At 40.1% G+C, this 109,718-nt stretch overlaps 2 protein-coding genes across 2 annotated transcripts; one reads left to right on the forward strand and one right to left on the reverse strand.

Moving 5' to 3' along the window:
- Positions 1–20,478: 20,478 nt before the first annotated feature.
- Positions 20,479–26,996, reverse strand: MMGT1 (membrane magnesium transporter 1). Its single transcript, XM_075187271.1, has 4 exons — positions 26,849–26,996; positions 22,972–23,024; positions 22,639–22,742; positions 20,479–20,935 (listed from the first exon to the last, which is right to left on the reverse strand). The coding sequence occupies exons 1-4, from the start codon at positions 26,925–26,927 to the stop codon at positions 20,773–20,775; spliced, it is 399 nt and encodes a 132-aa protein (XP_075043372.1). The 5' UTR covers positions 26,928–26,996; the 3' UTR covers positions 20,479–20,772.
- A 3,855-nt stretch (positions 26,997–30,851) lies between these two features.
- SLC9A6 (solute carrier family 9 member A6) lies at positions 30,852–77,174 on the forward strand. The gene is made up of 16 exons (XM_075187272.1): positions 30,852–31,170; positions 48,229–48,428; positions 54,085–54,162; positions 55,321–55,397; positions 55,886–55,998; positions 58,661–58,766; positions 59,850–59,996; positions 60,206–60,306; positions 61,304–61,392; positions 63,135–63,248; positions 64,025–64,136; positions 64,485–64,638; positions 65,910–65,940; positions 70,266–70,345; positions 72,605–72,710; positions 75,228–77,174. The coding sequence occupies exons 1-16, from the start codon at positions 30,897–30,899 to the stop codon at positions 75,483–75,485; spliced, it is 2,040 nt and encodes a 679-aa protein (XP_075043373.1). The 5' UTR covers positions 30,852–30,896; the 3' UTR covers positions 75,486–77,174.
- The last annotated feature ends 32,544 nt before the right edge of the window (positions 77,175–109,718 follow it).

The raw sequence follows: 109,718 nt of genomic DNA on the forward strand, positions 1-109,718 counted from the left end.
TTTTAGTTTTGTTTTCGTTATCTACTTATTTTTATAGATCATGTTGGGGGCAGCAGAAGCTGGAATCAAAAATATTAGGAAGTAATAAGCAATGTAGACCTTGCATGTACATAATTGAATTTAGCTGGTAAGGCGTGTTTGCTGGTTAGGGGGGCTACATGATAGCACAGTTTAAGCAAATCTAAGTAACTCTACAAAACCGATATGCTCTGGACTAAAAATGAAGCCGAATGTGTCAAATAGCTAGTAATATAATGAAGAAACTAATTTTTAGGGCTACAGAACACCGATCAGATTTTGCTGCTTATTTCGCTGGTCCATGCACACTGGCATTTTAGAGAGCACACAAGGGTGAAACGTGTTCTGTGTTCTTCCATGTACTGATGAAGCAATGCTTATAGCAAATTAAGTCTGCTCACCATTTAGAGTAGTGTATGGGGAATAACTGTGACCGTCTGGTGCACAGGACATGGGCTGTATCCCATACCATCCAATATGATTCTATTCCTTTTCTAGTAATGTTTAGAAAATGAAAACAAACGTTGGAATGTTTCAGAAATGCCCTGATCTGTCTCATGTGCATAGCAAAGTGCACTGCAGTCTATTCTATACGTATCCTCAACTAGAAGATTGTATCGGGTCATCCTATAACCCCTGAGCTTAGACCTAGAATCTACATCCAATGAACTTTTTCAGTGGAGCACATACACTGTGGCCACCTTATTGGGTAGCACGCAGATTTGCCCCCAAAGGAGCTTTAAATTCTTCATGGCATGGATTCAACTAGGTGCTGAAACTTTCCTTAGATTCTGGCCCACAGTGACTACTTGACATCACGCAGTTGCTGCAGATTTGTTGGATGCACATTCCTTCTGCGAATCTCCCGTTCTAAAGGTGCTCCATTGGATTGAGATCTGGTGACTGGAGGCCATTGGCGTACACTGAACTCACTGTTATATTTGTAGAACCGGCTTTAGATGATGTGTGCTTTGTGACATGGTGCATTATCCTACTGGAAGTAGCCATTAGATGATGGGTAGACTGGCCATATAGAGATATACATGGTCCGCAACAATACTCGGACCGTGACATTTAAACAATGCTAAATTGGTCTTAAGGGGCCTAATTTGTGTCAAGAAAACATTCCTTACACCAGTGGATTCCAAACTTTTTCAGTTCAAGGCACCCCTAAGCCAAAATAATTACCAAGTAGTCTCCCGCCTTGCTTACCACTGGCCCTCGCCGAGGCACCCCAGGGAGCCTAGGTGCACAGTTTGGGAACCACTGCCTTACACCCTGAGGCTACATCGCTGACACAAGGCAGGATGAATCCATGGATTTATATTGTTTGTGGTTAAATTCCGACCCTACCATCTGTATGTCGCAGCAGAAATCGAGATTCATCAGACGTGGTGCCGTTTTTCCAATCTTCAACTGTCCAGTTTTGTTGACCCTGTGCCCAATGTAGCCTCAGATTCCTGGTCTTATGTCACAGGAGTGAACCTGGTGTGGTCTCTGCTGTAGCTCAGCCACTTCAAGGTTCTTCGCTGTGGTGTCAGAGATGCTCTTCTATAGACCACTTTTGTTTTGTTTTTTTGTCCGCTTGAACCAGTCTGCCCCTTCTCCTCTGACTACTCATTACCAGGCATTTTGGTCCACAGAGCTGACGCTCACTGGATATTTTTTGTTTTGCGCACCATTCTCTGTAAACTGAAGAGACTTGAGTGCGAGGAGATTGTCCACGTAGTGATCTTTGGTGCCAGACGGTTGGTTTGAGTACCTCAGAAATGGATGAAGTCCCTTGGATCACATTTCTTCCCCATTCTGGTGTTTGGTCTGGACAACAACTGAACCTTTTGATCATGCTTTTAGGCATTGGGTTGCTGCCACATGATTGGCTGATCAGATAGTTTTATTAATAAAGTGACCACTGAGTGTATAAAGTTCCTATGTACTAGTAGCTTTTCTTTTCTCAGTCAAGTGGTAGTTGATTATGAGCTTTAGTAGGCGGAGGAATACAGCATGCATACTGAGACTGCATGTACTTGTGGGCAACCAAACACTTTCTGAATCTACTGTCCACTTTCTCTGGGAGATGGGATGTCGGGCCTTAGCACTGGAACCCTGGTATCCATTCTGACCAGGGCACTATCTGTGTAGAATTATTTATTTATTTTTACTAATTTTATTTTGGTTTACTAATATGACAATAAGTTACTTTTGTGGGAGGTGCACAAGGAGTACGATATAAAACAACCACTATAAAATCACTTTATTGGTATGCGTTAAAATCATTCAATGATTCCAGATACTATAAACACGTCAATTACACAGAGAAAATGTAGATAAAGTGAAAAACTGGTTAGAAGATCGTATTAAAATCGCATCTGCAAAAAGATTTGCAGTAGTTCTTATAGGGCTGTCTGTATGGTGATGATTATCTTTATGTTGTGGGCTTTTATGTTCTTATCCTTTGTTGGGGTTATACTAATGTTTGAATATGAAAGATAAGTCAGACTACCTAACGAACTGCTTGTTTGTTATCCCCTAGGCCTAGACCATCATTGTTAACTATTCTTATTTGTTGGACACACACACACAAAAAAAAAAAACAACTAAGGGGGTGTGAATCGTCTCCTTAATTCCAGAGCCTTTCTAGCAGATGTTACAGTGGAGAATATAACCAGGTCATTGCTAGTGGGGTATGCTGGGACTTGTACTTTCACAACCCTTGGAGATCCACAGGTTAGTCAGGCCAGTAAGTTATGAAAGGAAGAAATCCTACCATTTATCTGGGGCCTGGCCAGAGCTTCTACCGCTGTACTCATCATTGGCTATTTATATAGCGCCACTAATTCTGCAGCGCTGTACAGAGAACTCACATCAGTCCCTGCCCCCACTGGAGCTAACAGTCTGTAGCTGTGTGCCATTATGTTCTCTCTGTCTAAATGAGTTTTGGGTGCGTGCTCTGGTTTTCTCCCACAATCAAGAAACCTACTGGTATAGGTGTGTGTGTGTGTGGTAGAGAATTTAGTTTAAGCTCTGGTACAGGGACCGATGTGACTGAATAAACATTCTCTGTAAAGCTCTGTGTAATAACTACATCAATAAAGGTGAATAATAATGTGCTGAGCTGCTTTTGGGACTCTTTGAAATCCTGGTGCTCAGATCTTCAGTGGTTCCATGCTGCGGGAAAAGACTTTGACCCGTAGTTAACATACTCTAACATGAATGAGCCAGAGATTAGAGTGGAGTCTGTCGCCTATACACAGTGGATGCAGACCTTTTGTTGACTAAACTACTACACAGCCTATAAATTTGCCAGGGACCAGTGACCTCACTAAGGCACTGGCTAACTTACTCTTGAGCCCTGACTTATAATAATGAGATACTGGTTCCTAGTGAATTCACAAGCCCATACTAGCATTAATAAGAATGTAGCCTAACGGGTCCATCATGTACCCATGTTACAGTATCTTCTTGATGCAGACTAGAGGTGGAGAACTTTAAGGTTTAAAAAAGAAAAAATTACAAATCTTAATCCAGTGAAAAAATTTACATGTATACTATGACCCTCAAACATGTAGAGGAAACATCTAATGAAATACGTGTATTTCGTATCCCCAGCGTACATATTAGAAGTTGCCAAATAAGTATAGGGCATATTTGTTATTGTTGCGGAGCTAGTACAAAACACACAAAGGACAGCAAATGAACTTGTTTAAGTATAGTTAGACTGGTTTAAAAAGTTATTTGCAATATAACTGGCGCACTCCATTACTGTGAAATGTTGCTCTGACTTTCTCTGAGATGTGACATTGGCAGTGACTGCTGACAGTGAAAGGGACAAGTGCAGTGAATGATCCGTAATTCAAATTCCTTCCTTGTGTCCAGATAACATGGTTGTATAATGCCCATGTATTGGCTATATAGTCAAATCATTACAGTTCTACTCCATGCAAGAGTCAATCATTGTTTAGATACCTTGATAAATGTGCACTGTCTTTTAGCAGTTATAGTAGTCTTTGTTAAGTTTTGTCCTTGAACTAATCATAGATTTTAAGCAAAAAAACAAAACCCTGAATGTTATACTGTGTATCAGATTTATTTAAAAATTGCGAAACATACATACCCAATGTTTATTACACCAAAAGTAATGTTGCCACCATCCGTATTGTAAAATGACTGACTAGCATAAGGTGCAGCTGCCAAGAAAGGTTTTACGCTTTGAAGCAGATAATGGGTATAGTAGTCTGTCCCCTAAAATAAAAGTAACCACTAATCTTGCTGGAAATATAATATTTGGGCTAAATGTTCTAAATAACCAATACAAGTTGAATTGCATAAACAATACTAGTACCATTCATAGATCCAATTGTACAAGCACCTTTTCATGATTCTAACAAAAATCAAATATATAGTTTTATAATGCAACTATTTGTTTTTATGAATCTATTGCAAAACTTTTTACTGCTGACACTGCATACACCATGGCATTACCTGCTGGCAAAATTGGGTCATGATCTTGAAATTTGTTAAAGCCAGCGAAGTACTGGTTGTATAGCCAGAGCATTAGAAGTAGGAAGAGGGATTGGAATTTTATTTTTTAGCAGGGCTACTTGGCTTTTGTCCCAGGCAAAATATGTCTGTTTATAATGTACTCTATTTTAATTATTGTATTATAATAATTCTTAAATTAACTGTCGTCAAATCAATCTGATGAGTTTCTATGAGGAAGTTGTGAACTCTGTATTGCCAATGAAGTTTATGTGCTGTATTTGGGTTTTGTGAAAACATTGTTCCACATAAGAGACTGATAAAGCAATGGGTAAATATATACACGAGTAGGTGGCTGGGGAATATACATACATTGGGCTAAATGTACAGTATAAGTGGGATGTCTAGGATCAGTACTAGTGGGCTCTGTCCTATTATTAATGAACTTGTAGAACTTCTAGGTCAAGCCTGCCCAACCTTTTGTTGTGAAACTACAGCTCCCAGAGTACCCTGCCAGCTATCGGCTGGATATCTACTGGCAAAGCATACTGGGGCTCGCAGCTTCATAACATCTGCAGAACCACAGGTTGGCCACGCCTGTTCTAGGTCGTAAGCTGTTCGTAGTTGTAGGTGCCATTAACCTTTCCACTTGTTTTTTTGGGGGGTTTTATGTGGGGTGGGGGTGTTATACTGTTGAGATTCAAAAGGACTTGGGTAGGCTATAAGCTGAGTAGCTGCACTCAGTGTCAGGCAGCTGCTGCAAGAGCCGACAACTATTTAGGACTCCTAAATGCCAAAGAAGCAAATTTAATTTTTACTATTGTATAAATCACTCATTATACACAACTTAAATATGGGGTACAGATTTGGGGACACAAGTGTAGAAAAAAATAACATAGAACTTGAGTAGACTTGGAGATAGGATACCTTATTTTTAGAACTTTGATAAACGGGTTGTTTTATTTTGGGCGATTTCAGCTTTGATGTGACTTAATGTCTACATATTATATAGTCAAGGACAATGACAGATTTGTCTGATGCTTTGTATAAACGAACACAAAAAAAGGAGAATTGTGCTGATGATACCTAAATGCAAAATATAATTTATTAAATAGACAAATAAACCACCTAGGAAATATGGATACTAAAAACAACCAACATCCATATTGCTGTAGTATGGGCAACAGAGCCCTGAAGCTTCATAAATGGAGACAATGTTGCATAAGAAACCAACCAAAATACAAAACATCATATTCTGGATATTTTTTATCAAAAATTAGTCTGTGAGTAATAATTGCATATTGACCGTCCAATACATCTACCCATTGAGGAATGCAGATATGTAAAGATATATGAATAATTGCCAACCAGTCTTATTTTGCTTAAATCCGTGGGAGAATCGGGCGTGCATGGATTTGTGAAAACCACACACACCCAAAATCTTGACTGCAGATATATCCAGCAGAGTATTAGTAGTAAATAATCTTCCGAAACCACTCGCCCACCTCGAAAGTGGATAGAAATGAAAGTGCCTCTTACCGCATCAGCGGCTCCTGATAGAATGCAGGCTGAGATTTTTCCGTGGTGTGCACCAACTTCTCAGTCCGGACAGGTGTTAGATAGTTACACAAGAGTTCCTCTTTGAGCCAATACATAAATTATAGCTCCAAATCAGATTATCGCCAATGTTGAGATGGTTGGCAAAACAATATGGAACACTCCAAATGTGACGCGTTTCGTCTGTCATGCAGACTTTCTCAAGCAATGTAGCTTAGTCTCCAAATGACTGGGTTTTTTTTTTTTTTATAGAGAGATTACTCTCATTAAGTAAATTAGTGCCATATGTCTGAAAGTTACCAGGTTCTTAATACATGCATAGCAAATTAACAATTAGTAAAACCAGAATCATAAAAAACAATATAAAATGATATAAAAACCATTAATAAGACTAATATAGAAAATAAATAAAATAAAAAATATATATAAATATACATATATATGCATGTGCATACATATACACACAGAGACATATAACAATACAACATACAAAAATTAAACTAAAAATAAATGGATAAAGTGTGTATATATATATATATATATATATATATATATATGTGTGTGTGTATATATATATATTATATATATATAATACACACACATCCACGTAGCTATTGATACCCATGATGTTTTAACATACGACCCATCATATTGAGAAACAGGACACTAGAGCTGTTCACATAGTATAACATTTCTTATTAAGCATTCCAAATCAGTGTATTCATGCTGAGGCGATAACTCCATGTAATTGATCATACACCAACCTCACATCAATGTTAAATAATAATAAATAATTCATTAAACCCAAAATTTTGAGAATAAAAATAAATAATTTACATTAGTATCATGTGCATCTATGCGCAGATACATACACACAATGAGTAAGTGCATATACCGCACATAAATCAAGTGTAAACAGTTAGTGTATAACAATACCTCTTACTGATCAAATATATGCATACAAGTACATATAGAGCCTCTCCAAAACCTTTTAGAAATATAGTGAACACTTATAGATACTAGTCATTTAATTTCATTGACTCATTAAGGCCCTCCGGACACAAAGTTTGGAGTTTAAACATCCAAGATACTTCTCCCCTACACAATCTTTTGTATCTATCTCCTCCTCTTGTGGTTGGATCAAACTTTTCCATCCCAATCACCATCAGACCCCTTGGATTGCTATTATGACTCTCTGAAAAGTGTCTAAAGACACTATGACTTTGCAAACCTTTAAGGATATTTAACCTACGCTCCCTAAAATGACTTAAGAGAACGGGTAGTCCTGCCCATGTACTGAAGTCCACATGGGCACTCCAGCACGTAGATCAGATATGTTGTTTCACAATTTATAAAATGTAAAATAGGATATTCCAAACCATTGGCTTTCGACTTAATCCTAGAGTTGCCTTTTCCGATAAATTCACAAGTCAAACATACATTTTTATTGCATCCAAAACAGCCCAATGGTCCTAGAGGTAACCAAGACTGATCTCTACTCTGTTTCTTGTATGTTTTCAATACACTAGGGGCCAATAGGTTTTTGAGATTACTATTTCTCTTGTACACCATTCTAGGCACTTTCTCCAGGACATTACTCAAAATTAATGTCCTGATGTAAAATTTTACAATTATTAGTTATAATTCTCTTAATCACATGCGATTTATTATTATACTTCATATCATTATATTATTATTTATTATTATACTTAGAAATATACAAAAGGGAGTTGTTTGAGCTCTTCTCGTGCTGAATTCTCTTTTTGGGAACCAGAATATCACAGTGTTCTTGTTTGGACGCAAAGTTTTTTGCTTCATCCACCAAAAATTGGGGGTAACTCCTCTCAAGAAAATTTGTCTGCATTTTCTCAGCTTGTAGAATAAAGTCTCGTTCTAAAGTACAATTACGTCTGAGTGTACATAACTGGCCCTTTGGGATATTATGAATCCAAGGCGAATAATGTACACTCTTATAGTGTAAATATGTATTAGAATCTACAAGTTTATTATAGTTGGCGGACACAATTCTATTATTCACCTCATCCACTGTAAGGGTAATATCCAGGAAATTCACAGAAGAAAAACTAAACTGATGAGTCAATGATACGTTAAAAGTATCAGTGTTTAAAAAAGAAACAAATTCAGAGGCTAATTGGGATCCTCCATCCCAAATGATAAATAAATCATCTATGTAACGGCCATAGAGCACCAGGTTCGCCCCGAATGGGGCGATCCTCTATGTAAATATTGGCAAAACTCGGGGCAAACATGGTGCCCATGGCCATCCCTAATGTCTGTAAATAATAAGTGGACTCAAACAGAAAATAATTGTAAGTATAAACATAATTGCTTCAATAATAAAGTCTAGGTGTCTCCCAGAGATCTCCCCTTTATTCCGCAATGCTTCTTTTACAACTTGAGTACCAATCTGATGGGGAATGTGTGTATAAAGTACCTGAACGTCCAGGCTAAGGAAACCCAAACCCGGACGCCAGGTTATACTTTGAATAAGATTCAAAACATGCATTGTATCTCTTATATACGATCTCTGGGAGACAACGCAACTCTGAAGAAAATAATCAACATAATGTGATAAATTAGAAGTTAAAGCCCTATGCCAGAAATAATAGGACACCCTGGTGGTGCAATAATTTATGAATTTTCTGTAAATAATAAAAAAACAGCTGTAATAGGGTGCTGTATAAAAAGAAAATTGTGAATATCTCTGGTTATCACTCCCTCAGATTAAGCAGTGTTTTCTTGATGCTTTGTATACCCTGGACTGTAGAGGTGACAAGGGTCCATCTACTTCAATTTACCAACAGTGATAAGAATTATTCATTGTGACCGCTAGTTAGACTGCAGTTCACTGCCAAGAAGGGTAGTAATGCCAGATTAACTGGATTATTTTAAGAAGGGAAAGGACAGTGTCCTTAAAAGAAATGGAATCAATAGTTATAAGGAGTAAAATAAGAGGTTGGGGTTGATTTATCCAGGGAAATAATCTGCTCTGTATTGGGTCAGAAAGAGATTTTGTTTCCCTCTGGATAAACACATCTATAATTTATAAACATTTAACTTTATAGACTTTTTTTTTTAATTCTCTAACTTCACCAAATATCTATTAAATACATTCCCCCTCAAGGAGCTTCCCGTAACCAGTCAGAATGTACACAGTCCACAGGTGATACATTATCTGCTGCTGCCATGATATTGTAGCACATAGTCCCTTCCATACTTCTTCCTGTCTGTTAATACCCAGACTTGACTCATTACTGTCTGTTCCCAATTAAAAAAGTGCTACGGAATATGTTAGTCCTATATAAATAAACTATGATAAATTACTGCTACTCATCCATCAAAATAATAAGACATGTTGGTAATTGCAGCTGTCCTCAGTTGGCCTGTGTGTACGCTCATCTTCCTATGCCCCAGTGCTGCTGATAGAGACCAAACTGCTCCGCCTAAGCTCCAAACATGCAAATCTGCGGAAGAAATCAAGATCAGAAGCTTCTATAAAGCCAGCCCTTTTTATTTAGAAATAAGATATGTTTTAAGGAAATTATTAACCATAAAAGGTCAGCAAACTCTTATCTACTTTTAGAATGAAAGAAAAAACACGTGCAGCACACAATAAGAATTAGCTGAGAGAACTTAACTTATCAGTACACATTCCTTTCTTCCCGGTACTTAAGCTGGGTACACACTGGTGTTTTTTCAGTCAATTATCAGGTCAATCACCCGATAAACGACTGTTCGGCCAGATATCGCTTCAGTGTGTATGCTGACATGCTGAACGACAGTCGTCCCATGTATCCGATCGTCGTTTCATTTAGTTGGTCGGTATGTTTAATATTATCGTTCCAATCACCTAACAATCAGCTGTCACAGCTACCAGTCACTCCGTTTGGATGCATTCAGTTCCTCCAGCTGCCCCTCTCTCTACTTGTCCTTTACTGCTGCAGCTGACCTGACAGAACTAGAAAGTTGCTTGACAGCATGACAAACTACAGAAAGCCGGGACTTAAGTGCAGACCCTTCACCCCTGAGAGCACATGACTTCAAAGTGCATGCATGACAGGAGGAGATTTATTACAGAGACACACAGGGGACAGCGCAGAGTGCTGGTGCTGCCGGCATCTTGCTTCAGCCAGGGATCCTGTCGCATTGGCCCCCCGGGCCGCTCAGAATTTTACCTGTTAGGGTCGGCCGGCCGGCATATGTTACTCTCTCTTCCGGCCGCCCCCCGGAACCAATATCGGCGATAAATGTGATGCGGCCACACAGGCGGACGCATCACATGACACGTGATGCGGCCACGTCATCAATGATGCGGCCGCATCAAGTGTCGTGATGCGGCCGCATGTGGGCCCCACGGGCTGACATCTGCCAGCCCGTGCCTGTCTGAAGGTAAATCGTTCTAGTGTGTACACAGTTATCGGCATGCTGATCGGGGCTGGGTTTTTTTTCTGTCGTGGAGAAAGTTGGTAAAACTATTGCATCATTTGAAGTTTCATGTAGTGTGTACCCAGCTTTACACTGGTTAGCCTCGTATATCAGAAGTTCTACTTAACTTGACAATCTTTAATATGACAGGCCTATTCTCTACAAGTAATATCTGATTAAGCATAATCCCTTAGACAACTACATAATTTCCTACAGACACATGCATTGATGTTATCATTACACAGAAATCCCCTTAACTCATTCAGGTTTGGCTATTAAGACCTACATTCACAATAATGTGTGGTCAGTTTAACATCTCTACCACTGCAGGTAGAATGGTGTAGATGAGATGTAACAGCATTTTGCTGAATAGTATCATCACTTATGTATGACTGCCATGTCTTTTCCTGAACACTTTTAAAAATAAGACACCCTATTTAAAGTGGACTTCTCATAAAGGAAGAATGGTTTTTAATTAACTAGATGCTAGAAACTAAATTAACTGGAAACCTAATGCGCATGCAAAATAAATTCTTCCCCTAATTCAGAGGTGTCCAAGTTCAGTCCTCAAGGGCTACCAACAGTTCATGTTTTCAGGATTTCTTTAATCATGTGCAGATGGGTTAATCTATTTGGCTGTGTCAGTAATTATCCCACCTGTTTCTACAGAAAGAAATCCTGAAAACATGGACTGTTAGTAGCCCTTGAGGACTGATCTTGGACACCTTTGCCCTAGTTGTTTACTCCAGGAGAGGGTCCAGTAAGACATGCTAAGCTCCACCCCAGTTCTATCCAAACCCCACCCACAAATAGGCAGATTTAGGTAGCTGAATGGTAGATGCTTACTGCCTTTATAATGCTGCAGGCTGAATCCGGCATCTGCACTCTCCTGGGACCCGACCACACTAACTGCACACATTTTGTACTAAAGTGCAAAGCAATTACCTAAACATAAACTAAATGTTTTGGTATTTGTGCTTGCACTTTATAAGGCTACGTACACACTGGTGTTTGTGAATGTTACTAGTAGATCTTATATATAACCCCACTTGTATTTAGAGGGGGGCAATCGCCTTCTCCCTCTGCCCACACACACATACACACAGTAGAAAGGGCGGGCTTCCTGCAGCCGCATGCTATATGCTTGTGCCTGTCAGGTGACGTATAGACGCTGCTCTGATTTTGTTTTAAACATTATCAAAGTGGTCTGGCAGCACCCTATGCCTATCGGTCTCTGCCAACAGGCACATGCAGGGCCACCATCAGAAATTGAGGGTCCCACTGCAAATTAATCTGGCACTGTACATATCCTCCTCTTCACAATACATGACCCCTTCCCTCTGCACAATACATTCCCCCAATTTACTTTGTTCTTGACACAATGCAGCGGCTCTCAGGCACTCAGACTGGGACCGTGCCACGAAGGGATGATATCAACGCGTGCTCCCAGTGACTGGGAGCCGCTGCATAGTGGAGGGATGCAGAGTCACGGCAGTTAGACAAAGGGGTCTGTCTGGGCCCCTTCAAGCTGTACCTTACTGATGGCCGCCCTGGGCACATGTACATAGTGGTCTGGGTTTGCCTCTGTTAATCACTCATGGGCAGCTCTCTCGAATCCCATTCTGCTTTATGTTATCAGTGTACACCAGTAATGAGCAATTACATCCAGTCTAGTAATTACTGAGGTTGCATCCGTTATTCCTGAACCCAGTGTAGTTGCCACCTGTGCTGCTCCCGGGCTCTGCGGTGTCCACAAGGAGCTTAATGTGCTCTCTGCTGTGTGACTGCTGACAATAAGGGATTTCATGCAGTAGATATAAGCCGGCCTTCCATGGCTCCATTCATGTCTGAGCAGAACATAAAGCATAGAGGGATGTGCATTGGGGGCAGAGTAGAAGACCGGCCGTTAAGGTGAGTGGAGGGGTGTCCCTCCCTAGAATACAGAGCACAGGAGGGCGGGGCCGTGATGAGGTGAATCACATACTCGCTGCCCCTGCAAGTATGCTGGTCAGATACCAGGGGGTAAATGTATCAAGCTGAGAGTTTTCCAGCGGGTTTAAAAAGTGGAGATGTTGGCTATAGCAACCGCGCTGTGGTATACTTTTTTTTTTTTTTTTTTTTTTTTTTTATTATTATTTTTTTTATTATTTTTTTTTAAATGTCATGATGGAGGGTCTGAAAATACAAACTGATTAATTATGAAAAGGCATCCTGGAGAGTGGAATACTAACACAGCAGTGGAAAGGAACCGTCAGTCTTGTCACACTCAGAGCTGACTGGCATTGAAAGCACACAGCGGGTGCCGACATCGGTGAATTGGGAAAAGAAAATAGTCAATCAGTGATAGCAGGGCCCGGTGGGAGCGAGGCTTAGTCATATGTGACTGCCAGGGGCTGGGGGGCATCTGTCCCCCCGGGCTGGTCACATAATGGGCTACCTTGGGCTGCGTCACCTGCATATTTTTTTTTCCCTTTAAAATTTTCCTAACAGGATGCTGAGCTGAGTCTCGCCCCCTGGGCTAAAATTTGCCAGTCAGCCAGCTCCCGCTTCCTGCTTTATACCTAAAAACAAAACTTGCAGCAACATATTCAATAGTAGCGATAAGCCCTGCCCCTATCTGGGTTGTATAAATAACGTGAACCTGACATTTACACAGGCACACGTTTGTGGGCTCAGGCGCTGCAGGCCCCTGCACAAAATGCCACCTCCACTATAACTCTATGCAATACTTAATTGCTTAACACGCTTAACATTGGCTCAATTTCACTGGTAAATGAGTGACTGATTCTTCCGTTATCAAACTGCTGAGAGAACGACAGGAAGTCTTGTATGTGTAATTTTACTTGGGAGCACTGGCAGCTGAATTACATTACACCTGCTTTACATTTAATTACAAATATAACAACCCATAAGAAAGACAGTGATAAGTGAAAGCTGAGGAAAAAGTCAGAACAGGATTAAGCTGCTTGATTTTGTTTCCTAGAAATACAAAAGCTGAAGTCGACTAGAATAGTAAAAATAAGGGGGTTTTATGTACTAACGATAAATCTCTTTCTCTGAATCCATCTGGGGGACACTGCTACAATGGGGTTGTATGAGGGCGCAGGAGTTGGCACTTATATAGTTAACTTAGCTTGCTGCTGACTCCTCCCCTCTGCAACCCTACCAACCTCAGTGTAATACAAAAGCCCCAAGGAAAAGAGCAATCAACCAAGACCATACAGCAGAAGAGCAAAAGGGAGGGAACACAGTGTCCCCGAGATGGAGTCAGAGAAAGAGATTTAACGTAAGTACATAAATCCCCTTTTCTCATTCATCCACTCTGGGGGACACTGCTCTAAAATGGGGACATACCAAAGCAACCCCCTAAGGAAGGGAATGCTTTGATAGCCCGGCCCGCAAAACACTGCAGCCAGACCCTGCGTCAGCTGACGCAAACACATTAAACTGATAGAACTTCGTGAATGTATGCACAGAGGACCGGGTGGCCGCCGATACAGTTGATCCGCAGAAGCCCCATGGTGCGTGGCCCAAGATGCCCCCAAAGAACGGGTAGAATGAGCAGTGATCCTCACCGGCGCAGGCCTGTTCAAGCTTACATAAGCCTGCTTAATCATGGACTTGATCCACCAAGCAATGGTTTGTTTGGAGGCTGGCCAACCCCTCTTTTGGGAATCATATAAAACAAAGAGGGAATCCGTTTTCCTAGAAGACGATGTTCTATCCACATGAATTCACAATGCCCTAACGACATCCATGGATGCAGGAAAAAAAAATGGCTCAGATGGAGATGAACCACAATATCTTGATTAATATGGAATCCTGACATAAACTTAGGCAAGAACGAAGAGACCATCCGTAGTACAGCCCTGTCCTCATAAAAAAACTAGATATGGGGCCCTGCATGACAAGGCCCACAACTCTGACACCCTGCGTGCAGACGCTATGGCCAGCAAAAAAACAACCTTCCATGTTAAAAGTCTCCAATCAATCAAAGCTAAAGGCTCAAAAGGAGCCTTCTGAAGAACTTCCAGCACCAAATTTCAAAACCCAGGAAGCCATGGGCGGAACATAAGGCAGCTGAACCTGTAAAACTCCTTGCAAAAAAGTATGAACGTCCGGAATAATTGCCAATCTTCTCTGAAAAAATACAGATAGAGCAGATACTTGACCTGTCAGAGAAGCCAGTCGCAGTCCTGCTTCCAAACCCGTTTGCAGAAAAGCCAACAACTGGGATAATTTGAAAGAGTCCGCTCTGGAAGAATGCCGTTCACACAATTTAATGTAAGCTCGCCACACCCTGTGATACATACGAGCTGAAGAAGGCTTATGCGCTCGCATTAAGGTTTGAACAACCTTTTGGGAGAAACCCTTGGATTTCCAGATGCCAGCCTCAACAGCCACGCCATGAAAGCCAGACAATGAGAATCCTGATGATAAAACGGCCCCTGACTTAGCAGGTCGGGACGACGAGGAAAGGCCCAACCCGGTCCGTCTGCCATTTGTAGAATGTTGGCGTACCAAACACATCCGGGCCAATTTGGAGCCACCACGATTACCAGAATACCTCCCAGACGAACCCGTCTGAGAACCCGTTGGATCATGGAAATCGTCGGAAAGAGATATCCCAATTGGAATTCCCAGTCCAGATAGCTGGATCAAAAGCTTCGGCCCAGGTGAAGAGCTGGTTCGTCGCCTTCATGGCCTCCGCACTTTTTGTTCCTCCCTGTCGGTTTATATATGCGACCGCAGTCGCGTTGTCTAATTGGAGACGTACCGGTCTGCCCTGTAATCAAGGCTGCGCTCCTCGAAGGGCCAGAAGCATTGCCTTCAGTTCCAGAATATTGATCTGCCGGAGGTGGTCCCTGCCTGTCCACAGACCCTGCAGACACGTTGTCACCAGAGTCCAGGACCAAGGAACAAAGGATCGTCCCCATGTAAGGTGGCTTAGATCCAGCCACCAAAGAAGACAGAGACAAGCTTCCGCTGAAAGGATCATACGTTGAGAATCGAGTTGAAGAGGAGATCCTGACCACTGCCTTAGAAGATCCCAATGGAATCTCCGAGAGTGGAACCAACCGTATGGAAGAGTCTCGAACATGGACACTATGTGTCCCAGAAGCTTCATGCCTAAAAGAATGGAAGGATGAGACTGACGCAGGAGCCTTCTTACTGCATGCCTTAACATATAAGCCTTTGGTTTTGGATGGAAAACTTTCTGACACCTGGTGTCCATTAGAAGACCAAGAAATATCATTCTTTGAGAAGGAACTAACTGAGACTTGGGATAATTAATAATCCAACCGTGTTGTTCCAAGATCCGAATGATAAGACTCAGTTATTGTTCTAGGACTAGCCGAGACGACGCCTTGAGAATCAAGTCGTCTAAGTATGGCACGATATTTACCACCAAATTTCTCAAGTGCGTCGCCATAATCTTTGTGAATACTCTTGGCGCTATTGAATGTCCGAAAGTCAGGGTCCGGAATTGATAGTGGGATCCTCCCATCGTAAACCGCAGAGGAGACTGATGTCCCTACCAAATCGGAATGTGGAGATAAGCGTCTTGGATATAGATAGATGCTAAAAAATTATCGAGGTTCCAACCCCTGGATGACCGACCAAACTGATTCCATCCGGAACTTGCTCACCCTGAGGAATTGATTCAGCTCCTTCAGGTTGAGAATCGGCTGGAATGATCCGTCTGGTTTTGGAACTAAAAGGAGGTTGGAATAGAAACCTTTTTCCCTTTGATACTCCGGCACCTGACATATCACTGCCGCGGAAAGAAAAGAGCAGACCGAACTGATCATTGCCTCTCTTCTTTCCGGATCCCTCAAAAGTGAAGTGTGAAAAAAATGCTGAGGAGAGGGTCCTGGAAGATCCAAGATATATCCCCTGGATATAATTCCTAAGACCCAATTGTCTCGAGAGGACGCCGCCCACTGATCTAGGAACAAATGTAGGCGACCCCCTATCCCCGCTGACGCGAAGAGAGGGGGGAACCCGTCATGCAGAGGGGTTGTCTGAATTTTTGTGGACTGAGCACCTCTTAAGAGTAAGACCTTCTGCCCCTGACAGCCTGTCCCCGGGAACCCTGGGTCATACCTCTACTGGCAGACTGACCCCTGTGAACTCGGTTACCCCGAAAGGACTGCCGGAAAGAACTAAACCTAGGCACTCGCCTTCTAGGTGCATTGACCGGCAGAAAAGTACTCCTTCCCCCTCCCATAGCCCGACTGATCATAAGGCCGGGCTTCCAAAGACCTTTTAGATTCTATATCCGCGTTCCAGGTCCTAAGCCAGAGAATTCTCCTAGTAGAAACAGCCGCAGCTGAAACCGCCGAAGAAATGGACGCTGCATTTTGTGCTGCTTCATACAAATAACCAGGAGAAACTCTGAATCCTGTAACCCAACCGCAAGTTGATCAGCCCAGGATTCCATTGCTCTAGCAACCCATGCTGAAGAAAACATGGGTCTGAAAGTTGAGCCCGCAGCAGAAAATATAGACTTAAGACAACTCTCTATTTTTCTGTTCGTAGGGTCCTTAAGGACAGCCGAACTCGGCACCTGTAAGGTGGTATGGTGAGCCAACCGAGCTACTGGTGCATCTACTCTGCGGACCTGCTCCCAGCGCGCTGCTTCCTGTTCCTGTAAGGGGTATAGATTTGCAAATCTATGCGCAACAGAAAATGTTTTGTCCAGCTGTTTCCAAGCTGCCTCAGCTATCTCTGTGAGCTCCACCGAGGAAGGAAAACATACCGCCTTAGGTCTCTTACGAGTGAACAGACCCTGGTTCGAAGGACTCGGCTCCTCTGGTTCTACCAGAACCAATGTCTGATGTACTGTCATGACCAGATTCTGAACACCCTGGTTCCTTACAACTGGGTGGAATCTGAATCCTCAATCACTTCCCCTTCTTCTTCAAAAGATCCTTCTGAATCTGACAGAGAAATAAATGTGTGAGTGGATTTATGTCTTTTGTTCCTAGATTTTACCATACTTGGAGAGTCTAACAAACCTTTTCAAGTGGTCCAATCTCTTTCCTAGGGAAAATGACCAAGCGGGCTCTACCTTGGTGCCGAGGTAGATGCGACAGACCCCGTAGGGGCCCCTACCGCCGTGGTTGCAGTCTCAGTCTGTCTGCTAATGAGCTGAGCTAACATAGATACAGACTGTGCCAGCGAGGAAACTCATGTTGGCTCCTCCACTGTCACTGCAGCGACCCCCTGTGAATGCGCTTCATCGACTCCCACTTCACGTTGCACGCACACAGCCCCCTGGTCCTGTTGACCCACAGGAAGTTTGGCAGCACATTTAGAGCAAGCATAAAACCTTACTTTTGTGCTTTTACCTTTATCAGACATAATGACATAAAAAAAACTTTTTTTTTTTTTTTTTTAACAAAAACAGTCACCACAGAGTGAAAGAAAATGTATTGCTTGTCCCAGACTAATGCCTACAAACAGTAAAAAACATCTGTTCTATGTGTCCCAAAGATGTCTGATTACTCTATGTTAAAACTCTAAGGGGTAAATGTATCATACCACGGTTTTTTCAACTCGCCGGGAATCGGCGAGTTGACAGCTAAAATTTAAAGCGGCGCTGGCTTGTAAAGGCAGCGCTTGCCTTTACAAGCCAGCGCCGCTTTAAATTTTAGCTGTCAACTCGCCGATTCCCGGCGAGTTGAAAAAAACGGGGTATGATACATTTACCCCTAAGTGTTTAAACTGAGAATAACAATTTCCTATATACAAAATATAAGGAAAGTTATACAATCATAAACCCCCTCAAGTAGCTGAAGGATGGTCAAAGAGGGATAGAGTCAGCAAAAGCCCAATTGTAATGGAGTGTCCCCAGCCTCTGTCAGGATACTCTGTGTACTCCCGCTCCGGAAGGTAGCAGGGGTTGGGGAGCCTCTCACAACAGTCTCCTCCCTACACAGTGCTCAGTAATCTCCCTCAGATATCAGAGAATAGCTTGTCACTACTCTGATAAAACCACCTTTCCGACCTATCCTTCTGGCCGCGGAGATCCAAGCCCCCCCTTCGCCTCAGCTGGGCTCTATGTCCGTGGCAGCGCGGACCTGACGACAGCCTGCAATCCTGCGGCTGTCACAGCATAAAGAGATGTGCACCCGATGAATTTTCAGACTCTTTGAAGTCCACAATACGGAATGCTATCGCGTCCCAACTACAGATATAAGCGCTGCCAGCAGCACTTTTATCTCCTCACTTTCTAATAAAATAAACAAGAGTTAAAATAAAAACCACACTAATCTAGCAACACAGTACTAGACAGCCCAACTCCTTGGGCACTTAAACTACACTGATGTTCGTAGGGGTTGCAGAGGGGAGGAGTAAGCAGGAAGTTTAGTTAACGGTTTAAGTGCCAACTCCTGCGCCCTCATACAACCCCATTGTAGCAGTGACCCCGAGTGGATGAATGAGAAAAATATACCTTACCATTATACTCTGTGTTTCCATATTAGTCCCAATAGTACAACATCACTATTCTTTATCATAAATATTAGATCATCTACAGAAATAACACAAATATGAATCAATTAAGATGATTTTATGTGTAAGAGTCCATTAGAAATGCAGCGGTATTTCAGGTTCAATCGAAATTTGACCTTTGGAGGCGATACAGGATCGGGAAGGATCGCGTCTTGTATACACTTCAGTGTTCTGTTGAACAATCAGCAAAACAAATGATCAAGCAGCAGACAACCATTGTGATTGTCTTTATGGAGCCTACAGCATAGCTCCAAATCGGCTGTTGCTATGTATTGTGAAAACAACGGACAAGTTTACAGCCCATGTTCACCAGTGGTGGGTGTGGTGCATAACTCAGCAATAATCCTAAAATTCAGTCCTTAAAGGGGTGGCCAACTGGAATGGACTATGCTCAGTGTGACTATTTAATCAGTTTATCAAATTAAAACAATTTGGGAGATCCCAGTACTATTTGCTTTCCATTTTCCAATTGAGGTCACTCAAGTGTCCCTGGTTGATTTATTTGACCTGTCAGGTGTGATGCACAAGTTGGCAGATACAGCATTATATATAGATGTAATCATACAAAGTGTCTATAGCAAGGTGTCTATGCCCATCGTCCCTGATTCCATAAAAGATTTTCCTGGGTCCTAGATCTGACAGATTGGCTACTGAATCTACATTATTTTTGTCCACTCCTACATTAGGGCCACATTCACACAGAAGCCGTTTACAAACTTTTTTTTTTTAGTCTTCTCTGTCTCTGTTATAACCCACAGATAACATTCACATCTGCCACCTATTCGACATTATCTAAGCATGGATCTCTAATATGAGATGATCCAGATCAGAGCCGTTATATTGGGTATAAAACTCTCATATACAGCAATAACGAAATCTACAAATTATTAGAAACATTGCACTCATTCCCTCTACATAGAGATGGGACCTAGTGTCCAGAATGGAACTTTGGGGTATTATTTTAGGCATTGTTCTCCAAATTCTTCCCCCATACTGTACGTGATATTCCCCTTGTCATGATATTGGGTAGCAGTGCTCCTAACAGTGACTGGAGGAGTAAAAAAAAAGTAAATAACTGCTTGAGCTTGGTGACCCATCACACAAATGCAGACATGGGGGTATATTTACTAAATTGCGGGTTTGAAAAAGTGGAGGAGATGTTGCCCATAGCAGCCAATCAGATTCTAGTTGTTATTTATGTAGTACATTCTACAAAATGATAGCTAAAATCTGATTGGTTGCTATAGGCGACATCTCCACTTTTTCAAACCCGCAGTTTAGTAAATATACCCAATAAAAATGGAGAGGCAGCAATTTTTGTTTCTTTCTGGTCTTTATGCATAGCAGCTTCACAGATAGAAGCTCTTGTATCTGTGTAGGAGTTTGTGCTTTTTTTTACTATTTTGTGCAATCCAATAAATAAAAATAAAAAAAGGTACTTTTTTTTAACAGAGAAAATTTAATCGAGCTGCGGCATTGTTTAATGTTTCAAAGGTAAAAGACATCTTTTACAGCGTAATTGTAGCAATAAGTTACAGTGCATTGCTAGTCCACAATACAGTCCTTTTCAATAAGTGTACAAAGAAAGTCCTCATTTGTTTCATCTTATAAAGTCTGGAAGATCAATATAAATATTGCCCCAGAAAAAAAAAAAAAGAAAAAAAAAATATATATAAAAATGAAGTGTTTACATCCCAGACTTCCATGTTATTACAATGTTCTGTTCTATAAGCATCTGTAAAAATCTCGTCTTTAACGTTGCACTGTTTCTAGTTTTCGTAGCTTCATTGATGCGTTAGATGTGAACGCGGCTGGGTTGTGTTGAGAATCCTCCGTGTCAGGGGACTGGAACATTACCCGCCCACGGTGGTTGAAAATATAAAATGACGGATGGTTCCTTAACGTATCAAATGTCCTTAGAAAAAAAAACAAGGGAAAGAAAACATTGTTCACATTAGTGCATGGAAGGATGGCACCACGGTGGCCTAGTGGTTAACACTTCTGCCTCACAGCACTGGGGTCATGAGTTCAATTCCCAACCATGGCCTTATCTGTATGGAGTTTGTATGTTCTCCCTGTGTTTGCGTGGGTTTCCTCCCACACTCCAAAAAACATACAGGTAGGTTAATTGGCTGCTATCAAAATTGACCCTAGTCTCTCTCTCGGTGTCTGTTAGGGAATTTAGACTAAGCTCCAATGGGGCAGGGACTGATGTGAATGAGTTCTCTGTACAGCGCTGCAGAATCAGTGGCGCTATATAAATAAATGGTGATGATGATGATAATCACAACTGGTCCAGAGGTATTTACAAGTTTTTAATGAGGTTTTTTCACCTTCAGACAACTTTAATGTAAGGCTTGTACACACCCTGCTGCAGTTTTTACTACACTGTTGTTGTTGCACTGCTATGCATTATGCATTAGATACAACTTTACCCAAGGGAATCTGTGGGTCATTAAATGAGCAGCAGAAAAGTTTAATATGAAGACATTGGTGAAAAGCACAGAAGTAATCTATTTAGTAATAGTTGAAGGTGGGCATACACAGACCAGTAAATGAAAGTAATCTGAATGTAGAAAATCCCTTTCTACTGCAGCTCTCAAAAGTAATGAGACTTTATATACCCATTCCATAACAGGCACATCACACATCCCACATGACTAAACAGCTTGCTAGCTATTCACATTGCTGCCAAGCGGTTTTACCCTTGCACCTGAATCCGCCAATTCAGCTCCTATTTTTGCCCATTTTACAATAGTCACCAAATGAAATCGATTTACACTAACCAAGGGGTGCTCAATCAGGGACCCAACACCAAAACTTGGCATGGTCAATGCACTGATTACAAAAACAATTGATGAATGCACGTGGAAACAAATGAGAGGGAGTGTATTATGTATTTAAAAAGGCTGCCATTTAAATATTTATTTGCAAAGTCATGCAAGTATGGATTTTTATGAAACCTCATTTTCTAAGCTATACAAGAAAATAGGCAGAACCTGCAGGTTACTATGTCCAAGCATGTTTTTCTAGTGCACTTTTTATAAACATCCACTAAAATGTTTCACCACCCAAAGCAAGGAATCTAAACTGCACCTAAAAGTCACTGTTATTTGCCCCTTTCCTGGTTTCACATGCCAGGTGTGCAGTGTATTCTCTAGGAGATATTATCTGTTGATTTCCTTACCATACTGAGAATAGAGGTTATTACGAAAGTAGAAGGATGCTGCAGTGACCACTCTATCCCATACTTGCCAACTCTCCCGGAATGTTCGGGAGACTCCCAGACTCCAGGGAGAGCAGGCAAGTCTCCCGCATCCCGCAATTCCCTGGCCAAAATAACACGATTCGTGGTGAATCACATCATTTTGCCCCCCCCCCCTCCCCCCCATGTGGGGGCGGGACCAAAATGACGCTATTGTCCGAGCCCCGCCCCTCTCCCGGACTGCACTGCCTGAAAGTAGGCAAGTATGCTCTATCCCCATCCTTGCACCTAAAGAAGCCTAGCCCTAGACAAGGTAAATTCACTGACAAAAGACAGACTTAAATTTTGACCTAGCATTAATCCCCAAGGGGTTCTGATAAAACCAGCATATTGATCTAAATAAAAGTGCATACTTATTTTTTAATTCTGAAGTAGCATCCATGTCTTTAAACTCCCCAGCGATATGTACTATGCCGTAGCAGGCCACTACAAACGCCAACAAGGTTTGTAGAACTATCTGCAAGTAAATGAAAGCAGAAACAGTTAAGAAACATCAGAGTGAATACAAACTGTCAGTGTGTGTGTTTTCTAAATATAGCATAAAGTATGTAAATGTTGACAAAGTTCTAAAATGCTTTAAGCATGTCTATAAATCTGCCGGACTTATGTACAGTGAGCGATAGTAATGTACACGTAGATCTTTACTTAAGTGTCAAGTAACGGTTCTAAAATTAAACCCAACTTACATCTATTGGTAACGTCTCGTCTTCCTTTTCAGTCAATCGCATGTAAGAACGATCTGGGGATCGAGAAAAGGCATTAAACATGAGATGGTGGAGTAGAACCAGTTTGTAAAGCCAATGTTTTATACCATCTATCATCATTTGATCACTGGGATGTCATGTCCTATCGACTTTTATTTCTAATAAAATTATGCAAAGAGATAAGGTTCTCGATTTATATCGACTGAAGGTACATAACCACCTGGGGACTAATATACATTTTCTGTAATGCACTGAAACACAGGTAGTTATTGAATGTGTTGGACTTTGTCAAGTTTCATGCAGTTATCAACACTGTGTAACATCACAATGATTAATGGAACAAGCTTTTATACATTTACCATGGGTTAAAAACAAAAAAAAAAAACACCCACAAACTGCATAGGTCAGTATGGGCCCTAATTCCAATACGTTACTGCAGACTTACAGAAATAATAGGTTACATCTTTCCTTTAAAAAGGTTAACATATTAAATCAAGCCAGATGTTAATTATGTTATGTACATTCCAATTCCTTGCACATGCTTTTGCAAATAAAGTTAATTTAACCAAGTACAAAATATCAACTGCAGCTAGAGCATCCACCACCGTGCCACTATAAGCGGCCTATTTCAAAAGATCCGATTACTAATCAACAACAGAAGACAGAAATATACAGTACAAATGTTTGCAAAATTATGTATGAGAGTTTTTTGATGTTTTATATTTTTCTTCAAAATCTGTATATGCTCAAAGACACACAAGATTTGTAAGCACATAATTTACATCCATGTTACATTATTTTTAGTTGTGTTCCTTTTGCTACAATATGTATCTCAGATTAACTCAAATGTCTAACTATACAAAGCCATTCATTAACATAGCCACAAGCAGTATTGCTTTATGTCTGCAATATAATATTTAAAGTTATACAAACAGGTTTACAGAAGACATGCACAGGTTGTGTATATTACCTACATTTTTATTTTATTTATTTTTTTTTAATTATTTTTTACAAGGAATAAACAGAATAAGTAATTGATTTATTTAACATTGATTTATCTACACAGTAACATCCTGGCAAGTTAAATATTTGCTTCAATAAATATAAAAAAAATATTTGTAATGTGCTACACAACAATAATACTGTACTAAAACAGCTATAATCTAACTTAGATCTTATCAGTTGCACAAGGTTCAGTCTCTCCACTAGAGAATGAAGGGGAGGGGAGGGGAGCGAAGGCGAGGGAACTAGAGAACGAATAGGAGAGGAGGGAAGGGAAGGGAGGGGAGGGGAGGGGGAGGGGACTAGAGAACGAAAGGGAAGGGGAGGGGACTAGACAACGAATAGGAGAGAAGGGAAGGGACGGAGAGGGGGCTAGAGAACAAATGGGAAGGGTTGGGGAGAGGACTAGAGAATGGATGGGAAGGAAAGACCAGGGGACTGGAGAATGAATGGGAAGGGAAGGGAAGGCGAGAGGACTGGTGATCGAATGGGAAGGGAAGGGAAGGCGAGAGGACTGGTGATCGAATGGGAAGGGAAGGGAAGGCGAGAGGACTGGTGATCGAATGGGAAGGGAAGGGAAGGCGAGAGGACTGGTGATCGAATGGGAAGGGAAGGGAAGGCGAGAGGACTGGTGATCGAATGGGAAGGGAAGGGAAGGCGAGAGGACTGGTGATCGAATGGGAAGGGAAGGGAAGGCGAGAGGACTGGTGATCGAATGGGAAGGGAAGGGAAGGCGAGAGGACTGGTGATCGAATGGGAAGGGAAGGGAAGGCGAGAGGACTGGTGATCGAATGGGAAGGGAAGGGAAGGCGAGAGGACTGGTGATCGAAAGGGAAGGGAAGGCGAGAGGACTGGTGATCGAAAGGGAAGGGAAGGCGAGAGGACTGGTGATCGAATGGGAAGGGAAGGGAAGGCGAGAGGACTGGTGATCGAATGGGAAGGGAAGGGAAGGCGAGAGGACTGGTGATCGAATGGGAAGGGAAGGGAAGGCGAGAGGACTGGTGATCGAATGGGAAGGGAAGGGAAGGCGAGAGGACTGGTGATCGAATGGGAAGAGAAGGCGAGAGGACTGGTGATCGAATGGGAAGGGAAGGCGAGAGGACTGGTGATCGAATGGGAAGAGAAGGCGAGAGGACTGGTGATCGAATGGGAAGGGAAGGCGAGAGGACTGGTGATCGAATGGGAAGGGAAGGCGAGAGGACTGGTGATCGAATGGGAAGAGAAGGCGAGAGGACTGGTGATCGAATGGGAAGAGAAGGCGAGAGGACTGGTGATCGAATGGGAAGAGAAGGCGAGAGGACTGGTGATCGAATGGGAAGGGAAGGCGAGGGGACTGGAGAACAAATGAGAAGGGTTGGGGAGAGGACTAGAGAACGGATGGGAAGGAAAGGCCAGGGGACTGGAGAACGAATGGAAGAGATGGATTTGAAGGCGAGGGGACTGGAGAACAAATGGGAAGGGAAGGCGAGGGGACTGGAGAACAAATGGGAAGGGAAGGCGAGGGGACTGGAGAACAAATGGGAAGGGAAGGCGAGGGGACTGGAGAACAAATGGGAAGGGAAGGCGAGGGGACTGGAGAACAAATGGGAAGGGAAGGCGAGGGGACTGGAGAACAAATGGGAAGGGAAGGCGAGGGGACTGGAGAACAAATGGGAAGGGAAGGCGAGAGGACTGGAGAACGAATGAGAAGAGTTGGGGAGGGGAGTAGAAAACAGAGGGGAGGGGAGGCGATTGGACTAGAGAACGAAGGGGAAGGCGAGGGGACTGGAGAACAAATGGGAAGGGAAGGCGAGGGGACTGGAGAACAAATGGGAAGGGAAGGCGAGGGGACTGGAGAACAAATGGGAAGGGAAGGCGAGGGGACTGGAGAACAAATGGGAAGGGAAGGCGAGGGGACTGGAGAACAAATGGGAAGGGAAGGCGAGGGGACTGGAGAACAAATGGGAAGGGAAGGCGAGGGGACTGGAGAACAAATGGGAAGGGAAGGCGAGGGGACTGGAGAACAAATGGGAAGGGTTGGGGAGAGGACTAGAGAACGGATGGGAAGGAAAGGCCAGGGGACTGGAGAACGAATGGAAGAGATGGATTTGAAGGCGAGGGGACTGGAAAACGAATGGGAAGGGAAGGCAATAATAATTAGGAGGAAAAGCAAAAGGAGAATTAATTTGGAGGGGAATATAAATCGGAAAAGCTTAATCTTCAAAGTACAGTTTACTTGTAAAAATTAATTCTGCTCATTTACATAGCCATAATCACATATTTTCAATTCAACAGTAAAAAGACATCACCATCTCCAAGAGATTAGGTGTACTGCTGGCATTTCATCTTGAGATATTTTTATTTACATGTTGCCCATCAGTCCCCCACTAATGGCTACATTACTTTTCAAGGGTGTTTAATTCTGCTTTAGTAACTCTGGTGCCTTCATTAAAATATTTTGTGATATTTGTTTTGAAACATATATATATTTCATGTTTTCTTTATATGCTACTCTAGATTACATGCCATATTTGCATTTTTATTTTTTTTAAAAAAAAACCCTGTAACAGTTCTGATACAACCATATTTGCCCGGAAGGAGCATTATTTCCAGTTATCAAATAGAAGTGACAATGTGATGAGCTCTCAATGAATCTTCATTAATCCTAATTACAAACATGTATTCGGACTTTGTCTCTGTGCCTGTCTCTAGTTTCTGCCGCTGTACTAACTCTATGGGGGACGGACGGATGTATCAGATCATCCTCTAGTGATACCAGCTGGGCCGCCCCCCGGGCCGGGTGGGCCTGACATACTGTAGCCGCCCATCCTGACCTCTCTACCCGTACTAGACGGCACCGTCCATGACCCTGACTTACGTTGAGCAGCTGAAAATGCCGCATGTGCCAGAGCGAAGAGCCCGACGCCCACCAGCCCTTTCCAAATCGAAGACGCCATGGTTCCGAAGCCTCCACTCCCGATACAGCAAGCAGCCGGCGGTCGCTATCGGTGACGTCTGACAGCTGAGGCGACGTTTGATGACGACTCACGTTTGCCATCCAACACGTACGACTGGCAGCCATGTTTTGGTTGTCATCTGTTATTCCAAATAGTGTATTGTTTCTGTGTCGGTGATTATTAGCAGCAGTGCGCTGGTTTTTACAGTCAGGGACAGTCCTGCATTTATAGACAGATTTCTGACATTGTCTGGATCGGTTTTAAAGGTATTTTCTGACTGTATAATGTGTAGAATACAAAAATAAACACCATTTGAATTGCACAGTAGTCTCTTAATTGGACTCATTTCACCAATGAATCAGAGCTCAGTTTATTGTTGTGAAAGGCTTTATAGCAATTAATTTAGTGAGTCCCAATTAATTCACTGAAGTTAGTGCCAAGTTCAGGAGTCTCCAAATATAGCCAGAATAAAGTAGGATTAGTTGATGTCTCTGCTAGCTCCCTATGTTACACTGTGTAGGTGGCACTGTGTATAATGAATATTGGAATATCTGACAGAATCAATGTGTAAAGTGTATGATAATATTGGTTCTTATGTGTACGTATGTTTAACCAATACTTGTCGACTTTTCCTACCTGATCAGGAGGACAGGTATAAAAATTAGAGGTTGGCATAACTTGATGAAGCCAACTTGCACCATCAAGTGAGCAAGGCAAATGTGTGCGCTAATTGTGTCATCACATCTTTGCTCTCTTGGGGGCACATCATCATCATCATTTATTTATATAGCACCACTAATTCCGCAGTGCTGTACAGAGATCTCACTCACATCATTCCCTGCCCTATTGGAGCTTACAGTCTAAATCCCCTAATATAGACACACACAGACAGACAGAGAGACTAGGGTCAATTTTGATAGCAGCCAATTAACCTACCAATATGTTTTTGGCGTGTGGGAGGAAACCGGAGCACCTGGAGGAAACCCATGCAAATACAGGAAGAACATACAAACGCACAAATAAGGCCATGGTTGGGAATCGAACTCATGACCCCAGTGCTGTGAGGCAGAAGTGCTAACCACTAGGCCACTGTGCTGCCCACATTTATGAACCACCGCATAAAATGAAAAATAGTTTTCAATCCTTATCGCATTGATAAGGATTGAACTATTTCTCATATTTATGAAAAAAGCAACAGAGGAACAGCAGTTCAGAAAAACTGCTGTTTCTGTGAAGTGGAAAACATACTTACCACTGCCTCTTCACATCCGAAGAAGTATGTAATCCACGGGGGCCCTCTTCTCACTCCAGTGTACATGCGCCTACTGAAAACCTCAGGCATGCATACAAACATCTCTGCACTATACAGATGCAGAGAGAGAGAGGTGAGTGACAGGGATGGATCATGTGGTCCCTCCATACATGCGCTGTCCAGCTCTGCTCTTCGGAGCAGAGCTGACAGCACTGAAACTTTTCAATTATGATAATGTATGTCAGCTACATTAACATGCTTTTTTTTAATCAAACTTTAGTAAATAGCGATACTGAGCAGTGCCTATACACTGTGGTGGGGACTGCTCAGTAAAACGAAGAGATATGCAAAGCAGCAGATATCTATGAAATCTGCTGCTATGCAGTGATAGTAAATAAGAATTTTGAGGTTAATTCCCGAAAACATCAGTTTTTGGCGATTGAACACATTTTTCTACTTTCATAAATAGGCCCCTTGGTGTTCACTAAAGTTCGTGGCTTGATGTTACAATTACGTCCTGACCCAACTTAAAGGAGATCCTGCCTTTGTAGGAGAATTACCTGCTCTCTCAGGTGTGCGGGGGACTCCCACTAATTCAGAATCTACTGGAAAGCTTCTTTTATAATATCACAGAAGACATATGGATTCATACATGTGATATAGTGAAAGATCACACACATCAATTCTAAAAAATGGCTGGTAATACACAGAGTATAGAAAGAACAAAGAAAATGCTATGGCAACTGAAATGCTTTATACTGATTTATAAAAGTTTTTATCAAACTCTTTTTTTATTCATGTCATATGTAAAAAAAAATGTAACAAACATTGCTGCTGACACAATGAATGATAGGGAATGGGGAGCATGATGGCTCAGTGGTTAGCATTTCTAACAGCACTGGGGTCATGAGTTCAATTCCTGACTAGGACCTTATCTGTGTGGCATTTGTATGTCCTTCCTGTGTTTGTGTGGGTTTTCTCCCACACTCCAAAAAATACTAATAGGTTAATTGGCTGCTGACAAAATTGGGGCCAAAAATAATGTAACCCTTTTAAAACACCAGTTACTTATTCAAATAGACAAAATTGCCCGTTGTGCTCACTTTGATGCCCCAAACCACATTGGACCTGGCTGGATTCAACATTATACCATGTACGGAAACTCTATATGTTTACGTATTTTGATTACATATTTGTGAATAGGAAACTAACCGAATGAAATCAGCTTCAGTCCCGAATAAAAACCCAACTTTGGCCTCTTGGCCTTAATGCTGTAAACACAAAAGCTGTGACAAGCCCTAGATTTTACCGGGTCTTATTCATTAACGAGCATAAATAGCGATACATTGCGTATTTTGCATACAATTACTCTGCACCTGCTCAGAACCGGGCCATACTCCATAAAACACAGAAACGGCCAATTAATCTTTGAGCGCATAGGAGTCTTACTACAGCCTACAATTTCAGGTGCTGAACGAGGAGGGTAGTGGGTGTAGGTGCATAGGCAATGTACAGTAAGGCTGTGCCAAGCTCAAGTGCACGCAGCAGCGTCTGATTCAAGCTTTGGGCATCTCAAAAGTATGTGATTTTTAGTTGTAACACTTGCACCACTTATAAGTCTGGTGTAAGTGATGATTACTAGTGATGATGGGTACTTTTGCATGCTAGAACATGTGTTTGCAATCAGGAGGGACTGTAAACATTATTTTATGTACAATAGGCATTAAGAACACCCTAATAAAGATATTTTATGGGAAAAAATATGTTTTTATTTTTTAATTTATTTTTTCATTAATGACTATTATTAATAGGTGACATCATTTATTTTTGTGAGTTGATATTCCGTATATGTATTGGACGTATCCTGCAGTGTATTGCCAGTTAGAACAGAGCAGACCTAAATCCGTATTCATCACCACTCATATCATTACATCTGCTCCTTATCGAATACAGACGTGCATATTCCCAAAGTATTTCCTGGGTTTTTTCTTTCTAAAAAAACCTCTCACAATACGTTCGTTTTGCGATTGTTTATGAATCAGGCCCAACATCTTTTGATTGATTATTGCAAAAATAATTAAAAAATAAACACAAAATATTACAAATAATAAACACTCAAAACGTGGAATTGTGGAGCAAACTGATTTTTTTTTAAAGCTTCATATCTCAGTCTGGATAATTATTACTTACTATCACACAGGGTTCATTAGTAATAACAACTGTCTAGTACACTTGGATGTTTAATAAACAGAAATATGTATATATTTTGATGAATATTGCTGTTAGCATAATAATCATTTTATGATATAATCTTAGATGTGTGGATTATGTCCTTACCAGCCTAATATACCATTATTATTATTAACACTGTAAACATATATTTTTGCAAATATATGTACCCTAAATTACAGTGAAAGAAGAGCATATTCCTCAACAAAGAGGAATAATTGTAACATTTTAAACAATTCCAGATTTTATTGGTTTGTTGCATAGGAATTATAGTAAAACATCATAATATTACCCTTACAGTATTACATTGTAGTTTGGTGTTATTGTTAGTGACAGCAGCATAACCACAGCCTGATAGGAGGGACACCCCAGTCTCCTCCAGCAGTGTGGAGAGCTGATGGCTGCCTGGGACCACCTCCAGGAGGCGGTCAGTCCCGTTCACTGACTCATTCTCTGGGAGGACTATCCCAGACAGACCGGCCCCTGTCATGGCGCCGTGCGGCACGATGTTGCCGGGCTCCCGGGGTAGGAAGCTGGGGGTGACCGTGCTGCTGCTGATCATGGCACCGGGCCTGGGCCGGGCAGAGGACAGTGTCATGGAGGAGATAGTAACAGAGAAGCAGGTGGAGGCCAGTCACCGGCAGGACAGTGTCAACCTGCTGATCTTCATCCTGCTCCTCACCCTCACCATCCTCACCATCTGGCTCTTCAAGCACCGCAGGTTCCGCTTCCTCCATGAGACCGGGCTGGCTATGATCTACGGTCAGTATCCCTGGCCCCAGGAGACCTCCTAATGTCCAGGTTATGTCCTGGGGTCACCCAGGTTGTGCACTGCCACTGATAACGTCTATAAACCTCATCATATCTTTATTATTCTTTCATCTTAATTAGTCTCATATAAAAACCACAAGACATGTTATAGGTTGTGACACCTTTGGCCAATCAGTCAGCAGAATTATTAAGTGATAGTGTTTGTTGGGCACAATAAGATGTCTGCTCAGTTCACTAATAAGTGGTTGGAGAATTTTTGTTTTCCACCCAACTAAACTGCATCTCTAGACTGTAGTGTAACAGTAACTTTTACATGTAATGGAATAAATAGGTGTTGTGGGAAAGCTGTTGGTTGTTGACAACATGATATTTCTGGTGTCACTTTGTAGAATGCTGTAGCACAGGTTGGAAGGATGGCTGACGATGAAGCGGTCTCTATAATTGAAATTGGTACACTTGCTACTCTTCTATCTATTGAGGGGGATCCCCCTGTTCCTCTTGTCATTCCAAAGGGCCCGTATACATGGGACATGAAATCAGGTGTTTGTGTTCTTAAAGCCTGCTAAGTGTCCTATTAACAGTAGTAATAATGTAAGTGAATGGACCTGTACACACACTCACACTTTCCGACAAGACTGCTTTATGCCAACATTCCTGCTCTATTCACAATTCATAACACTTGGTACTTAATACACTAGGGCAGTGGTTCCCAAACCTGTTCAGTCCGCGGCACCCTTAGAGTCTCAATAATTTCAAGGCACTCCTACAAAATAATTACTGAGCGGTACCGTTTTATAAGTAGTTGGGTCAAAATAACGTAATAAGTATTTAGGTCAGGACAGAAATATTTAGTAAGTTGTTTGTAACAAGAATACACATAAATCTAAGGGAAAAGAATATTTTTATATATGTTTTTCAATTAAATATCTGTCAAAGAATAACTTACAGCTAATACTAAGAGGAATAAGATCAAACAAAATAAAACATGTACAAAAATCACACTGTGCCCCTTCACGATCACACTGTGCCCTCCTTCATCCACACACTCTGTGCCCTTTTTTTTCTTTTCTTCCTGACCACGGCACCCCTGGGAGCCGTGGAGCACATTTTGGGAACCACTGCACTAGGGTGCAGGGAGGCTTTGATTGCTTTTTTAAAAGAGAACACAGTACACAGTATTTTCAACACCTGTGTGCTGTCCGTTTTGTGGGACAGATATATAAACGCTGACTATAAGAATTATTCACCCCCTTTGGCATTTTTCACATTTTTATTTTTTAACAGCATGGAATCAAAATGGATTTATCTAGGAACTCTTGCCACTGATCAACCCAACCCAATATCCTCCATAATGTCACATTAAAAAAACAAAAATGTAAAGCTTTTTTTTTTTATTTTGCTGCAATCCCCTGTAAAAAGTGAAGTGCTTGTCTTTAATTTGCATCCCTGTGGTTAACTATATGAAGGAAAATCAGTGTGTTTTCCTTAGTATTTGGATTCAAGCTGCTATTAGTCATTAACAGTTTGCTCAGTGTCATGTGATTACCATGGCAACCACAGTTACATGACATAGTATGAAAGAGAGGCTTTGTGACACCCCTCAGCATGTAGATTCATATAGCAGTTGCCTCCTCTCCTTACTTTGCCGTTATGTGACCACCCAAAAACACGCTAAAGGACTAAGATCAGGTTACGCACTCCAGTGAAGAAATGTTTCCACGTGTTAGACAGTTTTTATTCTGGCTGTACCCCCAACAAATTAATTTTACAAAGAACCACTGAGTTGTAGGAGGACCTCCTGGAAAGCTGTCCATCCGCTTCATAATAAAGATATACAAAACTTCCTATTTCGGAAAAAAACAAAAAAACATCTATGGTATTGCAGCTTTAACCACAAATAGCAAAATGGGCAGTAAATGATTACAAAAGCTTTCACCCTCTTGTTTTAATACTGTGTGAATCACCTTTAGCTGCAATTACAGCTGAGCGTCTATTTAGGAAGTCATCTGCACACCAGGACACTGCAACTGTTATCCATTCTTTTGTTTAATACCGTTAGAGTTACTTCATTGCTTGGGGACAGTTGCTGAACAGCAATATTTAAGGCTTCCCACAGACTCTGAATGGGATTAAGGTCTGGGCTTTGACTGGTGCCTCTACATTTATTTAATGTAATGTGGCATTTGCTGTAGCCTTGGGTCTATTGTCCTGCTGGTATATAAATCTAAGTTCTAGGTAACTTGCAGACTGCAGCAAGTTACCAGTCCCTGAAGCAGAGCAGGAACTGCATAGCAGTATGCAGGACCTAAGTAAGGATTCAGGCCTCCCAGACTAATATACTCTTAGTGCCTCCTCGCCTTCCATACCAGGCAGATACGCAGAAGATAAAAACAAACTCGTCCTTAATTTAAAATCTGAATTCCTACCCCCTTCCCCCTGAATGTTTATTTTATGGGTTCCACTTGGCTTTTTAATAGTGTCACAACAATCTTTGACATTCATTTAGTTTTCATTAAACTCTGAACTGTATAGCAGAACAGAGGCATGAACAAGCTTTACTGAGGGTGAAAGGACGGGGGCTGTTGCGCCTGTCACTGTCCATGTCTCACCTGTTTGCTTATTTTCAAGAACCCGCTCAAGGATGACTCATTGTCTTCAGCCTTTACCATGGGAATATGTCAAGATTAAAACCTTAGTGCATTTTTTTCATGTTTGCTTTTTACCTTGGAGAATAACTATTCTCTTATTTTAAAATGAATTTCAGTATATACCTCTCCCTGTCACAATTTGGATGAATACCTTAAAAACATTAACAGAATACTCCTTTTTCTTACTCAGCATGGTACCAAAACTCTTATCCATTCTCTCATCATCTCCTGTCTTGACTACTGCAACCACCTGCAATCTGGCATTCCTGACACCCATATATCCACACTTCAGCCCATCCTAAATGCTGCTGCAAGACTGATCTTCATCTCTCGCTGCACCACTTTCCAAAGCCCTACACTTACCCCCCGTGTCCTCCAGAATCCAATTAAAATTACTCGCCCTTGTCTACAAATCCCTCAACAACACCACCCCTTCATACAGCTCATATCAGAATACTGTCCCTCCTGCCCTCTTAGATCTACCTCTGACCTGCGCCTTCTGTTGTCCCTCATAACCACCTCCCACTCGTCTACAAGACTTCTCTTGTGTTGCTCCCCACTTATGGAATTCCCTACCACACTCAATCAGACTTTCCCACTGTCTTCAAATCGTTAGATGTTCTCTAAAAAAAAGATTTTATATATATATATATATATATATATATATATATATATATATATATATATAGCTTACCTTATCCCTGATACCATTCACACGAATAATACCCTCACAGCTGTCCCAATCTCCACTCTAAGCGGCACTCGCTCCTCTTGTTTGGGCTGTGCCCTCTTCCACTTAGAATGTAAGCTCTCTAATGAGCAGGGTCCTTCATACCCTTTGTTTTCATGTCTGTGTTTATTTTGTCTGCCTTATGTATCGCTGTTTTTATTTATTTCCTGTATTCCCAACTGTACAGCTATTGGGAGCACTGTGGCGCCTTACAAATCTACGATAATAAACAATAATAATGATGTGCATTATTAAGCATGTGCCAAACATAGCACCTAGCTAGAGGTCAAATAGTCACATCTCGGTATGTGAATCTTCCACTTGTTTTATGGCAAACTGTAGGTTTCACATGAGTTTCCTTTTTGTTACCCTCCTGTAAAGATTTGTGAATGCCAGGCTATATTTTTCCCCTGGACAGATTCTGCCATGAAAGACTAAGAGGAGATATTTTAAACCTTCTATAAAAGGAAAAATGGAGTTGTTGCCCATGGCAAAATGCTAGAATCTGATTGGTTGCTGTGGGCAACACCTGCATTTTTCCTTTTTATAAGGTTAGATAACCCTAACCCTAAGTTAACACAGGTCTCTTAATATTCTCCTTAACAAGTACTTTTTATGTTCAACTTTGGGGAGGACACCTTGTTCTAGGCAAATGCATTGGAGTGCCATCTTCGTGTTGTTAAGCTCTCTGGATATAACATCTTTTAGATCTTCTTATGCTGTTTTTAAAAAAAAAACCTTTTATTGGTTTTGCTTTGAATGTTCTTCCCCATGATGAATCGCTCATTCTGTAATATACTAACCAACTTTGAGACCTCTCACAGACAAGTGTATTTATTTTGAAATCAATTTAAATCTTTAGAAATACATAGTTGTAAATTAATGGTGACCTTCTGTAGATAAGTGATTGCAGCAGGGTTTATGTAGGTGTATCATGGGAAAAGGGGATGGATACTAATGTATTAATTCAGTTATTGTCTGTTTATAGTGTTTGTGTCTGATCGTTACCACCACCGCATTACACATTTGTTTGATAGTAAACTCAAATGAATCTTTCATCAAAACTTAAGTGGTCTAAAAATTGAGAAATATATGTTTTTAATACTGCTAGCTAGTGATTAGTCCATAGATTAATGTATTCATACTGGCCTTATCCCAAGACACTAGAGCCACCAGGGGTCTCCTTCTGTCCTTTTTAGTTATTTCAGGTTACATTTTATATCCAGTTCAGTAAATTCTATAGTGAGCTGGCTCTAAGCTGACATTAAATGACATAACCTAGTAATTCTGGTAAATCTCTCTGTTAATATTGATATTGGATCCCTTCTAAGAATTTATTGTTTGGTTATTTGAATTATGAGGAGGTTACATTCTGTGTTTAATTTTGATTTTAAGGAGTTAGCTTTATGTACAGTAATTGTAAGTAATTTGCAGCTTAAGCCTCACTCGTTATGTCAACTAGAGATATGAGACTGTGCCATTTTCTTTGTCTGGTTTATGAGATTTGTATCACAATGCTACAAGTGTGATAAGAATGGCTATCCTCAATTACTGTACAAAACACTGTTGAAGTTAAATTCTTCAGCATTACTAAGTCAATGTTATAATTATGTGGTCATTTCCATTTCACACATAATTTTGACTTGGTTATAATTATAGTCTAATTTTGACTACTAAATAAAGTACAGTAATGGGCAAAAGTTTTGAGAATGACACAAGTATTGGTTTTCGCAAATTTTGCTGCTTCAGTGTATTTAGACCTTTTTGTCAGATGTTGCTGTGGTATACTGAAGTAAATTACAAGCATTTCAATACTTGGAGTTTGTCAGAATTTGTGGGTTTTTATTTGTCCACCCGCCTCTTGAGGATTGACCACAAGTTCTTAATGGGATTATGGTCTGGAGAGTTTCCTGGCCATGGACCCAAACTTTCGATGTTTTGATCCCCGAGCCACTTGGATATCACTTTTACCTTATGGCAAGGTGTTTCATCATGCTGGAAAAGACATTGTTCGTCACCAAACTGTTCTTGGAAGGTTGGGAGAAGTTGCTCTTGGAGGATATTTTGGTACCATTCTTTATTCATGGCTGTGGTGTAAGGCAAAATTATGAGTGAGCCCACTCCCTTGGCTGAGAAGCAACCCCACACAGGAATGGTCTCAGGATGCTTTACTGTTGGCATGACACAGGATTGATGGTAGCGCTCACCTTTCCTTTTTTCTGGACAAGCGGTTTTCCAGATGCCCCAAACAATCTGAAAGGGGATTCATCACAAAAAAAATACTTTACCCCAGTCTCAGCAGTCCAATCCCTCTGTACCTTTTTCAGAATATCAGTCTGTCCCTGATGTTTTTCCTGGATAGAAGTGGCTTATTTGTTGGCCTTCTTGACACCAAGCCATCCTCTAAAAGTCTTCGCCTCACTGTGCGTGCAGATGCACTCATACCTGCCTGCTGCCATTCCTGAGCAAACTCTGCACTGGTGATGCCCCGATCCCACAGCTGAATCAACTTTAGGAGATGGTCCTGACACTTGCTGGACGTTCTTGTGCGCCCTGAAGCCTTCTTCACAACTATTGAACCTCTCTCCTTGAAGTTCTTGATAATCCGATAAATGGTTGATTTAGGTGCAATCTTACTAGCAGCAATATCCTTGCCCGTGAAGCCCTTTTTATGCAAAGCAATGATGACTGCACGTGTTTCCTTGCAGATAACCATGGATAACAGAGGAAGAACAATGATTTCAAGCACCAACCTCCTTTTAAAGCTTCCAGTCTGTTCTAACTCAATCAGCATTACAGAGTGATCTCCAGCCTTGTCCTCGTCAACACTCTCACCCGTGTTAACGAGAGAATCACTGACTAATGTCAGCTGATCCTTTTGTGACAGGGCTGAAATGCAGTGCAAATGTTGTTTTCGGGATAAAGTTCATTGTCATGGCAAAGGGGAACTTTGAAATTAATTGCAATTCATCTGATCACTCTTAATGACATTCTGGAGGACATGCAAATTGTCATCATAAAAACTGAGGCAGCAGACTTTGTGAAAAATACTATTTGTGGCTTTCTCAAAACTTTTGCCCATGACTGTACTCTGGGTGCTTTTTTTGCTGGCAGGAAAACACCTAAATATCTTCTTCTCTTTTGTTTACCAAAATAACTTCTTCCAGTGCTGTGCAAGTAGACTAAATTAGAGAGTTGAATTCCTATAGTTTTATACAAGAAAAACTATTTTTTTTTACAAAAAAAATGTTTTCAAGCTTCTTCTCTTATAACTCATTTACACACTTTAGTAATGACTCTTTAATGCTTTTACCAATATAATCTGTTGCATGTTGTGTGCATTAATGCACACGTCACATGTTTTTTATGTCCTGTTTTAATGCACTTTTTTATGATTTTGTTGATGTGTGAAAACCACAAAGAAGCCGCTAGGAGTGAAGGGGCACTAATGTGTACGTCTGCCCGCTTGAGGCAGTTATTTTGTTTAGCTGAATTAATATTCGCCAGAATACAGTCAATTTATACACTAGAAATCGGTTACGTCACTGAGTCACAAAATGCTATGGATGACACACTGGGTATATCCTGTTTTTAAAGGCTAACTTCACTTTTAGGGCTTGATCGTACCACATTGCGGAAGTGCATTGTTCATGTGATGTGGTTTTACTGGTGTCAGACTGTACCGGCATCGTGCTCATTCATCCCATCACTAGCACTTCTCCCTTTCACATACTACTGTGCAGTAATATCCAGTGTGCCAGGAACACAGGATACAGTTCCCAGTGAGGTAGGTATTACTCTGCGCTGGTACCTGGATCAGAGATCCGTCACACTACGCATCATTAACAGCGCACTGTGGTGTGGATGAGACTTTTACCTACACGTTGCTTTTGCCATAAAAGGCTCTTTATCAAATACACGCCCCCTACCATGTTTCTTTCATGTAAATATTAAAGCCTGTTGTTGGCCTAATATATGGAAGTCATTTTTAAAAAATATTCTACAGAAAGAGAACCTTCTGTCTTCCTTCTGCCGATAGATGCTCCCCTCTCCTAATTTAATATCCTAGCTCCACAGCCCAATTATTCGTGAGTTTAAATTCCGCGGTGATTGGTGCTTGATATGATCGCTTAAACTAATCATATTGAAGGATATGTGAGGGTATATGACCAAGAGTACAAATGGTGTGGTCTGCCTTTCGTTCCTACACCAGGAATTTTATTATATTTGCAGTTCACCTTTGATTATTCTGGTTTCCCTAATTGGCTAACAGCAATGAATCTGTCCAGGTCTCTGTAGTGTTCTGTTTTTTTTTTATGCAGCAGACAAGTAATTCGGCTGCCAACGGTTTTCCCTATATTACATTTCCTGGACGTAGTTTCTGTATTGTCTCCAGAGAGAACCACTCACAGTCACCATATATTGATAATCTTAGTAGTGAGTTAGTAGTTGGGAAGTATTTTCTCAATGAACAAGTTAGATCACCTGTCCCTTTATGGAATGTAAGCCTTGAAGGTTCATAGACATAAAGCCGTCATCTTGTTTATGTTTGTTAGTCTTGTTTCCTGTCGGTGGTTCATGGTGTGTATTCCTGGTAGGATGATATTGGATAGCGCTGTAGCTGGTGGTCTGGTTGTGTAAGTCACCAGTAACAGAGGCCAGACATAACATTCGTGGGAGTCTTTGACCCAGTTATAGCTACAGATAGTAATTGGAGAAACAGTTTGCAGCCCAGCTGGTCATCCCTATTCCCAAACTATATAAAGGTAATTTAGCCTGCATTGTTCCCTTTATACAGGTTCTCTTTAATATTTGCTGCATTACTGACATGAGCTGTGTTGTGTATTGAACCACAGTCCTCTGGAAAGGTTTTTCAGTACTGTTGTCTTAACACCTGCAAAATGTGTCTAAATTATTTTCATGCATTTTATATACACTGTATGTCAGCATTAGAATGCACCAATGCTTTTCTTCATTGCACCATTAATTTACTGATAATGAATCTCCAGGTTTAATGAATCTTCGTGCTTTACCCGAGATGTATTCATCATGTGTTTCTCCAGCTGCTTTGCCAGCCTTTAGCTTCCAGAGCATGCTGGGACTTGTAGTTCCACACCATCTGGAATTGCTGAATGGTAAGGGCTAAATGGGGGACTGATATTAATGGTCTCTGGCTAGCCCACAGAGCAGTGGGACCGGGTGCAATTGTTTAGCCCTCCTGGTGACTACAAATGGTCCTGCCCTAGCCTAGTCACACATCTATATATTTTTAAAAAAATGCTTGCACACACAAAAATGTAAACAGTCATCATCATCATTTATTTATATAGCACCACTAATTCCGTAGCGCTGCACAGAGAACTCACTCACATCAGTCCCTGCCCCAGTGGAGCTTAGTCTAAATTCCCCCCCCCCCCCCCCACACACACACACACACACAGGTCAATTTTTGATAGCAGCCAATTAACCTACCAGTATGTTTTTTGAGTGTGGGAGGAAACCGGAGCACCCGGAGGAAACCGGAGCACCCGGAGGAAACCCACACAAGCACAAGGAGAACATACTAACTCCACACAGATAAGGCCATGGTCGGGAATCAAACTCATGACCCTAGTGCTGTGAGGCAGAAGTGTCTTCCCATTTCCAACAATTGGATATTCTGGAAATTACGGCACACTGTTGTTAAAGCAAAACTGTTATATTTATAGTTTAGTTAACATACAAAAAAAAATCACAGTGCTGTATGAGCAACAACAAAACCATACGATGTTAAAGTACACATTCATTTATTGACATATCAAAAATAAATAAAATTGTTAGTGCAATAAAATAATGTTTAGTTAACATGCACTTCCTCTTTTAGCATTGGTGTATTTTTTTTATAACCTATAGGTATCACTGTTGCTATTGCTGTCAATGAGAACAATTTACCCTGCAACTACAAGATAAAGTGCCTGTCCTCTAAACTGATGTATGAAAATATAATATATACATTTCTGCCATTTACTTTCCTTTACAGAATGGTAGTTTATTCCGCATAGAGCTTTACAGCACAACCTGTAAGTTAGGTTGCAGGAATCATTTTTGTGTTCATGAGGATGTCACTCACCAGAGGCTTAGGACCGGGAGGGGGGGGGGGGGGGGTGGTGGGTCTGCTCCTTACAGCTGCTTTTTCTGGGGCTTGGACTCGCCAAAAAAGAGCGATGTCCAACCATACAGAGGGAGGATGAGCGAAAGGTCCAATCAGAACGTGCAGTCACAGAGAGCAATTTACAAGCCTTACATTATGTTAACATAATCTGTAAAATAATTTTAATATTTTGTGTTGGTTGTAATGGAATAAATTCATTTAATCAGCTATAAATACATTTGGCATATAATATCTGGGGGAAACATGTAAAAGTTACAGCTCTTAGCAACATGATTATCATCCTCACATCCAACGTAATCCAGACAAGAGTTGTGAAGATGATCATGTAGCGAATCTCCTAACTGACAAATATTCCCTAAACTGTTTCCACTCCGATATGTTTACATTAAATGTTAATATTTCTGAAGATTTTATCACAACCAGAGACTCTGCCTAGACCATCTTATTGTTGTGGTATTTGCAGAATGTTCACATTTAGATAAGTTTGAACTCTTAAATAGACATTGGAGTAAATGTATCAAGCTGAGAGTTTTCCGGCGGGTTTGAAAAGTGGAGACGTTGCCTATAGCAACCAATCAGATTCTAGGTATCATTTTGTAAAATGTACTAAATAAATGATAGCTAGAATCTGATTGGTTTTTCAAACCTGCCTAAAAACTCTCAGCTTGATACATTTACCCCATTGTCTTCTTTTACTTTTGACATATTTTGAGACCAAGCACGTTTATAATACCAAGACAAGACTCAATAATATATATTTATTAAAATCTATTTTAGGATTTGAATTTTAATACACATAGGTTTAAAATTTCTCTGTTTAATTTGTAAATTATTTTAGTGTAATGAAGCTTATTTTTTAGCTCGAGCTTTGAAGCAGAATATTATAACCAATTGAAAATTTATTTAATAATGAACTCTTTTCCTTGTGTATCCTTTGACATATTTGTAGTGTTCTTTGTGTTTACCCTACGCTCTCTTCCAAAGTGTTTGTGAGTGTAGCTGGTTACCAACTGGTATTTGAACATTGCATCTGACTTGTGTTTTTAATGCATACAAATGAAATCCATGCTGTTCTGTATATCTATACACATTTGCGTTTTGGTGCAGGTTTTTTTTGGGTGCTGCTTGATCCATTTTAATTTGTTCCAAGCTTGTCACCAAACTTGTGTATACATCAGTAGAAATTCATAATCAAAGCAGTTATTTTAGGTATATTATCTAATTTTGTTATTCACATTTCAGTGCTCTCCCCAGAATTTTTTGCCAGCCGGGTGGCACTAATAAGCAGCCAGGTGGGGGCAGTTGTAATACTTTGCGATACTAATGAAAAAAGGTTGGAGGTTATTACCCACCAGGACTGGTCAGACTGGTGGTCAGTGGTGTTACACACACTGCTGGCTGTAGTGCTTACATAGTAGCTGTTATAATATGAGAAACAATGGTTTATTCTATTCTAATAGGACTCCAAGAGCCGGGTGGTGTCAAATGATAAAGGTGTAAAATATTAAAAAATGCTCTAGGATTTCTTACATCGTTTGACCAAATAAATGAAAATGGTCATACTGTATATACTGAAATGCTGTCACTTTACCACACAGTCCATTCAAGCATTGGAGCCTATTTACCTGGGGAAAAAGAAAAAGCAATTTAATCTACACTGTGTTGTCCTGCTCCCCTGTATATGACTTGGTTATTGGGGTGTACAAGCAGGGTATAGTTATGGTTTAGCTGTAAGTGGACAAAAGAAAAATAAATTAAAGATCCCATATTTTTTTTACGCGGGGCTTCATATATTTTGTGAAGACGTGGCCTCCTTGTCTGTCTAGCTAGCTTTCATATTATGAAAACTGTTTCAGCATAATAATATAGTATGTGGTTGTGTTGTTGTTGCAGCCTTTAATCATAACCACGGGGAAGGACTTAAAATGATGAGGGTAGAAGTTACAAAGTTTTATATATAGATTCTTGTGTGGGGTGGAAATGTAATTTCATTTTCTCACGTTGGTTTCAAGTTCTTGCAACAGAAACTAGTGATCGTTGTTTTATTCTGCCATCAGCAGCCCCAGACACAATATCACTTTGTTCCCCCTGTGTGTCTGACAACCAGTTTTTGTAGTTTATCAAGTAGTGTAATTGTGTCATCTCAGTAGGAGTTACTTTTCCATGTACTTCCATCAACGGTATTACCTTGGACATATATACACTTACATTTTCCATTCATGATACACAAACCATATGTTTGACTTTTGCATAACGATGACCTATTACAAAGAATGGTTCTTATGTGGCTAACGCAGGCATTTTATGATGAAGCTTTCTGTAATTATTTGCCCAAATGTAGCAGTGTTAAGCTGTAATAGCAACCAATAATTATTTTTCTCTCTTCTATAGAGTTGACAAAACTGCAGCATGTTAGACAGCAATTTATACCATAGATCAGGGGTGGGCAAACCAGTCCTCAAGGGCCATAAACAGTTCATGTTTTTTGGATTTCTGGATGTAGAAACAGCTGGGATAATTACTGACCCAGCCAAATAGATTAACTCAGCTGTGCATGATTAAAGAAATCCAAAAAACATGAACTGTTTATGGCCCTTGAGGACTGGTTTGCCCACCCCTGCTATAATCATTCGGTACTATATCATCTGTTTAGGGCAGTGTTTCCCAAACCCAGTCCGCGGGGATCTTTAACAGCCCAGGTTTTCCAGGTTACAAGTTAAATAATTATACCACCTGTGGATCGTTTCAGTGTCAGTCAGTAATGAAGACACCTGTGCTCTAGCAAAGAGATAAGGAAAACATGTACTGTAACTGTACCTGAGGACTAGGTTTGGGAAACACTGGTTTAGAGCGTTGTCAACCTTCATTGAGCTGAAATTAGCAGCTTTCATGACTCTTTATTTTTTAGATTTGTAAGGTGTCACAGTGCTCCTCAGCGCCGTACAGTTGGAAAAACGAGACATGCATTAAACGGGAGCCTACAAGGTAGGCAAAATAAATGCAGACATGAAAACAAAGGGTGTGGAGGACCCTACTCATTAGAGAGCTTAGATTCTAAGTGGAAGAGGGCACAGCTGAAACAACAACAAATGTGGCTCAGAGTGGAGATTGGGACAGTTGTGAGGGTGAATAGTATCAGCGATAAGGTAAGCTCTTAAAAAAGACAGGTATTCAGAGAGCATCTAAAGATATGAAGGATGTGGGAAAGTCCGATTGAGTGTGGTAGGGAATTCCATAAATGGGGATCAGTCTTGTAGACGAGTGGGAGGTGGTTACCAGAGATAAGATGGGCAGCACGGTGGCGTAGTGGTTAGCACTTCTGCCTTACAGCACTGGGGTCATGAGTTCAATTCCCGGCCATGGCTTCCTCTATGAGGAGTTTGTATGTTCTCCCTGTGTTTGCGTGGGTTTCCTCCGGGTGCTACTGTTTCCTCCGGGTGCTACTGTTTCCTCCCACACTCCAAAAAATATACTGGTAGGTTAATTGGCTGCTAACAAATTGACCCTAGTCTGTGTGTGTGTGTATGTTAGGGAATTTAGACTGTAAGCCTCAATGGGGCAGGGACTGATGTGAATGAGTTCTGTACAGCGCTGCGGAATTAGTGGCGCTATATAAATAAATGGTGATGATAAGACAAGGCGCAGGTTAGAGGTAGATCTGAGAGGGCGGGAGGGAGAGTATTTTGATATAAGATTTGAGATGTATGAAGGGGTAGTGGTGTTGAGGTCTTTGTAGGTAAGGGTCAGTAATGAATTTAATTCTGGAGGACACAGGGAACCAGTGTAGGGAATTTCAAAGTGGTGCAGCAGATGGGGAGCGGTGAGAGAGGAAGATCAGTCTTGCAGCAGCATTTAGGATGGATATATGGGTGTCAGGAATGCCAGATAGCAGGAGGTTGCACTAGTTTAGATGGGAGATGATTAGAGAATGGATAAGAGGTCTTGTACCATGCAAGAAAAGGGCGTATACTGGAACTTCTAAAACACTTTGACACAAATATTTGTGAAAGTTATTAAACACTTATTTTCACATTTTTGGTTACATTTTGGGCTTTATAGCTGAAACCTTTTGTGTTTTGTGTTTTTTTGTTTAAAGAGAAAACTGTAGACAGGGATCACAGCTCTAAACCTCTGGTACATGTAATTATTTTGTATTTTATGTTTGTAGCTTAACTAGTGCCCTTTACAGTGTTCGTTAATGCCCAATATATCAGTTAATGTCTTCCGATCACCGCAGTTTGTTGGAAGCTCTTACTACCATTGTTCTGTATCATGTGTACACAACTTACAGTGCTTTATACAATTATTTATAAATAAGAGCAAAGCTCCATATTTTCTTTTATGTATACATTTCCTTACCTTGCATATGCACATTAATCCTAATATTTATTTCAAATTTTTGTTTTGAACAGCATTATGTAAGAGCTTTATAAACTTATTAGTTTAATTGTATTCACTGAGTAAGTTAATAGTCTTTTCTCCAAGAAAATGTGTAAGATTCTATTAACTGGCATTTGTACAGAGCAGAAGTCTGTATTTGTTCCATATTGGCCAAGCTTCCGGCAGAGATTGGCTGTAGAGCTTTTAAGAGGTGAGTGTTTGATGCTGTAGTGGACAGTGTTTGACTAGTTGTGAGTCACCATCTAGGATTTTGGCATATGGACCCTATTAGCTGCCTGAGTTATCGATGGAGGTCTTCAGTCCTTCTATGCCCTGTGTTCTGTAAATCTGTTTTAAAATTTGATATCCCAAAAAGCTTGTATAACAATACCTAAAAGGGGCACTTTCTCATAGATAATAACAAATACTTGCTTCCTGCCCAAAAAAGTTATCCAGCTACTGAAAGTTTGACACATTTTAAACACATGTGAAACCACCACCTCACCTTTCTCCTCTTCTATAATGGTCATTTTTGTTTTTATTTGGCACTTGCCTATCTGGTTACCCAGTGCTTATTGAGTGCTGACAGACAAGGCATGACACTCAGATCTTGCTTCAGCCTGTAGAGTAATTAGATTTATAACGAGATTAGACCATCATTTCCATCCTGGTGTCCTCCCTCTCTAATATACTTTATTGTGATATATTTGATAGCAAATGATAGTACTAAGTGTCATTGTATTTCATGTCAAATCTAGCACACTAGTGTATTAGTGAGAGTATTAGCAGGCATGGATATGAGGGTTAGGGTAAAAATCCATGCAGGATGGAGCAGAACGCGGCTTGCATACAGTGTCTGGACACTGCTCTATAGGAAAGTGTAAAAAGGAACAAAAATGGCAATATATACGGGAGCTAGATATTGGTGGTGTGATTGAAAATTTGTAAACTAATTGGGCAAAAACCCATAGCCGCCAGCCTTTCCTTAAAATACGGGAACATGGCTATTATGGCTGTCATTTGCAAAGCATGTTGTAAAATTATGAATGGAATTTATCAGTCATTCACAATAGGAGTGTGGGTCTGAAGCCAGGAAAGGTGTGGTCGCTAGGTTGGAGTTTTATGTTGCGCCAGGATATATCCAGAGTCATAGTCAATTCATATGACCTGTTTATTGCGCCCCAATGCCACATTTTGAACATACATTTTACATAAGCTAACTGCCGTTTTTTACCAGTGTAATCAGTGGTGGAAGTGGACCGGTATACAGTGGTATGCCATACCCCCACTTTTCCTACTGTTATCATTGTAACATTCCATTCACATACGTTTTCTGTACCACCACTTCTAAATGTCTACTTCAACCACTGAGTGTAATTACATATGTATATGTTGTCGCAATGTGAGGTATCTTGCAAATAACCTCTTGCATCACGTACCGTTGTGTACTGGTCCATTTCTTCTCTAGATATTTGGACTAAGCTATGAAGGGGTAATTCTAGACCTCATTCTAAAAATGCAGAGGTGAGTTCATATCTTAAATGACCCTTAAATACTCCTCCAGAATTAGTGATGGTTATTGGACACCACAGGGATTATCTTTAAGGGAAGAGCAGCTACAGTAGGAGTGTGGTCATTAGCCTGCATACCCATCACTTCTGTTATGCTAAATGTGGGCAGTATGTAGTCTTCCTGAGCACAATTTAAACCACTTTTTAAATGGAGTAAACTATTCTCTAAGTACACATGGGATTCTGGAAGTACAGATCACAGCAGGAAAATGCTCTGTGTGCACTTCCCCATAGAGAATTCACTACATTTGACATTTGTTCACCATGTTGTATTATGGCTGCAATTTCTGAGCAGACTAGTTAGGAAGAAAATACTTTTGTGGTACTCCTCAATGAACAACTAGTTGGGAAGCTTTACACTTAAATGTCACAAAATAGTCTTCAAGTGATTGGCTATCTAGATGATTAGGCTTGAACATGGCAGCATGGTGGCTAAGTGGTTAGCACTTCTGCCTCACAGCACTGTGGTTATGAGTTCAATTCCCGACCATGGCCTTATCTGTGTGGAGTTTGTATGTTCTCCCCGTGTTTGCGTGGATTTCCTCCGGGTGCTCCGGTTTCCTGCCACACTCCAAAAACATACTAGTAGATTAATTGGCTGCTATCAAAATTGACCCTAGTCTCTCTCTCTCTGCTTGTGTGTGTATGTTATGGCATTTAGACTGTAAGCTCCAAAGGGGCAGGGACTGATGTGAATGAGTTCTCTGTACAGTGCTGCGGAATCAGTGGCGCTATATAAATAAAGGATCATCACTGAACACTGTTTTGCTTTATTTTTTAAATATATGCGTTACCCATGTAGTGCTAATTCTACAATGTCATTGATTTTCATCATAGGAAAAAAAATCATTGCATATGTTCCTACTTTATTATCATCATTTATTTATATAGCGCCAGTAAATTCCATAGCGCTTTACAATTGGGAACAAACATTAATAAAACAATACTGGGTAATACATACAGACAGGGAGGTAAGAGAACCCTGTGTTGCAAGCTTACAATCTTTATTATGTGATTGCCAATACTATAGTTGATGGATGCTCTACATTAAGGCAATTATAACAGTAATTCCTATATCAGATGGCTAAACTGAGTTAAAGCCCTTAACTGTAATTAATAACATCCGTGAATCTGGCAGAGAAATCTCTATTAATTTGCTGTGCCACTGAAGCTTCTTACTGGGTCAACCAGAAGCTTGGTGATGTCTTCACCAGGATTTCCTTCCAGAAGAGAGAGGCCCTGAGATGTATGCAACTCAGAACAGCTTCTCCTTAGTGCCTCTAGTGTTAAAGCATATGTTTGCATGCTTTAACATAGGCTTTGGTGTCATTGCCATGTATGTCTTTGATCTAACAGTAAATAGAATAAAGTTGTGCAAAAGGTGAATGGTTGAATTTGATCGACCTTCACGTTTTTTGTTTTTTTTAAACAAATAAGAATTAGCATAGGTGACAAGTCCACTATAACTGAAAGTGGCATGCGTGCTAGTTATAGTGCTTGGCTTAACGGATTTCTGTGTCTGGCAGTAATGACTTAAGTAATGTTCTATAATGTACTCTTGTTTTCCAGGCTTGATCGTTGGTGTGGTGCTGCGATATGGTGTTCACATTCCCAGCGATGTCAACAACGTGACCATAAGTTGTGAGCAGCAGCTGAGTCCTACCACCTTAATAGTGAATGTCAGCGGCAAGTTCTATGAGTACACCCTGAAAGGTGAAATGACTTCTCCAGAACTTAACAATGTTCAGGACAATGAAATGCTCAGAAAGGTGAGATTTGTATTTTATACAACATGCTCGACGTGGGTCTTAAGTGAGGTTTTTGCAGCCTGCGCACTGTGATTAAAGTTCTAAGTCCATCATCAAGCACCCTGCAAAACTAATACCAAACCAGAATTAAAAGAGCCTGTTGGAATACAAAAAGATTAAAAAACACACACAAGACAACAAAGCAGGTTAATGCCAGTGAGTGCCGTCATAAAGACAATATTATTACAGAACAATAAAGGACTGATTTTCGTCCAGTGGCGAAATGCAATATTTTCACTAGTAGATTGACCACTCTGGAGTGTAATGACATGTGAACTAGTCTCCTGAAGTGGGGTCCACACATTGTAATGTTTTGGGATATTGGCAGGATGAACTCGCTTCTTATGTACCCAAACCATTCACATAGAGAAACTGCTGCAAAATGTAACTTGTACCACCTATCTCTATCTATCTATCTATCTATCTATCTATCTATCTATCTATCTATCTATCTATCTATCTCTATATATCTATCTATCTATCTATCTATCTATCTATTTATCTATCTATCTATCCATCTATCGCATCACTAGATTTTCAATGTAATACAAAGTTTTGGCTTTTTAATGTCTCAGCTTCAGTACACAAAGTAACAATTATCAACAGGTAATAGGAGAGCAAACTGCTAAACAGATATTCCTATTTATTTATATTATGGATATGGATAATAGTGTATGTATTATCCAGAAGTAAACAGGTTCAAAGTAATCAAAGATATGAAGAGGAAGTGTCAGGCCACTATGCCACAGTACGAGGTGACACAGAGCTCTTGTTACAGATGTGATACGTGGTAGTGGCACAACTTTTAAACCGCATAACATAACTTGGCAGCACTAAGCAGCAACGTCTCCCCCCTGTAATAGCACACAAGTCCTTTCCCTACAAGTAAGACGTAAAGCAGACAGCAGCCATAATAGGCCATTTGTTTAATAAATGTATGTGTGTGTGTGTGTGTGTGTGTGTGTGTGTGTGTATATATATAATGTAGATATATATTAGTGTGTCTTTCTTAAATTTGTTTGCTCTGGAAACTCGGTGGCATCCACCTTTCCTTTATTATAATACAACAAATGTATTTGTATCCTTGGTCGGCTGCACCTGGTACTTGGATCTCTGGAGTACAAGTGTCCCATGCAGGCTAATATTTTATCATGCACACCTCATGCCGTGTATGATGTGGACATACACGCACACTCTTCAATCATGCCATGTATGATGTGGACGTACACGCACACACTCATCAATCATTCCATGTATGATGTGGACTTACACGCACACACTCCTCAATCATGCTATGTATGATGTGGACTTACACGCACACACATCAATCATTCCATGTATGATCTGGACGTACACGCACACACTCATCAATCATTCCATGTATGATGTGGACGTACACGCACACTCATCAATCATTCCATGTATGATGTGGACGTACACGCACACTCATCAATCATTCCATGTATGATGTGGACGTACACGCACACACTCATCAATCATTCCATGTATGATGTGGACGTACACGCACACACTCCTCAATCATGCCATGTATGATGTGGACTTACACGCACACACTCCTCAATCATGCCATGTATGATGTGGACTTACACGTACACACTCCTCAATCATGCCATGTATGATGTGGACTTACACGTACACACTCCTCAATCATGCCATGTATGATGTGGACTTACACGCACACACTCCTCAATCATGCCATGTATGATGTGGACGTACACGCGCGCACCTCAATCATGCCATGTAAGCTATGTAACCAGGTTACTTACCTGGAAGGTTTAGATGTCTGTGAACAGGCCAGAGAGATCTTGCCTAGGAGTGCCTATGAAATCACTTACATATCTAGCATTGCATCACAGTGACATATACTGATTAAATAAACTGATAGACCTGCTGCCATTTAAAGAATCCCTTCCGCATTTGTTTTGTTTTTTGATTTGTTTTTAGTGTCTTACCAAGTTTCTAGTGCAGTATGTAAGGTCAGTATAGAGCATATAGAAACGCTACGCATTACATTTAAAGGACTGTACCGTCTGCAGTCCAACTCTCATGGTATACTTTAATGTGCACTATACTGGGAGAGCGAATAGACAAACTGATGTTTTGTATACCTGCGTAGTGCACTTTGTAAGCCATTAATACAACTGAATGTGGCGGTTGTCTTCAATTGGGAGCAGATCTATCCGTTGACTTAACAGTCTTTTGTGGAATGCAATGCCAGCGATGTGAGTGATTTCATAGACCGTTTCTGTGCTTGGTAACCTGATAACGTTCTACAATCAGCAAAAATTGCAGTTATGTAAATGTCCTTACAGAATCACATAACAATGACTGCTTGTCCTGTTTCATAACAGTGAGTTCCAGTGCTGCGACTATAGGTGTACTGAGATACTGAAGAGTCAGTGTGATAGTGATGTGCTTGGTCAGAGGAATTCTTAGAGACAACTTTATCTTTTCTGACCAATATGTATCTTGTATATTCTGTCACTGGGTTTGCAGGGCTTTACTATTACCAAGTAATACATTTAACCTCTGTTTTTGTTTTTTTGTGTAAGTGTATATATCAACCTAGTAGTTGATAGGCTGATATATCCACAGCAGTGGATCCCAAACTGTCTCAGTTCGAGGCACCCTTAGGGTCTCCATATTTTTTTCAAGGCACCTCAAAGCCAAAATAATTACCAAGTAGTCCCCTGCCTTGCTCACCACTGCCCCTGGCACCCCTGTGAGATCGCTGCAGCACCCCAAGGAGCCAGGGCACACAGTTTGGGAACCACTGACCTAATGTACACACTGTAAGATAAATATATAACGATATGCTTGTTACAGTAATTATATGTCTGTGTATTAAGTTAATTATTTAGTAAAGTGCCATTGTCTATGTCCCATAATCCCTGTAACTCCTCCCAAAGACCACCTGTCACTCTTACCCATGTGTGATCATCTCCTCAGGAATATACCGTCTATGGTGAGTGTGGGTATGATGTCATTATGGGTGAGACAAAACCGGAGTTTCTGAAAGCCTGATCTCCATCCAATTAAGGGGCCTCGGTCACAAACCTCTAATCTGGCCCCATGCAGAGGGCTTAATCTATGTTTAGCAAATTAATTTCTTTGTTAAATACAATGAAGCAATTTGTTGCGATTAGTGTGCCTTTAAAATGTGCCCAGAGAGAGTAGCCTCCTGTTCTGCTCCTGTCATTTGGGAAGTTACAAACCTCTTCTAACATACAAACTAGTAATCTCTACTTCTGAAGTCGGGTGTTAGTACAGAACTTACCACCAATCATTTGCCAGACCTTTCTTTGTTCTGTTAAATAATTAGGCACAAAACATAATCCTGAAAGGGTTACGGTTCATTCAGGGGGCATTATTAGTACTTAATTTTGTTTGTGTGAATATTTTAGGTTTGATCATTGTGTATTGATAATATGAATGGTAGTAATGACGGAGTCTGTATGTAGTTTAATGAGTGGCTGCTAATATTAGGTGAAACTCCTCCAAGTGACCATTATAACATCTTAGTTACACATTTGTCATATGAATGTTTTCCATGTCACTCATTGTTAGTAAAGCTGGGTACACACTACAGAAATTTTCTCCCGGTCCCGATCAGCATGACGATCCATGTGTACACACTATACACGTTTTACTAGATTTACCATCAGATCTGTGCTCTTTATCTGTCATAACCATCGGCTGAAAAGATGGTGACTCTGTAAACTCTATGGAGATCCTGATTGTGAGTGCGTGCACACGGCAGGTGGTGAGTGCGTGCACGCGGCAGGTGGTGAGTGCGTGCACGCGGCAGGTGGTGAGTGCGTGCACGCGGCAGGTGGTGAGTGCGTGCACGCGGCAGGTGGTGAGTGCGTGCACGCGGCAGGTGGTGAGTGCGTGCACGCGGCAGGTGGTGAGTGCGTGCACGCGGCAGGTGGTGAGTGCGTGCACACTGCAGGATTTGCCTGACATCAATTTTTAGTGAAATCAAATGAAGTGCTTTGGTATGACATAACATGATTGGGGAGAGTAAACACAAATGTGATATCAGACCTAACAGTCGTTTATCATGTGATTGGCCCGATAATCGGGTAAAAAACCTGTAGTGTGTACCCAGCTTAACTCTGTTGATGTTTTTAAAGCGTTTCTGAAGTCAAGACCACATTAGGGCAGCTTTATGCCAGTGTTGGGGTGAGTGGATCAAGCCCTGGATAGATGTGAGGACACCACATTATCACAATTTTATTTCTTTTATCTTTTTGGAGGTTTCTACTTTTAAAAATCAAGTAACTGTTCTGGTTCCGTAGTGTTAATTCCACTTTTTCTTAAAGCTGTAGACTAGACTTGGCACTTTTTTCTAAAGCATTATGTAGTAAGGTCAGGTATACAATATGATACATACCAGGTCGCCTCCGTGAATAAAACTCTATCTGTTCCTGTTGTTTGTTCAATGATTCTTATCTCTTAAGCTATTTACTTTTTTATTAGTCTCCTCTTTGTCCTTAGCTGGCACCTATTCACATATCCACCAATACAGGTGACCTATTATACAAAGCATGTGAGGGTGGAGAACACATGACAACCACTGCTTCAGTGCTTCAGTGGTTCCAAGAAAAGACGTCAATTTCTAGTGTAGCAAAGTAGAGAATTACAAAAGTGTTTTGTTTTTTTTTTTTTTGTAGTTTTTTTTTTTTTTTAGAGATCAAGTAGACAAGTTTACTGATACTGTGAAAGCAATCTTTAGAAATTACATAACTGGCTGAGAAAAGTGTCCAACTGAATCATTGAAGTACAGTTTTGATGATAATGTCCCTTGCAGTTTTCCCGATCAGACACAGATGGGTAGTAATAGTAATATATTCTCCCACATGTCCATTGTAAACCTTTTAACACGCTGTTCCGTTGTAGGGTTTTATTTCCATGCAGTAAGATGTTTCTTGCTAGTGTTGGCTGACTATCCTGGGAAAATAGGGACACGTGGAAAAGACTGGCTCTTGTCAGGAACACCATATAAATAGCTTGTTGTGTTTGCTAGTAGTATGTGTACATGGCACTGTGACACAAGTCTTATTCCTTTACCCATTATAATACTTGTCAGAGTAGTGCCCGGGTGTTGTAAACATCATGATACATGAGTCTTCTGCTTGTAACATGCAGCTATGACCGTAGAAATGGATGTGTCAGAAAGTGTGGGTGCAAAAGTCCATCTGCTTAAATTATTTATATTCTCTTTGATTGTCATCATTAAAACACATTTAATAGGCTTTGGGAGTGCATAACAAATGCTTTATTTAACACCATGGGGCCGATTCAATTCCCCGGCGTTGTTCCTTGGAGCAACATGGCCCGCGCACGGTAATACCTGCACATTATTACCATCACACGGTAATAATCACTGCAGAGAAATTACTGTAGTACCGGTAATAATGTGTGGGCCGCGGTGTTCTAAAGAACAATTCGGGGAATTGAATCTGCCCCCATGCATCCGAGGCCTTTGATTTGCTAAAGATATGAACAGATTAAAAAAATAATAATTTTAAAATATAATGGTCATATAATAATAAAATGACAGTGAGCACATTGTTTTTCCTTTTATTTACAGGTTACATTTGATCCTGAAGTTTTCTTCAATATTCTTCTTCCACCAATTATATTTTATGCAGGATACAGCCTAAAAAGGGTAAGTATTGGGGAAGCACTGCTGTGTGGGTTAAGATCACCATAATTAAGTGCACATTTTATATGGAGTCTCCATGACTGGAAGATCTGTATTATTTATCATGCTGCCCAAGCTCCCAAAGAACTGTGCTTACTTTTATTGACACATAACACTTCTGTGCTAATGTATTCAGAATCTGCTCCAGTTTTTGGTATATGTGTGTATGTATATGTGTAATATTATTTTAATTTATTGTTGTTGTTTTTTTTGTTTTTTTTTATATTGAGTCTATTTGGATCTAAAAACCCATTTTAACATGTCATACAGAAACATTCCAGATGTGGGGTGGTGGACATAAAATGTGTTATACTATAAAAATACAGTTCTTAGCAAAAGTATAATAAACAGATCTGAAAAGGCTTTTATATAAATATATATATAAGTTTTATTGTTTGTTTTTAAAAACCAGCGCCTGTAACCATACTCTTATATATTAGTCTATAACATTCTACCTCCACCCACACAGACTATTTATATGTACGCATCAATGGGACTTGTGTATACTAGTTAAAATGTTGTATACCACTGTTCTGTTGTAGGCTGGATAAACACAGAAAATTTCTCCCAATGTCATAACCATAACGATTTTACCCCGATCAGCATGCCGATTTATGTGTACACACTATACGTGTTTTACAAGATTTGCTCTCAGATCTGTGATCTTCATCAGTTATAACCATTTGCTGAAAAGATCATGACTCTGTAAACTCTATGGAGATCCTGATGGTGATGGATACACACTGCAGGATTGGAAGGACATCGTTCCAGCGTTGAACGAGATTTTTAGTCCGGTTTAAAAATCAAATGAAACGATGATTGGTGTTTTGGGACGACCATTGTTCAAGGTTTCATGGTACACACTAATGCAATATAGCAGGCCGACCACTCGTTTATCGTGTGATTGGCCCAATAATCATCTGAAAAGCCGTATTGTGTACCCAACCTTACTAAGGCAAGAGCCAGCTTTTACGTTACATCACTTCATAACAAGTAAATGTAGTGTCATTTTCTTAGGAATACACAGATTGGGTTCAGAAAGAAGTTTTTGCATTTTGTATTTTGTTTTAAGATGTGGAAGGTTTTATAAACCCTTACATAACCCCTTGTTTTATTTTATAGAGGCACTTCTTCAGAAACATGGGCTCCATCCTTGCCTATGCCTTCCTAGGAACTGTGATTTCTTGCTTTGTAATAGGGTAGGTATTTCACTCCCAATTCCTGTTTTGCATTGAGTATGTGACACTGAAGTCTCTCATGTACGTGCAAACTCTTCCAGAGGCAGATTTTATTCCAAATTTTAAATGTTTAGCTACTGTTTTGGCCTTTTGGTTTTAAAGTACTAATGTAACAACAGGGCTGGGATGGTAGCAGTAGACACACATAGCCGGGTACAGTCACCACCAGGGCTTGCTCCAGAGCTCTGCCATATGTACAGCCACCGTTGTCCAAAGTTGTTGCATGGCAGGAAAAATATCTGATAAATGTAATGAAGGAGGGAGGTAGTATCGTGGTAAGAAGTAGAGAACTGGGTGGTACGGTTTTCCTTTTATAGTGCAAACATATTCCGAGGCGCATGTATATTTACATTCCTCCAAGAGAGACGGGAGCTCCAGCACAGTTGACAAGACGTTACCCAGAGCTTGGTTAATGAAGTTGTCCTACTCACCTCTGGTCTTACCCCCAGGTCTCTCCTGTATGGATGTGTAAAGCTGATGAAGGTCACGGGAACCCTTGGTGGTGATTTTTTCTTTACTGACTGCTTATTTTACGGAGCCATTATATCTGCAACCGATCCAGGTAACCCCTACATGTGCCGTTTATCTGGTCTAGCGGTGTGTGTGTGTGTGTGTGTGTGTGTGTGTGTATAGCTGGCTTTGTGTGTGGGTTCATCCAAACTCAATCAAAATCTGATCTGATTGGATCAAATTTGTATGACGGAACAGAGATCTTTAGATTCCTTTGCTCTGTGTTTGTTGTCCATTTTTCGATATGTAAATGCGGAGCCTGCATTGCGATGTGTGTTCGGCATTGTGTCTGAACAGAAAGATTGGGTCAGTTTAGCTGCACACAATTATGGCCATATTGCTCACAGATCGGGATGTGCAGCTTTACCAAATCATGTACGAGTTATAATCTGATCCAATTGCATTCACCTGTCCGTGACCACTTTATACACTTTGATCAATATCTGTAGTTTTCTTCAGGCCAAATCATTACACTCTTTATTACGCAGTATATATCTCTTTATGGAGCAGAACTAACGACATACATGTCACTAGAAGGCAGGCAGGGTACCCATGTCGCTGAAGAATCTAATATTTTTTTCTAGCCCAGACTGACATCTGAGGGCACCATATCCAGGGGAATTGTCTGTTATTCCACAGTGGGTAAATCTAAGGAGGCTCAGGGAGCAGTTTGTATACCCTGTCAGGAGAAAGATGGGATTTGGAGAAAGCTGATCTCTGGTGTTGGGGAATCCAGAGGACAGAACAAATGGAGGCCAAATTTAGACTCTATCCAGCCATAGTTTGGCACCAGGGAGAGAGGGTGTCTGGACACAGTGAGATAAGTAAGCTGCTAGATAATATTTCTTTATATTGGAGACATTTATGCCCCCATTGTTGTATGATTGTGTAAGAACTGTATCCTGATCTGGAGGTTTCATGGCTGAAATAAAAATAGAGATCCGTTTTTGAAGATATTTAAAAGTAAAACTAGTTCCTTTTCCACCTGGAAAGATCAGATTTATAAGCTCCACTAAGGGGAAATTAGCCGTAAGTAACTGATTGTAAAGCTTAGTAATCTAAAGTTTTGAAGTATTTAAGTTTGGAAGGTTGCCATTTAAAATTACAGTTTATATCAAGTAGTTTTTTAATTGGGTCAGTTATATTCAAATCTTATGACGTTCGTTTTGTCCGCATTAATTGTGTTTGTCTTGATGAGGTGCCATAAATCTGGATTTCAGAGATGATCTTAGGGATGAAGGGGTATGTGCTGGGTGAGGGTAAGCCGCACACCATTGGCATATAGCGTCATTTTGTACTCGCAAGAACCCCGTTTATCCCTCAGATGTTTGGGTTGGCGGCTGTTTTAGCAGCGAGAGGTTCTATGACAAGAGAAAAAGTGAGAGCTGAAAGGGGCGACCCTGACCAGTGCCCACAGAGATTTGTACCGTGATATTGGGCTCGGTTGCCAGTTAAGAATTGTCCTTTAAAGCCCATGCAGGTTAACGTCCGCTGCATAGAATTCCTGCTGACTCTGTCAAGGGACGTCTCTGCGCTTCCCCTTCATGTTGCCAGTATAGAACAACAGGGTGTCATACAATGAAAATTAATCCATATACTTAGTGGTAAATGATGATGGCAATATAAATAGGGAGCTCTGTACATTACTTTTAAGAAAAAGTTAACAACTGAGTTATTTAGGTTAGACAATGAAATCTGCAGCTCTGCTCTCGGTATACTATAGTATAAAAGTGTCATCCATATAACTTTAACAACTTGCAGGTTACCACTATTTTCTGGCATATTTTTTGTGTAAATCCATTTTCTTACTCTGCATATTTTATTAAAATGGGAGCTGAAAAATCAATTCTACTCTAATGGAAGAAGGCATAGTTACCAAGAAATTAAAATTTAGCAAAACATCTCTTGGACATGGGAATACACTTTTCTATTCATAATCAATTTATGTGTAGAATACTTTAAACTTTCTGGGGTGAATTTTCTAAAACTAAATAGGAAAAGTGGAGGCATTGCCCATAGTAACCAATCAGATTCTAGTTATTATCTTCTAGAATGTACTAGATAAATGATAGCTAGAATCTGATTGGTTTCTATGGGCAACACCTCCATTTTTCTTTTTAGAAGTTTTAGTAAATCTACCCCTCTTATAGAAAGGATTTAGGTCCTCTTCCTCAGATTCAGCCTTTTCATTTAGTTATGGCTTGTGCTCCTCTTGTATTATTTTCCCATACATCTTTTGACAATCTAAAATACAAGTAATTGAAGTTGATTCCTGACCATGGCCTTATCTGTGTGGAGTTTGTATGTTCTCCCGTGTGTTTGCGAGGGTTTCCTCCAGGTGCTCCGGTTTCCTCCCACACTCCAAAAACACACTAGTAGGTTAATTGGCTTCTATTAAAAATTGACCCTAGTCTCTCTCTGTCTGTGTCTGTGTCTGTGTCTGTGTCTGTGTCTGTGTCTGTGTCTGTGTCTGTGTCTGTGTCTGTGTCTGTGTTAGGGAATTTAGACTGTAAGCTCCAATGGGGCAGGGACTGATGTGAGCGAGTTCTCTGTACAGCGCTGCGGAATCAGTGACACTGTATAAATAGCTACTGATGATGGTCATTTTTGCAATTTGAAGCTGATTTAGTGCAGTATTGCAAACTGTAGTTTTATATAACTATACTTTCCCACAAATTGAAGTAATAAGAGACTGCCTATATTTCTGTTTCTAGTGACTGTCCTAGCCATATTTAATGAACTGCAAGTAGATGTGGAACTGTACGCCCTGCTTTTTGGTGAAAGTGTCCTGAATGATGCAGTTGCCATTGTACTTTCTTCGTAAGTTTTCTTCTTCTCTCCACAGTTAGGAAGGTTTATTGATGTATATACTGCTTTAATCAATCGGGGGAAGATGTACTAAATTTTCTAAAATGGAAAGCAGGAGATGTTGCCATAGAAACCAGTCATATTTTACCTATCATTTTCTAGACTGTACTACAGAAATAATAACTAGAAAACATCTTCACTTTTCCTTTTAGAAGTCTTAGTAACTCTACACCTTGGTGTTACTCAGTGATGCCAACGTTTCCTTATAAATAAGCTGCATTCTCACAAAAATTATTTCAGTAGACTAATATTCCTGATATATATCTAGTGCATAAACTGGATTGGTTTATGGTTAAATGTAACTGTGGAAGCAGCTATTTTGTAGGCTTCAAGCAGTATTCATGAGAATGCGGGCTATAGATTCACAATGAATCTGTGTCTTATGAATATTAGCCAGGCCTCATGAATATTAGTCATGAGATGCCCTAGGGATGTCATTGATTGCCTATGAACTGATTAGCTGCATTCTCACGAATATTATTTCAGACTTTAACATCGTTGCTACAATCATGTGCAGGCGACAAGAGCACCCAACTTGTTTTTGGAGGTGACAACCAGACAATTTGAAAGTTGTTTTATTTATGTGAATGTTGTCCATACATTTTTGTATTGGCCCAAACCTCTGTGGCATGTTGGCAGTGGCTTATCCTATTGTGCTGTCAATATGAAGTCTACTTTTCAGTGGGTGCATCATTTTATCACAGAGTCAAAAACCTTATGGTAAAAATAGTTGAATATATAAATAACTGTACAATAATGCAGTTAGTGATGTCCATCATGCAATAAGATATGTCCAAGATTGGTTTGATATAAATACATTGTATTAATCTGACTCTGTGTATGCAGTACCAAACAATACACTGAAAGCTAATACGTTTTCATAGTGACTATTGTTTTTATGATATGCTTCAAAATATAGAAAGTACTAGGACTTTCAGTGAGATATACAACACTACAGATTACTTCCTGTGCAACATAAACATTTTCTTAACGCTTAGTTCCCATTCTATCGAAATGAATGTACATCTCTTTCAGGTCAATTGTCGCATATCAGCCGGCCGGAGACAACAGCCACACGTTCGACACCACGGCCATGTTCAAGTCGGTGGGAATGTTCTTGGGCATTTTCAGCGGGTCATTTGCCATGGGAGCAGCCACTGGAGTGGTCACTGCCTTAATATCCTTCCTTTGTGTGCTTCTGCAATGTAACACAGGCAGAAAAGGTTATGTTATATACTGGAGAGCGCTCTCTGTAAGACGACATGTATTGTAAAAGGCCACAGGTACTCTAGATCTTCCTTCCTCTCCAATTGTAGATGTTTGTATCTAAGGCAGGGGGTGTAGCTGGCCTAAAATCAGTCTTCATGCTCCTTAACACATATCCACGTCACCAAATTTACCAAGCTGCGGGAGTTCCAGCTGCTGGAGACCGGCCTGTTTTTCCTGATGTCCTGGAGCACGTTCCTCCTCGCTGAAGCTTGTGGTTTCACTGGTATGATGCTTCACAGTCATGTGGGCTACTGAATATTGCACACACATTGCAGTGGGCAGAGATTGACCCGTTGCTGGATAGGTTATGGTAAAGTCACGTTGTTTGAGATGTGTGAGAGAATGACCTGGACTGTTTGTATTCAGTGCAGTAATACTAAGGCCACTTTCCCATGTGCTCTCCCTGCTTTAGCGTGCACTTATTTCAATGTTCTGGAAGCGTTTGTATTCCAGTGTTTGTCACTGTCAGCACAAACTCATGACTGCATATTGTACCTCCACATCCAACTACATATCTTGTGTTGGATGTGTTCTTATAGAGATTGCAGTCACATGGTGACAAGACTGGGCTATGAGTGTGGGGAATACATTAAGCCCCAGTTCAGCGTATTCAGTCACACTCGCTGAGCCTGGAAGCGCATTGTGGTGAATGCTGTTTGGATGGTGAAATGTAAACCGGCTGTAATCAATCTCCGGTTATTACAGGGTTTGATGTCAACACTACCTACAGGAATGTTTATTTTTAAATCTAATTTGCACATAGTCTGTTCATGTGGTATATACATTAGCCATTGTACAATCATACTTAGCCATGCTTATTGGCTTCTGTTTCCATTCCCTCATGAGCATGAATTATTTACACCATCCTAACAGCGAAGGGCAGGGCACACCATATTCCCCATACAGCGTTCAACGCCTGATACATGTCAGACACTGTCGCACCTTCTTTACGTAGGGATGTCGTATTCCAACTACTAAAATGTAAATGTGCATCTGGTCTCTTACTGACGTGTGTTACTATATTAACCAAACAAATGTGGTTTACAATCGAAATAACATTATACAGAAAACACACCAACTCTACTATACAATTTTTCCTGGTTCCATTTCAGTTATCCCTCTTAATATTCTTACATTGGTATTTAGAAGCCTAAAATGAAGAGAGGTCCAGTATCGCCATGTGCAGAAGGGCAGTAAGTGACGTGTACTTTTATTTGCAGGAGTGGTGGCCGTCTTGTTTTGCGGCATTACCCAGGCACATTACACCTATAACAATCTGTCCACAGAATCCCAAATTCGTACAAAACAGGTATGTCATAATGTTCTTTTATTTTTGTAAATATAGCTGATACATTTTTATTACTGTTTATTGCCATTAGTGCCAATATAGACTCATTGAGGCCAGCCTACCAGGCCCGGCACTCCCATTAGGCAAGGTTAGGCACTTGCCTAGGGCGCCGGGCTCTGGAGGGCGCCACAGAATACTAAATGACTTTAAAACTGTGCGGCGACCGCTGACCATACCTGTCACGGCCGCCGCACAGCATCAGATGGACGGGGAGGGGGGGGGAAGAGGCTATTTTGTCACCACCGCCGCCTCTCTGCTCCGTCTCCTCCCCTCCACTGACTAGTGTCAGTGAGTGGAGGGGAGGAGACTGAGCAGAGAGGCGGCGGTGGTGAGACAAGGTAAGGAGAGAAGGGAGGAGGGCGGCGATTTTTGCGGGGGGGGCACCGCTTTTTTAAAAATGCCTAGGGCGCCGTGGACCCTAGCACCGGCCCTGCAGCCTACATAATGTAAGTTTATATTCCCATATTTATTGTGCACAGCATAATATTCCAGGATTCACGTTATACACTCGTTACCTTGATTTAGTGCATTTCTATCAGACAACCGTATATGGAAGTCTTAGGAGTCTATTTATAACCCCAGAGTGGTAGACATCAATCTGTACCGCTGCGATAGACGCACTGCCACAATTTACTATGCCGGGGCTGCTCTGGAGTCTTGGCGGTGACCCCCATCCAATGCTCCCTCAAACCTCCTCTTTTTTTTACTTTTTTCTTTTTTTTTTTATTAACATATGTTTACCAGCAAACTTTTGCTGCCGGCAAACTTATGCTATGTGCATAATGCATTCCCCAGGGAGGGACCCAGCGAAGTTGGATAGACTGTGCAGCTTACTAAATTACCTAATGCTGCTGTTCCCATAGAGGTCTGTGGTCCTGGTAATTAGGCTATTGCCAGAGAAAGCTATGATTTCTCTAGTGTTAGCCCCTTGATAAATCAGATAAAGTGGCGAAAGAGCCCTTTTTCTGCGTTTATACCAGCGTTTTGATTCTCCACCACTTTTTAAATAGACCCTCAGTCTGTGAAAACTCAGTCCTTAAGTGACTGTCTATGTAAGCCTGTGTATTATAAATTCAAGTCTTCAAGAATATTTCCATTCAGAGAGGCGCAGGGCTGTATTTACCATAGAGGCAAACCATACAAGCCTAGGACGGCATTGTTTAGGTGGCCTCATACAAGTGTTTTGTGTTTGGTTGTTTTTTACATTGAATTTGTTTATTTATTTTATATATTTGTTTAGAGGGGATGGAGCTAAGGTCTTGTTCTAGTTTCCTTTATTTCAGAAACATCCTGCAAAAGAAAGCAGCAGTGCCCATACTGAGATTAACATTTCCATATTTTATATACTGTTAGATGAGCAGCTCCGTTAGGCCAACAGCTTTGTACTAGCGTTTTAGGCTTCCCGAAGCAGTGAGCACAGAACGTTCTGAAAGATACTACAACAATCCAAACAACCCGCCAGTGGGTAGGTTAACATTAGATGCCCTTAGAATGTGCCCGCTGGAACTCATTAAGCGCATCTGAATTAAGCTGGTATTTACACTTATTGTGATAATAGATGACTCTTAAGCCGGCATGGAAGGAAGAGCAGAAAGCCATTTTACTGCAGGAAGCTCCCAGGTCGGCCATATTTTTGCTGGATGTTTCAGGAGAAAAATGTTGCTGATGTTACACTAATTATGTTCCCTTCTCTCCCCTCTCAGCTGTTTGAGCTTTTGAATTTTTTGGCAGAGAACTTTATCTTCTCCTACATGGGTTTGGCTCTATTTACTTTCCAGAATCATGTCTTTAATCCCACATTCATTGTGGGGGCTTTCGTATCCTTTTTCTGAAATAGACCTTTTATGTAACCTTTATTATTTACATGTTTTCTTTAAAAAAAAAAAAAAAATTTTTTTTTTTTTTAAATCAAATATTTTTATTTAGACTTTTCGGACATTACAGAAAAAAAAACATACAAAAAGTAACTGTAGTTTCAATGCACATAATGTTCCAAAACACTTAGCGCAGGTTAAAATAACAAGAACGTTTTCTCAGATCAGGGTATCATAGCAACAATCACATAAACAAATCTATCGGCGAGGTTCCTGCCTGTTTGCTCACACTGTTGTGGGCTGGGCAATAGTCAGAGGGGAAACCATATGACGAGCTCGGCCTAACCAGTAAGGTGAAAAGGGGGGTACACAGGAGGAGGGGGGGGGATAATTGGAGTAAGCTAGTGCAGCAATGATGGGGGTGGCTCTTGGTCAGGATCAAGGTCTGCCGCCATTGAAATAGACTTTTTAATCTGTTTGGTAAGATGCATTTAGATTTTTTTTTTTTAGTAGCTTATGGAAGCTTTTTGGACTAACCTGATCCTGTATGAAAGGGGCGAGTACACAAATTTGAAATGTAGTAATTAAGCGTTCCCCCCCATATAATGATGTGATACGTTTTTATTTTTAGATGAGATTTTCAATTATTTTTTAAATATTTTCTTCTACATTCCTTACACTAATATTTACCAGCATGTCAGATCTCAAGGGAAATAAATTGGTTAACAATGTCATGGATAGATCGCAAAACAACCTTTTCCTTAATAATCACATTTCAGCTTGCAGTCTTCCTTGGGAGAGCCACAAATATTTATCCCCTCTCGTTCTTACTTAATCTGGGCCGAAGAAACAAGATTGGCTCAAACTTTCAGCACATGATGATGTTTGCAGGTATGTCTGCTCATTGGCACCCCTAGAGGCAGCAGAGAGCGGTGCACGACGTTCAGTGACTGCAATCAGTGCATTTATATGAAAGTCATTCTTGTATTGTACCACCCTACCCATCAATTGCATTTATTTGTTAGGCTTTAGACCTGTGGCTCTTCAATTGCAGAACTGCAGGTCCCATCATGGCCTGACAGCCGTGCTAAGACTAGTAGGTTTGACTCTGATCAAAATAACTGTTCAGTAATGTTGAAATAAACTTTGACTTTAGACAGTGGATTCCCTTCCCATAATCAGCAGATTACTTGATAACAACTGGTTACACTCACAGAAATAATTCATGTTTTGTTTCAGGGTTACGTGGAGCAATGACATTTGCCCTGGCTATTAGAGACACTGCCACTTACGCCAGACAAATGATGTTCTCCACCACACTGCTCATAGTGTTCTTCACAGTCTGGGTATTTGGAGGAGGCACAACAGCGATGTTGTCATGCTTACATATCCGGTAAGGCTCTCTCTTCCGTACTGTGTGATTATTATTTTATTTTTTTTCACTGAATTGCAATTTTGATAGAAGACAAAAAATAAAAAAAACACTGTTCTATTCCTCCTGTAGCCATGTCTTTGTTAGTGCGGGTTTGGACCTAGGTGATTCAGTTTCTGTGTTTTGTGATGCTTTTTTCTATTTCTTCTACCTTCTATACAAAGACACCTTTACCTATAGGAGTTAAGTGTAAAACCAGCTGTTCGATTAATACTTGTGTCCCGCGAAGCTGAAGCGACCTGTTAGTTATCTAACAGATCCCCAGCTGGAATTCATAGAAACTAAAACGTGTTCAGTTCTCCCCTCGACTGTAATAAGCTGCCCTGATAATCCTGCAGCAAGTCATACAAACAGGTATCGTTTATAATCATTCTCCACGTTTAAATAAACTTCAGTTCCGTTCAGCTGAGCTCAAATTAAATCTCTGCTATAGTCTCCATTGGCCCAATTACACTACAATATGGATAGTTGTTTTGTCACTAAATCCTTTTTGAACAGAGCATCACTCTTTTATATGGGACTAATATAATTCTAAGCAATAAGAGAAGTTATACAAACCATATACTTTTAAAACTAGAAACCTTTCAGTGGAATGGTCTTTTAAAAGCATTTACAACAACTGCGGGGAGTGGAAAGCCTCCATTAGAATTCTGTGGTTATCTGTGGGTAGAAAATTCAGCGTTTGACATTAGCTTTCAGCTTTTGTGTGATGCATCTACTAAACTGATAGCGCATACTGTTGGTAGCCTAACTTTGGTTGTTCACTAATAAACGGCATATGTACTGTAATTAATCATTGTCTAACTTGCATTAGAGCCAAGCTAATTACTCATTGGTTGCTATGAGTAATATGCTCTTGCATTATTATAGGAAATAATCCATTTTATGTTCAATGTGTTAAAAATGTAATTATTTCGATGCTGCCTATCCTAACTAATCTAAGTGCAAACTATTTTTTTTCTGATAGCACACCCAAGTTTTGACAGTATTGCCCTGTTATTGCTGTGTATATCCACTAGGTGTCACTTAATCTCCATTACCAACATAATCATTTTGCATTATGTTCATCTGTAAAGAACATTTTATCTAATGACTTTACGGCAATTTGTTTAAACTTGTCATATTGTTCAGATATATTCTGCTGACATCATGCTTATCTTAAAATATGTTAGACTTTGCTTTACTATGTCTAATTGTTTCTGGTCTCTTTTTTTTTTTTTTTTTTTTTTTAGAGTGGGTGTGGATTCAGATCTTGATCAATTGGTAAATACCTATTTCTCACACTGTCAATGTTTTCAGCATTCTTCAAGCTTATATGTTCCTTAGGTTAATTACTTTAACAATAATTGTATTTTGGCCTATAACAATATTGAGACATAGATCTTTTGTTCAATTGACAGTGACTCAAAATCATTAATATATGCTGTGTGGTCATCTTCAGGAGAAAAGAAAAATGGGGTGAACTTTTGGACATTTCCTTTTCTTGTCTACTTTTTGGGGCAGACTCAATTAGCCGCAAGGTTCCATATTAAGGATCCGTTCAATAATCTTGCAGCTTTGTTTCTGTGCGCGAATACAATAATTACTGTAATAATATCATCATCATCTATTTATATAGCACCACTAATTCTGCAGCGCTGTACAGAGGACTCGCTCACATCAGTCCCTGCCCCATTGGGGCTTAGTCTAAATTCCCTAACACACACACACAGACAGACCCAGACAGACACACAGACTAGGGTCAATTTGTTAGCAGCCAATTAACCTACCAGTATGTTTTTGGAGTGTGGGAGGAAACTGGAGCACCCGAAGGAAACCCATGCAAACATGGGGAGAACATACAAACTCCTTACAGATAAGGCCTTGGTCAGGAACTCGTGACCCCAGTGCTATAAGGCAGAAGTGCTAACCACTTTGCCACCGTGCTGCCCACATAGGAACATCACTCATGTTTTGATCGCACCCCTATGAGGTTCAAGCAAGACTGAGCAAAGATTATTACCCAGAACATCGTGCAGTAACATATCCGCAAAGTTACTGTGGAACCTAGCGCCTAATTGAATTGGCCCCTTTAATAATAGGGGGAATTCAATCCCTTGCGTTGTTCTAAAGAACAACCCGGTGTGCGCACAATTACCGTTAGTATGGCAATTGCTGCTCGTTGCCATTGGTACGGTAATTTCAACGCAGAGGTCTACTTGCAGCTCCCTGAGCCGCGAGCAGAAAACTGTGTTGAAATTAACGTACTAACGGTAACAACGAGCATCAATTGCCATACTAACGGTAATCGTGCGCACCCCGAACAACGCAGGGAATTGAATTCCCTGTTTATAACTCTTTCGTTGATAACATGTTCTACTTCAATAACCGCTCTACTTTTAGCCCTTCCCCAATGTCTTGTAGCGCAATATCTCCACAATAATTGGGACTATGCACATTGTGTTAATATCGTGGCTTAATTCCCTCTGATAGTATTCAGGATCGCATTTATATTTGCAGAGAGTTCCATACAGCACATCCACTGTCTGTCTACATTATCCTCCTGGTGATGACAAAGTGAAACAAGGGCAAAATATACAATTGCCCATATTTGTGAACGGCACCATCCAATCATAGATTACCTGATGCGCAGGCTGTGTAAATACATCTTGCTGATGATTTCTGGCCCAAATTACTGAAACCGATGTTCAAGCGTCTCTCTTACATTTTAACAATTCATAACTTTTTTTTTTTTTGAGCACATGTCCTATAACCACCAGTAATCCAGGTATTTATTGTCTTAAAACATAAAGTTGGCATAATATCAATGTATTTGTATGCACTGAAACATTTTCCGCCTTGGGCGGCTTTTTAAAAGGCTGCTCTTCAGTTAGGATTATTAATATGTCATGTTTATTGGTCCAAGAAATTTCAGTAGGTGCCCAAACACAACTCTCTTAAAATAAGCAACCCAGACAAAAAGCCAGTAAAGTATCTCTGGAACTAGAAAGTTAAATAGAAGGGGAATAATTCACTAAAATAGGATTAACTTTAGTTTGGGGTGTAATGCCACAACAGTTCAGTCTAACAGAAAGGCGGGTTTGTGTGGGCGGTAGTCTGACTACACATCTTGTGCCCCCATGTTGCTTTATGATCAAATGACATAAGGGCTCCAGCAGCGCCGTGCCTTGTAATCTGATAGGGATTAGAGCTGTATACATCTATTTTATCTACGGATTCCACAGAGTCTTGTATAGTGACTTAATTACTGTAAAAAAAAGAGATGGCTCAGCTCTGTCTGTAAGGAATAAGCGCTATTGGTCCAGTCTCTGTAAATGTGCTCTTAACACTGCAAATTTGAAGTATATGTAAAGACAACGTTTATTTTAAAGTATTATATGACCTGCAGCTCTTTGTTTGAGCTATATTTAGAGACATGTACTAAGAAGTCTGGACACATACCTTGTTATTATGTCCTGTGCTGGGATACCATGTACGATTCTACACTTCTGAATCATACACACAGTAGAGGAGACATCACTTCTGTTGTCCACTGTTAAATAGTCTTTAGGATAATTGTCCCTTATAGTCTCTCGCCTTGATTGCTGTAACATCCTTATCTCTGGAGAGGGAAAAACTGAGAGTTGGGAAGGCCAGTATATCCTAAATGCTGCTGCCCGCCTTATTTTTCTCTCCCGCCACTCTCTCTCTCTGCCGTCTTTCTCTGTCAGCCGCTACATTGACTCCCTGTGGCCTACAGAATTACATTTATACTCCTTACATTCACCTACAAGATCTGAACCAATGCCCCCACATCTCCAACCTCATTTCTACCCACACCCCTTGCCACCCCTCCGCTCTACCAACGCACACCACCTCACTACCACACTGATTACCTCTTCCCACCTCCACGACTTTGCCCAGGCTGCTCTCCAGCTCTGCAACGATCTCCCACATCCTATCGGGTTATCCTCTACTCTCCAAGGCTTTAAGCCTGAAACTCACTTCTTTATTCAAGCCTATCAGTCCTGCTCCTAGCTCCTTTGTCTCAGCTATCGCCTTCATTCCCCCACTCAGTACCACCCTATTTATGTCTTCCCTTTCCCTTTAGGATAAAAGCTCTCGCAAGCATTGCCCTTTTTACTCGTGTTCTCTATTATTCCCTCACCCTTTGTTCCTCTTCCCTAACCCTCCCTTCTTGAGCCCAGGCCTACTTTGTGTTGGACACTACCACCACTCTCTCTCACTGTCTCGTAAACAGTTTGATCTGCATCGCCAAGCTATCAGTGTGTAGTTTGTTTAATCAGTATGTCTGTTCTTTGTATTCTTTTGTTTTTCATGTATTAGGTAATGTGTTATGGGTCGTTGCTGTCTATTGAATATCACTGTAAATGTCTTGTACGCAGCTGCAGACCTTTTGTGGCACCATATAAATAAAATATATTAATAGGAGTAAGTGATACATTGCCAAAGATAGGGAAGAATATTATACAGTATAATGCAGCAGCAGCAAAATGCTTACAGAGATCGGCTACACACTACTCCCCATTAACCAGATTACTAAATTGTTTTTCAAACTTTTAACAGTAAGCAAAAAAATAAATAAAAAAAATCAGTATGTGCTTGTTTAGGGCAGGTGTAAATATTGACTTGTGGTACCAGATGCAGGTGCTGATGAGGCATCTCGGTATATGTAACCTCTGCATATATGTGGAAATACGCTTATTATTTTGCTCTTTTGTTAAGGGTAATTTAATCCCATTTTGTGACCAACCAGGCATCGGCCCCACTGTGTCTAGCAGCTGAACTCACCGCACAGAAGATCTCCCACTTTGTAGACCACTAGATAAATGTCCTAACACTCCAACTTGAATTAAAGAGATTTCCACCTGATAAACTTATTATGTAAAAACAATTAGAAGAAAGCAACAGCATCTATACGTCCACACAATAGCGCCAAACAGCTTATCAATTCACTAACAGAACAGCTAGTGACATTACTGAGGCACGAGGCACCTCCTGCCTCAGTGGTGCCTCTAGTTTCTAGTAAATTGATATAGGAATACTGTTTGTTTTTTATTGAAGGGAACATTTAAATGCTTATTGATGATTGCAGGGATGTCGTCAGGCTGCATAAAAGATGACGTTGAAAATAATATCACGTCTCTTATATTATCCATTTAATAGAAATGAAAGTTGTATATATTTAAAGGGATGAAACCTATCCCCATATGTGAGGTAATTGTTCCTAGACGTCGTACCTTGCAGTCCAGTTGTTCAGTATAGCGCCTATAGCAGTTTAGCTGAACAACGCACAGTACTTGCACTAGTTTGCCTGGTCACAGCCAAAATCTGACAGGATGCTAAATGTTTCAGCAATCTGCACTATGTTATTAAATGAATCTCATTGTATCTGGGTGCTGTCTGTTCTGTACTAACACACATATAGATTTTTAATTATACTGTGAGGAATAGCCTGTACAGTATCCACTGAGGTATTGGAAGACATAATCCATTCTGTTTCATTAAATCATCCCTAAAACGTACATCATTTACCTCTTACAAGTCTGGTGATGACAGAGAATCTTTATCTTGTGTTCTTATTACAGGGGATTCCAGAGACAGAACGCAGGAGCACAAAGGCAGAGAGCGCCTGGCTTTTTAGACTCTGGTACAACTTTGATCACAAGTATCCTTGAATTTTACCATTTTAAGTTATTTGAACATGTTTGTCTTGCTAACATTCAGGTGAAGAATCCTTAAAATGATTTTTACTTATGGATGTATCATACGGTCTTGGTTTTCATTTGTTTTTTTGTTTTTTTTTTAAATATGCAGTTTAAGTACAACTTTGCTTCATATAAAGCTGGACTACCCCCTAGTAACTTGGTTCACCATCCATGGAAAACTAACATTAATTGGTGACACAAAGGGGGTGTGATCGGGATGACCAATCACAAGCTGCCATCTCTTTACTATGTGGTAGTACGGCCTATATGAGGCTTGCAGTGCTGGTGGAAATCATTATGGTATTGTGTTGCTTTAGATGGACATAAGCTCTTATTAGATTTGTTTCCATTAACATGACAGAAGCATTATGGAGCGGGCTGCATGTTCCACATAGGCGTTTAGGAATGCTGTCCAAGATACACTTCTGCATTTTCCATGCGCTCAGTGCTTTGATTAAGGCATCAATAGCAAGCAAGATAAGGTTTATTGAAAAGGGAGAATGTGTCTTGTCACATGGTCAGTGTACTTGGCTTGGTTTTTTTAATCTGCACTCCAAAACAGTAATAGCAAATGTCTGTAACCCAGTGAGCTAAAAGAGCTATGAACTCTGTTACAACATATTAGTCTGGCATTCTATTTGGCTGTGTAGTAAATATCTGGCAAGTCCCAGATCATTGTAGCAAATCAGTAGTAAGCATTTCCCCAAATAAAACTGATACTTGCAAGCAAATCCTACAGCTTTGGAATTCATGATAGAGGAGCGATAGCCTGGTATGTAGTGTGTATGTACGTACGTACGTACGTACGTACGTACGTACGTACGTGTTTATATGTGTGTATATATGTATGTGTATCTACATACATACATACACAACATTTAGAATCCCGAAGGTGGGGCAAAATAAACCCCACCCCTTCTGACCAAACCTGCCTGCAAATATATGCAAAACACCACCCACTTTCCTGTTCAACCACACCCCTTTTGAAGTCCTTGAATCGGGATGTCCCTTTGAAATCGAGACCATTGGGGGGGGGGGGGGGGGGGATGTAGATATAGTATTTAGTTTAACAATAAGAAGTAACTATTAGGGCACTAGGAGAATGACATAAAACATTTCTGCAGTGTGTACCCAGCCTAAGACAACAGTTCAGCAATCCCATTAAGGAGAACCAAATAAAAGATAGTATAGTATGTCACTGAGTCATAAATAGCTAATATACAGATTAACGGTAGCGGAGTGTCAAATATAAAGGTGTCTGGTCCTCATTGAATAACAAATAAGTAACATATTAATAAATAATAAAACAGCTTATCTGAAATGGTTCATGAGTTCAAACCTCTGGACAGACTTCTGATGGTGCAAACAGATGTTCCTCAGTAAAGTGGTCTGTTGGTTTAATAGGCCCCTATTAGCGGATCTTATAAAAAAATGGACTATCTGAAGACTGTTCTCTTCATGGGGGAAAGATAACATGCAGTCCTTGACATATTACTGGTCCCAGCTATGTGATATCTGAAAACAATAATATGACCAGTTATTAATTACAAACCTGGTGACTTTGAGCAGTAGCCGGTGGGAACAGGAGATATGGGTAACTATAGCAGGTATATGATGCACTGTGCTAGGGAGTGCAGCTAACAAATGTCACAAATAGAAAGGGACCTAAGCCTATTTGTCTTTTACAAAATTAAATAAAGATGGTGGACACATCCTTTTAATGTCCAAAGTGGGCTTTTCCCCTAGAACTAGCAATGTGTGCTTTATTAGTTATTATTATTTTTAGTTCTAGAATTAATAGATCTTTTCAATTCTTCATCACAACTAACAATGATAAAAGCTCATTCTTTCCCAGATAGAAGGCTGACAGAATAAGTCATTCTCCAGGTAGAAGAATGTCTTGTCAGAACTAGTCAAGCAGTTAGACAAGTGGCTTGGCCATGGAACCAGTTGAATTGTGTGAATGTCAAGTTAATAAAACCATTTACACTTGCTTAACAATTCTTCATGAATATTCAAATGCAGTAAATCCACTTGTGAAAATGATATTTCCACGGTGCATGGGCCCTAAAATCCTATGAGAGAAGTGATTGTATGATATGTATTCCAATAACAGGATGTAGCAATACAGAACTGCTTTATGCCGGTGAGTTTCAATCAGAAATCCTTTACAGTGATAGAAACAGCACCTTTCTGTAAGTCTTCCTTAATTTATACAGCTATCTAAAACCTCTGTTGACACACAGCGGACCACCCCTCACCACTACGCTCCCCAGTTGCTGTGGTCCACTTGCAAGATGCCTGACCAGTCCGCAGGCCTATGAGGTGAGGAGATCAAGGGGAAGCATAGTTATTCAGATTGTAGCCGATTTCTTGGCAAAACAACAGAACTTGTGTTGGTGATTATGGGCCTGATTCATTAAGGATCTTAACTTGAGAAACTTCTTATTTCAGTCTCCTGGACAAAACCATGTCACAATGCAAGGGGTGCAAATTAGTTAAATACTGCCTGTTTTTTCATGTAGCACACAAACACTTCATAGCTTATTTGTACACTGACATTTAAAGTTCATATTTGTGTGCTACATGAAAAAACAGTCAGTATTTAACTTATGTGCAAAACGGAATACTAATTTGCACCCCTTGCATTGTAACATGGTTTTGTCCAGGAGACTGAAATAAGAAGTTTCTCAAGTGAAGATCCTTAATGAATCAGGCCCTATGTAGCTGCAAGGCAATGTACAGTGCATCAGTCGTCTGCACACAGTGAATGCCGCCATTATATGCTGAACCAATATGTGTAAGAATACATCACCGGTTCTTAGTAACAGTTTATCATTGAGGTGTAATGTCCCCAGTTCTAAATGAATATACAGACTTCATTCTGATGACTGTTGGCTCCGCTTGCAAAATGGCCTATTCCACTGTGTGTAGATTATGAGTATATTTACAAAGGTTATAGAAATGTAAGCTGTAATTTGTGGTATATTTCTCTTGTAGTAGTTATTTAACTCTGTTCATGTTATTTAAGGCTGGTGTCAGGCAGGAACTTTATGTGCCTGTGTATAGAAGTCTATGTGTGCACGCTCTATATATACCTGCACGTGGCCACAATTAAAGTGTGTCCCAGTCCATATTAATAACTGATCTCTTTCTGTGTGTGATCTTATCTGGCCTAAAGCTCCCACCTTTCACTATATAGTATTTGACTAGCAGAGAGTACTGTGTTGTCAGGGACTATGATTGTATCCTATTGTTCCTGAGAATGGTTTCCAGGTTATGAGTAATAAACTTACACTATTCCTGTGTACCTGAGAAGATAGCAGTGTTTCCTGGGAGAGGTCTGACATGATAGGTCAATATAGGTTGCTGTGAGATAATCATGTGCAGCATTCAGTGTAAGGAAAATCTTGTACTTTGTACTGTTGGTCTCGGCAGAACGATAGGGGAAACTTGCTTTTACATGTCTACTTTTTTTTATAGCAGGACATTGGTAAGAAATAGGGGCCTGCAAATAACATTGTCCTACTACAGTTATTGTAACCGCTTCTGCAATTTTTGTATATCATTGTTTCGGTGCCCAAAGCCTACAAAATACTCTCTATGAGGTTATCTTTCAGGACATAATTAGGCATAATTTAAATAGGTTTTCCAGATGAATTACAAACAAAATAACTCTGGCGCTATATATGGTAGTGATCAGGAGATACCAATGCACAAGGACTGCAACCTTGAAAAATATATAAATAAAGAAATAAGAGTTGCACTGATATCTCAAGCCACCAAAAACCTGAAAATGTACTGTGGATAGCTCCAAATATATTTTATTGTACACATGTAAAATCACACATAAATAGTAGAAACGCTACTCAATATCAAGCAGATTGAATAATAAAAAATGTAAAACAGAGCTATAACTATGGTATAAATAATCCAAAAATTGTATAGGTGCAGCTATATCGTTAGCTCATAAGACCTATACGATCCTTAGGCACATAGATGATAAAATGTCAATGGGGTGTCTGGATTTGTGTAATATCTTAATGTTAATTAGTTCAATTGCCAAATAAGTTGCATGATTTCCAGATAGATTGAAAAATAGTCAATTCCGGAGTTAGGTTCCGTACAGTATAAAGAAAATATAACAATTTCTTACCAGGGGACCAGATTAGTAATGAAGCATTAGGAAGTCAGGATAATAATCTATGAACTGCAGCAATCGGTCCCTTACCAGATCCCTGGAATGAGACATCCGACTGGTAGTATGCAGCAGCTCTTAAACTCACATTCAGCGCGTAAAAATGAAGAGAGATCTCGAGCGCTTCTATCCTGGTAATGGTTGTTTAATAATCTGTAACTGTTTTTTATATTTTTTATTATTCAATCTGCTTGATATTGAGTAGCATTTCTACTATTTATGTGTGATTTTACATGTGTACAATAAAATATATTTGGAGATATCCACAGTGCATTTCCATATGAATTAATACACTGACTTGTATAGGCCCCCGAAACTGTTACTAAGTACGTTGATTTATTCTGCTTCCCTCTGCTCTTATCTATCTCTTGTCTTTATGCTAACCTGGCAGAGTTTGGTTGTTGGTTTTCTGTGTATCTGGTACTCTCTGGAATACAGCTATAGCCAACGCATAAGACAGTGTGAGATCCCATAGTAAAAACATAGAATTAAACATCATAGAATTAACCGTCAAAATAAAGACATTTATTTAGTAACCGTTGGGAAGGGCACATACCAGTAAATAGCGGACAGCAATCTAAGCCTGGACACTCCCTTTTAAACTTTCTATATGACTTCAAAAATGTATTTCTCTCTGATTTTAGAACCAGGAACAGCTAAAGGATGACGATTCAGATCTCATACTGAATGACGGGGACATCAGCTTAACGTATGGGGACTCCACCATGAGCACAGAACCCATAACATCAAGGAGGGGTATAGGAAACAACTCAGAGGATGCCATTGATCGGGAGCTTACCTGCGGAGATAATGAACTTGTCTTGAGAGGAACGCGCCTGGTCATGGAAGAATGTGAGGCTCCAGGGAATCTGCAGGTTACCAGGAGGCCAAGCCCTCTGTAGATAATTTGAGATGGTTTTGTTTTTTGTAGGAGGTGGGAGCTGCTCCTTTTTTTGTGTTCTCTAATCATGGCGATATATCGTACTACCTACTGCATGGCTCTGATTGTTTGAGCTGTATAAATGCTATTTATATGGCATCACGAGTTCTTTTTGATGCTACTTGTAAAGATAAAGTTAACATTTTTTGTTTTGGGAAAGTTATTTGATTGCACTTTAAGTGAAGCCACCTAACAAAGCAACGGTGATTGCACAATACTGTATGGTGGATTTCACAACACCCCCCGATGTGAAAATATTTGCCAATGTTTATCTTCTGTTACTTGAAATATTATTCGGGTTTTATGATCATTCTTGTTCCGTCACCTTTGCACTATCCGTAGAAGGAATTTGTTGTATACATTAATATAATCTTCACTTCTCCCTGGATATCCAGCATGGACGACTAACGTTCTGCTTTTCTCTCTGACAGCAAATGGTTCATGTGCGATACATCTCTATTAAAGCCAAGCTTTGTCTTCTTCTCCATTAGCCATTTCTTTGTGCAGTGGTCTAAACGCATTTCATGTGAGGTGACGATAGCTTGGCTGGCTTCTCCTGTAAAAATTCTTCTACTTTCTGACAGTTTTCTCTTTCTTTTTTAATACATCTATCCTGTGGCAGTTAAAGGACACATTTTAGTGTTTCCAGCCAAAATGTGTTTTAAGAAAAGATGTTTTCCGAGCCAAAGTTTATTTATAAGTGAGCATTCCGTAGGAGACCGTCGGAACATAGCACAGCGGTTACGAAACTTTATTGAAATCATTTTGTTAAAGACGTATTTTAAAGTAGCCATAGCCCTTAAAATGATTTTAGTATTTACCCCAACAGCAGAGCTGTCCAGTTACCAGCTCACATGAAAGATGCATCTCGTGGCTATTGCTAATCTGCCTTTTTGTCACTATTACTTTTTTTATGTATACAATCAAAATAGTTTGTGCAATATATAGCTTGCAGTCCGATATATGATGAATTTGAGTAAATGGTACCTTTTTTGCCCATTGGGTAAAAAGAAAATTATAATTGAAACCCCATGCACGTTTTTTTAAATTCACGTCCCCCAATTTATAATAAGATTATAAGCAACGTTTTGGTATTGGTTATTGTACATGAATGCAGAGGGTGTCCTTCCCTTGGAGAGAACAGCCAGCACAAATTCTTCGATACACTCCGTAGAGTGTATCTAACCAACGGCTGAATATAGGCAGAGAGTTCCCAAATGGTGGTCATATCCTCTCAATTTTAACTATAAGAAGAATGATTAACAAGGTTTACTGAAAACCGTTTTTATTGTGGAATATAAATTAAAAAGAAAAATCATTGAAGTGTAAATGTATGCCGATGGATTCCTTCTCAGTTGATGTTTTATGGTTACATTTTAACAGCAGATCTTTTTTTCTGGAATGGGCTTCAGCTTAATTCTAATTATTCAAAATAACAAAAATATCCGTCCAATAAAGACATTTATATATGCCGGTAACGTCCAGTTTGGTACGATTGTTCTATTACCCATATTACCTCTGGGAGCATCAGGACCTAGAAATGTTTGTACAGTGATATTCATCCAACTGCTACAGTAAATACTGACTATAGCAGCTTATGTAATGTAACTGTATTATACTGGCCAAGAATAATACAATCTATAACTTGTGACATTGCCTTTAACCATTAAATTATTGCTACCATGGTAGATATAAGCTGTGAAAATGTGCCATTGTCTTCTAACCGCGTTTATCGCCTGGTTGTGTATAAATAGTCAGTAGACCCTCTCAAGCTGTACCGAGATAGAGATAGATATATATTATATATATATATTTACAGTGTTGGCTAACCTGTGACACGTCAGGTGTTGTGAAACTACACGTCCCAGCATGCTTTGCCAATATATAGCAGCTTATTGCTGAAAGGGTATGCTGGTACTTGTAGTTTCACAACACCTGGAGTGTCACAGGTTAGCCAACACTGATATAGTATAAATCTTTATCAATTCCTTAGGTACACACTAGAGATGTATAAAGTTTGAGTTTGGGGCAGTACAGGCCGTTCTGCACAGTTGGTGATAGTGTGAGTCACAGTTTTGCGCTGCCGTTGTAAATCCACGTTTTGATGACTTTTATAGTATGTGGTTTGGCTGGCGTAAGACTAGTAGCCAAATTCCACGGGCAAACCATGTAAAATTTCATGGCCAAAGAAGGATGGAGGCAATTATTTCCTGGGACAGTTTAAATAAAAAAATAATAATAATAATCCTTGTCTCTAGTATACATAGAGAGGAGTAAACATATAGTCCACAAACACACTTAAAATCAAAGTACAGAAAAAATGAGGATCGCTGTCCTGTAGTGAAACGGAGATAATGAAATAATGTTTTGGTAATTAATGCGGCACATTATTATAATAACTTATGATTTGCATGGCTAACTAAAGCATTCTACACACATGATTAGGTAAGGGAATAAGTAATAAATCTTATTATTATTGTGTAATAAACACAAGTTTGTAGTAATGTAAAATATCTAAATCTATATTTATACCATAACTCGTAATCACCATACCCATTAACATATCGGAAAATTACACCACAGAACGAACCCTAAAAATAAATAACCTAATATAAATTGTCTAAATTACAGACAGCGCTATCGTTCTATTACTTCTGTTCATTTATTTCTATTAATTCTACTTGTTCTGTGGGATAGTTGTCTATTAATGAGTGGTGATGGGGAATTAGTGACGACATAAGTGACTATTTGGTATTTTTTATTACTATAGAGAAACAAAAGCAGAAATCAACGATGCTTTATCTTATTATTAACATTATAATTATACCACTTGGGTTACCACAAATTGAGTTGATTAGCAGGTTTTTCAATACATATGACAGCGGTCCCTTTTTTTCTTAAATATATTGATTTTAAATGTCTTTGTGAATTACACATTTATGTGTATATCCAGTGGTCGGAGTGGAAATGTAGAAGTGGTAGTCTAAATTTGGTAGTCTTACAATGTAGGTTATAGGAGAAGTGGCGGTATGATACCACCGTGAATATCTAATGAATGAATTAATAAAGATTTATGCTATATTTTGGTAGTACTTCTCATTTGTGTCTTTCTCTGTGTAGGTTGTTTTTGTTGTACACATACTGTCGTCCAGTATTTTTACTTATTTAATACTTAGATATTCTAATTAGAATAGAACAAGAATTAATTATGGGACTTAAGAGACACTGGGTTCATCCATACACTTTTGCCCCATAGTTGAATATAGTCAGTAGCTCAGAATTCCCTTGATGTCATGTTTCATATCAAGTGGTTGTGGGGGGACATAACAAATGAGCTTTAAAGACACGTTGCTATGAAGGAGCAAAAATATTGATCAAATTCTCTTCTCATAAAACCCTAATGCTATGGTAAATGTAAACATGCCTGGTAGATTTGTTGGTTTGGAAAGGCAACAATATTTAAATTTAAGTTTCTAATTATGTTCCTTCTATCAGGTTGCCCAGCTGCGTGTGTGTATATAGCATTTTTATTCTTGTATTTCGTATTTTCCCTATTCCTAGTTGGAGCCATGTATATGTAATATGTTTAAGCCAGACTTGGGCAGCAGTAAGCCCACCAGCTGTGGTTGACCTGTAAATTCCATCAGACTCTGCCAGTCATACGGCTACCGACTGTCTACTCTACTCTTAGACACACAGAACAATGTAATCTTGGCATTTCTAAACCATGGCGGCTGTTTACAATATTTGAGCCATCATTTTCTTTATTTGAATACAGCTTATGAAATACATATGTCTTGTGGGCTTTTCTTCAGCATGATGAACAAATACACAGAAAGTAGCTGATATTTGTGTTATGAAATCTAGATCTCTGGGTTAGGCATTTAAATATCAGGAGAGAATTCACGCAATTATGCCCAAGACCTGTATGCTCAGATTTTGAATAGCTACTCTTTAGGTTTTGGATACAAATCTGACTTTCTTAGGGTGGTCTGAATCTGTTGTCTGAGTCAAAGAAACACTACTCCAACTCTTCCGTCCTTTTTCTAAGTGCCCAAAGTATGTGCCACGTAAAATTTCAAAGTATCTTGTATAATTTATTTTGACAAAAAATGTGTTTGTATTTTGGTACGGAGTACAGATCGTTTTGAAAGAACAGTCAACTAGGTCAGACTTGCTACTAAGTAGAGGGATTTTACAATAAGCCACCAGCCTACGGGACTCTCTTTAGACTTTCTAGTAATGGAACTTTGATTGCTCACAATTCCATAACCCTAAATCTGAACATAAAGATCTAACATTAGACCAAGCTATCAAATTGTTCTAGTCCCTAACAGAGCTCTTATCTCGTCTCCCTCAGTTCTGAGAACCCTACACACTCATTTTCAACATGAAATGATTTGCTGTCTTGATAAAGCTTGGCGCATACACCTTTTAGCATTCAGTGGCAGGTCACCATTTGTGTTTAGCAAAGGGGGTATGGGGGGGGGGGGGGTGCTAATGTTTTCAGCCCTGATTGGTGACTGGATAACATTTTGTGAACACAATAAAACATGCTAAAAGGTCTAGCTAACTAGGCTCTGGGAATTATCTCCTCAAGAATCATATATGTCCTTTTGTAACTTACTGTGTTTCATTAAATACATCTACTGTATGGGAGACATAATGATTGTGTAGAGCTGGAGACATAATGATTGTGTAGAGCAGGAGACATCCGTGTATGTTGATTTGGTTGTACAACTTTTCAGTGTTGTTGCTGCCTACTGGGTTCACCAGCTTTCGCCCTGAAGAGCTTTGAAGAGCATTCTGTCTAACGGCAGGATCTGATAGGAGTGTTGCTTACAACCAATGAGATGCTCTGCAACATTGAACACCTATCCCCTCTCTAAAGCAGTTCTAGCAGAAAGCTGCCAAATCTTGTGGGCAGTATCTGAAAAGGGAAATCCCATCAAAATTGTTGTTGAAATATATTCATATATCCTAATAAGTTCTGTAAATTATTTGCTTTTCTGTTTCATTCCGATACAAATACAAGCATTTGGTAAAGTTTTACCAAAACCGTCAGCGTTGGACCCAGAGATTTCAGATGTCATGTATCAATTCAGTTTGAAATGATAGCAGTCTGAGCTCTCGCATCTCCCTCCCTTCTCGGTTTCCTACAATAGAACTAGGCATGCAGCCAGGACTACGGTTAGATTTTTTTACATTGTTGCAACAATGTTATACTTCTCTGCAAAACAGAGATGGAGAGAAAGCATTGATAGACTGACAATATAATCTGCATCAGATGTTTTATCAGAATTTGGTTATGTGAATTTATTAATACACAAAGCCTGCCAATTAGGACTGCTTTATGCCATCATGCTGTATGAGGGTGTCAAATGTGTTCTTTGTGGGGAGAAGAAACATCAGGGCTCTGTTATGGAACTTGATTTAGGTATACTGATAGGACTGTTTTTAATCTGACCAAGGATCTCTTATGATCACCTTGATCATGCATCGTAAGAGGGCCTCCCCCCCTCTTGTATTTGCAGGACACTAGGTGTCCAGGAGCTGCTGTAGAATGTCACCCATCCAAATTCCATTACAAGGACCTCTAATGCAGGGCTCATGGCTTATGGCCTTTATGCCCATTTTCTGTAGTTTTACTAAACCACAGGTTGCCTAATATTGCTGCAGTAAAGTATACAAACTGTAAATGCTGTTTTATTGTATTAACCAGCTCTCATGTAACATTGGCTTCATTTTATGTATATTTAAAGGTGTAGAATAAATGTCCAGTTGTATAGCTGTAGCTCCAACAAAGTTTTCTTTTGTTTTTTGTAATTTTTTTTTTTCCTAAACAAACGTCCATTTCTCACTATGCAGGAAACCCACTCTGTTATCTCCATATACCACATGTTGTCACTCTTTTGTATGCAGCAGTGGGTGGCCAAACCCTGCATTAACGTTACCGCTAAGTGCTTGTGTACATTTTGTTGTTTGCTATATCTTGTACATTTATCGATTTTTCTGTATACTAAATCACCTGAGTTCTTTTATAACTGTTTTTGAAGATGTATAAAGTCTTGAATTGTGTTTGGTGTATGTTGTACAGTGATTTAACAACTTGTTTATTAAATTAATAATTACTCTTGCCACTTGCATTCGTGTTTTTGGGTATTTGTTTAATAAATGTGTTCTTACAGAATAAAATACTGGTTTCCTGAGCTTGCCTAATGTTCTACCTGCCTTGTGTGTGGCCAAGTTGGAAATCCAGGAAGCGCCACCACCCCAGTTGTTCACCTACATTGACTTTTGTGAAAAGTCTCCCCTGTGCTTAGCTACTTAATGTATAACTGATTTGACGCTCATGTTTATTCCAACATCACATTACTTGTACATTGTCTCACACTAGGTGAGACTGGGAACTTGTCCCATACAGTGAATGTTTCATCAGTGCTCCGTTCTCATGCATAAAATGTCAATATTATTAGACTGCCAGTTGTACGTCAGACATTGACATGTGCCTATCACGTCTGAGATTTCTATTTATCAATACATCATCTTGAGCCAGTATCTGCAATGTTCCTGTGTTCCTCCTATCATGACCCATATTACCACACTAATTATCACTGCCTTATTACCAATCATGTCACTGGCAAACCAGACCAAGTCAAGTTACTGTAAATCCCTATTGCTTTCCCTCTTCTTTCCTGCCGGATATTAGTCTAGATTTACATTCTACTAAGTTTCAGACCCAAATGGAAGAACAATGTATTTGGTAAGGACTCCTAACCCTTCAAGTAACGTTAAATGTTTTCAAAATGAGGGGAACTTTTTCTGGACACAACCGGCCCAACTGCTGCGCGAAATCCCACAATAAGATCCTTGAAGCCGCACTGAGCACATTTATGACCGGTTACTGCTGCAGTTAATACATGACATATTCGTACACTTGTGGTGAGAACTAACATACACAAGAGATCAATTTACAATAAAATAGGGGGGGGCGGGGGGTGAGGATCCACCAAGGTTATATGTCAAATCCATTCTTATCTAATGGTGAAGAATTACCTGTTATGAACTTGTGAGCTGTTGTGTCTATCTTCTGCAGATTGAGTTGAAGAGAGACGACACAGTTAATAAACACCCAGTATAAGGCTTTAATCTGGCACAAGATAGACTTTAAAACTCTTTCAAAGTTTCTGAATAGTGATCCTGCAAAGGTTACTCTGACACCAGCTGCATTAGCTAATCCAAGCATTGTACCTATTGTATTATCTGCTTCAGTCTACCTAGTAACATACTCGTATTGCTGCCAAAAACACATTAATTACACCTTGCTAGACAAGTTGCTGGGTGGATGGGCCTATTAGATGGATACTGGTAGACTGACCAGATATAAATACCGTTGACTGATGGCCACACACATACAGTTGGCATCAATCAGCCCTGATTGGTGGTAATTCTTTTGGAATTAAAAAAAAAACCACTGCAAATATCAGGCCTATTTATTGTAAATAATCCCAAATCAGATGAGCTGAAAAAATTACATGTTTAAATATTTGTGTATGATGAAAGTATGCAATATTAAAATTATGTTGTACCCTCAATCACTTCTAAAGGAATTAAATAGAAAAATGGATTAAAAAAAATAAAGCATTTCATAAAAACATGATTTGTCTTCTTAACTTTATAATTTTTGTACACTTAAAGAATAGTTATTATTTAGGATCTTTTTTTGTTTTTGACCTTCTTCTTACTCTGTCAATGTCTGAGTGTCCTCCAGTTGCCCACGCACTCTCGCATATGTCATTTAAAAGGTAATCTTGCTTTCATTTCTGTACAGTTACAGTTAAACCTGTATTTCGGTCCTTCTGTACATACAGAAAATTATTTATCAGCAAAGCAGTTATTTACATTGATAGGACATATCTGACATGGTCAAGCTACAACCTTTGTACAATGTATCTTTTAGATAATGAAATGTTGTTATAAAACTACATATTACTTTGCACATTTGTTTTTCATTTTCAAAGAGAACTCCGCTCAAAATATTTGTTGAAAATTCATAAGCTCCAGTTGATTATTTTCAACTTATACTTCATTTTTCATCTGCCTTCTGGTAGAAAAAAAACAAACAAACAAGTATTGAACGTTTTGCTGAACAATCCGCTTATGACCTGGAGAATTCAACTGACGTGTCAATACATTTTTAAAAGATCATAGCCTGAGCTGCACCTTTGGCCTGTCTTCGGTACCTGCCTCCGGTTTTACGGTTACTTCCACCCTCCGCTACGGTTATCTCTGATAAGATTTCACTACCATAGAGTTAAGTCCTGGGAGCATCCAAGTACGTCCAGTTTGACGGGAAAGGCAGCTGCTATAGGTGAAGACCTCTATCAGTCGGGTTTGAAAAACTTCGTTAAATTGCTGTTCGCCCTAACACCTAATTGGTCCTTGTGTGTATGAGATGGTAGTACTACATAGAAGCTGATCATTTTAGTTTTTGTTTTCAATTGTAAAGTAGCAGAAAAGATAACAAAAATATTTGCAAATTATATTATCAGTTGGACAATATGAATTTAGATTAAAAACACAAAGTACTGAAATGTGCCCTGCCCAGGATAACTGCAGTAGCGGGTTCAGCTTTTGTTCAATAGGCAGGAGCACTCATACCTAATATATATGCAGGTTTCAACTACAATCTTTTTTGCAATTCAAATAGAATCTGTTTCAGTCCATAATCAAATCTTGATATAGTTGTCCTACAATTTGGGAAATATGAAAATAACACACACATAGAATCTAATGGAAGAAAACATTTTTTTTTTTTATTGATTTCACCCTCTGGCCAATGATATCCATCCTAATCCATAGTTATACAAGCACCATCATAAGATGTGTGGGATTATGTATGCAGAGAGGGCTGTTGATTTTGATGCTGTAAACCTAACACCTAAATTCAGGGCCTATGCAACATGAGCGCAAAATCCTTCTGAATCAGGTTAAAATCTACATCTCTCATGTCTCCACTTTCCACTACTGCTCCTCATTCCAACCATTCTACACTACTGGTAGCTGCACAGGAATGGCAGCTGCCAATCCCTGCTTTACTATTGATAATGCTTTGACTTTACAGAAGCCCCCACACACTCTCCTCTACCAGTTACAATTGTTATTCCACTACATTAAGTATCAAATGTTCACCATCCCTCTTCTAGGCTGATTTTGAGCAGGGCCATCTTCTGATAGTTGTCATTGTATGTAAACAAAAAGCATTCTAATGACTGTTAAATATGATGAACGCTAGAATAAAAATAGCACAGGGAAAACTCTACATTCCGGGTGGTTTCATATTGTTATCAAGTTTGCATACAGAAGCCAAGTTGTGACACCCTGTGTGATCTATGAAAACCAAATTAAACACAAAGAACAACATGATCTACAACATAATTATAGGCAGATTTTAATGTTATCCAGCTTTATTTTCCTTGCTGCCCCTTTAGGTATATTTATTCTCTGTGGTGTGTATTGTGACATTTATGAGTTGGGAAAAAAATACGTAAATTAAAGTTGTTTATTTAGATAGAGAGTCTGGTATTTTGTGATGTAAGACGGCCAAGACAAGTATTATTTGTACTCTGTTTATTCCCTCCTGGCAAGCATGTGTAGTGCTATTAATTTAATTATTTGCAATTTCTGTGGAGAGATGTCTTATTAAGCTGGGTACACACTACCGAAATTTCGACCAACTTTTTATGCCGAGCGATTTTACATGCGACCGATGTTCCGATCGCTCGGTCCATGGACTGCATACACACTAGCCTTGTTTAGGACGATAAAGGGAAGAGCGGACGTCCCTTTAGCGACTTTTTACAGCCATGTTGTCGTGAGCAATGACTGTAATTTCGTACTCACTGTTGTGGATCGGTCGGAAGTTTATACACACTACACAGCGGAAACGAGATTGGAACGAAAATACTAAACGGTACGACCAACCAAATGAGGCGATAATCGTCCATTTGGGCAGACTTTCGACCATCGTGTCACTGCACACACTGACCCGACTTTTGAACGAGTGGTTGTATGTCGGCTGATTTAGCCGATTATTGGATGAAAACCATGTAGTGTGTACCCAGCTTAAGTGCATATATTATACTGAGTGTCCCTGCAGTTGTCCGGCCTGCCCCACCCGTTACACATTTTAGAGAGAGTTGTACAAGGACTAGTGGCAGATTACTGTAGCTATTATATTGGATATTGTAGAAACAAGAATATAGAGCAACTCATGGGGGGCAGGGGCAAATAAAATGTATTTAAATGAATTAGTTGATATATATACAATGGTAGTAAAAAGGTGAATAGATATAAAAATGTGCATTTATTAAAACCTAGAGATTAAAATGTAAATATATATTAAAAATAATAGTGTATGAAAATATAATGATCAGTGATCAAATATAAAATATTTTGATATAAATATTTCAACATTTTTTTAAATTTATACTAGAATTAATACAAAAAAATAAAGTTGTGTAGTCTAATAGGCAGGCTGGGCACTTTATTTTAATCTAAAAAAACATATATCAAACTTAGCTATAAGTAATTATTGGGAGCATGGGATATGACCAATGCGCCTTATATACCTAGAGTTAGTTGTGTGATTTGCCAGAATAGTGGAAAGCTCCACAATTCTCAATAATTGATTAAATGTAAACTATCATTCCCTTGTATTGGAACGCATACAGTTCAGTCTATTTCCTGACTATGGTAGGCCTAGGATGCCAAATATAAACAAAACATGTTTCGTTTGTCAATTCTGATGGAGTTTCTCAGGGGTAACTGGCTGGTATCCGTGCTTACCATTTATAGTATAGCATTAATTGCCCATTAGTACTACCTGCAAATAAAAATAAAATGAAGATAAATTAGGGTGGACTGTTCTTTTACAAAGAACACAGACTTTCAGAATACAGTCATTATTCTCATTTAAAATAGCTGAGTAAAAACTACAATTTAAGAGAACAAATTATTTAATAAAATAAACCTGTAATGTAGAACATTGATATTAAAAGTACACATAATATTGTATCTGTCATTAACGTCAAATAAAATTATTATATTTATTATTTTGATATTTTTTTTACAACCTTTGGTCTCGGCAAAAAACGTTACTTCAGAGACATTATACAAACAGTAAAGAATCTCGCTGAGATTACATGGCAGGCACGATACATGTTTATCATGCGTTAGACACACGGCTGGTTGTGCTCACATAAGGTATTTCTACAAACAAAAACAAAATTACTTCAAAACCACATTGAATTTATTCTAAAGCGTAAGTATTTCTGGTTTGATGGTGATTTCCTGAACCAAATAGGTACAGCTATGGGAACTAAATTCACCCCAAGATAAGCAAACTTCATGTCTAGATGGGAGAATGATGTCCTATGGTACAATTCATTCCATGCAGATCTAGTGTGAGGCAGAAGTGCTATATATGTATATGTATATATATATATATATATATATATATATATATACACACACACACATATACACACACACAGTATCACAGGCTCACTTAAAAAATGCTAAATGTATTAACAATATACCATTGCACGTACCTTCAGATCAAGGTTGTCTGTGTAATATGCGACGTCCTGTGCAATGAAGCTTGGTTTTCTTTGTTTTTTTTTGTAAAGTCTGTACTACATGATGGTGGTTTTACACTACAAGCCATGGCAGGTTAATTTGCTGCTATTAAATTTCCCTTAGTCTCTCTCTCTTTGTATGTTAGGAAATTTAGACTGTAAGCTCCAATGGGGCAGGAACTGATGTGAGTTCTCAGTCGCGCTATATAAATAGAGGATGATGATTATGGCACTTGTAGATCTCCCAGCAAGCCCAGTAGTGCCACATATGGTGATGCTTTTTTGTTTATTTAAAAAGATTGCTACCCCCACATCCACCATCCATGGGTGTTGGGAGGATCTCCAGTGCTTTAGACAGAGAAGAAAAAGAAGTTGATTATAGGTGCACTGAAGCTTCCCATTCCCATTTGAATATTAATTAAAATGTAACTTTTATTGTTATATATTAAAATAAGCGAAATATAATAAAATATACTAAAAACAAGGGCTGTCTGCACATATAACCTCCATAATATGTGGACTTATGCTATAGGTAGATTCCTAGTATCACCACTAGCTGCAGTTATGTATTGCTAGGTGACGCTGTATATATCAAAACACAGTGTATCCTCCCCACGTTAAGCTAATTCCATATTAGGATATGCTGATTGGTTAACAAATCTTCACTGTAATGAAGCTGCTATTACATAGGTCATAGGTTATGCTATGATGTCTCCTTACAGAACGGGGATAGTATCACCACTAGCTGCAGTTGTATATTACTAGGTGATTGTGTGTATCATAACACGAAGTATCCTCCCCACATTAAGCTGGTTCCATAATAGGATTTGCTAGTTAATTAACAGATTTTCACTGTAGCGAGACCACTATCACATTAGCTCATAAATTCAGGCTGTAGTGTCTCCTTGCAAAACGGGGAGTGTATTGCTATCTACCTAAATAATATCTCCGAACTGATTCTGGTTTTATCGGAGTATTATATTATACAAGCTGCCAGTTTGAGAGGTATAGTTTGTGCAGACAGCGAGGACGCCGACGCGCGTTTCGCTTAGGTCTGCTTCTTCCAAGGCAAACTATATAACAATAAAAGTTACATTTTCATTAATATTCAAATGGGAATTGGAAGCTTCAGTGCACCTATAATCAACCTTTTTTTCTTCTCTGTCTAATGTTATATAAGTTAACGTGGCACCCCATATAGATATAATTTTGATAGATAGAACTAATGGGCAGTAAGCTTCCAAACATATGAATTAGTGCGACAGCAATTTCCATTTCCAAAAGGATCTCCAGTGCTATCAGCATGGGGCTGTTTTTTTTCCAAAGGGGGGGCCCAATTCCACTAGAGAATTCAGCCCCATTCTGGACAGGCTGTTACAGGGGAACCCATACTGTACTCTGCCTGTGCTTGTCTGTCCTTGCCCTCCATCATTTCTCATTTATAAGCGTAAGGTGTCGATAAAATGAGATTAATCTGCATCATTGGTGCACATGTGCCATACAGAGAGGCTTATTATAAGCAAACCGCAAAAAAGGACTGGCATCCAACTCTATATGCGCCCAAAAGTGAGTATTCTCTCCTGGGTATAATGTGTGTAGTCTGTGTTGTTGAGAACAGTGTGTGTAATCTCTGCTGCGCACAATGGGCCTGATTCATTAAGGAAAGGAAAGCAAAAAAAAAATGAGTAACTTTGCACCTTGGCAAAACCAAGTTGCATTGAAGGGGGATGCAAATTTAAAATGTGATTATAGATTTGTAGTTGTGGTAGGGCATGTTCTAGATCAACTTTACATTTCAGTGTACAAACAAAGCTATCAAGTATTTGTGTGCTACATAAAAAAGCAGCCAGTATTTTCCTTACTTGCAAAATAATAAACTAATTTGCACCCCTTGCACTGTAACATGGTTTTGCCCAGGAGAAAGCTTACTCATTTTTTTGCCTTACTTTCCATAATGAATCAGGCCCAATGTACAGTATGTGGTCACTGCCTGTATAGTAAAAATGTTGATGTTTAAAAGTATAATATAAAAATATATGCTGCACACACAGGAGAGCCAGTGTGCCTTCCCAAGAACCCCCTCTAATGAGCCCAAGGTAACACAGTCCGACACTGCTTGTATGGCCATTGGGGACTAGACTGTAGATTCACTGGTCCAGAGACTGATATTAGAAGTTGTAATATACACTTGAATTCAGTAACAGTGTTCTGGTAGAAGGGTTAATCTCTGCCTCCTCTGGGTACAGCTGTGTTCCTTCTATTGCAGCAGACGCTTTTTCCATTTATTTACAGATCGGATCCAAAGTTTGGACTGATCCGTCTCTCCTGGCAAGGTCACAGATGCATTTTTTGGCCAGAGCTGACAGCGAAATATTTTATCCATTTTTATTTAAATGAGGTAACTGGAAAGCAGTGGGAATGTAAATAAAGAGAGATCTGCATGGTGTGATAGGGATAAGTGTGCCAATTTTACACCTACAATTTCATTGCTGTCATTGAAACGAGCCAAACATTCATAGTGTTATCCATTATAATGTGATAATGCACAGTCATGCGGATCTGCACAACATTGGGGGGATATGACTCCGGAGCAAAATAAATGGATGAACGATGGAACTCATAACAGAGAAAAGGACTTAAAAGGCATTTATTCCAACACGTACTTAGTATATAGCAATTTGTGCACAAATGTATCCAAGTATATTTATTAAAGTTAATATATAACTATTTCATAAATACATTTGAATACATTTTTACACAACTAGCGGTTTTGCAGGGATTGTAATGGGCATTTAAGTCCTTTTCTCTGTTATTTGATTATATATTGTTGTACTTAAGACTTCAATGTCACAGATCAAGTGATTTACCTCCACAACATCAAAAGGGGACATATACTGCAGCTACATATATTGAGATGGATGAACTAGTCTTTGGCATCTGCAATGTCTGTATGCAGCATATAGTCATAAATAATAAGAAATAATGTTAAATAGCAAGTAGAAGACAAATAAATAAATAAATACAGGTATTATAATAAAACACACTGATAGATATTGATATTATTCACATTTTTCTATCTAATAGGTATTTAAAGTAATGTTCTGCCTTATGTATAAAACACACCTCTCTAATGCTGCTCGGCTGACGGACAGGAAGTGTGAGGATACCGATACTGACTTGATAGAATGAAACAAATGAAAAATATTCTCTTTCGTCGGTTGGATTAAAAATTAATATATATACTTTTTCAATTAGAAATATATTCTATAATAGAAGATTCTGTACAACAACATTTTTAAAGCAATAATATCACAAAAAAACTAAGGAATTATAGATTTGGAGAAATGTAAAAGTAAATTACAAGTAGTAAAACTAAAACAATTCAAGCATTTCGCACTGGTGGAATAAACACACCAAGAGGTATAATAAAACTAACTACACCTCTAACAACAGGGTGCAGAAGAGGAAACAAAAAAATGGTGGGTGCTAAATCTTTTGATTAGACTTTTAATAAATATGCAAACTACAGTAATTATCCTTTATTATTGTTATCCTATAATTATAAAGTGCTAACATATTACACAGCCCTGTACACTAAGGGTGATCATAATTAATAACAAACAAATTATGTGCAATGTCAGGGAACAGAGGGTATATTTGACCCTGCCCTAATGAGATTGCAACATAAGAAGTAGGGGGAACATATAATATATAATGGTAATGGAATAAGGATTGTAGATGTTGTGGAGAGTGTGTGACTACTGTAAGGCAGAAGCATTATCAGCACCTATATTAAAGCTGACGATGGCGAATGGCATTTTTGTGTAGCTAGTAGTGGTGTGTTATGGTTGGCACGAGGAAAGTCAGTGGAAGGTGGCGACGTGAAAGATGAACTAGTCTTTGTAGCAACAAGTCATCTGCTGTTGACTGTCCGTCGCCATTTACATTAACCGAACATTTTTCCTCTTCTAGTTCTGGGCAGCACGGTGGCTCAGTGGTTAGCAATTCTGCCTCACAGCACTGGAGTTATGAGTTCGATTCCGAACCATGGCCTTAACTGTGTGCAGTTTGTATGTTCTCCCGTGTTTGCGTGGGTTTCCTCCGCGTGCTCCGAATTCCTCCTACACTCCAAAAATATACTGGTAGGTTAATTGGCTGCTATTAAATTACCCTTAGTCTCTCTCAGTGTGTGTATGTTAGGGGCTTTAGACTGTAAGCTCCAATGGGACAGTGACTGATGTGAGTGAGTTCTCTGCACAGCGCTGCGGAATCAGTGGCGCTATATAAATAGATGATGATTATGGAGAAAGTTTTCTCTTTTGTGCTGCATGTGTTCTCTTGTGTTTATCTGCCACCTTAGAGGAACTGTGCCACTGGTGTTTTTCTTTGGAATAATGCTCTCTGCTGGGCACATAACCAGGAGACTTGTTCTCCGTGTTCTCAGGAATTGTTCCAGTAGCTGCTGCCTTCCGAGGAGGCCACGGAGACCTCCGCAGCAGGAACAGAGATGGCAACGGCAACAACAGTAACTGGGTCTAGCACCCGAAGTGAGATAGTTTGCCAGTAAAAACAACCACCGTCATGTTTGTTAATCCTCGAATGAGTTATCAAACTAACAGAGAATTTGGTCTTGCAAACTATATATAATAATAAAAACTCAATTTTATTTTTAGAGATTATGTCTAAAAAGTGTTCAATCTAAACACATGCTATAAAAATATATAATACATATTAAATACATATACACTAAAAGATCATCTAACCACAAGCAGAACAATGAAGAATATAGAAATAAATGTTCAACGTACAAATAAACATGTTAACAGCAAAGCAGGATTAGAAATAGCCAAAATGTGCTCTAGGAACTCCACTGAATTTAGGAATTAGGGAGAATTTCCCCACACGATGTTACTCCACGTAATAATGTGTCCCATGCATGTCTCTACATTGTTGCCACCAAATTCCCAGTGCTGCGTGTATCTCTTTGAGTTATTGTACAAGTGATTTGGCAATTGTTTCTAGCAACAGCAGGTGAATTTGGCTTATTATCACTAATTTAGTGCTGGAGCATTTATTTCTTCCTTCTTTTTTTCATAAGAAGTAACTGGGACAATCGGGTTAGACAGAGACTGGAGGAACATGAGTCATAGGCTAGAGGACCCTACCCATGAAAGCTTGCATTTTAAGAGAGAGGAAATGAGACACAACAGCAGAAAATGGGACAATAGGCTTAGTGGGGTCCACTATGGTGAAGAGCTCTGAAAAATGTTGAGGCTAAATGATGTTAGGTAGAGGTAGTGCACAAGGCTGGATGGTGGTGAGTCTCGGATGGTGGAGAGACCTTCAGGGTGTAAAGTAGAGGTAGTGCACAAGGCTGGATGGTGGTGAGGCTCAGATGGTGGAGAGTTCTAGATGGTGTAAGGTAAGGGTAGTGCACAAGGCTGGATGGTGGTGAGGCTCAGTTGGTGTAGAGTCCTAGATGGTGTAAGGTAGAGGTAGTGCAGAAGGCTGGATAGTGGTGAGTCTCAGTTGGTGTAGAGTCCTAGATGGTGTAAGGTAGAGGTAGTGCACAAGTCTGGATGGTGGTGAGTCTAAGTTGGTGTAGAGTCCTAGATGGTGTAAGGTAGAGGTAGTGCACAAGGCTGGATGGTGGTGAGTCTCAGTTGGTGTAGAGGCCAAGATGATGTTAGGTAGAGGTAGTGCACAAGGCTGGATGGTGGTGAAGCTCAGTTGGTGTAGAGGCCAAGATGATGTTAGGTAGAGGTAGTGCACAAGGCTGGATGGTGGTGAAGCTCAGTTGGTGTAGAGTCCTAGATAGTGTAAGCTAGAGGTAGTGCACAAGGCTGGATGGTGGTGAGGCTAGATTATACAGGGAACTAAATAGGACAGAGGCCAAGGTGGTGCAGAGGCTCAGATAGTGTCTGAGCCAAGGTGTCCTTCAAGCACAGGCCTGCAACACAGGTAGATAGATGAAGCAGGGGGCATTAGGGTCCAGAGAATGTTCCAAGCCCAAGTAAGGCAGCCAGACTTCAGATGATGTGATGGCTTAGGCTACAACTGAGGCCTTAATTTGTCCGGTTCCAAGATGGAAGGCAGCCCATCTGCTTGTGTCCAGGAAGGAACTAAAGAGACTGAAGACAGTCCCAGGTCTCAAGTGGAGCTGCATGGGTTAGGGCTCACTTGTGAGTATAAATACAACAGACCATAGCAAATAGGTGATGTTCCTCCTATATTACATTTAGGTTAAGATCTTTAATGTATTGTGGAGATATTGTCCTTTTGTTCCTTATATATGCTTCAATACATTCATGCAGCAAGAACTATGCTCATCCTTTGCCCTAAGACACAATTTAGTCCACTGCACCACTCCCAAATCAGGAAGTGGCTTCAATGTATAGAAACTAATAATATTTACATTGGTTGCTATAACAATGCAATTTCACATGGAAGGCCAGATGAACGCACCAGCCTTGATTTCTTGTTTGCAATTGGTAACAGTGTATTTAATGCGTGCATGTGCATACATGTGTATATTTTATTCACATGGTTAATGATGTGTATGTGACCTACATGGTCGAGTGTCCAGCATGCTCCCTCCGACCTCTTCCCTGCAGGCTTAGCACCCGGCTTTGGTGTCCCCTCTCCCTGGCGCTGCCTGATCTCCTATAACAATGGGCAAGCAGGGAACTTGTACTTGTGGCCATGTACCCATCAACTTCACACGCCTGCAAATTTTGAAACTGTCAGAGCCTGTTTAACCACAGCTCTGTGCCCAGTTCAGTGCCAGAGAATTAGGCTCACTTTGTACCTGTGTCCCGGTGGTCCCTGTGACTCCTTTCAGCTGAGCCTTGTGTACCAGACACAGACTGGTGATATTTCTCTTGAGCTTCTGATTGAGTACTGCCACTTGTTTCCTGCTTGTTCCTAACCCAGCTTGTCCTGACGTTTCTTCTGTTTTCCACTTTGACACTTTTTAATCTGACTATGTACCAGGCCCGACTAGTTGACCCATCTCCTTCTCACCGTTCTAGCACCAGCATGACACGCCAGGGGTCAGAGCAGAGGGCTGTGACCTGCAGACCCAGTAGCGGCGAAGCCCATACCTCCATGCTGATCCTGATGATCCTCCATCCTGATGAATATTGGGGGTCCGCTAGGCTCCATTCCTCTGTTTCTGCAGATGTAAAACTTTGCTGGCAATAAGGAATCCACTACTTTGGACATTATCGTGACAGTGTAAATTTTGTTGCTTTGCACAGACCACTTGACAGCTACACCTGTAGGTTAATCACAAAGGGGGTTTTCTATTGTAGGGCATATAGTTCACTTTCTTGGGTCTAGCTGTGGAAAGTGCACTCAGGCCTAAACCATTTGTATTCATTTCTCCCTCTGCATTCTTTTGTAACCCCATTCCTTAATACAACAGCATTCCATGAATTGAATAGTAATTATGTGCTGCATTTTGCTTTTCTTTCCCTTCTGAATTACAAATATGTTAAACCCATTTGTCTTTGAAGAACGTGCTCAAGGTCTCTCCTTCCACAAGTGTTTAAAGAATTTGACCACATCGATTTAAATTTTCATTCCAGAAGTCTCCTCCCTAAATTGGTTGTGCTGCATATTTTGCATTTAAGGAGAATCATGCTGTAAGTAAAGCAGTCCCTCAGAGAGAATCCTCTCTAACCAGTGAAGGTAAATCCTGCCAGATATAGTCTATGTAGGGTCATACCATTTGCTGACACGTGTGGGTGAGTCATCTCTGCAGTTCATGCCTCTCTGTTCTCTCTATTACTGTATTTCTCTTGTTTCACAAGGTTTGCCAGGAAAACAATAAAATGTATAAATAATTACCATGTTAGGAGGCCAGAGGCTGATATTTCCATGCCCTGGTTTGTAATCAGACACATTCTCTGCAACTAGAATGGTTAAAGCCATGTTCAACCTACTGTAGGCCTCTTCTGAAAAATTTACATACAGGCTCTAGGATCGTGATTCACAAACATCTCTGTGGAGAACGGCTTATCCCCATTTTTACTAAATACTGAAAACATAAGGCATGATATTTTATCTGGGTTGCCACTATAATACTGGGAGGCAGGTAGTGTCTAAGCAGAAGGTCAACTATACTAATGGGACATCCCCCCTTTCCCATTCAGTAAGACCATTTTAATTAGAAAGGGCCTCCAGAGTGCTGGACACGACAGCCAATGGTCCAGAAAATATGGGAGCTTTTGACCTGAAACTGAACCCGTTGAATTACTAAACTGTGGATTTGAAAAAGTGGAGATGTTGCCTATAGCAACCAATCAGATTCTAGTTATCATTTATTTAGTACATACTACAAAATGACAGCTAGAATCTGATTGGTTGCTATAGGCAACATCTCCACTTTTTCAAACCCACAGTTTAGTAAATATACCCCCTGGTCTCCACCAATGTCAAAGATTTCAAATATAAACAGTCCTGTTTCTTTTGGACAGTTTTTCCCCAACAGATTGATAACTGTCAATCAGCCATATAATTACTCCAATGGTATTTGCTGCTGGGTAGGATTTGTTTCATTACCATGTTTTTTTTTTGTGGTTGACAGGCCCACTTAAATGTGAATAAGATTTTGTATAATTATCAAGAATATTAAGTGTATTAGTGGCACTGTTGCTATTGCTGCCTATAGAGCACTTTTAAACCTACCTCTGGTAAAGAAGGGATACATTCATTTATTAATAAAGTGTTATCTGTACTTATTGTGCTATGCCCATTTAAAGAAAAGAACATTGGGAAATACTCCATAAAACTGAGCTATGCTTTTCCTTGTTGCTAAGGCTTTTCATACATCCGAATGACAGTGAAAATAAAAAGAAAAATGTTGAAAGTCTGGCTAGAATAACGTATAAACATATCTGTATTTTCTTGGGACTGCATCTGGGTTGTGTTTGCTGCATTCTTGTTGTAATGTTGATTCACAGCACTGCTCAGTTTCCGTAGTGTGGTGCAGACACAATAAATATATGGCAATATATCATCTTTAGAGAAGGAGCGGGGAATTCCAATAGCTGCTATTAGAGTATTTCTTTACCCTTTTATTATTACACTGATAGAATACTTCATTGTCTGTGTTATACTATATTTTTTTCCTATTATTATCTTGTGAAACCTGGGAGGGGAGAGGTTGCAAAGACATTATTAACACTTCCTTGTTCAATAGTACTGTACATACAAATCTTCTTGTGCTGGCCACTCACATAGCAATAACAATGATGGTATTTGGTGGTACAAATTAGAACACTGTTTATACTAAAAAAAAAGTGCGAGATTTGGGCTGGAGTCCTGTGTGTTCCCTTACAGTAAGCTTCCAAGTCACGAGTGCGCAGAGGGCAGTTTGTGACAGATAAAGGTGGTCAGGAGCAGTTTCCTGACAAAATAGAGGTGAAATATTGTATGACTGTTGGAATATATGATAAGATATTAAATCAGGGAGTAGCCAGAGGGGCCTATCCCTGACAATCATGCATAAAAGGGATGGAACTCAGATTTTCGATCTGTTCTAATGACTATGTAAATTAAATCTCAAAGTGGCGGTACTAATTAGTATTCACGGCTGTGATAATAGACTGCATCTAAATATACGCTCCAAAGGCATGAGATCTGTAAACCAATCACACATAAATTATACTTGTGAATGAATAGTACAATTTTAAGATCTAACTATATTAATAAAATAACCTTGAATATCAAATAACATATATATGCTTTACAAGCCACTATACCATAGTATAGTACTGTCAGGTCCTGTGCTGGTGCAGTTCCCCACTTGCCCTGCTTTGCACATTTAAAATGCCCTTAAGGCCTCATAGTTACCCTGCAACATTTGAGATCCCACCTCTTCTCTAACATGGCACTGCTGCGAAGGCACAAGATTTTTCGTGCTATTGTCCACGAGGAATCTGGTACACAAACTCCCTACTCTGGGTTGCAGTAGTGCAGTCTCTACACAGTGAGCCACAGGCTCAGTTAACAACCTGACTCTGTGAGCCAGCATTCTGAATGATGTACCTTCATGGCTGCTTTGCCATGCTTTCACCTCTTGCTCTCCGATGACTGTCTTTCATGCTCGTGTCCACTGGCTCTCAGATGGCATTCTTCTCTGGTTCTCAAACCCGGCTCCCATACAACTACCTCTCCAGGTCTGTTCCTGGCTGGGGGGGTAGAGGGGCATTTGCCCCCTGGGCCAGACCCATTGTGGGCTGCCTGGGGCTGAATCACTGGGCCGCCTGAATTTTTTCCCCTTTTAAATGTCCCTAATAGGCTGCTGTGTCGAGTCTTGCTCCCCAGGCTAAAATTTGCCAGCCTTCCTGGGTATTTAAAGGTACAGCACACATTTTTCAATATAAACTGTTCCTGCCATTGGAACCAACCAAACTATTAACCATCATACAAATATCATAAACCCTGACACATCCTTTTAATATTAATAAATCAGAAGGCAAATACTTTTTAAACAATTAACATATAAAATGAAGTAAGCAAATAGATATAAACATTAATATTAAGTCTTACGAATCACATCACTTACTTATGGCACCTAAGCATCCAATGGTCTTATCGCATAATGAAGTGGAAATATTTTCAATCTTTGTATTATTAAATCTTTCATTGTTATTCCAGAAATAGCTCGGGGTCAAATGTTTCTTCAAATTTCTTTAGAACTTTAAATTTAGTAAGAACCACATATAGCCGGATGATATATATTTATAACTTTTTATACAATGTGATTCACTATTGAACTTTGAAATAAATAAGAGTGAATCACCCATATTTAATCTCTTGTTTTTAATGATTTGACTAGAATTATAAATGAAGGACTGGCCTCTCTTTAGATCCTTAATTTCATTGAGTGGCCCTATAAGATGATGTGCTACCGGCTATGGAAGAGAGGGTGAGATCCTGAAAAATAATACTTGAAGGGTGAGAGAGAAATGTGAATTTTAAATAAAAAATGTTGGAAGTACTCAATGAATTGGTGAATAGAATCATTATTCCCTTTCCCTATAAATAAAAAGCATCTATATAACTTTCATAGAAGACCAGGTTTCCACCCATAAGAGCTCCCCCCCCACATAGGTCATCATCATCATCAGCTATTTATATAGCACCACTAATTCCGCAGCGCTGTACAGAGAACTCACTCACATCAGTCCCTGCCCCATTGGAGCTTACAGTCTAAATTTCCTAACAGACACACATACAGAGAGAGAGGCTAGGGTCAATTTGTTAGCAGCCAATTAACCTACTAGTATGTTTGTGAAGTGTTGGTATTTGGAGTGATCTGAGAGAGGGAAGTGGAGATAACCAGGTACAGGGGCTTCAGGTGAGGCAGTGTCTGATTGTATTGTCTGATTGATTAACCATGTTTCTGTTATTCCTGTATGGTTGAAGTTGTTTGAGAGGAAGAGGTTGGATGGAAGTTAGTTTGTTAAAGACAATGCAATTGTAAAGCGCTACGGAATTTGCTGGCGCTATATAAATAAATTATGATGATGATGTATTACACAGTGCACATTTAAATCTTCAAAGTGATGGGAGACAGGCGATATGTTTGAGGTTTGATGGATGTTTATAGTGTACAGAGTCCGAATGAAGCATATGGGATACTCTAAGCCACACTCGCTCCTCATGTTTCAGCTGTGCCCTCATCCACTTAGAATGTAAGCTCTCTAATGAGCAGGGTCTTTTATACCCTTTGTTTTCATGTCTGCATTTATTTTGTCTGTCTTGTATGTCGCTGTTTTATGTATGTCCTGTTTTCCCTACTGTACAGTGCTGTGGAGCACTGTGGCACCTATGATAAAAATAATAATAATAATAATAATATGGGACAGATGATTAGAGATGGTTGTTAGATTTATAAAATCTTAGTTTGTGCTCAGAGGTTGAGGATATTGCAGTTAGGAATGAAGACAGAAATGGTTTGTGATGAAGAGCTTGCGAACAGTAGCATAAAACCATCACTACTTTGCCGCCACTTATAACCAAACATGCCACATATAAAGACAAGTCTGTGGATTTAAGCGTAAATTGTCTGAAAGTAATGTTGCATAATTTGTGTCAATTGCCAGCAAATGTTAATGCAATTGTGGCATCACATCGAGTGAGTTACAGAGGGTCAAAAGCTGCTGAAACCCGTGCAATAGCGGAGAATGGGATGGCGCCATGTGCCAAAGATATTGCCCATGGCTTATAGTTTCTTTCACTAATAATACAGTGTCACAGCAAATTCATTACAAGTTCATAAAAAGCATTACAGGTAGATGAGTCCACTGATGCTGGTGGTTTTGGTGATTAATATATATATATATATATATATATATATATATATAGACAAAACCAGACATAGATCCTCTGCACTCACCATGCACAGACTGGGGTGCAAGAGGGGGTTGACCATATTATATAGACAAATAAACAGGGATACTATACTATATATATAAGGCTCTGTAGAAGAAGATATATTATTCTGTCGACCTTTCGTTGGAATATCCACAGGTGCAGACATTTTTCACCTGATTAATCCAAGTGATGAAAAGCACCTGGTTTGATCTTACTGTGTTGGTATTTGCCCTGATGGTGCCAAATCACTGACAGAAGCATATGCCGAGCTTACTGCTCGTTTCCAGAACTTGGCAGTGACTGTCGCGTGGACTCACTGCAGTACTCACAGACAAGCTCTTGCAGCAGGAGCATTCCTGAGGAGTTACAGGGAGCACTGAACACTGCTCTCAAAATTGTTCATTTTTATAAAATCATGACCCACCAATTTCAAGATTATTTACAGTTCTATGTGAAGAAATTGGCAGCCAGCATGTGACTCTACTACTACACAATGAAGCAAGGTGGCTCTCACTAGAGAAAGTTCTTGCGCGCTTGTTTGTCTGAAATCCAGGGGTCTATTTACTATGCGGCGGATCCGTAAAACCGCCTGATTCTTGGCGCTTTGAAGACATTTTTTAAAAAGGCACTTTTATTAAAGACAAAACCCATCGGGTCACACATAACTTTAATATCCTTATAAAGTCAAAGAACAATTGGTGACAATATTATAACAAACCAACTAGAAAAAAAACCAAGAACATATTTGACTGTATTATTTTTCAATATAATCCATATATTTTTTTTTTTATTGTATCTATTATTTTAAAATAAATAACTAAATAAGTTACCCTTCAATGCGTACGGCTGTTCTGAGCTAGCTACTGAGGCGCGTGCGTGAACGGTAGTACACAAAGACAGTCGGTCATCGCTATCATCCGGGATTTAAACAAGCGTACTTACGCTTAACACAGGATTTCAATTGGCCGCATCTGCATGAACACGCCCTACTTTAGTTTGTCCCTTATCTCCCCTGTTCTGCGCCTCAAGTCATAAAGGGTTGTGTCACATTTGTGCAGATATGAATTCCTTGCAACTGCGTGCAGGTGCGCAAGCTTGGTATTTGGGCATGCGCAGGGTGAAATCACAATGCAAAAATGGACGTCTGGACTTCATTCAGGGCCTAGAAGCACGTTCATTTATGTGTCTCAAAGCTTCCCTGCAGCTTAGAGTATTATGTACCTAAATAAGCATTCTTATAAGTGTATTGAGTTTTACCGAGCATTAATGCTTTTGAAAACTGCATGCATGGTTCACATTGAAGTAAAGCAAAGTGCCCAATTGTCAAGTGTGAATGTAAAGTGTGAACTTTTCCTCGTTGACTTCAGGGAGACCCCGAGGAAGGTTTGCATGCGGGGGCGGGGCTTGGCGAATTGCATAATTTTGGCCCCGCCCCTAAACGATTGTCACAATTTTGGCCAATTACAGCAGGGGGCTGGGCTAAAATGATGCAATATTTGCATAATTAAGCCCCCCCCCAGCCACTTATCTATTGCGGGGGTGAGAACCGGGAGGTTGCCCTGCTCTCCCGGGAGCCCAGGAGGTCTCCCAGAAATGCTGGAGTCTCCCGGACAGTCCGGGAGAGTAGGCAGCTATGCGTTAAGGAAAAGCAGCTAATGAATCTCTAGAGACTGTCATGTTGTCTTACCTGTCAGTCTTTGATTAAATCTTGGTCTCCATGAAAATGGCCACCTCCATAGGCATCAATACTTGGACATAGGACACAATTTCTGAACTGTGTCATCATACCACAGATGGCAAAGCCAACAATGTCTTGTACTGACTCAGCATCAGGGAGAATGCCAGGCTCTTCAGGGAGTGAGGGAGATCACCACTATTTAAGGGATTCTCCCTGACATTCAGCGAGAGTTGGCAAGTATGCATTATTCTTTGTAGTATCAGTGTCGAGACACTCTTATTAGGCATTGAGGAGTGCTTTAAATAAACGCACAAGTGCGTAAGGCCTTAATAAATGTTCAATAACAATGTGTGTGCTGTATCATTTAGTTCTGCTTCCAGATTGTGTTGCTGAGCTAAGGCCAAGTGTGTGCGTTCCAGGCGAGTCTTTTAACCAGCGCCGAGAACCAATATAACACAAAGCAAGTTCCAATGAGATCCTGAGAGGTATTTGCAAAGAGACATGCTCTTATTTGGAGAAATATTTACACAATGGTTTCAGACTGATGTAATCTAAAATACAGGATGCTACATGCAGAAATTATAAGCATACATGATAATAAAGTAAACATGTCTATAGACATGTTATAGAGATAAACATAAGTAGAGATGATGATGTCATCCTTAGAGGTTACAAATACAGGTCTATTGACGGCCTCACGCACGTTCTGGTGTGATTTAGGCAGAAAATCAATGAATATAACCATTTGACCGTAACGTATCCTGTTTCTGAACATAGTGCTTGCATTATTTCAACAGGATGCATACAGACAGTGTTAGTTTAAGGTCTCAGAGGTAACAATGCTGATTTATTAAAGTATTTTGACTGATCTCATTTTACCCAGCTGTGTTCATATTTCAAACAAATTAAGGGGCCAATTTACCAAACTGCAGCGCTAAAAATTATTTTTTATTGCCAATTATTACGCCACAAGACTCCAGCGCTCAGCCAATGGTGTACGAGAGGTTTAAAGGCGATAGACCTTCCTCTAACTAGCACATGCTTCAAAGTCCCGTATCATTGTATTAAACAGATTGGGGGAAATTAGTTACAGTGATACATATACAAAACAGTTAATAATAAAATGTATTTTTATAAAATAATCAAATAAATATCTCCATAGTATGCACAATGCATTTCTTTATTTTTTTTTCAACTGTTTGGCAGTGCTGGTTTGGTGCATACATCTACATATACAGTCTCACCCATAGCCAGAGCATCTAATAGGCAAACCCAGGGGCCATTGAGGGGCTATCCACCAATTAGAGAGCAGAATACTGTCACATGGCAATACAATGTGTAGATAGACAGTGATGGACCACAGTAATTTAATTGGGCTGCCCCAGAGATCTGAGGTCTGGTTTTTAACCCATTTATTTGAGAAATAGAGAAGAGCAGGGGGCACAAATCTTGTGTTGTTTGGGGCACCATTCAACTTAATCCGGCTCTGGCCCCACCCTCCACTTTAATTCCATCTCTCCCGCATTCACTCTAATTCATCAACCCCCCTCCACCACCCCCACCGCCACCACCCATTTCGATCATTCATCCAGCCCTATTATTCATCACCCCTCTTCATTATCTGCCCTCTTCACAATCCCTTCCATGTTATTAATCAACCTCCCAAAATCCCCATTCCTCCCTTGCAGCTTCCCTTATACTCTCTATACTGCTTGCCTCACTGCTTCTCTTACCTTACACATAACAGAAGCAGCAATCCCATGAAAAATCAGTGGTGTTTTTTTTAATAAATCACTGTGGCCGGCTATAAGATGAATGTTGGTATTTAACATTTCCCATTGTTTTTTTTCTTCAGGCTGCTGATAATGATTTATAATTCTTGACTACCATGCCAGATGTAGCGAGCAGAGCGGCTTTGGAACGCCCCTCTGAGCTCTGTCTGCACTGTGACATCCTCCTTCACCTCTACCAACACATGACATGCTGAGAGTCTGTGAGCCTGTGTCTGAGCCTGTTTTTGTTCAGAGATATATTGAAATGGAGATAATTATTTATACGAAGATAGCTAAGAAAAATCACTTGCTCTTAATGTTTGAAAAAGTACTGAATGTGGTGAAGAAAGACAATATATATCATACTTGCCTACATTTTAAATCTGTGCTCCGGGAGATCGGAGTACAGATGATGTGACAGAGGGTAGGAGGGGGCGTGACAACGTCATTGCATCACTATAGCCCCGCTCTTACCATAAAATACAGAAATTTAAGGTATTGAATAGCGGGGGCGGGGCTTAATTGTGTAATTAAGCCCTATCCCTGATATTCAATGCCATGAATTTCGGCATTGTACAGGGTCCAGGAGGTTTGCCTATTGCCTTTTTGCACCTTACTTTCAGTCATTTATTCTATGCTATGTGTGTTTCAGGCCACGGTGTCATCTATCAAACATTGTTCAATAAGTTATGTTTCTTGCTTCCTCTCTGTGTAAACAAGGGCAGGAAATAAATCTAGTGCTAGTTTTGTTAGGCATGTTAATCTGAAACAGCAGCAACAGAATCTTATTATGTCCACAGGAGCAGGATGTTATTATGAAAGTACTTGACAAAGGTATTAAGTAAATACAATATAGCACATGTTTTTGTAGCACAAGTCCAGAATTAGCTTTTACACCTTCAACATGAAAATGGACATTTACTCATACAGCCAATATACACTAAGGAGCATGTATAGACAGATCATTCACAATGTGAAAGTAATGTTTTCTTGATTATATGAATAAACCATACCTGCCAACTCTCCCTGAATGTCAGGGAGACTCCCTGAAATAGGGGTGATCTCCCTCACTCCCTGAAGAGTCTGACATTCTCCCTGATGCTGAGCCAGTACAAGACGTGATTGGCTTCGCCATCTGTGGCGTTATGACACAGTTCAGACATTGTGTCCTATGTCCATGTATTGATGCCTATGGAGGTGGCCATTTTCATGGAGACCAATATTTAATCACAGACTGACAGGTAAGACAACATGACTTCAGTAATGGAGACAGAAATGTAAAAGACACTTCAGTCTCTAGAGATTCATTAGATGCTTTTCTTTAACACATAGTTGCCTACTCTCCCGGAATGTCCGGGAGACTCCTGCATTTCTGGGAGACCTCCCGGTTCTCACCCCCGCAATAGATAAGTGGTGGGGGAGGGGCGTAATTATACAAATATCACGTCATCTTAGGCCCACCTACTGCTGTAATTGGCCAAACTTTTGGCAATCATTTAGGGGGCTGGGCCAAAATGATGCAATTAGTCAGGTTCCATCCCCGCATGCCCACCTCCCCCTGGATCTCCCTGAAGCCAACGAGGAAAAGTTGGCAAGTATGGAATAAACAGAAGAACCACATTCATTTGTAAAATGCATACATTATTAAACTTGGTACTTAACTATGAGACAGTTGAACTAATGACCTAATTAGCTTAAATTTTTCAGGGTTGCAATTAGTTTCAATTTTTTTTAGACCTTTATTCTAACATTCCACGTGTGTCCCCTGCTCCACTCAGTGGGGGAACTACCACGGGTGCATGCAGGCTTTATGGGGGCCGTCCTGAGGCCCCTCATGACACCCACCGCAGCCCACACATTATCCCCCCTTCCTCACAATACTACTGTTCTGCTTTGTAAAGAGTGGCATCCGTCTCTGATTGGTGCGTGCACAGTAGGTGCCGTTTAAGCGGGGCTACCCCTTTTAAAATTAGAGAAGGGGGCCTGAAGGCATAGGCAAACCGAGAGGGGTTTCCTAGTGCCTGGAAACCCCCTCCAAGCCTGGGGCACTGTATAATTGAGGTGGCTGGACTTTGTCCCCACTTCACACAGCTCTGCTTGAATAGGGAGAGCTGCGTGCACCTAACAGTGGTGCACACAGCATTGCCCATGTATAGTATGGGGATAGGAAGAGTTGGAGAGCAGACAAGCACTGTCTAAAATTATAGCCATGCCCCCATGCATGCTGGTCACGCCCACTGGCGGCGTGGTGTGGAAACCCCTCTCTACAAATACTGCGTTTGCCCCTGGGAGGCTATAGCTGCATCGTCAGGTCGGGCCCTTACCCAAATTCTGCTCTGTAACCCTGCAATGCAGACCCCCGTCCCTGGTTCTCTCATAGTATATGTAATGTATAGAAGAAATATTTTTTTATATATAATTCTACTCAGGGCTGGATTAAGGGAATGGAGGCCCCTGGGCTAAGGGGCCCTCCATTCCCCGCGAGGCCCCCAATGTGAGCCGTCCACCGCCCCCCCACCCCCCGCGAGGACCCCCCCAGGCACTTACCTGTCAGTGCAGTCCTCCGTCCCGGCGCGCTGTAAGCTCCTTACTGAGGAGATCTCGCGAGAGTTCATGAACTCTCGCGAGATCTCCTCAGTAAGCAGACTACAGCGCGCCGGGACGGAGGACTGCACTGACAGTACTCAGCAGCATCGATCGGGCCAGGGGCGCCCCCGCCCCCGACCGATCAATAATGCTGCTGAGGAGTTTGAAGGGCCCCCTGGATGCCCGAGGCCCCTGGGCTATAGCCCAGTTAGACCTCGGGTTAATCCGGCCCTGATTCTACTGCAGGCCTTTCCAAACCTTCTGCAACAATGGCTTTCTTGTAGGTTTTATTGCAATTAGATATAAACCATCTTTTTCTGTGTCTGTATCCATCCTTTTCTTACCATTCATCTGTCTTTTACTCCGTTGTCTGACAATGTATTGCGGGTTGAGCATCTTTATCTCCTGCTTGGCTTTCTGCTTCTGCAAAGAGATCATTGCTAATGTGGAGCAAGTTACAGGGAGGGCATAAGGGCTGAGAGCCAAAGGAGCATGACGTATGCCTGCCAGCTTACTGTAGACGGACTGTCTGCCCATGCAAAGATTACAATGCTTGTTGGCTTGACAGAACAACCAAACAAAGAAATAAACCATCAGACAGACTGCATATTCCCCTTACTGACCTATGCATACCGCAGATATGCTGATAAATAAAGAACCACTAAGCTGGGTGCCTCTACTATTTTAAACATGATGGGAATACCAGGCTAACTTGCAATATTTACTGCAATTGGCCAGAAGACATCCCTGGATGGAAGGGGTGTTTGAGGGTTGGATGTGAATGCCATGTGATTGGCTCACATCCTACTCTAGAACACACACTTCGGCCACTCTGCTTTCGAGCCTACCGGTCAATCAAGAATAATGCTTAGGGGCAGTGGTCGAGGTGGAATTGGCAGTATGGAAATGTAGTTGTGGCGGTATGAAAATTGTAATGGGAATGTAAGAGAATGGAATCTTTACAAAGAAGGCAGTAGGAGAAGTGGCGGTATGCATACCACTGTATACACCCCCACTTCCATTACTACCTCTGTGTGCATTTGGTAAACCACCATATATTGCATGCAGTTTTCAGAGCCAAACTGACAGATTTACTCACTTGCAATTTGAAGGCTGAAAACTCAATCTGCATGTGTCAGAACACAAGAAAGAATAAGGTTAGTGTTTATTAAGGAGTCAGCACTGACTTATTCATTATGGAAACAACAGTAATGCATTTATTAATATTATTATTGATTTATTATTTTAATAAGGAGCCAGTATAAATGTATCATCTGATTATGTGGCCAATGTTATTTGATTTATAACGGGTGCAATAACAATTTATTTATGATTGGAGAAACACTTAGATCCATATGGGGTGCCATTTACCACTTGCACCCAGGTGCATGCTGGTACTTGTAGTACCACAAGTGTGCGCTATAACCTTCATTTGTAAATGATGTAAAATGATCTAATCTGGCAGAACAAATCATTGAGGAAAAAGCTAATCTGCCCAATCACTTACTACCAGTGTGTGACACATGGTTTGGAACCCATATCACACAGTGATACAGATAGCTCATCACACAATGACTTCTGTTCTCAGGTTAAAGTTAAAAAGAAAAGTTAATGACAGGTGGTGCACAAAGAAAGAATAACTTTATTGCTGCGTTTGGTCCCACAATAAGACAGTTGTACATCCTGATCACCAGCGTTCAGTAGAAAGTACAACATTTAGCTCTCTACCACCTATATATGTTTCTATATTGTGACACTATCTGGGGAATTCAATTCCCCCCGCTGTACCGCCGCGTTAAACGTATTACCGTTATTACGGTAATATTAACCTGGCTTTCTGGGGAGCTGCGAGCAAAAAGCCAGCGTTAAAACTACCGTAATAACCGTAATAGTGCACAGACCACGTTACTTTTTCAAGTAACACGCCCAATTGAATTACCATTTATGAGACTATTGGGTGGCATTATTGGGCTATGTTGAACAGAGGGCTGTATATAATAGACAGGTGAGTCTGATGTATACAGAACTTACCTTCTTGTGAACATGAAATATTTACTTCTTGCACTGTATCCATTCAGTTGACCATAGCGCACATGCTAGACATTCATTTTTATGCAGCAGAAAATATGTAATATTAAGTCATTTTAAGTTTCTGCAGTCTGCCTACTTATTAATTTCTCTAATTGTGCCATGCTCTTTATTACGTATGGGAATTAGACTGGGAAAATCAAATTTGTAGATCTGTAAAGGGATTTGTCAGTTTAAAAAACATTGGATAGCAAAGGATCAAATAAGTTTACGTTTTGCAGACTCAGAGGATGTAAAAAAAAAGAAATGAAAAAGAACAGGATCTCTGTATACGCAGCTTGATTGGGAAGATCATATTGTACAAGATATGGAGCAATTCAGTAATTCATAGTTGGTGGATTTCATTTGTACATGATCAAGTTGTTTACAATTTTGTTGTCCTGTTTGTGGCTACACCAATTACTATTAATAGTATTATTATTATGCATATGTATATGCTGTTCTATTTCAATAAAACCAGGCTATATATAATAGTATTATTATTTTGATAATTCCATGATCAACCTTTACAAACCATAAAAGGAGTGGACACGCTCTACTATGTGTGCAAGTTGTCCGTCTTGCGCATTTGAGGGTGCACACCCCCATTTAATGTTACTGTTTTTCTCCTAAAATACTGCACAGTTTAGCTATATTTATAGCCTTTATTAATCACGAGAATAAGGAACATTGGTACGGTCTTTACATGTGTCATTTTTGTGTGTTTAAAGCTTTTTCACATTGCTTGAACTGTGCCTAGAGATTTGCTTTTCTGCAGACTGTGTTCCAGTATACAACAAGGTCTGGTCTCTGGTACCTAAGACATCAAGTACTTTTGTAGGTAGAACAAAATTGAGTGCTCAACTGCACAGCAGGGAGCACCCATATAAATGTAACTGCCTCACCGCTTTATCTTATTTTAATAATATTGTTCTGCAAAACAAAATCTAATTTCTTCATTTGAGTGCAAAAAGTACTTGCACTTGTTCTATCCCCAGCAAGGTGTTGAAGTCGTATAATTGGATGAACGAAAGTATATTGGTTTAATATTGGTTTGCCGTGCGTATTGCATAGCGTACGCCACGTGTTACGTGGCGTGATACGATCGCACGGTAAAATACGCACGCACACACTCGCATTACAACAGTTAGTTATTTATATAATTTCACATTGGTTCTGTTACACTGTAATTCAGGAGCGGCGAAGAGATCGCACATTGCATACTTTAGTTATTGATATTAGAGAGTAAACCTTTGTATGATACTGGCTATGAAAGGAGCAGACCCCCTGGAGAGAAGACCCCCACCTTTGGATTCCTTAGATTGAATCAACCTATTACCTGTCTGGCCTGGACCCACCCAACGCCTGGACCTATAGAAACAATCTACGTCATCTCTATTGTTCAAGTGTAACACTGTACTGTATATAATATAGCTGCGCTTCTTTTTGGCTCTCAGTCTACTCTGACCACAGTTATCTAACAGATACACTGTTCCATTGGGACCCATAGAAGCGCAGCGATTGCAGCGGTATGTATGTATGTAACTTTTGGTATTGGCTGTGCTGTACTGTACTGTATTAGAAGATAATAATGTATTGAATTGTTGACTATTTACATCTGCTAAAAATAAATAACTTTGTGCTTTGGAAACACATACAATTGATTGGGCAATGCTTATTTTAAAACGATAGAATTACTTTAATAAAGGTATGCCCCGGACCCCCCAGCTCCTGCCATCGGATGGTATAAACTTGCACCCAAACAGATATTGACATTTTGGCCATCAAATCCATGCACATTCGGAAGATACCGGGTTTTATGGCCCAATTCTACCCACTTCACTCTGGCTGGCCACACACGGGTGCCTTCCTATGCCAGGGAGGCCTACCCAGTACCTTTTAAGGTTCTTATTAGTCACTGCAGTTAGAAAAGTACAGAAGTACAGTTATTGTAATAAAAATAACACTAGAATATTATGTACACACAGTAAATAAATGCCAGGCAGGTTCACCACATCATCTGTCCCTTACCCCACTAGCTTAAGGAGCTACAGTCACCTGGATGT

Source organism: Mixophyes fleayi, chromosome 9 (genome assembly GCF_038048845.1).
Source record: "Mixophyes fleayi isolate aMixFle1 chromosome 9, aMixFle1.hap1, whole genome shotgun sequence".
NCBI lineage: Eukaryota > Metazoa > Chordata > Amphibia > Anura > Limnodynastidae > Mixophyes > Mixophyes fleayi.

Coding starts and splice junctions, on each gene's coding strand:
- MMGT1 (XM_075187271.1), bottom strand. CDS start 26,927: ATGGCGTCTTCGATTTGGAAAGGGCTGGTGGGCGTCGGGCTCTTCGCT. Junction 22,743..22,971: donor ACGAGACGTTACCAATAGAT/GTAAGTTGGGTT, acceptor ATTTACTTGCAG/ATAGTTCTACAAACCTTGTT. Junction 20,936..22,638: donor ACTTCAGAATTAAAAAATAA/GTATGCACTTTT, acceptor TTTTTTTCTAAG/GACATTTGATACGTTAAGGA.
- SLC9A6 (XM_075187272.1), top strand. CDS start 30,897: ATGGCGCCGTGCGGCACGATGTTGCCGGGCTCCCGGGGTAGGAAGCTG. Junction 48,429..54,084: donor ACAATGAAATGCTCAGAAAG/GTGAGATTTGTA, acceptor TTTTATTTACAG/GTTACATTTGATCCTGAAGT. Junction 70,346..72,604: donor TGGTACAACTTTGATCACAA/GTATCCTTGAAT, acceptor TAATTTATACAG/CTATCTAAAACCTCTGTTGA.